This window comes from Carcharodon carcharias, chromosome 26 (assembly GCF_017639515.1).
Source record: "Carcharodon carcharias isolate sCarCar2 chromosome 26, sCarCar2.pri, whole genome shotgun sequence".
In the NCBI taxonomy this organism is placed as follows: Eukaryota; Metazoa; Chordata; class Chondrichthyes; order Lamniformes; family Lamnidae; genus Carcharodon; species Carcharodon carcharias.
In genome coordinates this window covers 32688245-32832423 of record NC_054492.1, presented here as the reverse complement: position 1 = coordinate 32832423, position 144179 = coordinate 32688245, and the positions used below count along the sequence as shown (strand labels likewise).

Below are 144179 nucleotides of genomic sequence, written 5' to 3'. Positions count from 1 at the left end.
CTATTCACACTTTCTCTGGACACATCTTTTGTCCAAATATCACTCCTTTTGGTCTTGCACCATGAAATCTTTTGTGATTTAATCTCTCCTGGCCTCCACCCTATCACATACCTTCTTTTTGTTCTTCATCCCTCTCTCTCCCCTTTTGCATGCTCAAAACCTATTACATTTCTCACTTTTTTCAGTTCTAGTGAAAGGTCACAGACCTGAAACATTAATTCTGTTTCTCTCTGAATATGTCCAGCATTTTCTGTTATTATTTTTTATTAATTATTTATAAAGTTCCAGTACGATCTCGCTTTGCTTTTATATTTTATTATTCTATGCATGAATCCAAGTAACCCATATTCTTTTCTAACCACCAACTTGCCCAACTACCTTTCGGGAATTGTGCACATGAACACCAGAATCTTTCCCCTCATCATTTCAAAATCTTGTAATTCATTGTACACTGTCTTTCCAAAGTGCATTATTTCAAATTCTCAGCAGTGCACTCTGTCTGCCCTGCTCTGCCCATAACTATATAGCCTCTAACAATCCTCATCACTATCTACTACATTGTCAAGTTTCATGTCATCTGCAGATTCTTTAATGCTGCAGTCTACACTTGAATCTAGGCCATTTAGAAAAATAGAAAAAGAGGAATGGATCTAAATGTTAAAACATTTGGATTTCTTGGAACAACAAAATTATATTGTACAGCAATAATCATTTATCATGAAAATCATATACAGTCAGGGAAGATTTCAAGATGCCATTAAGGCCAAGATGCTTAGAAGAGCCCAAACCGGCTAGTGGAGCAAGTCTCAATACACAGCCCTGCCATGCAGGTGGTGAAGTACTGGTTATCAAATCTGCTTCTGGAAGGCCTTCACTTGGATAAGATAAAACACTGCATCTCAGGGGCAGAAAACCTGATAAGTTACTCTTGGACTGAAGCAGATCCTTAAGACCAGTTAAGGATCCTGTTCTTGGTCTCTATCCATCCTGGACAATGTGCATATGCCTGGTGAGAATAGGCTATGATGGCCAACTAACCACTGATAATCGATATGTAAACTCACGTATCAAGTGCAATTCCTTGGAAAAATACACCAGTGCTGCTGTCTTGTAAAGCAGCATTACCCAGCATGTCCGACATTCAGCTCTACTTTCTCTCATCAGTTATGACTATGCTTACTAGTGAAAATGGGAACAAAGGAATTAAAAGAAATTTTAAAACGAAAAATAGGAAGACTAAACAAATTAAAACCATAGCTTGAAAACCTTGTGATTAAGGATGCGATGCAATATGTCCAACAAAACCAATCGCAAAGTCCCAACGAAGATATCCAGCAGCATTTCTTAGGTACGTGTAAACACAGAGGACACACTTTGGATGATGCTCTTTCTCCCAACTGTTTTCCTGATCAGAATTTTGGATTCATTGATTCTTTCCACCAGACTATGGAAGACCAGAAGGACACCGTGGTAGGTTTCTGCAGCAGAGATTTCACAAAATTGGCAGCCTGTTGCCAGGGCAAGGAGTCTACCCTCCTCACTGGAGACTGTCCTTCGGTGACAGAGGTCCCTCTTGTTCCCCACAATGATGATGGGAGCTCTGTAAGTGCCAGGGTAATCTTTCATTGATTTAATGAATTGGATCTGTTGTTGAGCTATGTTGAAACTGGCTCGGTCGCAGATGCTATAAACTAATACAAAGCCGTTTGCCCACTGGATCTGTTTCTCCTTCACAAGGCTTTGATTTAATTGATCCTTCAATGTAAACAGAGAATTGAGTTAATCCAAACTCTTCATAATTTCCCATATATTCTGGCTTTCTTTTCTCTTTTCCCCCTGAGGTACTGACTCTCCTTTGGGTGCAGTTCCATGGGTGCTGAAAATCCCTCTCCCTCACCCAAGCGACAATGCTTTATATATAAGGCGAGGCAGTGTGTCTCAGCAGTTATTCAACCATGGGGGCATCAGAGCCGCATTTGCTTCTGCCTTTGCCCAATTCTTGTTCTTCTATTTTAAGACCTTGGACTATTTGTGTCACTCAATAATTGTACCCATTAAGATCACAGCATGAACTGAAAAGAAAATCTAGTTTATATTGGTCTGCACCTTGTGATTAGTGATGAATGAATGGCTGTTCATTGTGCTTATAGCAGCACATAGACTTTGGTGGGCTTTTGAGCAGCAACTTGCAGTCCTCAGGCATCTGAAACAATGCAGCTCCCTATGCAGGGGATCTGGACCTATGGGAATAGGGAAAGCAACTGTGTGTCTCTTCAGCCAGAGTGAGGAATCCTCACTGAGACATACACTGTCTAAGCCATGAATTGTAAATTAGAATATTTGGTTCATTGTAAAATAATGTATTGAAAGTAAGACAAAGAGAGGGAAAGAAAGAGGGGATTAAGAAAGAGAGGTGAAAGAGACAAAGAAAAAGTAGAAAAAAATTCTGATCTAAAAAATCTCCAACAATAATTAAAATCTGAAGGCAAGTGTCTCCAAATTTGTAGAATAAATTTCAGTGCCAGAGAGGTTGTTTGGCAGTAATTAAGATACATCACTCAATTTTTCAAAATTACTTTTACACTTGAATGGACAAGCCCCAGCATTTTCAGGTGTGTTTAATGGGTAAACACTGCAACTTCACACCCTTACATGTATTTTCATGTTGAATGTCTCAGTGAGGTGGTGGTGTAGCAAAGCAGTGTCTGATTTACCCCTTAATAGCGACGAGTGCTAAGAACCTCACTGTTATTCCCACCACAGAATCCAGGCCAATATTATTGCACTGGGCATCAGATTTATCCACCAAACCAACTATCGTTTAGACAAGATGTTAAACCAAAGCTCTGTCTGTTCTCTTAGGTGGGTGTAAAGGATCCCATTGCACTATTTCTACCAGGCAGAGAGGAGGGGGAGTTATCATCCGTGTTCTGGCCAATATTTATTCCTCAATCAACATCACCTCCAAGAAAACAGATTATCACATTGCTGCTTGCAGGAGTGTGCTGTGTGCAAATTCCAACAGCCACTACATTTCAAAAGAAATAAAAACAGAAAATGCTGGAAAAACTCAGCTGGTCTGGCAGCTCCTAGGGAGAGAGAAACAGAGTTAACATTTTTGAGTCCTGAAGAAGAGTCATATGGGCTGGAGCTTTTCCATCATTTTCTGTTTTTATTTCAGATTTCCAGCATCCGCAGTATTTTGCTTTTACAATTCAAAAGAGCTTCATTGGCCACAAAGGGGTATAGAAATACAAGTATTCCTTTCATCAGGGATCCCAAAATCAAAATTTTTAAAAACGTTGCTGAGTGTAATAAGCGGACTACAGTATTAAGTAACTTGCACAATTCTTAGTTGGCCATTACGTTAAATTCGTGTAACCAGTATAGCTAGGAACTGATTAATCCTAAAATAGTGTTAGAATAGATAGAATCGGATAGAAGTAGGTGGCAATCGAGGTTTGTACAGGAGTCTAACAGGGAAAAAACGTTTATTCTTGAAGAGCTGGTAAATTAAGCTGTCAACATGGCATTGTTGGAGCAAGGACTGGGAAATTTGCATTTCGCCTTTCGTGCTTCACAGAATGAAACACGAACAGATGGAAAGCTCCGATTAAAGGTGACAGACCTGAAACGTTAACCCTGTTTCTCTCTCCACACAAAATGCTGTCTAAACTGCTGAGCTCCCTCCCTCCACCCCGCCCCACGACATGTTTTGCTTTATTTCAGCTTTCCAGCCTCCACCGTATTCAGCTTAGCGATTCCTGACAGAAAGCTTTAAAAAAAATCCTTACCTGAGCGTAGCGGGAATCCCAAATATTGAAAGCGACCTTCTTCCCAGCAACAGTCCCATTGTGATTGTAGACAGATTCTGAAACAAAAATAAATCTCATGGTCATGCAGCCTTTAGCAGAAAGATTTTTTTTTTTGACACTGAATGTGCTGCTGTGAGAAATATTTACCTATGTTTCCATATTCACCGATGAACCTTCTTGTCAAGAAACGGACGGTCAAAGCTGCGAATAATAAAAAAAAATGCCCAAATTATTAAAATTGGACTGGGACAGACCTTCATGACATTGTACCCCGCCGCTTGATCAACTTACCAGATTTCCCAACGCTGTCTGCTCCTAAGATTGCTACATTGGCTTCCAGTCTTTTTGGCAGAGATGGGACGGTAATCTCAGAGAAATAGCTGACGCTTCTGCGGAGCATTCGCAAAACCATTTGTGACTTTAAGCTGAGCTCTCTCCCCGGCCCCCTCTCCCTCTCTCTACCTCCGAGTGAACGCTCTGAAGTGGTGTCGATCGCCCTCATTGTGTGTGTGTGTGCGCGCGTGGGATTTATATACACAGACAGATGAAATCACAGATTCCCCGGCGGGTCAACTGTTACATTACTAGGAACAACTTTTCCAAAAACTGAAGGGGAAAATTAAACGAAAAATGCCATACACTTCAATGTTGTTTACGTTCCTGATTTCATTCCAAAGAATGATGAGTTTAAAATACATTGTAAATCCCAGTGAGATTTTTTTTTCCTGTTTAGAATGACGAGCTTTGAAATGTTCTCCATGACGCCAGAGGAAAGTTGTTTCCAGGAAACTTGTTTGAATTACAAGCTGGTAGGGAGCTTGAAAGTCAATCATTTATCGCTACGTGGGGCTGTTTTTAGCAAAAGAATCTCTGGAAAAGTTCTATTGTCTTGCAGTTTAACTTTACACATTAAGGCAATTTGAGGGAAAGCATTTAAGGAGAAGCTATGAGGGGAAAAGAGATGGAGGGTTAACAAAGATTTAACAAGATTTCGCTGAGGAGGGCTGAAAGGAGGCTCAAGTGCTGGCATGGACTGATTGGGCCGAATGGCCGGTTTCTGTGCTATATATCCCATGCAATCCAATGTATTGTAACCTGATTCATGATTTCTGGGCTGTTCCTCTACCACACTGTTCATGGTACTTTTTGGTGACTTAGCATTTCTCTTGACAATCCTGGACATACCACCTGACCCCAAATATCTTAACCCAGCAACATTTTGGCATGCCGCATCAATGACCTGGAATTTTAAAACATGTGAAATTTTGAATCATTGTGGAGAAATTCGATATTCAACAAATTTAAACTCAACTCTTCAGGGCCAGAAAAGATGATTAGTAGCAATAATGGAATCAGTGCCCTTACACCTCATTCAACAAGGTGTAAAATTTTTACTGCAAGACTAACATTATTAGGGTGGAAGTTCTCTTCTGTGGTCTCTTCCCTCTCCTGTCATGCCCTCTCCAAGCACATCTCATCCATGAGATTCACCTGCAGCTCCCTTGATCCCATTCTCACTAATATTGTCCACTACAGTCGTTGGCTCAATCCAACAGATGCTGAAAGCCTTGCCCATGCCTTTGTGATCTCTAGACATGACTATTCTAATGCACTCCTGACCAACCTCACACCCTTTGCCCTCTGTAGACATCACTCATCCAAAATTTTGCTGCCCATCGCTTTTTCCTACCAAATCTCATTCACCACTGTCCTCACTTACCTTCACTGACTCCCTGTGCCCCAATGCCTCACATTTAAAATTCTCATCCTTGTATCTTCATGGCCTCACTACCCATATCTCTGTAACCGTCTCTAACCCTAACATTAACTCTAACTTTTTTGTCTTGATTTTGGGGTCTAGATGGGTTTTTTAGGGTTTGCCTGTTACTCTAAGAATGCTATCATAGACTGTTATTCATAAAAAACCATTATGTTTATTTATAGATCTATTTACACTCAGTATTCTACATAAGGTTATACTTATGCTTTTCACCAAATATCAGTCTCTTAGTCATAATTACATCAGTAGTTATATCAGTATCAGGTGCTCCTGATATTAACTGTTTATTCTACATCTTCCCCCCCAAGACTTTATCCCAATTATATACTTCCTCCTACATCGCTCCCCTCTGCCCCCACCAAAATCTGAGACTTCACAGGATTAGTCTCTGTGGTGCTTGACCAATCTTCCTGATCTGGTCCTGATTTCATTTTGAGATTATGGATGAACTGTACTCTCTCATTATTTGATAGGAGTGGGTGGTTGCAGAGTTTCTACTTGGTTCTGGTTCCTTGTCTCCATCCAGATCTAAATAGTATGTCCAAGGTTCCATTGGTTTCCTTCCCACTGATATATCAAGGCTCTTTGGTTCCTTCTGATATTTCCCTGGTCCGTCTCAATTCTATAAAATCTTGACTGTGGAGCTCTTTATTTTAAAGTCCCTCTCTGTTGATCTCATATCCACACCCTCTCCCTGGCTGGAGTACTTTCAAGTCTCATGATCTGTGCCTAAAATAGCAATTACAAGCTTGACTCTCTCTTTGTTGCTCCTCACACTTTCTAGCTGTCTCATCATCATCTGAGGTAATGCAAGGTTGCAGCAATTGTTGTAAAGCTTGAAGTTGTATTTGTAACCATCCTTCCATCAATAGTTCTGATGGTGGAAACCCATTTTTCAGTGGTGAGGTTCTGTAGTTATGAAGGGCTGAGTTCATATATTTGTTCTTTTTCATAAATTCCTTGATTGTTCAAGCTCCTCTTTCTACTTTTCTGTTTGACTGAGGATATCTAGGTAAACTAGTCACATGCATGAGATTATGTTCCTGTGCAAATTTGTAGAACAGCTCATTAGCAAATTGAGGACCGTTGACTGACAACACAATTTGCAGGATGCCATTTGACATGAAGCTTCTTCTTAGTGATGTAATGACTGCCTCCACTATGATGTCGTGCAGTCTACTCATTTAATTCAAACCATCCAGAGCAGTAGTCAATGACGATGATGAAAACTTTCCCTTTAAATTCAAATAAATCCATTCCCAGGCGTTGCCATGGCCTCAAAGGAAAAGTGGAGGGTGCCAATGGTTCACGCTGCTGCTGGCTATTCACTGCACATGTAAAGCAATTTGTGATGAACTCTTCAATGGAGTGACTGATGGCTGGCCACCAGACTGACTGCTGGGCTCTTGCTCGGCATTTCATATTTCCAAGTGATCTTGATGGATTTTCTGGAGAATTTCAAGTCAAAGTGTTTTAGGGATGACTAGTCTCTCACTCAAAACTAAGAAGTCATCAAGGATTGTGAGATGTTTCCTGTTTGAAGTGTCGGCAAAGTATTGGATTGTTAGAAGTATAACTCAGCCATTCATTCTGGCAATACTCTATTATTTTGATGCACCCATTATCCTGTTGTTGTACTTGCTTAATTTCTTGTAATCTCTTCTCAGTGGCTGGTATGTGTTTGGTAATGAGCGAAGTATATGCTTCCACTTCCTCCATAAAATTTAAATCTTCCAGCTTAACCCCTTCCATTGGTATTTTCGACAATGCATCTGCTATTGTCTGATACTTCCCTTGAATGTACTCAGTAACTAAATTGTATCTCATAAGTCTCAATCTACTTGGTTTCATTGTTATCTCTTTCTTCTTATGAGCTATAGGAGTTTTGGATCTGCAGGCTATTTTAAAATGTCTTAACTCCCCAAAGTTGTAGCACTCTGCTCCCCCTGCAGGGCATTCTTCCTGCTTGTGCAGGATTTTCCCACCGCAACAAGAGCATCTCAAGATGGCGGTTGGCGCGCTTTTTGTTGATTTCGCAGGCTTTCACGCCACTCGTTTTCTTGTTTTTGTCTGACGTATTGAATTGCTTCACATTTTTTCTAAGAGATATCACATTCCCCTCGAGTAACTGTTCTGTTTTGTAGTACAGAACTTGAGTATTGCTGTAAAAAGTGACATGTCTAAACTTTGTGAGAGTTAAATGTCTCCTTGCTTGCATAAGGTTTGATAAGATTTCATCTAAGAACTCAAACACTAAATGATCACATATTAATTCATTTCTGAGGATCCCATGGTCACAATTCTCTGTGAGTCTGTACAGGCCATTTATAAATGAGTCCATGGACTCCTCTGGTTTTTGCTTCCTCTTATTAGATTTCACTCCCTCAGTGATCACATTTTTCAAACACTGAGTTTTGAATTGAATACCTAGAGGACTTCCTCATATGAGCTCAAAGCCTCATTGATGCCCTGTCTTACAATAACATTGTCTGTTATTGTCCCTACTGCAAAGAGTAACATACTGACCTGATCCCTCTTGTCCTTCTTATGCAAACCTGAAGCTGTTCTGTATTTGGAGAATCCCTTCTTCCAGTTGTCACAGTGTTGAGTCTGTTGTGAGCCGTCTGTTTTTCAGAATGATTCTGGGAGTGGCGGTGAAGACTTCAAGCTTACCCTAAACTCTGGATCTGTTGCTGCTTCAGTAGTTTGGCTTTTATATTGTGATCTGTACTCACTGCTATCTAGGTTCTGGGTCTGTGTGTCTGCTTGCATCTGCAGCACCCACGATACTCCGTTCTCAGCTGAGTCTTCAATCCTTTCTCTTCTTGAACATTTTCCAAGGATTTGTAGGTCTTTCACATCTGCAGTCTTCTCTTGCAGTTTCTCTGGGTCTTTACACTCTGCTCATTGCCACCATGTTTTGGATGGTGCACATGAACAGTTGACGGAAACCACCAGCTACCACCATCTTTTGTCTTGGGTTTGTGGTCTAGATGAGGTTTCTTTAGGATTTGCCGGTTACCCTAAGAATGTTACCACAGACTGTTATTCTTAAAAACCATTCTTGTTTATTTACAGATCTCGATAAATCTCAGTACTCTGCACAAGGTTATACATTTGCTTCCCATCAGGTTTCAGTCTCTTAATCATGTGACATTGCATCCTGGTTACATCAGTAGTTACATCAGTATCAGGTGCTCCTGATGTTAACCCATTTACTCTACACTAACCTCCCTTGTCCTACAATCCCCCAATTTTTTTCCTCTGATTCTGATTTGTTGTACATTCAATACCCTGCCCTCTCCACCTACCCCACTTCCATTTTCGACTTGTGCCTTCATTCTACTAGACCCCTAAAATCATTCTTTCCTCTCCTCCTTTAAGACCCTGCTTAAAACCTGTCGCTTTTACCATGCCTTTGGCCACCCCCTCCTAATATCTCCTTTTTTGGCTCAGTATTCACGTCTTCCTACTTCAATTTGAAGCATATGGCCACAACCATTTCATGTTAGAAGTGCTTTATAAATGCAGGTTGTTGTTAAAAAGCGGTGACAACAGTGATAGTGGCACAAGAGGTAGATCACAGCAAAGAGAGTCACAACAGATAGTGCTGGAACAGATAGTGTTAGAATGGAGAGAGGCACTATAGATGGCATTCAAAAAGAGAGAATCACAACAGATAGTGGCACAATAGATAAGACATAGGAGCAGAAATTAGGCCACTCGGCCCATCGAGTCTGCTCCACCATTCAGTCATGGCTGATAAGTTCCTCAACCCCATTCTCTTGCCTTTTCCCTGTAACCTTTGATCCCCTTACCAATCAAGAACCTATCTATCTCGTCTTAAATACATTCAATGACCTAGCCTCTACAGCCTTCTGTGGCAATGAATTCCATAGATTCACCACTCTCTGGCTAAAGGTAGTGCTAGAACAGAGAGTCATAATTGATAGAGTCAGAACAGATATGCCACAGCAGGTAGCGTTAGAAAAGATAATGTCAGAAGATGTGGTGTCACAACAGATAGTCTTAGAACAGGGAGAGTCACAACTGAAAGATTCTCAGCAGATAGTGTTAGAATAGACAGTCACAACAGATAGTGTCACAACAATGAAGCACTGATTCTTAGACTCATGCTCCCATTGGCTACACACTGGGTTGTGGGAACAGTCAGTATTAGTCCTATACAAAATGAACTGGCAGTACCAGACGTGCCTTTACAAGAAACCAATGGCCTTACCCCTGAAATGCTGTCATGTTACGTGGCACTACGATGTGCCAGGAACATCCTGCTTCAGCTCTGTACCAATAATTTTAATCCTGCAACGCAGTTTTAATCATAATGCATGAATGTAACTCTGAAATCCTTTCAGAAATCTATTAAATTAATGCATATCTGTCCGCAAAACCGATACATCAAAGGCAGATCCATGTCTGTTTAGGAATTGGACATGTAGTAAATGGAGCCATCAATTTGCGAGTATGTTTTCTTCCAAGTGTTTAATGACAGTTATCTGCAGGCTATCAGCCACCAGCAGTAAATTCAAACTGAATTGAGAGATCTGGTGATAACACAGCCCTTGGAGGCCTCAAATATGAATGAATATTCTCTTGCTTTATTGCATAATTGGTTATTTCTGTCTACTTCTAGATGTTACTAACTTACAAATTGAGCTATGAATCAGCTGTTTTCCAGTGCCAGCCATCTTGTAATGACTGTGCTAATTTTTGTAATAATTAGACCATTCTCAAAATATTTTTTGTGCATCTTCCTTGGGCACTGAGAGATGACTTTGACTTTTTGTCAGCAGTAGGAACCTGCTCATAGTGAATCTGCTGCCTGTTATATACTGTTGAAGACAATGGGTAGGAAAATCAGGCCATCTAAGACTAATTAGGTGACCGATTTATATCTGTCAGTTTGCCAAAAATACAAATTCCACTCCTCCACCACACCCCCCCCACCCCCCAGCCCTCCCCTACCCTATCCCCACCACCCTCTGCCCCACTGCACCCACCAAGGGTTATAACACTGGTTGCATATTCCTGGAGATGCCTTCACATGATTTCTTGTCACCAACCATCTTGCCCCCACACTCCCAAGATTGATTGCACAACATGTCCATCCCCACCTTGTTCTGCCTTCCCGTGCCAATTAGAAAGCAAGTAGACTTTGCATCACCTAATCTTGTCTGTTAGTCAACCAACTTCCTTCTCCCCACGTCTAACATTTTTATAACAAGCAAACGAAGAAGTCTATTTAGATGCCACAATTATTTTAATGCTGCCACCTCCCCCCCCAACCCAGTGTGAATTTTCTCCTGCATTGTGTGCAGCAGTGTCCTGGAGATTAGTCACTAATTCCTAAGGACAATCCTAGAGGGTTGGCAACACTATCATCAACTGACCTCACCTAGCTGTGCGAGCCAGCCCAGATCCTGAGCGTTGCCAAGGCAATTTTAAAAAAAATTAATTCATGAGATGTAGGTGTCACTAGCTAGGCCAGCATTTATTGCCCACCCCTAATTGCCCTTGAGAAGGTGGTGGTGAGCTGTCTTCTCGAACCGCTGCAGTCCATGTGGTGTGGGTACACTCACAGTGCTGCTAGGGAGGGAGTTCCAGGATTTTGACCCAGCAACAGTGAAGGAACGGCTGATATATTTCCAAGTCAGGATTGTGAGTGGCTTGGAGGGGAACCTCCAGCTGGTGGTGTTCCCATGTGTCTGCTGCCCTTGTCCTTCTAGATGGTAGTGGTCATGGGTTTGGAAGGTACTGTCTAAGCAGTTCTTGGTGAGTTCCTGCAGTGCATCTTGTAGATGGTACACACTGCTGCTACTATGTGTTGGTGGTGGAGGGAGTGAATGTTTGTGGATGGTTTCCAGCTTCTTGAGTGTTGTTGGAGCTGCACTCATCCAGGAAAGTGTGGAGTATTTCATCACACTTCTGACTTGTGCCTTGTAGATGGTGGACAGGCTTTGGGGAGTTAGGAGGTGAGTTACCTGTTGCAGGATTCCTAGCTTCTGACCTGCTCTTGTAGCCATATTATTTATATGGTTGGTCCAGTTGAGTTTCTGACCAAGGTGGGGACATCAGAGCCAAGTATCAATCTTGTCGTCATCCAGAGTCCGTTCGCAAGCACTTTCCAGCCAGTGTCCCTGGATATCAATAAATAGCAGGAACCCTGGCTGATTTTTTGTCTTATTAGACAGGCAGAGGTCCAATGTAGCAAAAAATGACCGAATCTGCATTTAAATAGCACCTTCAGCGCATCATTCAGAAACATCCCAAAAACCATTTACAGCCAAGGAATTACTTCAGTCACTGCTATGCAGGAAATGCAAGAAGCAAATTTCTCTCAGATATTGAGATGTCTGGCCAGTTGACCTGATTTTGGTGGTATTGTTGAGGAATGAGGAATACTGGCCAGGGCACTGGGAGAACTCCCTGCTGTTTGCCATCATCTTCATCGTGATCATTTTCTTCTTCATCATCATCGTTATCATCATTGGCATAGAATCTTACAGTGCAGATAGAGGCTTTCAGCCCATCATTCCTGTGCGAACTCTTTGAAGGAACTATCCAATTATCGTCTGGACCTGGAAAAATTTATTAATTTTGCTTCCAATTTCCACCCCTCCATCATTTTCACATGGTCCATCTCTGACACTTCCCTTCCTTGACCTCTCTGTCTCAATTTCTGGTGATAGACTGTCCACCAATAATCATTACAAGCCTACCGACTCCCACAGCTACCTCGACTACAGCTCCTCACACCCCGCTTCCTGTAAGGATTCCATTCCATTCTCTCAGTTCCTTTGTCTCCATCGCATCTGTTCTGATGATGCCACTTTCAAAAACAGTTCCTGTGACATGTCTTCCTTCTTCCTTAATCGAGGTTTTCCACCCATGGTGGTTGACAGGGCCCTCAACCATGTCTGGCCCATCTCCAGCGCATCCGCCCTCACACCTTCCTCTCCATCCCAGAACCATGATAGGGTCCCCCTTGTTCTCACTTATCACCCCACCAACCTCCGCATTCAAAGGATCATCCTCCGCCATTTCCGCCAACTCCAGCATGATGCCACCACCAAACACATCTTCCCTTCACCCCACCCCAGCAGCATTCCACAGGGATCGTTCCCTCTGGGACACCTTGGTCCACTCCTCCATCACCCCCTACACGTCAACCCCCTTCCACGGCACCTTCCCATGCAACCACAGAAAGTGCAACACCTGCCCCTTTACTTCCCCTCTCCTCACTGTCCAAGGGCCCAAACACTCCTTTCAAGTGAAGCAGCATTTCACTTGCACTTCCCTCAATTTAGTCTACTGCATTCGTTGCTCCCAATGCGGTTTCCTCTACTTTGGAGAGACCTAACGCAGACTGGGTGACTGTTTTGCGGAACACCTTCGGTCTGTCTGCAAGCATGACCCAGACCTCCCTGTCGTTTGCCATTTCAACACTCCACTTTGCTCTCTTGCCCACATGTCCATCCTTGGCCTGCTGCATTGTTCCAGTGAAGCTCAACGCAAACTGGAGGAACAGCACCTCATCTGCCGACTTTGCACTTTACAGCCTTCCGGACTGAATATTGAGTTCAACAATTTTAGATCATGAACTCTCTCCTCCATCCCCACCCCTTTTCTGATCCCCCTTTTTTCCAATAATTTATATAATTTTTCCTTTCCCACCTATTTCCATTATTGTTAAATGTATTTCCATCCATTGTTTCATCTGTGCCTTTTAGCCTATTTCGATCCCTTCCCCCCACCCCACCCCCACTAGGGCTATCTGTACCTTTAATAGCACATTCCTTAGATAATATCACCAGCTTCAACACCTCTTTGTCCTATCGTCTATGACATCTTTTGGTTATCTCCACCTATCACTAGCCCTCTATCCAGCCCTACTTGTCGTCCCCCCCCTCCACCACCCCCCCCCCCAACCACCCAGTTAAACCAGCTTATATTTCACCTATTTTCCTTAGTTCTGTTGAAGAGTCATACGGACTCGAAACGTTAACTGTGTTCCTCTCCTCAGATGCTGTCAGACCTGCTGAGTTTTTCCAGGTATTTTTGTTCTTGTTTTGGATTTCCAACATTCGCAGTTTTTTGCTTTTATCCAATTATCCCTACCATTTCTTCATAGCCTTGTAAATTTTTGCACTTCCATTTTATCCAATTCCCTTCAGAAAGTTCGTATAGTGGATTCCAGACCACAACTTACTGCACACAAAAAACTTCCTCATGTTGCCTCTCATTCTTTTGCAAGTCACTCTAAACCTGTGTCCTCTGGTTATTAACCTTCTGCCACTAGAAACAGCTGCTGTTTATTTACTCAGGGGTGAGGGGTGAGCAAGATCTCTTGAGGATAAGATTCCGCTGAATGAGTTGCAGTCTACAGATGATGGAGGGTGTGAGACCAGCCAGGAAAGCGTTGGATTTTGACTAGGAGATGATACAATGCCTCCTAATTTCAACCTAATGAGAAAATCAGGAAGGAAGAAGAAAGTGTAGAGTGGGTTGTTTGCAGCTTAAGATAAACTAGAGATGAATGTCCAGAGGCCAACTGATCATTATCTTATTGATAAAGCAGAGAGGAATAAGCAAGGGAGATTGAGTAGAGAGTGGCTGAAGGTCTGGTGGATTATCTATCAGACAGTGACACTTTACTCCTTCAATTTGCACCCAGGTGGATCCTGATGATCGTTGCAGCTGATACCTCATGACCAAAATTTATCTGTACAATTATAGATCATTGATTCATCCCAGGATCCAGGAGAGTTTCCAAAGCGACCCCTGAAAATGAAATTTTGTTGTTTATTGTTGTTCTGTGATTGATAACAAAGAGTGTCACAGCCTCAGACTGTCCTAGGGAAATGGTAGCATTTGTCAATGTTACTGGATTTGTAATCCAGAAACTGGGACTAATGATCTGGAGGCTCGAATTTAAATCCCACCATGGCATCTTGGGGCATTTAAATTCAATTAATTAATACATCTGGAATAAAATTCTAGTCCCATTAATACTAACCATGAAACTTCCATATTGTCATTAAAAACCCATCTGCTTCACTGATGCAAGGAGTTCCAGGATTCAGGGGATAAAAATATGCAATCCTTATCCTGCTCTGGCCTACATGTGACTCCAGATCCACAGCAATGTGGTTAACTCTAAACTGCCCTCTGAAATGGATAGCAAGCCACCCAGTTGCATCAAACCACTACAGGTAGCAAAAATGTGCCTACACTACATGGACTGCAGTGATTCAAGAAGGCAGCTCACCACCACCTTCTCAAGGGTAATTAGGGATGGGCAATTAGGGATGGCCCAGCCAGTGCTGCTTACATCTCAAGAACAAGTAAAAAAGAAGCCCATTCATTCTTATTGACTTGAGTGGATCTTGACTTGGTGTGATCGTATAAAACGGTTGATGGCATGTTGACAAGCCATTTTATGTCACTCCTGATGTTTATTTCAATTGATTCCCATTGCCCAACGTCAAGCTCTACCTCAAGAGTTTTGATAGCTCAGAACCCAAGGCATACTTCCCAGTATTTGCAAAACTGTATGAGTGCCAGGGCTCCCCCTGCAGTGGCATCAATCTTGTCCCAGATAAAACTTCTAAACAAATGAGAGGCATTAACTCATTAAACCTGCCCTTGTCAAAATTGCTGGCTTCTCCCCAAATCTCAGTGTTCATTATATAGATGCACTGGTGGTTAAGAGGTGAGACAGGGAGTGACAAGCTGAAAGCAGCCTGATTATTTGCTGTGAATTCATCCGTTGAAGCTCCTGCTCAGAAACTACAGCAGCTATTGTCTTTTTTTATATGTGAAAATACTGCTCGCATTAACCAACTGCTTTGTGAAAAGACTTCTGAAAAATAATTCCGCCAACAATATACAAACCAGCTCAATAAAATAAGCATCCTGTGTGAAATACTTTGTTTCTAATATAGGGGGTGTTTTTTTTTAGAAATAACACCCTTACCCGCTATTTTCCCCACTCTTGGCCTCATTGAGTCTGCTACAGATGCCCTATAGTGTTGCCCGCTCTTTAATTACTCATCAAAGAGATCAGCTTCATGTAAAAACTTTGACATTGACTGTCAGCAGAATGTGTGATCATTCATGGGGGTATGGGGTGGGGAAGGACCGAGTGTCATAACTGAGGCCAGTTCTGTCCCCACCTCTGTAGTATAAAGGGTTAATATCTATTATGCTAATATACATCATCAGTGATGTCAGCTCACGTGTCTCTCGAACTCAGAAGGAGATGTCTCTAAAAGGAGCCTCATGCTTATCCGTCCATGTACTTAGTTGTAAATAGTTAATAAATGTTTCAAAGTTCCTAGATGCATTGTTTCCAGTAGACTCTGTTAAACACTCCCTGGGTCCATTTCTGATATTACATCATGGTGGCAACTAACCAAATTGCAAGGATCCCTGAAGGAACTGTCGGTGGCGGGAAAGTGAAAGCCATTGAGGATGCAGCGGCAAGGGAATGACTGCAGCAAGGAATTGGGGTAAAAAAAAAGCGGCTACAGAGTCCCAAGACATTCAATTAAAGTAACAGGTGGCCATGGAGAAAGATCTACCTCTGCCCAACTTCTTTGACCACATGGGTGGCTCCTACTAAGCAGCACCTTTGAAAAACTGGTGTTTCTGGTTCAACAGGTATCGGACCGCTTCAGCATGAACACAGAAACCTGAGAGAGAGCAGGTCAGCACACTCCTGTATTCTATTGGCAGCAACGCAGATGACATTTCAGTAAGACAGGGTGTGAATGAGGACACAAGACTTAAGCAGAGGTTATGAAGGCCTTTGATTACTATTTCAGTCTTTGGAGAAACATTATAGACTAGGTGAGGTTTACAGGCGCTGTCAGGAATCAGGAGAATGTATTGATTTTTTTTGATTAATGACCTGTATCGTTTCACTGATAATTGCGAGTATGGAGCTCTAAAAGAGGGACTCATCTGAGACCGTATTGTGGAAGGCATCCTTGATGAATGTTTATCTGACTGTCTGCAGTCCAGAGAAGAGCCAATATTTTCCAAGGCAGTTCAATTAGTGAGACAGGCTGAGCTCCGGAAACAGAGCAGGGTTTTAATACAGGTTGATAGAGAATTTTAGTGGAGTCAGACCACTGACTCAATCCAGTTTGTAAATACTAGAAGTACCAGCACACCCACTATAAAGCAGACCCAGACCAAAGAATCAAAGACCAAGGTCTCTGCCATTATACAATGCTCCCATTGTGGCACCAAAAGACCCATAGGCACATAGAGTGTCCTGCCGTACATGCAGAGTGTCCTGCCTGCTGGAGGCTAGGCCATTTTCGAGCAGTATACCGCAACTGCAAGCTTCCTACTCAAAAACTTAAAGGGAGACCAATCAGATCAAACGGTGTCCAGGCAATGGAAGATAGAGAGGAACACAAAGTGCCTTTCTTGGGTGAAGTTGTAAAATCCAAGGGCACCTTTTGGCGTGCGGATATCATAGCCAATGGCCACAAAATCAATTTTAAGTTGGGCACAGGTGCAGCACGTCCATTCTGCTTGATACAGTACAGTGACTGAAGCCTGAGTTTCTCCAACCATCTATTACTCAACTACACAGAACAGGGGACAGCCCACTCAACGTGCAAGGGCAGATGACTGCCACACTTTGATGTAATGGAAAAGAACATATGAACACTCTCTACCTTATTCATAATCAGGAATGCCCTTTATTAAGCAGAGAAGCTTGTTTATGCACCAGTAGAAACCCAAGTCAACTCAGAATGGTTTCAACTAGTCTCCATACAGGAAGCACCACACCTACAACTACAGGAGGGCATCATGGGCCTTGCATTACTCTTTGAGGAGAAGCAGATGAAGAAGAAGACTGGACCACCAAGGACCATAGCAGCCAGAGAAAGAAATTCTGGAACTTGTGCTACTTTTTGAAGAAAGGCTGGATGAGGATGATAACCAAGATACCACTAATGAGTTTGACCAGAACATTACTGATGAATGTGACCAGGATGCCAATCCAACTAACTTTCCTGGAAAAGACACTGATGACACAGAACAACCTGATGCAGACACTAACTTTCACAAAGAGAAACCAGGAACAGAAGCTCTGACAATGCCCAGTGAGACAAGTGCAGAACACAAAGCTTACTCCCCAAATCCCGCTGTCAGGGCTGAGAGGAAATGACTAACACTGCTGGTATTCTGGCTATTGATCTCACACACACATCAGACCTACAAGGAAATGTAACAAAATCCTCTGAATCTAACAGGCAGCAGAACAGCCTGACCCAGTAAAATACGATATAGTCACAGAGCCTGAGGTGACATTCAGCTCTATTCCAGATGTTGCCTTGACTGTGAGAGCTCTTGAAACACCAGTACCATGAGAACATCAAACTCACATGGACATGAAAGCAGAGTGTTCACATACCAACCACAGGCAGAATGAAAAAACCCACACTATTAACAGAAGTAGCATTAACTCCCCTCGAGAATAAGCTTAATTCTTGTTTGTCCATCTGATTCATTCTTGAATGAAACATTGGGAGTGCACAACACTTCAGTCCAGGTACAGGAATCATCGAATGTACTTAAGCATCGGATACTTTTGCCAGGCAACAAAATTGCTGGATCAGAAGATTGCAGGCCCACCACAGCTATACAAACCTGAACAGATGCTGACCAAGTCTCATTCCTTTGAGAAAGAACAGCCAACAGCAGGACCTCTAAAGGAGGTACAAAGGAGAATAAACAGAAATCGTCTGTGCATCACCTTTACATTGTACACCAAAAACAGGGATCTCTGCCTACTGATTCAAGTGTATTCTAGGAAGAATATGGAGCACATATGTCCTGCACGTCTTCTAAGAGAGCTGAGAATGCAGTTGAAGATTGACGCCACTGGTGCAAGAGACTGGAAGAGGATGGAGTTGGGGGGGAGAAGTAGGATGTGTAAATGGTTAATGTTACTGAGTAGAATGAAAGACTTGGAGGGAGATATAGTACAAAGGATTAGTAGCTATTATGCTAATATACATCATCAGTGATGTCAGATCACGTGTCTCTAGAACTCAGAAGGAGATGTCTCTAGAAGGAGCCTCGTGCTTATCTGTCCCTGCAAATAGTTGTAAGTAGTTCATAAATGTTTCGAAGTTCCTGGGTGCCTCGTTTCCAGCTGTCTCTCTGGGTCCGTTTCTTGACAGTACTTCAACCTCAAATTCAAGCATGTACATTCCACAACTCTGAGACCAGTAGCACCTCAGCCAAAGCCAGTCAACCTTTCAGGCAGTGCATTTCAGTTCCCCATAGTTCCGGACATTGAATCTGTGTGTCGGTACCATACCGGTTACTAACCGAAAATGAAAATTTTTAAAAATAAAACCAACAACTGTATCTTAATATTTTCTGACCTGTGTATTATTTTAAAAAAGCATGGTCCTCTGCTGTTCACTTACGTTACTGCATTTACAGAAACTTCTCTCCGTGCATTGGTTTTGTGGCAGTGTTGCAGTTCCCTGAGGAAAGTCTGAGTTGCCATGGCAACATACAGTTTTACATGCATGTTGTAGCCTGGAGCTATGGATAGTGATGGTAGAGGTTCCAACATTCTTTCCATCACATGGCTGACCAGAAATCTCTCCCACTCTTACCACTTGCCATTGGCGTGCATTGGAAGGATTTGCAGGTTGAGACTCAATCTGCTGGGCTGCAGTATAAACAGATCTTCCTTGGCCATCAAGTCCAGGGGTGGGAATTGAACCCAAAGCTACCTGCTCAGGGGTAGGTACACTTACCCACTGTGCCACAAGACCACCAGTTTCATTGACTTACAGTTATGGAATCATAGATTGATACAGCACAGGAGGCCACTTGGCCCATCGTGCCTGTGTCAGCTCTTTAAAAGAGCAATCCAATTAGCCCCACGTCCTTGCTGTTTTCCCACAACCCTGCGATATTTTTTACTTAAAGTATTTCTCTAATTCCTGTTTGAAAGTTACTATCAAATCTGCTTCCATCACCCTTTCAGGCAGTGCATTTCAGGTTATAACAGCTCATTGCATAATTTTTTCTCATGTCACCCCTGGTTCTTTTGTTAATCACCATAAGCCTGTTGTCCCCTGGTCACTGACACCTCTGCACTGGAAACAGTTTCTCCTTACTTGCTCCATTAAACCCTTCATGATTTTTAATATTTCTCTTTCAACTCCCCATAACCCTGGTTTAAGGGGAACAACCCCAGTTTCTTTAGTCTCTCCACATAATTGAAGTCCTGCATCCCTGGTACCATTCTAGTAAATCCCCTCTGCACCTTTTCCAGGGTCCTGACATCCTTCCTAGAATTCACTACATTACATCAGCTGGGGCCTTACTGGAGTTTTCTAACAGCTTAAGATAACTTCCTTACTTTTGTACTTTTCGTGATCTAATTGTAAAGCCAAGGGTTCTGTAAAAGCAATTCCAATTTGTCCTGCCACCTCCAAAGATGTGCGCTTGCCCACTGGTTTCCCTGTTCCTGCACTCCAACAAAACACCGCAGCTCAGAATTTGCAATGACAATAATGGCAAGTTTAATGTGTAACTAACCCAGAAACTTATGGGACAAGGTACCTGGTGACTTGTGTATCACCACAAATTTCTGAACGATTTGTGTCAGTCTTTTGTTAACCTCACAAAAGCTGCAGCTCACTCTCAAACTCCCCATGGGTTTCAGGAAACTGCTGTACTTGTGCATGAAGTGACAATTAAACCTAGCATAGAAAGTCAGGGCTGCTACCTACAGTGTAAACACCTGCAATATCACCATTCAATCCCTCCCGCCAGAAAGGGAGCGAGTGAAACTGTGAAGTCTCACTCCAGTTGTAGACTGAGGGAGCGCTGCACTGGCGGAGGTGCCATCTTTCGGATGTGACATTAAACTGAGGCCCCCCGATCCCCACCTCCACCCCCACCCCATCCTTTCAGGTGACTGTGAAAGAAGCCGTGGCGATATTTTGAAGAAGAGGAGGGGAGTCCTCCTTGGTGTCCTGGCCAATATTTATCCCTCAATCAACATGACAAAAACACATTGGCTGGTCATTGACCCATTGCTGTTGTGAAAGCTTGCTCTATGCAAACTGACTGCTCTGCATTACATCCGTCATTACACATTGGAAGTATTTCATTGGCTGTAAAGCACTCCAGGATGTCCTGAGATTGTGAAAGACGTAATGTAAATACAAGCTTTACCTCCAGTCCCTAATAGTGTTTTCTGTGTATCTGCAACCATAAAATGGGGCATGTAAGCTGTCAAAATTCATTATTGTATCAATATCATGATGATAGAGTCATCTTGCCTGACTCAAACAACAAAAAGATGTGTCCCACTTTTTGTGAAACTGATGTCCCTTTAGACTATATCTGATTATGAAGTGACATCGATCAGGGGTCTGAAACACTGGTCAAACAAGACAAGAGCCTGGATTGGCACAAAAGACCAAGCGACTGGCAGTCTTTCAGCAGCTCCCACTGCTGCTGGCGACTTCCAGGCCGGTCATTCTGGGCGGTGACTTCAACTGCGTCATCAATGCGGCTGGACGATCCAGCAGGGCCGACAGCAGATTGGACGCTACGTCCAGATCCCTGATGGAAACAGTTAAGGATTCCAAGCTGCACGATGTCTTCAGCAACCCTGCAGACGGAGCGCAGCGTAGATACACCTGGTAGCGGCCAGACAGGTCCATCTGTTCCAGGATAGATTTCCTGTTTGTGTCCCGTGCATTCACAGTCAGATCCACCGAAGTCAAGCTGGTGTTCTTCTCTGACCGCTGCCTCCTACTGGCTGACTGTCACTTAGAGGAAGACCAGAGGGTTGGCAGGGGGGCATAGAAGCTAAATGTGCAACTGCTGACCCCAGAGAACATTGAGAGCTCAAGAGGGATTACAAAGGTTGGAGAACCGGGAAACCCCACTTTAAGTCCCTGACACACTGGTGGGAAGCGACCAAAGAAAACATCAAGAGGTTTTTCATCCTCAAAGGCTTCCTGAAATCTAGAAAGGAACAGAGGAAAATGTCCCGACTCCAGAAAAACATGCAGAACCTGCTCCGGCTGCAGTCGATGGGGGTCGATGTCAAGGAGGAACTCCAAGAGGTGAAGAGCCAGCAAGCCTCGTTCTTTGCCTCGGAGGCCTCCAAGATCATCTTCCATTCCAGAGTCTGCTCCGTGGAGCAGGATGAGACGTGCTCACGTTTCTTCTTCCAAAAGGTACACAGAGAGAGCTCTGTGATCAGCAGCCTGAAGGAAGAAGACGGCTCAGTAAAGACATCACAGTCCGACATTTTGAGGATCAGTAAATCCTTTTATGCTGGATTGTATGACCTGAAGCCCACAGACAGCACTCCCAGTCCTTCCTGTCCTCTATCACGGAGGTCTTAGATGACAGTACACGGGAGAGTCTGGACAAACCGCTAACTCCTGAAGAACTGACTAAGGCCCTTGAGTCCTTCGAGAAGAGTAAAACTCCCGGAAGCGACGGCTTGCCGGCTGAGTTGTATTCGGCGCTGTGGGACTGGATCGGCCCAGACCTGCTAGAAGTGTACGAGAGTATGCTTCTGGCCGGCAGCATGTCAGAATCCATGAGGAAAGGCATCATCACCCTCATCTACAAGCGGAAGGGGGAAGGGGAGGAAATTAGAAATTGGCGGCCCATTTCACTGTTGAACGTGGACTATAAGATTCTGTCCAAGGTCATCGTTAATCGGGTCAAGTCTGCTCTGGAATTGGTGATCCACCCTGACCAGACCTGCACTGTGCCAGGAAGATCTCTGACAGCCTCGCGCTGCTCAGGGATACGATTGCCTATGTACAGGACAGGGCTGTGGACACCTGCCTCATCAGCCTGGATCAGGAGAAGGCCTTTGGCAGAATATCGCACATCTACATGTGCTCTCCAAAATGAGGTTTGGGGAGTGAATTCGCAATTGGATCCAACTGCTCTACACTAACATCAGTAGCGCAGTCTCAATCAATGGGCGGGAATCAGAAAGCTTTCCTATTAAATCTGGAATCAGGCAGGGCTGCCCTCTCTCCCCTGTCCTGTTTGTGTGTTGCATAGAACCCTTTGCTGAGTCCATTGGGAAGGATCCGGGCATAAGAGGAATCACGATCCCAGGCAGTGGAGGTACTCAGGTCAAAGCCTCCCTGTACATGGATGATGTCGCCGTCTTCTGCTCGGATCTGCTGTCGGTGTGCAGACTGATCCACATCTGTGACCAGGTCGAACTGGCCTCGGGAGCCAAGGTAAATCGTGGCAAGAGCAAGGCCATGTTCTTTGGGAACTGGGCTGACCAATCCTTTGTCCCCTTCACTGTCAGGGCTGACGGCCTGAAGGTGCTGGGGATATGGTTTGGAGGGACTGGGGCATGCGTTAGAAACTGGAAGGAGCGAGTGTCTATGGTGCAAAGAAAACTGGACATGTGGGAGCGACACCCCCTCTCCATTGTGGGTAAGAACCTGGTCATCAGGTGTGAGGCACTCTCACTGTTACTGTACCTGGAGAGGGAGAGAGAGAGAGAGAGAGAAAGACAGGAGGGGTCCCACCTGAACTGAGGCACCTTACAGAGTTCGAGGAGTGGGCAGCCCGGTTGGTAGGGAAGGAACTGGACCGAGTCTGTGAGGATAGAGAAGACAGCAGCGGCCTCCATCCAGTAAGGATCCATGCACAATGTAGTCACATAGAACCCTAAGGGTCATGCGTTCCTCCATGTTGGAGGCAGCTCATGTACTCACTCACGCTCTCCTCTCTCACTTATAGGTGCCAGCAGGAAGAGGGCAAGGCCAGAAGAGGAAGCCTTGTCCAGCAGTACCTCCAGCCCACAGAGGACCGAGGATATTGGAGAGAAGGAAAAAAGTGCACCTGGAGAGCCACCACAGCAGTCACCCTCACCCTCCACCAGCCCAGAGACACACACTTCGGTGGGTACTAGATCCATTTCAGGCAGGCTCTCACATTCTGGTGGTCACCACAAGGGCCTGTGCCTGCAGGAGGAGGAGGCGGGTTCAGCCAAGCTCACCGGCACTCGGAGGGCCTCTGGGGAAAAGGCATCTGCAAAATCCAAGTCGGATGCCAAGCCTCTGGGATCGGCCCTGCATGAGCTGCTGGGGATGCAGCAAGAGGCAGGGGAACATCAGGCAAAGGTGGCAGAGGCCCTCAACAGAGTGGCACATGAGGTGGAGGAGTCCGTCCAACTGCCCTCTGATGAAGCGGTTCTGACCTTTGTGTACATGGAGGTCTCCACGGGGTGGATGGTGAATATCGTTCAGCAAGAAGCCCAGTTTCTGTCAGTAGTGCGCGCAGACCTGCACTCCATCACTGTAGCCAGGGGTGAGGTGTCGCTGTGGCTACATCAGAGGAGAATGGGGCACCTCGACCTCCCTCCAGGTGTCCCTTCTCCTCAAGGAGTCAGGCAGGGGCTCTCAGGCACCCAAAAGGAGGAGGAGGGTCATTGGTCACGGCTGGGATCTCCACTCAGGACTCTCTGAAGGTGTCCAGCACTTCAGTTGTCCAGTTGCGATGACCTGTCGCTCAGCCGACCCCCATGACTTAACCCTCATGCAGCATCTCAAAATCTCCACCTCGAAGCACTGGAAACATAGAAACATAGAAAATAGAAGCAGGAGTAGGTCATTCGGATGTAACCCTGAGACTGTGACCCTTTGTTCTAGACACCCCAGCCAGAGGGGGTCTCTGCATCCAGTCTGTCCAGCTCTGTCAGAATTTTATAAATTTCAGTGAGATCCTTTCTCATTCTTCTAAACTCCAGTGGATATAGGCCTAGTCAGCCTAATGTCTCCTCATACAACAATCCTGCCATCCCAGGAATCAGTCTGGTGAACCTTCGCTGCTCTCCATGGTAAGTAAGGAGACCAAAATTGAACACAATCCTCCAGATGTGGTCTCACCAAGGCCCTGTACAGCTGCAGTAAGACATCCCTGCTCCTGTCCTCAAGTCCTCTCGCAATGAAGGCCAACATGCCATTTGCCTTCTTAACTGCCTGCTGCACCTGCATACTTGCTTTCAGTGATTGGTGATTGCACATCAACATTTCCCATTGAATCACCATTTAAATAATAGTCTGCCATTCTGTTTTTCCTACCAAAGTGGATAGTTTCACACTTATCTACGTTATACTGCATCTGCCATGTATTTGCCCACTCACTGGATAGTTGCAAGTGGCCATGGTGCATGTAACTTTTCAGATACAGTCCAACCAACACCTTCCAACCCCTCGTGACCCACACCCTCCCCCCATAACCATTGACCCTCCTGGTGTGTCACCTTCAACAACCTTCAGCATCCCTTCACCCATCATTGCTGGATCCTCAACCTCCCATCCCTCCAGCTCCCACTGCCCCCTTTAATCCTCACCATCCCTTCCTATCAACAATTCCCTCAGTATGTCCCCCCCCAGGACTCAACAGTTGACAACACAGACCCCTCCCCTCTGAACCCTTTTCCCCTATGCCCGTTCATACATGTACACCCGCCCCCCCACCCCACCTCCCAGCTCGGACTCCGCCATGGCCCTTCCCGCCCTCTCATTCCAGAAACCACCTTACCCATTCCACAACCCCCACAGCGTTTCTCTCTTTCCCCTACCACCCCCAACCTCCCTCGTCCTCCTCTAGGACTCCAAACCTGCCCCACCTCTTCATTCCTCTCCTCCTTATCTAATCACCCCAACAGCACATATGATCATCACAGAACAGTACCTCATGCAGCCAACCACCAGCAGTGAGAAGATCCATGTGCTGGAAGCTCCTGCAGCGTGAAGATCCACATGGTTGACACTCCACCCAGACACTGCTGCAAGTGGTGCTCCGGGGTCCATGGTCACTGGAGGCCTCCATCTTCTGATCTCCACAAGCTGCCCTAGGCCTTCTTCCAGGTGAGTCCTGACATGCCCATGCCATGTTGGTCCGGATGTGTTCCAGAGTGGCGTGAAATCCCGCTGGTGGCACAGATAATCGGACAGCGGGGGACAATTCTGGTTGGGGCTTTACCTGCATCCCATTAACCGGATGCAAATGGGATTCACGCAGGTCTCTGACGGGAATGGCGTCCTGCCATAACAGGCAGGGCACCATTCCCACTGTCATTTCATGCTGGCTTTTCAGCTCCTGCCGCGTTGTCCCTGCACTCCGCACTAGGCCCCATGCCCGCCATAACACCCGCCGTTGTTGGGACTGGAAAATCCCAGCCAAGGGAACAGAATAATGTCAGATTAAAAAAGACAGATGGGAAAACCCATTTTAAAAGCTTGCAGTCTGCTTTTTATTTTAACCTAGATGAGCAGCCAGGGCCCATCATTGGGTGTGACACCAAGTTGGAAAGAGTAGGGAGGAGAACAGTTTTAGCCATCCACATATATGTCCGCACCATTACACACTCTACATGAGAGGGCAGCATGGCACTGTGGTGAACTAACTGAAGCCTGTAGTTGCCTGTGTCAAGTGACTGGAAGCAGGAAAGACAAGTATGTTATGGCAGCTGCTCCCAGTGCTTCTTCAAAATGATGATGGGGCTATTTGGGGTAGATCCAGAAATCCACTTGTAGGTGAACCTAAAACTAGTGGTCACAAACATAACATAGATACAACTCAATCCACAAAGGAATTCAGCAGAAACTTTTTTACCCAGAGATTGGTGAGAGGAGTAGCTGAGGTGAGTAGCATCGATGTATTTAAGGAGAAGCAAGATAAGTACATGAGGAGAACAAAGTGCAAGGGTAAATGCTGATAGGATTAGATGAAATAGAATGGGAGATGGCCCTTGAGGAACATAAACACCAAGATAGACCAGTTAGGCTGAATGGGCTGTTTCTAAGCTGTAAATTCTCAAGGGCAACTAGGGTTGGGCAATAAATGCTGGCCCAGCCAGTGAAGCCCGTGTCCCATGAATGAATATATTTTTAAAAATTCTAAGTGATTCTCTTGCTAAAATCAAACCAGCCAACTTGTGTCTATTCCAAGAAAACTGACTGCTTTATTGACATAAAATTCTTCATATATTTTTTTAAATTGGTGTGCTTTATCCAATTTCTCCCTGACGCTCAATGTGTGAGTGGGAAGTGGTTCGGGGGTGGAGGGTGGTGAGGGGGCAGGGGGAGGGTTCTTGGCCCCCTGCTATCCATCAATACTTTACCCAGTTCTGAGACTATTCTACGTGTGATTCTAGGATGCATTTCAACAGACGAGGTTTTGCCTTCAAGGATCAGGTTGCAGGGTTTTTTTTAGCACATGAAATGATTAGCGTGAATAAACCTGCGGCCACCACACCAGCCAATCATACATATTCTGTATCTCACAGGATTAAAGCTAAGAGAATGTTTTTTTGCAGCAAGAATGATAAAGCTCTAAGCCTTTGGCAGTAATTTTCTGTTCCTTTCCCTCACTCGAATTAATTTGACATGAAGCACCAGCATTGACAGAACGACACAGCTTCTGAAATGGGTGTCTGGGCCCCAGGCATGATCTTAACGTGCTTTGTTTGCTTGAAATTTACTGAACAAGACTTGAGTTAACATGTCTAGAAGTTGGAGGCTGGTCTATTCCTTATTTTGCTGCTGCCGTCTCTAAGAGGCCAAACAAGATTTGGCCGTTCCTAATACAGGGTATAGATTGGCCTGAGCCCAGGAACCATTAAAAGTCAGCATCTTGGTACCACACTGATCAGAAGGTCCTAGGTCCTATACCCAGTCTGTGTTGAGTTAGTTGATCTCAGTTGGGTCATTATAATTGATATTCGTACCCATGAACTAAACCAAAAAAAATATTGGCCAAGGTTCCCACTCCTGATCATTATCTAGGGACTGGAAAATGTGCGTTAATTCTCTATTAATTGTGTCTAATTGTGTGCAGGTGGTGGGCAATAGCTGGGGATGCATTTGAATCCCTATAAATAGACACAGGCTGAAACTGTGTTGCTGGGTTAGGAGGTGTATACTCGTAATGTGACTAAATATAAAAGCTGTGTGGTTCTGTCAATGCAGGCACTTCATATCAAATTAGTTTGAGTAAGGGAAGATTGGATCCAATTCTATTCTTCATCAACTGTCTTTCTGGAATATAACAATGCATGAGCAGACAGCTGATGGGAACCAAGTTGTGCTTTTGGTAATGCACTCCATGGTTGAATAACTGGATAGTTGTCACTATTCAGTGTCACACATGGTTGCCAATAGGTACCCTATGCCTTATTCTCAGCAAAAGGCAGGGAAAAATAGGGGTGAAACACAAAGAGATTGGGCAAAGTTTATTATAATAAACTCTGATATCAATAGGAACTGTTTTTGCCATGGGTGTAGGTTAGCTATCCTTACATAATGAAAGCAGGAACTCACACCTTCACTGCATGAAGGTCTCGATTTGAAATATTGCTTCAGTAGATCCCAATTCTCTCCCTTCTTTTCCTAAAGGAGTACATTTTCTGGGCACTGACAACCTTCCAGTTTCTTGCCCAGCAGGCTATGTCCCTCCAGTCGAGTCAGCAGGGAAAATACAAATCACTTATTGACAGCAATGGAGTGATGACCAGATTTTTGATGATGGTTGAGAGATAAATATTGGCCAGGACACCAGGAAGAAATCCCCTGGTCTTTTTCAAATAGTATAATGGAATTTTTGATACTCACCTGAGAGGGCGGATGAAGCCTTGGTTTAATGTCTCAGTCAAAAGGCAGCATCTCTGATGACAGCAGCACTGAGGTATCAGCCTAGATTTTTGTGCTCAAGTCTCTGGACTGGGTCTTGAGCTCACAGCCTACTAGGCTTCTGATTCATTGGCAAGAGAGCTAGCAACTGAGTCACAGCTGACAGAGGCAATGTACCCTCAGTTGGATTACCTTTCATTCATTGAATCTGCAGTGGGCTCTGACCAAGCTCTTGAGTACTGACTGTGAAAACATGCAGTGCACAGCGCTCATCATTTATATTATGCTTACCTTCTCAAACTGTAGACCTCGCCTGGTTGGACAGCACTGATTCAATAGATTGAAAAAACATGTTCCTAATGCTGCTCCTGTTGATGGGTTTAGGATTCATCCATGGACACTGCAAACTCTAGGACAGGTCAAGAGATTTGGACTGGTAAGGGTGATCTATGTCATGCTGGACCTATTCTAATCTCTGCCCTTTAAAAGTTGCCTGTGCCCTGCTGGGGAGGAGGTTACCAGCTCTTACTGAAAGCTCTTTTGTAAGATCAACCTGTTGCTATACCTATAGATGCCAGACAGCCTGCTGACACTTCTATCCGTGGTAACATATGAAGAAAAAGTGGTAGGCAGTGCCTACAGAACTATGCCTAATTTAGGTCACTGGCTTCAGGAGAGTAGGGGAGGAAACTAGGCCAAAGAAACATTGACATTAGGAGAAGCTCAAAGACAAAGGGGGTCAATTTTATCAATACGTGTTGTTGATTTTAACCCAGAGCATGACGAATTTTATCCACGCACGTCAATAAATACTCCCAATTTCATCAATCGATGCAATTGACAAGGACTCTTATCACCAGCACCTCCTAACAGGAAATCATGGAAACGCAGCTTGAAAACTCATCCACAGCCAGCAAAGGATATCCAGGAATGTATAGCCAGTGAGCGAGGCTTCCGATTAATGGCACATTCATAAAATTGGTCCTTTTAAGTAGATAAGGAGCTGAATTCATCAGGTCTGGCCATTCTATCATCTTTATACAATTCATCCTGGTTCAACTGGTTTCAACCTTACTGCTGAGTTGGAAGATTGTGAGTTCACTCCAGGACTTGAGCACAAATTCTAGCAACGGGCTACGCTGTCAGACGTGCCTTTGTTTGAGTGAGGTGCTAAATTTGAGGTCCCATTTAGGTAGATTTTAAGACTCCCTTGCACTACTTGAACAAAAGCAGGGAGTTCTCCTGGTGACCTGGCCACTGTTCCTTCTCACTCAGCCAGCACCATCAAAAAAAAGACTTCTCCTGTGACCCATGGGATCATCCTTTGTGTAAATGGCTAACACATTGGCCCACATGACAGCAGCCACTGTATCTGAAAGTAATTTGTTTTAAGTGAAATAATCTTTTGAAGAGCTTCATTCAGACCTTGCAAAAGGCGAATGTTCCCTTTACACCATTTGTGCTGCCTAATTTTTATTGCTTTAAAACATTAATAAATAGCAGATGTTCTTGTTGCAAGGCGATTACCATGTGATTATTTCTTGTTGTGTAGTTGTGGTTATGCAACATGTTGAACAACAGCCTCTAAACATCTAAAAGGGATTTATAAAGGAGGTTAGTAACATTTCACCAATTGTTTGTTGCTAGACATCACATGGGTAGGTAAATGTTTTTATGCATTGAGTGGTGGAATTTCATCATAGCAAAGTGCAAAAAAACTTCCCAAACACTTTCCGGGGAGTCTCACTGTGTTCCTTTTAATTTTGAAACAACCTTGTGCTAAAGGCGAGTAACTGCAGTGTTAAGGAAGGCTATATGCAGAATAGATAAAACTACCATCCTTATAGAAAACAAAACCCTGCATTAATATAGCATCTTTCATGACCTCAGGATGTCCCAGCCAATGAAGTACTTTTTGAAGTGTAGTCACTGTTGCAAAGTAGGAGGTGCAGCAGCCAATTTGCACATAGCAAGCTCCCATTTTACAAAAACAAAAATTGCTGGAAAAACTCAGCAGGTCTGACAGCATCTGTTGAGAGAAAGACAGAGTTAACGTTTCAAATCCGTATGACTCTTCTTCAGAAGTAAAGAGAAGTAGAAATGTGGTGAAATATATATTGTTTGGGGGGCGGGGGGGGGGGGTGCTGCGTGGGACAGGTGAAGACGGATTGGAGGCCAGTGGAGGCAATGGAGAGATTGCAAAAGATGTCATAAACAAAAGGTCGAAGGGGTGTTGACGGTGGTGATACTGCTAAAGGAGGTGCTAATGGTGACATTAAGAGTAGAAAGCAGGATGAAGGGGGTGGAGTGGGGGCAGGGGGTGGTGTGGGAATAAACATCGAAATAGGCTAAAAGGTGGGGATGAAATAATGAAGGGAAATAAATTTTGAAAATAACAATGGAAATAGGTGGGAAAAAAATATACATATATAAAAATTTAAAAATAAATATTGAAAAAAGGGGATCAAAAAGGGGTGAGGATGGAAGAGAGAGCTCATGATCTGAAGTTGTTGAATTCACTATTCAGTCCGGAAGGCTGTAAAGCGTCTAGTCGGAAGATGAGGTGTTGTTCCTCCAGTTTGCGTTGGGCTTCACTGGAACAATGCAGCAAGCCAAGGACAGACATGTGGGCAAGAAAGCAGGGTGGTGTGTTGAAATGGCAAGCGACAGGGAGGTCTGGGTCATGCTTGTGGACAGACCGAAGGTGTTCCGCAAAACGGTCACCCAGTCTGCGTTTGGTCTCTCCACTGTAGAGGAAACCGCATTGGGAGCAACAAATGCAGTAGATTAAATTGAGGGAAGTGCAAGTGAAATGCTGCTTCACTTGAAAGGAGTGTTTGGGCCTTTGGACAGTGAAGAGGGGGGAAGTAAAGGGGCAGGTGTTGCACCTTCTGTGGTTGCATAAGAAGGTGCCAAGGGAGGGGGCTGAGGCATTGGGGGTGATGGAGGAGTGGACCAGGGTGGTGTCCTGGAGGGAACGGTCCGTATGGAATGCCAACAGAGGGGCTGAAGGGAAGATATGTTTGGTGGTGGCAACATGGAGTTGGCGGAAATGGTGGAAGATGATCCTTTGAATGCGGACTATATAGACTACTTCGACTACAACTCAACACACCCTGCTTCCTGTAAGGACTCCATCCCACTCTCTCAGTTCCTTCACCTCTGTCGCATCTGTTCCGATGATGCCACTTTCCAAAACAATGCTTCTGACATGACTTGCTTCTTCCTTAATCGAGGTTTCTCACCCATGGTGGTTGGCAGGGCGCTCAACCATGTCTGACCCATCTCCCGCACCTCTGCCCTCACACCTTCCTCTCCCTCCCAGAACGGTCCCTATGGAATGCCAACAGAGGGGGTGAAGGGAAGATGTGTTTGGTGGTGGCAACATGGAGTTGGCGGAAATGGTGGAGGATGGTCCTTTGAATGCGGTCCCCCTTGTCCTCACTTTTCACCCCACCAGCCTCCGTGTTCAAAGGATCATCCTCCACCATTTCTGCCAACTCCAGCATTTTGCCACCACCAAATACATCTTCCCTTCACCCCCCTGGCAGCATTCCGCAGGGATCATTCCCTCCGGGATACTCTGGTCCACTCCTCCATCACCCCCTAGGCCTCAACCCCCTTCCACGGCACCTTCCCATATAATCGCGGAATGTGCAACACCTGCCCCTTTTCATCCCCCCTCTTCGTCGCCCAAGGACCCAAACACCCCTTTCAAGTGAAGCAGCATTTCACTTGTGCTTCCCTCAATTTGGTCTACTGCTCCCAATGTGGTTTCCTCTACAGTGGAGAGACCAAACGCAGACTGGGTGACCGTTTTGCGGAACACCTTCGGTCTCTCCACAAGCATGACCCAGACCTCCCTGTCGCTTGCCATTTCAACACACCACCCTGCTCTCTTGCCCACATGTCCGTCCTTGGCCTGCTGCAATGTTCCAGTGAAGCTCAACGCAAACTGGAGGAACAGCACCTCATCTTCCGACTAGGCACTTTACAGCCTTCCGGACTGAATGTTGAGTTCAACATCTTCAGTTTATGAACTCTCTCCTCCATTCTGACCCCTTTTTGGTCCCCTTTTTTCAGTATTTATTTTAACATTTTTATATATATAGATATAATTTTCCCACCTATTTCTATTATTATATGTCAAATTTGTTTCCATTCATTATTTCATCCCCACCTTTTAGCCTATTTCAATCTTTTTTCCCACCCTGAGCCCCACCAGGGCTATCTGTCACTTGCTCATCCTGCTTTCTACTCTTAATGTCACCACCTTTAACCAGTATCACCACCATTAACACCCCTTCAAACTTTTGTTTATGACATCTTTTGCAATCTCCCCTTTGCCTTCACCTATCACTGGCCTTCTATCAAGCTTCACCTGTCTCATATGGACTTGAAGTGTTAACTCTGTCTTTCTCTCCACAGATGCTGTCAGACCTGCTGAGTTTTTCCAGCAATTTTTGTTTTTGTTTCAGATTTCCAGCATCCGCAGTATTTTGCTTTTATCTAAGCTCCAATGATAATTAGCTGATAATTTATTTTAATAAGGTTAATTAAGGGGTAAACATAGGTTAAGACACCAGAAAGAACTCCACTGTTCTTATTTAAACAGTGCCCTGGGGTGTTTTAAACCTGTTTGGTGATCAGAATGATGGCACCTCCAACAGTGTAGCACTTCCTCAGTACTGCATTAATCCAGGTCAGCCTGGATGTGTGTTAGCATCTCTGGAGCAAGTGTTGAAACCACAAACTTCTGACTCAGTGGCAAGAGTGTTATCACTGAGCCATGGTTAATAAATGAATACCAGAAATTACTATTGGCACATTAATAGCTGGGCAATCAACATGTTTGTTGCATTTCTCTGCAGATTGGTTTATATAAATGGCTCGTTTAAAATGTTATTTTACTGATCTCAAGACAGTAATATTTAAGCTTGTGTTAGTTAAGCAGGCAGGCCCACCCTCCAGTTTACATTGCTTTGAGGAGTGGGACCAAAGGTGAGAGGCACAATGGCTTCAAGTGGCCATCTGGTGCTCCTTTAACTGAGAGTACTAATAGCTCTCCAAAGATACTATGGATTAAATTTGCCACCACCTGCAAGTTTATCTCCAAGTTACACATTATCCTGATTGGAACTATATTGCTGTTGCTTCACTAACCCTGGCTCAAAATCCTGGAAGTCCCTCCTGAACAGTACTCTGTCTGCACCTGCACCACATGGACAGCAGCGGTTCAAGATGGTGACTCACCACCTCCTTCTCAAGGGAATTAGGGACAAGCAACAAATGCCTTGCCAGTGACACTCTCATGCCATGAATAAATAAAAAATATTCTGAGCAATGAAATAGGGACTGATGTTTCACAGTATGTGCATGATCGCAGTTGAGTTTCAGCCAAGGAACTCTCACATGTCTGGACTTACCAATAATTTTTTTTCCCAAAAGGAATCTTTTTGATGTCCTGCCATTTCCTGAATAAAATGAAACTGCAAGAAAGTGGAATCACTCATCCATCAACAAATCCTTCCAGCTGGGCAATCACAATGTGATTAATAATCCCTTCCCTCGGGGGATTTCACTAAAGGTCACTTTGTGCAGTTAGAAGTGACGACTCTCTTCAAAAGTGATGATGGCCAATCTCTTGAGATTTACGGAGGATTAGAAATTTAATATGATACTGATATTCTTGAGTAGGATTAAGCTTTATTCACTCAGGTCCAATAGTGTTACCCCCTTCAAGACTAGAGCTTAGGCCAACATTCAAAACCAAACAAACAGAGAGGGTCACCTCTCCCTAAATTTGAGAAACCGCAATCTAGTCCCTTTTGGACAGGAATTGAAGGAAACTAACATTCCAAAATTCAGCGCGCTGGTAGTTTTCCTAGAAACTTTGCTACTTAAGGTAGCATAGAAAAAGATCACTCATCCCAACCAGACCAGTCCTTCCCAATGCCATGTACTCCACCAATTTATTTAATAACCTTAGGGAAGGTTCTGCAAAAGGCCATCAATAAAAATTGAGGAAAATCTATGTAAACTTGCAGCTTCCATTATTCACCCTGGACATGGCGAGTTCCATTTCCATTTGAGAGATTTTGTAGCACAGGACCCAACGCTGTTGCCTAGAAGAAGGAATAATGTTTATACAACATCTATAAGTACTTCATTTTCGATTTATTACTCTGAAATAAAACCCTCATTTTTATGTAGTTGAGTAGCAGCCATTTTCTGTACAGTAAACAACAACATGCATTTATATAGCACATTTAATATGGTAACATGTCCCAAGGTGTTTCATCATGTTGATTATCAGGCAAAATTTGACACCAAGACACATAAGCAGATATTTGGACAAATGACCAAAAGGGTAAGTTTTAAGGAACATCTCAAAGGATGAAAAAGAGGTGGAGAAGCAGAGATGTTAGGAAGGGAAAAACAGACCTCAGTCCCCATGTAGCTTAAAGACACAGTCACAAGTGGTGGAGCGATTAAAATCGGAGTTGTGAAAGGAGCTAGAATTGGAGGAGCGTAGTGATCTTGGGGCTGAAGGAAGTTACATAGACGGGGGAATGGTGGGATAGGGTGGGTGAGACCAAGGAGGGATTTGAACACAAGGATGATAAGATAAGATCTCCCGGTAAGACGAATCTGCTTTTTAGTTAAAGTTGGCTGAGAGAGGGATGTTCGTTAAGTCAACTTGTTGCTTATTCTTTGAAAAGCGGCAAGAGGTTTTTAATAAAATAAGAAATGCTGGAAACACTCAGCAGTTGTGAGTGGTAATGAGACAAGTACAGAAACAATGGATGTGTCTAAGAGGTGGTGTGAATGGCAGAATGAAGAACGTTCACTGTCCAGAATCAAAAAGCAAGAAAAACGAGAATAAAATTGAAACCTGCAAAGCAAAAGGAAATAAAGTAGGGACAGTGATTACAGGTTGTTGAACTCTGAGCAGGTTGGGTCACCGCTTGGTAAAACACCTCAGTTCAGTCCTCAAGAATGAACCTGAGTTTCTGCCCACCTGTCATGTTAATTCTCCACCTTGTGTTGATCTCTCTATCCTTGGCCTCATCTAGTGTTCCAATGGAGCTAAATGTACACTCAAGGAACAACACCTGATCTTTCAATCAGGCACTTTACAGCCTTCTGAACTCAGCAATGAGTTCCACAATTTCAGACTGTATTCTTTGCCCCAATTTTATTTCCTTTCCTTTGGATATTTTGGTTATGCTTGTGCTTTTCTCTTGTTTTTGCTTTCGGGCAGCAGCTGTTCATCATTCCGCCCTTCATTCCTCCTCTAGGCAAATCTTAGGTTTCTTCGTTTTCGCTTATGGTCTTACACCACTAACACAGCTTTCACTCTATCACAGACCTTCCCTTTTATTCTGTTTTCTGCCTCTTCCCTTTCACTCACTTAAAACCTATTCCTTTTCTAATTTTTTGGATGAAAAGTCAACAATCGGAAACATTAGCTCAGTTTCCCTTTCCACAGACGCTGTCAGGCCTATGGCGTATTTCCAGCATTTTCTGTTTTTTATTTCAGAATGCCAGCATCTGCAGTATTTTGCTTTTGTATGAGATTTTTATTGACCCACTGGAATCTCAATTTAATATCTCAACTGCATCCCTGATAACACAGGACTCTCTTAGCGCAACGTTGACCTGTCAGTTTAAATTATATGCTGAAGTCCTGGTGTTAGGTCTGATTCCCCAACCTTTTGGCACAGAGGTAAGAGTGTTGCTAATTAAGCCAAGCTAGCAGTGCATACCCATAAAAATTTAGTGCTATTTTAACTGCTGGTCTTTCATATCAACACTACACAAATAAGATTAGAGATTATAAAACTCTCTTCTCAGCCAGCATACTCAATTTGTGGAATGGACTCCCAGAGAGGGAACCAATTTGCATCGATCAGTGCCTTTAAAAGAGGATTTAGATTGATATCTGTCAAGAGATGAGATGGATGTTTATCAAGATATGACAGGTACTGCTTGGTGTTGTTTAAGGTAAAATTAGAAACTTAGTCATGCAAAATACTGCATTTACTGATAGCCTGAAATAAAACCAGAAAATGCTGGAAACACTCAGCAAGTTTGGCAGCCTCTGTGGAGAGAGAAACAGAGTTAAGTGTTTCAGATCGATAACCCTTTGTCAGAACTGAGTGTTCCTTGAAGAATGGAACTAGCAGCTGCTAGACAGGGTGGCAGATGACAATGATGTAGAGGTGAGATGATGAATTGCCTTATTTTGATCTAGCAGGGGTATTTTTGCAATCATAGGACTTGATTGTCAGCACTATCTGAGGACTTTAAAGACATAGACAGACATGTCGAACACTTCTCATGGGGCAGGACTTTGCTCCCGTAGGGGGCGAAGTTGAATGGCGGGCGCGCACAGGCCGCCTCTGATCGGTGCCCCTGATTGGGGGTGAGGTGCCATTTTACGTGGGCGGGCCAATTAAGGCCCACCCAGCATGACACTGGGGCGGGGGGGATTTCCTAAATCAAGACTGTGCTCTTTTGCTCATGTGCATGAAAAAGAGCACTCATCTCCCTGGGGCTAAGTGCAGCCTCAGGGAGATCGGCTGTTCTGTGACAAAAATTAACAATAGAAAAAAAATTCCTGACATCCCCTCAGGTGACAATGTCACATGCGTTGGGCCATGTCCATAATTTATACAAAAACTTTATTAAAATTTTTAAAAACCTTCATGAAACCTCATCCCGCCTGTGGATGAGGTTTCATGCTTTTTCTAACTCCCGCCAGGGCTCCTGGTCGACCCGCCAACCTTAAGGTTGGATGGGCAGGTCCATTACTTAGCTAAATGACCCTGTCAATGGCCTCAATTGACCATTGACAGGTCGGCGGGCGCGCAGCTGATTTTGCTGCGCCCCCGCCTACCGGAAAATTTAAATGGGCGGGGCGGCGATTTGGGAGTTCCCCCCGGCATCACCACGCGTCATTTTATGTGTCGGCGAGCGGGCCCCACCCCTCGCTTGCTGACAGGAAAATCCTGCCCATGGCTTTGTAGGTATGGGAAACAGGGAGCTCCCAACATTGATCTCAGTTCTCTGGAGATTCATTTGATATCAGCTAGGGTTTGAGTAGGTGGTGGCGTTATTGGCTTTAACATCCCTTTGACTCAGGGGGAGAAAAATCAAAAAAATATTTCCTATATTTGATTGCTATCCAGCGACTCTTGATGAGAAGTGCATACACTTGGGACAATGGGATGAAGACAGGACGCAACTATAAGTCCAAAGAAAATTGGAGGGGAAAATATTAAGGGTGCCATGAATCATTCTGTAACATTGCCCGTTTAAGATGACCCACTTAAATCTTCTCTGGCCAGTCTCAATTAAAGGATGTAGCACAAAATAACTGAGACTAAAGGAAAAACAGATTATCCCTGCTTAGATGCCAGACAGCTGGCAGACTTGGAATCTGTTGGTTTGGCTTAGGTGAGCTATGTTTTTTTCATGCCAAGGCTGAAATTCAAGGAATTAAGAGGCTCAAACAATTTGAGACCGACAATTAAGCTATGTTCAAACTTGAGTGTCACTTTAATTTGACCAGTCACAAATCTGGCATGTTTTGACTGCCCAGTTGCCAGATGAAATGCTTTGTGGGAATCAACACTTTCTCGCCAGTCCAGGCACAACACAAACACAGACCAGAGAAGCAGACTGAGTAAGAACAACATTCCTTGGGAATGGGGGAGGAGGAGGTGGTCGAGAGGTGAAGACTTTCTCTCCACCCAACACCGCACCGCACCGCACCACCCCACCACCCCCCCAACTTCTTTCTGGCTTGAAGGATGAAAAGTAACATCAGATATATAGTCAGGAGGAGCCGTCTGAACATGGTGAAAAAAAGATAAAATGTCCCTTCTGGCAGCTTTTGGGACTGAGCCATGCCTACACTCTCTTAAACTTCGAGATTCAATCCTCAATTTGCACAGAGTCGTTCAGCATCAACTGAGGCAACACATGGGAGCGATGTAACTGGCCTCAGTCTTCTTGAGCAGGGTTCCACCTGTCTATCACAATTCAGTCGCTACTGCAAGAAGAAGAGGATGCTGGAATTGGTCATGCTGCCCTCCCCAGGCATAACTGAATAGCCCATCAACACTCTCTACTAAATAAATACAAAGTCAACTCTGGACCTGGAGCCTCCATTAAGCTGCAGCTGATGTGAAGCCCAGGTGGGTGAGGCTATTTTCTCAAGATGTTCCCACACTTAACACCTAAACTCGAACGGAGTGCAGTTTGGCAATGTGACATTGTAAAGCTTAAAATCCATTCACGGGAATGCAAACTGAGGAGCCTAGTCAGTCCTATTAAGGCAATCAATAGCTGGAAGCTCATGTTAGTTAATCATACTCCAACAAAAATAAATAAAACTTTCCACACACGCCTTGGCTGGTCCCTGCACATCAATGACAAAGGCAGATGCAAAAGTGTTGAGGATTATACAGGGCCAGGGAGATTTAAAAAAACCCGATATATGCAGCACAGATGTTCAGAATTATTAACACAAGGGGCCATGTATTCGAGAAAGTCTGGTGCTTGCATTGTCAAGGAAATTTCACGCACAAAATTATTACTTGTCAACAGGGCACATTGCTTTGCAAAGACCTTCTGGGCTCCCAGCCAACATGTGTGTCCACGAATTCAGCTTGCCATTTATCTTATGCAACCAGGATTCATACAATTCAGCTGGAGTGATAATGCACCTTTCATCTGATCTAAAGTCTGTCATTTGGTAAGAATTTTAAAATTGCATTTAAATTTTCCTGTTCCACATTGGACAGTCAACCATTTTCTTTGAATTCAAAGTTTTCTTTCCGAGTTTGATAAGATGATTCCACTCTTTAGGTTTATGTCTCTTCACATTATTGGGCAGCATTGCATTTTTGTAACTCATCTTTTCCCTCAGTTGTCTCCTGCTTTCTCTGCACCTCCAATGTTTCTTCTTTCTTTCCTTGTCTGTTCTGAAGGCTCTGACTTGTGCTGGGGTGTAGTTACAGAGTGTCATGCCCAAAATGACTAACCTTCATGTGTGAGCCCAGATGGCAAGGGCTGCCCAGGCTATTTGACTATGGCAAGCATCACAAACCAGCATAATCTATAGAATTACATAGAATATACAGCACAGAAACAGGCTATTCGGCCCCATCACTGGTACTTATAATTCCACTTGGTCCTCCTCATTTAAATATTCCTCATTGTAACTATCTATTTTCTTCCCTCATATGCTTACAAAAGCAAAATACTGTGGATGCTGGAAATCTAAAAAAAAATGGTGCTGGAAATACTCAGGTCTGGCAGCATCTGTGGAGAGAAACAGAGTTACTGTTTCAGGTCGATGACCTTTCAGTTCTGATGAAAGATCATTAACCTGAAGCGTTAACTCAAGCCGGGATTTTCCAGCCCCTCACACCGGTAGAATCTTCCGGTCCCACTAATGTGAACAGAGATTTCAATGGCTTGCTGACCCTGCCACTGGGAGGGACTAGAAAATTCCAGCCTCAGTTTCTCTCTTTGCAAATGCTGCCAGACCTGCTGAGTTTTTCCAATATTTTTTGTTTTTATCCCTCATATTCTTGTCTAATTTCCCCTTAATTCCATTTATACTATTCACTTCAACCATTCCCAGTGTTAACGAGTTCCACATTCTCACCACTCTTCTCAATTCCTGATTGGGTTCCTTGGTGACTGTCTTATATCCTGCTCCCAACCTGGTGCAATGTGTAAAGAACCCACAAAAATATTCATAAATATTTCAAAAAATATATTTTGCAGGTTCACCAGAATGGTACCACGCTAAAAGGACTGAATTCTATGGACAGGCTGTGGGGACTAGTCTTGTATTCCCTTGAGTATAGTAGATTAAGGGGTGATCTAATTGAGTTGTTAAAGGTGATTAAGGGATTAAAGGGGTAGATGGAAAGAAACTATTTCCTCTGGTGGGGAAGTCCAGAATCAGAGTTAGGGTCAATCAGGAATAGAGAAATCTAAACTATTCACCCCAGAGAAGCTGTAGGGAATATGCCAACCGAAGCTGCAATTGGTCGATTTTTGTTAGCATGGATATTAAGGGATACATAATTAAGGTGGGTTGTTGGAGTTGAGACATTTACCAGTGGCTGATCTAGTTAGAATAGGCATGAGGGGATGAATGGCCTCCTTTGATTCCTATAAAAATGGCTTTTCATGGTTTTGTTAACTCTGGTGCACAGGGAAAACCTTTGACCTTGATATCCAAATATTTGCCAGTATGATGGTCACTGGATAGTGATCAGGAGAGGGAACTCTGACTCAAGTTTCTCTTTCCCATGTCAGAGGCTCCTGAAGACAATTGTGTAGATCCAATTCAGCACTGACTGATAGTTGGACCATTGAACCTGGCATATTCTGGGATGTACAGCTTGGTACTGCACCACACAACTCAATTAGGGGACAAGTACATTTTAGAAGGGCATGGAGAGGCGGGAATAGAGAACAGTTATTGCATGTTCCGTTCCTCAAGTGGATGCATAAGCTGTGGCTCAGAAAGTTTGGTAGTCCCACTCTAGAGACTAATACACGTTATCCAGGCTGACACTTCCATTCAGTACTGAGGGAGTGCTGCACTGTCAGAATTACCGTCTTTCAGAAGAGATGTTAAGCTCAGGCCCTGCCTGCCTTGGTGGCTGTAAAAGATTCTATGGCACTATCCAAAGAAGAGCAGGGGTGTCCTGGTCAACCTGGAGCCCTGGCTAACCAACTGCACCAAAACAAATGATCTGGTCATTACCACATAGCTCTTTGTGGGAGCTTGCTGTGCGCAAATTAGCTGTTGAGTTTCCTACAAGACAACTGCGACTACGCTTCAAAAAGTTCTTCATTAGCTGAAAGCACTTTGGAACGTCCTGAAGTTGTTAAAGACACTATATACATCCAAGTCCTTCCTTTCTTTAAGTTTTTAGCACAAAACAACTTTTCCACAATATTTCAATACTCACGCCACACATTGTAAATCAATGTTTCTTCCCAGGAAGGTTTCTGCCCACCTCCCCTCTTTGCTGATGTTCAGTTGGTATATCTGATGTCCAGTGTAATACTGAGTCATCCAGTTCAGATGATCCCTCCATGGTCGATGCTGGTTTAGCTGATATCAGCCACAGTAAAAGTGATCCATTTGGCCCCAGCACCTTGAGTTAGAGCCAGGAAAAATCTACCATGATCCTTGCTCCTATTCAATGTCCAGTGACCCCTGCTGGAAAGTGGCCACCCATGGACTTTCGGTGGTGATGAGATCAGGTTCAATTGGATGCAAGCTATAATCAAAAAGCCTGCCACTGCTCATGGTCTAGGTTCACCCGTGAAAAAAAATAATTGTTTGAGTTGTTGGAAAGCTGCAAGTAACTGTGGAAGCCTGTTACCCCAGCAACTGTTAGCAACTTCAGGACAGGGGCAAGGGAGAGGGGGTTATTGTGGATGTTGAACAGTGGGGACACCTTAATTATTTTCCTTCAAATAATACATTTTAATTAGCGTTGAATTCCTTCCTCCTTCCACTCCCCCCTCCCACCCGCCAGACGCTCGACTCAGGCTTTTGAGAACTTCCTAGGCATCATGGTCACTTTTTCTTACACTGAAGGTTCTTAATTGCTTCAAGTTGTCTGAAATTAGGTCTTCCAGTATTTGTCATACATTGCGCTTCTTGGGATCTCTCCTGACAGCATATAACATAATAAAAGCTGGATTATGCAATAATCTCCTCATGAACCTCCTTTCACTCAGAGCTATTCTAATTTCAGGGTATTGTAGATACAATGCAGTCTCACACTGCCAGCACCAAAGTAAGTTTATCTGTAAAAAGAAATCTGGTATATATTCCTTCCCACAATTACTCCAAAGATTAACTAAACACTTGCTTGCCAGTCCCGGTGACTAACCTTAGATGGGATTTTCCTCTGTGCTCTCAGCACCACTGTGAGTTTTTAAAAATTCTTTCACGGTACGTGAGTGTCGCTGGCTAGGCCAGAATTTTTATTGCCCATCCCTAATTGCCCTTGAGAAGGTGGTGGCGAGCTGCTGCCTTGGACCGCTGCAGCCCATGTGGTGTGGGTACACCCGCAGTGCTGTTAGGGAGGGAGATCCAGGATTTTGATCCAGCGACAGAGAAGAAACAGTGATACAGTTGCAAGCCAGGATGGTGTGGGGCTCGGAGGGGAACTTACAGGTGGTGGTGTTCCTATGCATCGGCTGCCCTTGTCCTTCTAGGTGGTAGAGGTCGTGAGTTTGGAAGGTGATGTCGAAGGAGTTTGATAGATTGGTGCTTCACTCTATTCCCATTGACTCCCCAGCTAACTCCTCGTTTCCCAGGATCAGCTCGGTTTTATATAATCGTGACAGCTCCCAGCGGGATTCCTGGTTGAGTTAGGGAGCACTGTCTCAAGGGAAGGGGAGGTGGGAAGTTGGAAACCAGTAGTAGGCGGTTGGGGGCGGGGGTGGGTTGGGGGTGGTTGGCAATGCTTCTGAGGCTACCCCAAGAGAGATTTATTTTGCCTATTTTTTCTATATTTCAAAATTGCCAGGAAACAGGAATAAAATTGATTGCCCTTTGATCAATTGCGCTCTCTCCCTACTATGGATTCACCTCCAGTTGCAATAGCATTGCAGGTCTGTTATCATCATTGTGGACCTTAGATGGGGTTGTACATGGTCTGCATTTACAAGTACTGCTGGAGGCAATGCTGTTAGTATACTATTCAATAAAAGGCAGAGTTTACAATATACAATGCAGATTTAGCACAAGGCTCTACATAGAACTATCCTTCTTCATGCTCTGTTGTCATGTGATCTTACGTCACTGATGATGTAGACTATACATTTAACATTAACCCTTTAACTCGCATTCCTCGTCCCCAGCATTGCTGAGCCATTAATGATAGGAGATACAGTATATGATGTTTTGCCATCACTGAGGTACATTGAATACTTCCACCTATTCAATGCCCACTGTCACTTTCAAGGGAAAACTAAAAGCAATGGGGAGCTGAATAAATCTGCTGCCTCCTTTTGTGTTGTTCTTCTCCTTGTGCTTACTTAGTAGTTAAATATTAAGGCACCAACTACATATAAGGGAATGGTTAAAAATTCTTAGGTTCATTTATTAAGGATTTGAGAAGTTGATAGCAGTATTACACAGTTGGAGAACTTGTACACATGTCTGGATTGGTAGTTTCCTCAGAACAAACTGAGACTAAGGCTGGGATTTTTTGGCCCTGTTGTGGTGGATCCCGCCATGGGAAATTCAGCGCAGCCAAAAACCTGGAGTTTTTGACACTCTTCCGTCAATGATAATGTGGATGTTTGGGAAATCCCAAGGCTTCTCTGTTGAGGACTTAGAAGCACTAGTGAGTGAATGTGGGTCAATTTGAACCCTATAAAAGGGCAGGCATATTTGAATGAGTGAGGGGAGGAAGGTAATCCAAGCACCATGTGACATCATATGCATGGTGATGGGGGCTGAGTTACCTCATTCTGATAGATATTGTCAATGATGATGGAAAATTTGCTAAATACTTCTGTTTCCCCTCTGAAGATGAGGTCACTGTGAGGAGTCAACAACATTGGGAAAGCTTGATTCCTGGTCCCAGACAAGTATGATGATGTTTAGCTTGCTAAACCCTAACTGATAGAGATCTATGTGGTCTGGAAATGCGATCTCCTGAGAACATCCAACTGCTCAATCTAATGAGGGAGTTTTCCAAAAATGGTTCTGCACAGAGTTCCCTACTTGGTCATTAACTAAAGGCACAGGCCTAGCTTTCTCTTCATAACACCAATGGTATTAGCAATGCATTACTGTTGGTGTTAGTCAGAAAATCTGGATCAATGCATAGACATCCAGGTCAAGAAGTTCCGGGATCTGTGCTGAACAGGGTGACCTCACCTAGAGTGCTGCTACACCTCACTTCAATATGCTGGTCCGCAGGAGCAACTTGGGAAGAAATCAGTCAATACTCCTGCCACTGCTCACTATCTAGACATCTCAGTTGAACAATTTGGAGATCAGGCTCCACTGTAATGCACTCCACGCTTGAATAGTCAATTCTTAGGACTGGAATTCCCTTGCTCTCAAAGAGTCATAGAACCTGAAAGTAAATCAATTGCATGGGCTTAAGAGTGGGGAAATTTGGGCTTAAATGAATCTTGGGTCTAGCTACACGTCAGCTCAATCTTCTGCATCTACCCATCAAACCCTCCATCCGAGCAAATCTCCACCATGAAATAAGCCTTGCTCCTGACTCTCAAATGTGAGAATCCTCCCATTGCACTTGTTTGGGACCCTTTAACATTGCGATAAGACTTTCAGGCACAGCAGGAAGAAAAGTAATGCCTCTGGTATTGAACAGAAATTTTTCGAGCTTGTATTTTGTTATTTATCCTCATTGAGATCTGCTCTGTAATTTCTGTTCCTTTGACAGTATCTTCGCGGCAGAAGTTTAATTCGCACGAATCATGTTCGATTGTGTGTGTGAATGATGGTTCAATGAATTGAAAATAAAAGAAAACTCCAGATGCGAATGTGGGGATGGTTAGAACCTCCAAGTGATCAATCACCCACTGCCTTCAATTAAAGCTAAGCAGGTCTCACCATGGCTATTGGCCAAAGGAACCGAAGATGGGAAGAATTAAATGTTTGAGCCTCTTGAGTTTGTCAGACCACTGACACTATTAAAATGACAACAAGTGTAAACACCACTTGGTTAGTATAATGCCAATTTCTAATAATACCAGGAGCTGTTTATTCGATTCTGACAGGCTGATCAGTTTGTAACTGTGCATTTCTAAGTGTCCTGGATTATAAGATACACCTTTTTCAGTTCTGGTTCTTTCCTTTTGTTTTGCTGCAACCATCGACTCAAGTCCCACAATCAATGGCCTACCCCCTGCTACCTCAGCTGAGAGCCCATTTGCTATGTGAGGGCCTAGTCAGTGAGTGTCGCCCTGGTAGTGAATCAAGGAAGAATTTATAGTCAGGCTCAATCTTGTTCTGACAAGAGGTCATCGACCTGGACCATAACTCTGTTTCTTTCCACAGATGCTGCCTGCATCTGCTGAGTATTTTCAGCATTCACTGTCTTTCTATCAGTCCTGTTCTCTCCGGTTTAGAGGGTGCACTTTTAAGCATAGGATGGTGATTAGAACCAGGACTGTGCCAAGCTTGGCCCTATGGTGGTATTCTTGTCTCTGATTCAGGAGGTTGTGGGTTCATATTCCACTCCAGGAATTAGAGCTGTACTGAGCTATTCTTTTGAGATAAGACATTCAGCCGAGGCACTATCTGCCCCGTCGGAAGGATATAAAAGATCCCATGCTACCATTTGAAGAAAAGCAGGGCAATTGCCTTGGCCAACATTTGTTACTCAACCAACACCTAATTATGGTCATTTAACTCATTGATGTTGTGCTGAGCACAAACCAACTGCTTTGTTTCTTACATTACAACAGTGACAACACTTTAAAAGTACTTCACTAGCTGTAAGTGCTTTGGGAAGTCCTGAGGTTGGAAGAGGCGCTTTAGAAATGTTCGTTCTTTGATTTCTCCATTGCCCAGCTCAGGGAGACTGAGTCAAGTTCTAGCACCTGCACCACTGCCCTATTTAGGATCAGCTCACTGGATACAGACCAAATGTTAGACCTGAGACTATTCTAGTCTGTATGACTCAATCCCGCATCATCACACAGTGCATTAAAGTCAGAATGAGTCTTACACAAGGGAGTAACAGTATACCTAGCACCACACATCAAGCATTCCAAATGTGACTGAGAATTATCTCATCGTTATGCTCTTAAAAACAAACCACTCTTTTGATTACCTGATGAACGAGAATAAATACAAATTTATTGCTTCAGTTTAATGTTATATAAGCCAGCCCTGCTTGTCACTGACACTAGAAGGCTATGCTTGCATAGGGCTAATTCTCTCAGTTTGAAAATGCCTGCTATATCCACCATGCCCCATTGCTAATGGAGACCAGCTGTGGCTTGTAAACTCTCACACTGTCTGAGCTGCAGTTCAAGACAAATGGTGAGAAATAGGCACATTTCCCTTTAGCACAAACATGCACCCCATATGTGAACAGAGGATACTTATCTGTCACTGCTGTCTTGTGTGTGCAGCGGATCATCAGTGGTCATCTTATTAATAAGACTGTTTTTACAACTATTTTATTGCTGTGTTCAGAAGTCATTGGGTGGCAAGGGTGCATTTGGGTCAATGGTGCTCGATGTCTCAGTCAGTCCGTTACTTAAGCTATATAGAACAGGAAGGTCCGAACTCAATCCCAGGCCTATAATACATCAGATATTCTTGACGGAAGCAGTGGTGGGGGTCCAAAATTGAACTGCTGAATCACAGAAGGCAAAAACAATCTTGGTCCTGGTCTTTTTCCAGTAGGTTCTGCTGGTTGTGCAGGTTGGAACTTGGACAGCAGTGACTGCAGCTATGAGGCCTCTCATAGTCAAAAAGGACTATTCACTCATGAGGTACATGCAAACCACCAAAGAGCCAATTACTTCCTGCAGCCTTGGCGGGGAATAAAATAGGAAAATTATATTGTTTGCAGAAAATAGTGTAAGGGTGATGATGTTCACATAATCCTGATGCCATATTCAGTTTTATCAAAATCCTCCCATTTGGTATTTTAGATCGATTCTCCCCACTCCCATGCCTGTAGGCATCAGCTTTAGCAGTCTTCTTTCTTTAGAACACATAGATACAGACATAAGAACATAAGAACTAGGAGCAGGAGTAGGAAATTCAGTCCCTCGAGCCTGCCCCGCCATTCAATACGATCATGGCTGATCTCATTTCGGCCTCAACTCCAATTTCCCGCCCTCTCCCCATAACCTTTCAACCCGTTACTAATTAAAAATCTGTCTATCTCTTCCTTAAATTTATTCAGTGTCCCGGCATCCACTGCACTCTGAGGTAGTGAATTCCACAGTTTCACGACCCTTTGAGAAAAGTAATTCCTCCTCATTTCTGATTTAAATCTACCACCCTTTAGCTAAAACTATGGCCCCCCATTCTAGAATGCCCCACAGGGGAAACATCCACTCCATGTCTACTTTGTCTATCCCCTTTAGCACCTTATATACCTCAATTAGATCTCCTCTCATCCTTCTAATGTCTAGCGAGTATAGGCCTAAACTGCTCAATCTCTCCTCATAAGACAAGCCCCACATCTCTGGAATCAATCTAGTGAACCTCCTCTGAACCACCTCCAATGCAATTGCATCCTTCCTCAAGCAAGGGGACCAAAACTGTGCACAGTACTCCAGGTGCAGTCTCACCAATGCCTTGTACAGTTGCAACAACACTTCCCATTTTTATACTTTATTCCTTTAGCAATAAATGCCAAAATTCCACTTGCCTTCCTTATTACCTGCTGTACCTGTGTACTAGCTTTCAGCGATTCATGCACAACAACACCTAGATCCCTCTGCACTGAAGCATTCTGAAGTTTCTCTCCATGTAAATAATAAGTCGCCTTTTTATTCTTCCGACCAAAATGGATAGCCCCTCACTTATCCATGTTAAACTCCATCTGCCAAATTTTGGCCCATTCACCTAACCTGTCCATATTGATTTGTAAATTTCTTAGTTCTTGATTGCAACTTACTTTCCCACCTATTTTGGTGTCATCTGCACTTTCCTACCTGCACTTTCTCACAGGTGACATGAGGGGAAAGGTACCACCACTGTGGAGAGAAGCCATGACTAATACAAGCAAGAGGAATGGAATTCATTCAGACTTGGAATATCTGGAAGAGGTGATTCTGTAAACGCAGCTGTTACAAATATTTGGTCTAAAAAGAAAGAAAACATTTATATAGCACCATCACGAATGCAGAGTGCCCAAAGCACTTTACAGCCAATGAAATATTTTCAGAATGCAGTCACAATTATGATGTCATGGCACTGTCTCAAAGAAGCTGGTGGGCAATTGCCCTCAGTGCCCTGACCAATATTCATCTTTCAGCCAATGTTCACTGAAAACAGATTGCCTGATCAATATCTCGTTGCTACTTGTGAGAGTTTGCTGTGCACAAATTGAGCGCTGCATTTCCTATGTTATGACAGTGACCATACTTCCAAAGTACTTCATTGGTTGTAGAGTGCTTTGGGACATCAATGGCCATGGAAGGTGATACATAAACGCAAGTCTTTCTTTTCATTTTGGGGAGAGTAAGAACTCCAGAAAAATGACACATTTGCATCACAAAAGTATGTGTTAATTTGCATCAGATTGCATATGAAGGTCTCACACAGCTAAAGCACCCCCTCCCAGGAAAGTGAGGAGAGCAAGGAACCAATGAAATGTCTCCCATATGTTATCTGCTATCCCACACATACCCAAAACAGCAGAAAATCTAACCCTACATGTTGGGCAAGTGGCTAGTTGAACAACCCATCCGACCTCTTCCCTTGTCCATCTGGCCAAGCTCTTGATTGCAACAGCGGCAAGTAAAAATACATAGGATAGTTATCAATCATATTGACTTGACAGTTCAGAGCAACGTCTGCGTGTTTCAGGGTTAATTTAAGTGAACGCGCAGCTGTGGACTGACAGGAGAAATATTTTCCAATATAACTATGAAGTACCTAGCTGGCAACTCTCTGTTCTACAGAAATGTTGATTTAGTTAAACAAAAAGTCTTTTGCACTCATTTCCTCCACAAAGCAAGTAGAATTTTCCAGTGTTAAAAAAATAATTTTTTTTAACCTTCTCAGTGCTGTGAGGAGTCTCGGTCCAGGCTCTGCTTTGTAAAAACATTCCAAAGCCATTGACTCGTTCTGGAATATAATTCCACAGGCACCAGCCACCCACCATTATGCCCTTCAACTGGCCGCTCCTATGATTGGGAGTGGTTCTGGCTGTTTTCCCCCTCTCCCTACTCCTCCCGCCACCACCCCCGCCCTCCCCCCCCCCCAACCCACCCTCCTTAACCCAAAGATTCTGAAGCCAAATCTAGCACCTCTTCCATCTCCCTGGCTATGATCACCTAACGCAGCACAAACCCGAAATATCACCTCTGCAAGCCAAGAAAATGTTAATTAAAATGGTGCTTGAATTTTTTTTTGACATTTCTCTCAGTTAAATCAGGGTAACAGCAACATAATCCATATGAATGGAGGCTGCAACTGGTTACATCAACTGTTATTTATGCCTGACAAAATTTGCCTTCAATTTGTGGGTGGGCATGTAACTTGTCACTTCTGAAGACATTGCTCACAGGCACAGGGAAGTATTAAAGTTCAATTCTTTTATCCTTTGCCATTTTTTGTCCTTTATTTACTTCCTTTAAAAAGTTTTGCAATTAAGGTGATATCCAAATCATTTTTCAATGTCTATATTTGAACAGTGGTTCCCTCCAAGCAATCTTGTAGGAATTAGTGCCTTTAATTTCTGTGGGGGTTCTCAAGATCATCCACTGAAGCTACAGCAGATGATCGAGGACTGCTCATGGTAATTCCAACCACTAAGTCTACTTAGTGTTTTGTGATGGATCCATTATTTGTGATGGAACCCCTCCATTGCTTATAAAGGATCCATTCCTTGATTTGTGCTGATCCAATCCATTGTTTGTGGTTAATTGATTCCATGGTTTGATCCATTTAATGGTTAATATTTGACCCATTCCTTGGCTTGTGTTGGATCAATTCCATGTTTTGTGCACCAGATCTACTCATTGTATGATAACAGGTCAGCTTGATGGATTCACTCAACATTTTGTAATGGATCTATTTCAAATCTATTTTGGTTGATGTGCTCCATGCCTAGCGATAGATCCAATCCATGCTTGTGATAGGCCCCATCAATCAGGTGATTCATGTGGGAAGTGATTATAGAGGTAATGGTGCCTCTGATGAAAAACTTCCAAATCATGAGGACCCACTGATGGTTGATTAAATGTGCCCCCTACTGCGGTCTTGAGATACATGCAGAACAGGAAGGATCTCTGACACAAGTAATGAAACCCAACATGGCATCCTACAGAACCTAACTCTAATGCCCCTCTCAACCACTTTCAATATGCCAAACAAAATGAGGAATCAGCAATATTCCAGGTCCAAAGCTCATGGTTTGTGAAGATAGTTTAATAAAGAGCATGATAAATCCCAATCATCACAGCTGGTGCCTTCAGTCTCTGCAATATTCTGTGCCACATAGTTATTTGCACAGCTCTTCAACTCTCTAGTCATCCATCTTTTGCAATAGGTTGTACAGAATAATATAATTTGATCCAGGAAGTCATCATTGCGCAGCCTGCACATGATACCATCCTGAGCAGACAATGACACAGAGCTCTTCTATGCTATTTCCTTCCCCTAAACATTAGTATTTGTCCCTTTTAAGAGACGTGTGATCCTCAAACGAAAGGGACAGTGAGAAATACAACTTGCGGCGAACTGAAGCCTTCGACAGAGCACTTCAAATGGGAACCAGTTGGTGGTGAAGCGTGCTGTGCCTTTGTTACTGAAGGGGTTCTCATTTCATCTGAAGTGACTGCGGAGAGCAATGATTGTGAGTCAGCAACTCGACAGCTAATCTTCCTGCTGTGGCTGCTGCTGCCCAGTAACAGCTGCTGAACAAATGTGGAAGGGTGGGGCCGAGGGGGGTTGTGGGGCAGGACAATAGTCTAAACTTAGTTTTGCAAAACAAAAGCTAATCATAATTTAACCAGCCACGGATAAAAACAAAATTTCAGTTTCGATCGTAAGAATTTTAAGCAATGTCACTGATTTCCATATTTCACAGAAAGATCCGATTGAGAGTGCAGAATGTAATCCTAGGAAAAATCTCAGTGTTCCATGAAGTACAAATTGATTTTGACCCAGTTGCTATAAACCCTTGATCATCACATCCTTAATATTCTCCCCATCCTAATTTTCACCCCTCCCTCCTGAGTGTACTGAATTAGTTTCGGACAAAGTTCCATAGGTATCAGCGGTCGACCTACTGACCCTTCAGCCAAGTGACCAGTTCTCATGATTCTAGACGATGAGTATTAGCAGGCCTTTCAATGACTGAAGGCATCAGGTAACATCCCCACAACCCCTGTTGCTGAGTGAGCAAAAGCAATTTTGGACGGTATTTAACAAGGTGACAGGGGTTGTGTCTGCCAGCTGGAGAGTCCCATGTCACCTCTTTTTGAAAAGGCCCGTCAAATTACATGCCCATCAGGCACTTAAGTGGCCAGTGGCGGGCCTTTCCTGGGATCAAGGCCCTGGTGAGGGAGGGGGGGAGGGGTGGTGGCGTGGCCGGGAGGTGGGGGTGGGGTGGGGTGTGGGGAGCGTGTGGCAGTCCCACCTCCTAAGAGCTGCCGGCCAATCTGAGGCCATTGCAGGCAGCGCCAGCAGGAGTGCTGTGGCAGCTGTGGGTAATGTGCCCACCTGAGGCCAAGGGTTGTTGGCCACAGGTGAGTAAGGTCAGGATGGGGGGGTTGGTTGGGAGGGGGAGGGGGAGGGGGAGGGGGAGAGGGTTCGGCATCAAGGGCAGCAGATAACTCTCAGCAGCAGCCCCTTCCTGAAGCTGGGTTCCTTGATCAGGCAGTGAGTGTCTTTCAATGAGGGACCCACCCGGTCCCCACCCTAGGAGATTGTTGGATTTACTTTTCAGGATTCTGTGTGGTGACTGCTCTGCCCACCTCTAGTTGAATACCGGCAGCTTTAATCGACCATCAATGAATACCCATAATCTACAACTTTTCACATTAAATAGGAGACATCTAGCACAGGTATTGGAGCCCAGCATGATATCCTATACAATCCAATTCTGTTATCAACCTCAACCACATTCAGTACTACAAACAAAATCCAAATCCATTGATAATCCAGATCCAGAAATATAAACGCACCAAAACCTACCCCCCCCCCCCCCATTGAAATCCTGATTAAACCAGAATCTTGATACAGTCATCAAATTCCTTGGCAGGACAATATATAACATTTATCAAGATTCAATTGGAATATCAGGTCCAAATTGTGCACACATTACTAAGTGGAGATTATGTGACGTTAATACTAAACTCTTCCTCATTGTAAATATGGTTCTAATCGTTGAAAGGGGATGAAACAATAGACATCATTATAAGCATTTTGGACAAGTTTGGATACCACTAAAGAAATGTCCTGTCTCAATTTTTATTGCGCTGCTGAAAAGATCTGTTTTATGTATTCTATGATTTTGGGGATGGGCAATAAAAAAATTTGTCGAGCCAGCAACGCCCACGTCCAGTGAAAGATTTTAAAAAATTTGGTAGCATATGTGAAACTAGGATATTATAAAGACTGTTAATGTACCCGTGAGAGAAATAGAAGCTGAGAAGACTAAGAGGTAGACTGGTGCACCTGAGTCAAGATCAAGTAACGGCTTGAAGTCAATTAGGCCAAGCAGACCATACAACTGGCTCAGCATTGAGACGTTCACTGCCATTCTCTGGAACAGAGATGATACCTGAAGAAGGAACTACAAATTCAGGGGACAGGGAAATCCAGCGCTCTTCGAGCTGTCTCTGTAAAATTCTGGTGTTCACACAAGTAAACTTGGAAAAGTGGAAGGTGACTAATTTGTGATTAGACTTTGCCTGCTTGCTCTACACCAAAGCTGATAGCTGATGACAACCTTCAGATGCAATCTTTTGATTAGTGGTTGAATGATGGGTTGTATCTTCTCAGTTCATTGGGCCTCTTCAGTTTAAGGTGTCTGTCTGGTAGAAGCCAGGGGAAAGAGGGAAAAAATAATGTCATTCAAATATGTAGGTCATGGACTTGTATTTAAAAAAAAATATTATTTGTCAATGCTCAACAATTGTTCTGCCCCTTCTTTTCTTGAACTGATGTTGGAGTATAATTCTGTGCATGCCAGGCACCCTCTGGTACTTTGCTCAAGTGATTGTCTATAATGTGAAAGTCCACAGAGTATTGGCAGTATATTAGATGGCATGCAGTCTCATAGCCCAAACTCAATCTAATCTGCACTGAGGTGTTAGAGGTGCCAGCCTGCTTGCCTCTCAGAATATTGAGGATTCACAGTCCCACTCCAGAGACATGAACGCATTATTCAGGTTGACACTCATTATTGAGTACTCAGGGTGTGCTGCACTGTTGGAGGTGCTGTCTTTCAGATAAAGCATTAAACTAAGGTTGCAAAGAAGTCGACAGCAACTACTTCAAAAAGAGCAAGGGAGTTCTCCCTAGTGTACTGGCCAATACTTATATCTCAACCAACATCACAAAAACAGATTATCTGATCATTATTCCATTGCTGTTTGTGGGACCTTGTTGGATGCAAATTGGCAGTCAATGATTCCTATGTGACAAGAATGACTATATTTCAAAAGTGATTAATTGGCTGTTAAATGTTTTAGGATCTCCTCAGGCCATCAAAGGCACTATATAACTGTAAGTCGTTCTTTAAAATCCTAGAATAGTTCTGCATAGAAGGAGACCATTCAGCCTCCTGGAGTCAGCACCAGCTCTTTCAAAGAGCAATCCAGTTAGTCCCCCTTGCCTGCTCTTTCTTTCTGCAGAATTCTCTGAGTTCTTCTCCTTCAATTGTTTATCCAATTTCACTTTGAAAATTACGACTGAATCTGTTCCCAACACCCAATACCATTTGCGGTGCTAAAATGCTTTTCCTCCTGTTGCTTCTGGGTCCTCTGCAAATCACCTTAAACCTGTGCTCACTGCCTATTGACCCTTCAGCCATTGGAAACAGTTTCTCTTTATCTAAACTCTTAATGATTATAATCACCTCTATCAAATATTCTCGTAGCTTCTCTACTCTAAACAGAATAAATCCAGCTTCTTCAATCTATCCATGTAACTGTAATCCCACATCCCTGGAACCATTCTAGTAAATTTCTTCTCTACCCTAAATCCTTCACATCCTTCCTGAATTGTGGTGCCCACAATACATACGAACAAACATATGGACATACAAATTATGAACAGGAGGAGGCCACTCAGCCCTTCGAGACTGCTGCGTCATTCCATAAGATCATGGATGAGCTGATTGTAACCTCAGCTCCATATTCCCACCTATCCTCGATAACCTTTCACACACTTGCTTATCAAGAATCTATCTAGCTCTGCTTTAAAAATATTCAAAGACTCTACTTCCGCCGACTTTTGAGGCAGAGAGTTCCAATGACTCACGACTCTGTGAGAGAAAAAATTACTCCCCATCTCTGCCCTAAATTGGTGACCCATTATTTTTAAACAATGGATTCTAGCACTAGGTTCACCCACAAGAAGAAACATCCTCTCTACATCCAGCCTGTCAAGACCCCTCAGGATCTTATATGTTTCAATCAAGTCGCCTCTTACTCTTCTAAACTCCAGCGGATACAGGCCTTCCTCATAAGAAACCTGCCCATTCCAGGTATTAGTTTAGTAAACCTTCTCTGAACTGCTTCCAACTCATTTACATTCTTCCTTAAATAAGGAGTCCAACAAGGTACACATCATTCCAGATGTGGCCTCACCAATGTCTTGTACAACTAAAACATAACCTCCCTACTTTTGTATTCAATTTCCCTTGCAATAATGGGACGCTATGGACAGAATTTTCCCCCCCGTTGGGTGGGAAGTTCAGGACCAGGCGCGTAGAGGCGCACCTCCGACTGGCCCGATTGGGGGCATGCTGCCATTTTATGTGGGTGGGCCAATTAAGGCCCGCCCAGGGTGACGTCCGCAAGGAAACGCTTTGCGCTCCCTGTGTGGGCGGTGGGGGGGGGGGGGGGGGGGGGGGGGGGCGGTGGGGATTCCCTAAGCCGGGAGTGTGCTCTTTCACACATGTGCACGATAGAGCGACTCATCTCCCTGAGGCTAAGCGCTGCCTCAGGGAGATCGGCTCCACATTAAAAAATGTTTTTTTTTAAAATATACTTTATTCATAAAATATCTGGAAGAACTTTAAAAAACATTTCGTCATCACAAAAAGTACAATCAGATTCAACTTTTACACATGGATCATGAGATTCTTCATTACAATCAATGAATGTTACAGTCATTTCAATATGGTCATTACAGACAGTCAGACAATGGTATTGGAGTTATCTACATACATCATGTTGTGCTCTGAGGTGCTTCAATACAATTATAATACAATCAGTGTTCAATGCATACATTCATTGTGAGCCATACAGCCCGAGGGGTCTATACCTTTCCCAGCCCCGCAGTGCACGATGGCAGAAAGGTCTTAGACAGCGACCTTTCCCCATTGGGCCTTTGCGGTGGCTGACCCAAGCTTTACCTCGTCCCTCAGCACGTAGTTCTGGACCTTGGAATGTGCCAGTCTGCAACACTTGGTCGGGGACAACTCTTTGCGCTGGAAGACCAACGAGTTTCGGGCAGACCAAAGAGCGTCTTTCACTGAGTTGATGATCCTCCAGCTGCAGCTGATGTTTGTCTCGGTGTGTGTCCCCAGGAATAGCCCGTAGAGCACAGAGTCCCGTGTCACAGAACTGCTCGGGATGAACCTCAACAGAAACCACTGCATCTCTCTCCAGACCTTCTTCGCAAAGGCCACAATCCACAAGGTGGTGAACAATGGTCTTGTCCCCACCGCAGCCACCTCGAGGGCAATGTGCAGAGGGGTGAGACTCCTGGCGTTTAGGAAGGATCTGATGGGGAGGGCCTTTCTCACCACCAGCCAAGTTACATCTTGGTGCTTGTTGGAAAGTTCTGGTGATGAGGCATTCTGCCAAATGACTTTGACATAAAAAGATGTAACACCTGCCCCTTCAATTCCTCTCTCCTCACCGTCCAAGGGCCCAAACACTCCTTTCAAGTGAAGCAGCATTTCACTTGCATTTCCCCCAACTTAGTCTACTGCATTCGTTGCTCCCAATGTGGTCTCCTCTACATTGGAGAGACCAAACATAAACTAGGCGACCGCTTTGCAGAACACCTGCGGTCTGTCCGCAAGAATGACCCAAACCTCCCTGTCGCTTGCCATTTTAACACTCCACCCTACTCTCTTGCCCACATATCTGTCCTTGGCTTGCTGCATTGTTCCAGTGAAGCCCAACGCAAACTGAAGGAACAACACCTCATCTTCCGACTAGGCACTTTACAGCCTTCCGGACTGAATATTGAATTCAACAGCTTTAGGTCTTGAGCTCCCTCCTCCATCCCCACCCCCTTTCTGTTTCTTCCCCCTTCCTTTTGTTTTTCCAATAAATTATATAGATTTTTCTTTTCCCACCTATTTCCATTATTTTTAAATATTTTTAAATCTTTTATGCTCCCCCCAACCCCACTAGAACTATACCTTGAGTGCCCTACCATCCATTCTTAATTAGCACATTTGTTTCGATAATATTACCAACTTTTAACACCTATGTGTTCTTTTGTTCTTTTGTCTGTGACATCTTTTGATGATCTGCTTCTATCACTGCTCGTTTGTCCCTACAACCACACCAACCCCTCCACTTCTCTCGCCCGACCCAAACCACCCACCACCCCCTACCCTCTGCACCACCCCTCCACCCCCCGCCAACACACCTTAAACCAGCTTATATTTCACCCCTCTCTTGGATTCACTCAGATCGGTCGAAGGGTCATGAGGACTCGAAACGTCAACTCTTTTCTTCTCCACCGATGCTGCCAGACCTGCTGAGTTTTTCCAGGTAATTCTGTTTTTGTTTTAAATGACTTTGACAGTCTGTTTGGGGAATCATCCCACAGGATCCACCATTTCGTTTTCCCACAGAGCCTCTAAGACGTTACGTGCCGATCACTGCCTGATGGACTGGTGGTCAAAGATGTTTCTCTGGATAAATATTTCCACAAGGGACAGGTGGTAAGGCACGGTCCAACTACTTGGAGCGTTCTGCGGCATCGTGGCCAGACCCATCCTTCGCAAAACCGGGGACAGGTAGAACCTCAGCATGTAGTGACATTTGGTGTTTGCGTACTGAGGGTCTACGCACAGGTTGATGCAGCCGCACACAAAGGTGGCCATTAGGATGAGGGCGATGTTGGGCACGATCTCCCCCCCCTTATTTAGAGACTTGCACATCGCATCCCTGTGGACATGATCCATTTTCCACTTCCAGATAAAGCGAAAGATGGCTCGGGTAATCGCCATCGCGCAGAGATCTGGAATGGGCCAGACCTGCGCCACGTACAGTAACAGTGAGAGTGCCTCACACCTGATGACCAGGTTCTTACCCTCAATGGAGAGGGAGCGTCGCTCCCACATGCCCAGTTTTTTTTGCACCATAGACACTCGCTCCTTCCAGTTTCTAACACATGCCCTGGTCCCTCCGAACCATATCCCCAGCACCTTCAGGCTGTCAGCCCTGATAGTGAAGGAGACAAAGGATCGGTCAGCCCAGTTCCCAAAGAACATGGCCTCACTCTTCCCACGATTTACCTTGGCTCCCGAGGCCAGTTTGAACTGGTTGCAGATGTGGATCAGTCTGCGCACTGACAGCAGATCTGAGCAGAAGACGGCGACATCGTCTATGTACAGGGAGGCTTTGACCTGAGTTCCTCCACTGCCTGGGATTGTCCCTCCTCTTATGCCCAGATCCTTCCTGATGGACTCAGCAAAGGGTTCTATGCAACACACAAACAGGACAGGGGAGAGAAGGCAGCCCTGCCTGACTCCAGATTTAATAAGAAAGCTTTCTGATTCCCACCCATTGATTGAGACTGCGCTACTGATGTTAGTGTAGAGCAGTTGGATCCAATTGTAGGTGTGCGATATTCTGTCAAAGGCCTTCTCCTGATCCAGGCTGATGAGGCAGGTGTCCACACCCCTGTCCTGCACATAGGCAATCGTATCCCTGAGTTGTGCGAGGCTGTCAGAGATCTTCCTGCCCAGCACAGCGTAGGTCTGGTCAGGGTGGATCACCAACTCCAGAGCAGACTTGACACGATTGGCGATGAACTTGAACAGAATCTTATAGTCCACATTCAACAGTGATATGGGTCGCCAATTTCTAATTTCCTCCCTTTCCCCCTTGTGCTTGTAGATGAGGGTAATGATGCCTTTCCTCATGGATTCTGACATGCTGCCGGCCAGAAGCATACTCTCGTACACTTCTAGCAGGTCCGGGCTGATCCAGTCCCACAGAGCCGAATACAACTCAGCCGGCAAGCCGTCGCTTCCGGGAGTTTTACTCTTCTCGAAGGACTCAAGGGCCTTAGTCAGTTCTTCAGGAGTTAGCGGATTGCCCAGACTCTCCCGTGTCCTGTCGTCTAAGACCTCCGTGATAGAGGACAGGAAGGACTGGGAGGCCGTGCTGTCTGTGGGCTTCATGTCACTAAAAAATGTTAAAAACAGAGAAAAAAAAATTTCCCTGACATGTCCCCTCAGGTGACACCATCACATGAGTTGGGTCATGTCACTCACTTTTAATTAAACTTTTATTAAAATTTTTAAAAACTTACATGACACCTCACGCCGCCGGTGGATGAGATTTTATGCTTTTTCTAATTCCCACCAGGGCTCCTGGCCTGTTCGCCAGCCTTAAGGTTGGACGGGCAGGTCCATTAATTACATTAATTACTTTGTCACTGGCCTCAATTGGCCATTGACAGGTTGGTGGGTGGGCAGTTGATTCGGTTGAGCCCCCGCTGACCTGAAAATTGAAATGGGCGCGGTGACGCCGGGAATTCCGCCCGAGGTCATCCTGCATCATTTTACACGTCGGCGAGCGGGCCTCGCCCTCCCCACTCACCGACCGGGAAATCCTGGCCTATTCTCCAGCTAGGGACGGGCTAGTGTTTGTATACAGATTTAGCATAACTTCCTAGCTTTGTGCCTCTATTTATAAAGCCCCAGATCCTATATGCTACTACATCATTCACTAATCCTGCCAGCTCAAAGATGTGTACACAAACACCACCAGGTCTCACATTCCCTTTAAAATTGTATAATTTAGCTTGTCCTGCCTCACCTTGTTCTATCAACCAAAATCATCCCACACTTTCTGCTGGTCAATTTCATCTGCCACATGTCCATAGAGTATTGGGTGAATGGTTGGTTATTGAGACCATGATGACATTAATAAGAGTGACATCGGTAGTCAGGTGACCAAGAAGCTGCAAGAGAGCTAGGCACAGGATAGTTTATGTCCTAATGTGCATACCCTGAGGTCTTTGTAAATAGTTCTTAATAAAATTGTTTGAAGTTAACCTATAGCGACTATCTCAAGTCTGTCATAGGGAAGCAAAGCCTCGAGGGATTGATAAGACCAGAAAGCAACGTGTTAGTAAAGCCTCACTAAAGCTTGGCAACAACATGGAAACACGTGCACCTATTCCACTAAGTTATGTCCTCTTGGGATCTAAATTCCTCAAGTTTTTACTGGTAAGTTTTGTTCCATCTGCAAATTCTGAAATTGTTTTGTATCTCCAAGGTCAAGTCATTCATTTATATCAAAAATAGCAGTGCTCCCATTGCTCCCTCCAATTTGAAAAACAGCCATACAACACAACTTTGTTTTCTATCCATTAGTCAGCTTGTGCCCAAACTGCCTGTAGCCCTCTTATTCCATGGGTTTCAATAGCTGAATTATGTGAAACTTCATCAAACATCTTTCGAAAGTCCATGAGGAGAATTTTCTCCCCTGTCGGGTGGGCTGGGTGAGAGCGGGTGCGGGCGGGCGTACAGCCAATCGCTGCCCGCAATCAGCTGCGCGCCACTATTTTACTTTGTCGGGCTATTTAAGGCCCGCCCAGCGTGATGCACACCCGGAAGTGCTCAGCACTACCTGTGTGGGTGGGGTGGGGGGAGGAGGGAGAGTTGGGGCCTGTGCTCTTTCACGTGCGTGCTTGCAAAAGAGCGCAGAAATCTAATTCATTTTGAATTAATTTCACCATGAAAAATGGAATAAAAGAATTTTAAAAATTACTCAGATACGTCCCCTGATGTGACAGTGTCACATGAGCTGGGACATGTTTATGAATTTCAATAAAAATTTTTATTTAAGTTATGAACCCTTCATGAAACCTCATCCCGCCCGTGGATGAGGTTCCATGAAAAATGCAAAGCCCCCCGGGCTCTTCGCCTGCCCCCCCCACCCCTGCCAACCTTAAGGTTGGACGGGCAGCCCTGACAACTACTTTAATTGGGTTATTAACAGCCTTAACAGGCCTTTGACGGTTTGGCGGGCGTGCAGCCGACTCCGGTGCATGGCCACCGAGCGGGAGATCAGAATGACGCGCGGTGACTTCAGGATGCATGCCCGTTATCTTACCCGTTAGTGTGCAGGGCCCACCCCTGCATGCCAAGCAGAAGATTCTGGCCCATACAAATAAAAACATCAATCGCACTGCCCTCATCCGTGCTCTCTGTTACCTTGATGTTAGCCAAATATGACTTGCCTTCAACATATCTGTGCTGCCTCTCCTTTATTATTCATGCTTGTACAAGCGGCTGCTAATTTTCTCCTGGATTTTTGCTTCCAAATATTTTCCTACCGTCGACTGGAAACCGACTGGTCTGTAATTGCCAGGCTTACCCCTCTCCCCTTTCTTGAATAAGGTGTAACATTTGCAAACCTTCAGTCCTCTGGCACCACCCCTGTACTGAAGGAGGATTGGAAGATTGTGCTCAGCACGTCTGCAATATCTACCCTTATTTCACTCAGCAAGCTAGCATGCATTGTACCTGGACCAAGTGACTTATCCATTTTAAATACTGAATTCTAGTACCTTCTCTTAATCTATTTTTACGTCATCCAGTATCCGAAAAATGTCCTCGTTGAACATAAGCTTTGGCAAAGTCTTCTTTCTTTGCACCATTGGATAATGGTGAAGCATGGGAGGCCCGTGCTGAACTTTCAATGTCTCTAATCTAGGGGCCTCTGAATCCAACTGTCGACATTACCCTGGCCGAGATCAGCTAACTCAGAGCAGGCCACTGGTGGAATTTTGACAGAACAATGGGGTCCCCGATAATGGGCCAAAAGGCAGGGCAGTTTGAGGGACACCTGTTTACATTTCTCAGCTCTCCAGCAACTATTTAGTTGGGGGCTCCCATGCCTTTAAAAAATGGGGGCCTACTCCCAACAGCTACCGGCCGAATCAGATGGCCAGCAGCTCTTCAGTCTCAGTAGCACCACTAGGAGCAGTGGTCACTGCTGGGATTACACCCAGCCAAGATGGCGCCATGGGGGCAGGCTGTCCTTGCACCCAGTAAGTAGGGTCCGGGTTAGGCAGGCACCGGTGAGGTCGAAGAGCGTGGCAGGTGAGGGCGAGGTTGGGGGAGTGAGGGGGGGGGGTTGCCATGAGACAGCCACAGCCATTTCTACTGGGGGAGCCTCCATGGGCCTCCGAGTGCCCAAATAGGAGGGATTTTCCCCCACCAAGCCTGCAGGGAGGTCGCCAGGGTTCGCCAGTGTTCTCTACACACAGCAGAAGGCCCACCCACCATTGGTAAATGCAAGTAGTGGTGGGAAGAGGCCCTTAATTGGCCACTTAAGTAGCTCAGTCAGCCTCAGGGTGGGAAGGTAGTCCTCCACCTTCCCCACTGTTGGTAAAATGCCATGGAGGTGGGGAGTCGAAGGGCACTACACCCTACCTTCCCTCGCTATTTTACCAGCACCCTTCACTCGCTCCCCAGAGGCATTAATTGTATCAATTGAGGTGAAGTACATATAGGTGGAGGCATTGGATGATTACTTCAGCACATATAAAGAAACACTTACTGACAGGAGAAGAATGGAGTCAGGAGATATATACCTGTAATGTTTCATTCTGTGAATAATTCTATCCCAAGTAAAAACTGCCAGGGTTTGTTCCTTCACCAATTGGCTATCAAGAATGTAATAAGAGGCTGGGAGAATCCAGTCTCATGATTGAAACCTGAGACCTTCTTGGCAACACATAGCAACTGGGGAAACTTAGGGGCAGAAATTCCTCTGTAATGTGGACAAGGAAGGAAGAGATTGGATTGGCCAAGGAAAATGTACACATATAATGAAACCTGCCTGATACTCCTCCTTGCTTTCCACTTGAGCCATAAATTACACCCAGCTAGTAAAGACAAATCAACCTTACTAAATCCTACAATTCCTTGGTTCTAAAAAAAAAACTATGTGAGTTTTTATTTTCCAAAATACAGCCCAGCTGTAAAACCATGCTAGCATTCCACTGTGAGCTGTTGGTAACTATAACACACAGTCATTGATGCAGAAGTTATTTGTTTCCATGTCTTAGTGGGCCAGTGCTAAAATTATATCGCGTTTGCAAATGGCTGTGGAGTAAATTGACAATTGTCCTTCAATTAAACTCCGCTGATCTTGGAAGTGGTGCAAGTGTGATTCCTAGCCACCGTGTCTCACTTTCTCCCCTCTCGCTGTGTAATTAGGCTTCCAGCCAGTCCCCAGTCCATCAGGGTGGAATTTTTATTGCAGCAGACTAGGGTTGGATTCATAGGGTTTGGCTGTGAGGCTTTAATTTCTGTTCGAGATGCAATCATTTACTGGTTATTTTACAGATTGATTCAGAGAGGTGCTGACCTTGAAAGCTGCTGGAGAAAACACTGAACAGAGACCAGGCTTTTACTCACCAAGCTAGCTCATTATATTAACGTTTGCAGCTTTGTTCCCCTCATGGTTTGACTGGTGAGGTCAGTAAGGTAGTTGAACCCCCTTTCTACCCATTATTTGGGCATAACCAGGCCCAACTCCGGGTCCAAAAGACACCCGAGAAAGACGTAAATCGGAATTGGGTGCCTGGCAGTCACACCTGACACAAGCGTTAGGGCCTAACTTTGTAAATGAGTAACGGCCCCCTAACAGAAAATGGGCTTGGGATAGACAGGGAAGGCCTTCCCCCATTCGGGGTTTCATCAATGGCTGCTATTGCCTAAGCAACACCCATCAACTAAAAGCAAGTTTTTATTTTGAAAACACAATCACTTCCCTGTGGAGCTGAGAGGAAGAAGCCAGCAGTACAGCTGCCGGCTGAGACTGGCCAATAACCTTCCCGTTGACCTGGCTTTTCTGGTACTTACTGGAGGCTGTTGGTGGGGCCTGAAATTATTCGCTGCAAAAGGGTGAACTGGCTGTGGAGACACAATAGGGCCTATTAGCTCACCACATCACTTAAAGCTGCACTCTTGAGCCTCCCAGTTTAGACCATCAGGTTTGGGCCTGCAAGCCTCCTGGTTTGGGCATACCTACTGGCTGCATCTCCGCCTTCATGCATGATCACTAATACATTTTCACCCGAGCGCAGTTAAATCTTAACTCCCAAAACAAACGGGTTGATCGGGACAGAAGTTAAAATTCAAAATACCTGAAACCAGAACTGAACCTGCCTCGAGCACTCACTTCTGGTTTTGACAAAGGCAAGATGAAGGCCAGGTGATCAAACTGCTTGCAAGTGACAGGTTTTCCATTTAGATGCACTGCAGAAACACTCTCAGGCAGAACCTTCAAAACCCACGACCACTGCCATCTAGAAGGACAAGGGTAATAGACACATGGGAACACCACCACCTGGAAGTTCCCCTCCAAGCCATTCACCATCCAGACTTCGAAATATATCGCTGTTCCTTCACTGTCGCTGGGTCAAAATCCTGGAACTCCCTCCCTAACAGCACTGTGGGTGTACCTACACCACATGGACTGCAGTGGTTCAGGAAGCAGCTCACTAACAACCTTCTCAAGGGCAAATAGGGATGAGCAATAAATGCTGGCCCAGCCAGCAAAGCCCACATCCCTTGAATGAATAAAAAAATAAGTTTAATGAGGCTATGTGTCTTCATTTTAACAGTGATATTATTTTTATTGGTCCTAGTTACAGACTACAAATTTAATATTAAACTTCAGCCTAGCAAAGCCTAATACTGAAAAATAATACGAGGTAAACATATTTGATTATATTTCAGCAGACACCAAGAGTTATTTAGTCTCGCACTCACAGCAAGAGGGAAAGAGATAGGAGATAATGATGTTGAGGAAGTTTCATGTCACAAACCGTTCTCCCCTCCCTTCATTTCCAACAACAAGATACTTTTGACTGTTAGTCATGCTGCACCTGCAGTTGGTTAGTCTAAAAGCAGTTTATTGAACAACACAGCAGTTCCCAAAGAAGCTTTAGTTACGTAACCCTTAACTTTAAAGCCTGCTCCCCCTTAATACCCTCCTAAACCCATATTTGTACAGAGGACATTACCTGGGTTTGTAGAGGTACAACAGAGGCCTGAGTATCTGGCATAAAATTGGAGTTGACCACCTGCTGGGGAGTAAAGGCCCTCGCTGGGCCTAAGAGGTAATCACACATTTGAGTTTTTCTCTATCGGGAAAACCAGGGACTGACTTTAAAATTAATTGATCTGCTTCTGGCATTGATAACTTTGGCTAGGAGATTTTGTGAGCTTCAGGAATGCTATATGGACTGCGCCGGCTGGAATGTTGAATTGTTTTGTATTTGAGTATACAGTATGAGTCTATTTCCTATTGATGCTCACTGTGCTTGATTGGTTAAGTCTGGGTGTGGACTCAGAGCAAAGTAAACAAAGCTGCAGAAAGAGCTGGAAGCCTGAGCTGAAGCATAGATCAGACATTTTGAAGCATGATGAGTAAAATCTATTACACACATAGAAACTTGTGCCATCTCTGCATAGCTCTGAGAGAGATAAAATATAACACACATCTGCTCTCAGGGGACTGGCTTCCGATGGGTCTGAGCAATGTGCTGGGTGGAGTCCGAGTGTCGCCGCAGGGCAGAAAGAGGAATGGGTGGAAACACTGCTCCCTACTCCCTCTGTGATTGGGATCTCCCAATGGATCTACAATGGGGTGGGGGGCCCAGAAGATATGGATGTCGTCCCAAATTGCTGCCACCCCATGGAAGATCAACCTGAACTGCGCTCTCCCCTTCCCCATTCTGCCAGCTCTGCCTTAGTGGTAGCACTCTCGCCTCTGTGTCAGGAGGCCATGGGTTCAAGTCCCCGCTCCAGAGGCTTGTACACATAATCAAGTCTGACGCTCCCAATGCGGTACTGAGGAAGTACTAACATTGCCGATGGTGCCGTCTTTCAAATATGAAATCAAGGACCTGTCTTCCCTCTCAACCAAAGTAAAAGATTCCATGGCACTGTTTCAAAGAAGAACCGGGAAGTTCTCCCCGATGTCCTGGTCAATATATATCCCTCAATCAACATCCTTAAAATAGATTATCTGGTCATTAGCACATTGCTGTTTGTGGGAGCTTGCTGTGTGTAAAATGACCGCTGATTATACCACATTAAAAGAGTGGATACTGTTCCAAAGTACTTCATTGGGTAGAAAGCACCTTGGGACGTCTTGAGGTCTTGAAAGACTAACTAAAGGCAAGAACTTTCTTTGTTCCATCCTAAGGGACTTTCTATGCCACAGAGCCAAAATTATGGTAATAAAGGAATTGTTTCATGAAGTGAAGTCAAATGTTGCTGGCTTCCAGTTCCTGCAGGTGGTTAACATTGTCAGAAACTAAATAATACAACAACAACTTATATTTACACAGCCCCCTTTCACATAACAACATTTCCCAAGGCGCTTCACAGGAGCAATATAAAACGAAATTTGACACTGAACTTCATCAGGAGATATTAGGATAGGTGACCAAAGTCTGGTCAAAGAGGGAGGCTTTAAAGGGGAGAAAGGTTTAGGGAGGGAATTCAGAGCTTAGGGCCTTGGCAGCCAATGGTGGAGCAATTGAAATCGGGAATGCACAAGAGGCCAGAATTGGAGGAGCGCAGATATCTCGGAGGAATACAGGGCTGGAGGAGTTTACATAGACTGGGTGGGGCACTTCCATGAAGGGATTTGAGAACAATAATGAGAATCAGGAAGCACTTCTTCTTCACACGAAGAATGATTAACACTTGGAATGGTCTCCTGGTTCGCGTCATGGAGATGAAAGTATTTCATAGGCAACAGATGCTGAGATGGGAACCCTATAGGTTTCTATGAAAGAGTGAACTAGGTGAGTCGACAGCCTGTCTCATGTGCAATGATCTTTATGATACTCATGAAATGAAGTGAAGGCTGTGAGTTTGAATGTTTTAGGAATGTTGAAAGTCATCTTGAAGGACATGAAGGGGTTTAGCAGCTGCATTATTGATGCTCTGTGACAGATTTTTCAGACTTCAGTTGTGCTGTTGGAATTGAAATCCATGCCCTGGTCTGTATGAAGAAGGCTGACAACAGTTGAAAGGATGTGGCCTCTTCCTATCAAACTCACAGGGCAGGCTCGACTTTGTCAGCACCACCACATAGTGAGAGGAGGGACCATCACAGAACACCAATTACCGACACTTCCGATTCAAAACTCGGCGCACATTCAGAGATCAGGGAGCCATGTGCTGAGTTGCAGTCAGGCTTTGTGTTAGCCAAGGCACTTCAACCACTGAGCACTCCAGCTCAGAGCCCTTGGTGGTGTGAAAAGTTTATTTAGCTTCTCGTAAACTTGCACCAGCTGCTACACATTCCCTCACCAAAGCTGCTCTTGCTGCTGCCGTCACATAACTTAAGTTGTCAGCCCCAGGAGATATGGGGTCAATTTGCATACCCCACTCACAAGAGTAGGAGTGATGTGAATAAACTTACAAAAACATTAAAAGCACAGGTTTCAGCTAAAGATGGGAGACATTGAAAGTTCCAGTTCGTGCAACTCTGTGAAAGTTCCATTTAAAAGAAGCATTTCATTGTGAATGGTCCAGAAACCTGTTGTCATCCTGCACAATCTGCAATTTCAAAAGAATGTGCAATTGGATGAAGCTGAGCTGGAGGAGAATTTTTGATTGGAAAATCCTGAGAGGAAGGGAAGTTGTAAATCTATATAATTTCCGTCCCCTACAATCCCTGCAACAACCACAGCCATCTTCATTTGTGCTGGGTATGACTCCACACCTAGCGGAGCATTTTCCCCCAGTTTTGCTAGGGCTCCTTGATGCCACACTCGGTCAAATGCGGCCTTGATGTCAAGGTCAGTCACTGTCACCTCACCTCAGGGGTTCAGCTCTTTTGTCCATGTTTGGATCAAGGCTGTACTGAGGCCAAGAGCTGAGTGGCCTTGGCGGAACCCAAACTGAGAGCCAGTGAGCAAGTTATTGCTGAGTAAGTGCCACAGCTGACTCTATATGCCCACTTTTCCCATGGCGGGGACACGGGTGTCACCGGATAGTGATCAGGATTATGAACACTGACATCCCTTACGCAGATACACAGGGGCTGAGGAAGGTGCAATTTGTTTCAGCATTCCGAGGGAATTGATACCACCACATTAAAATCCCCAGAAGATATCAACCTCCCTCGTCCAGCCCACCCCAGCATTCCAACTGCTGCAGCACAAGTATTTCAACCCCGAGCACAACAAAGACCTTCCAAAGTCTGCCGTGGATCATTGACATGACGGTGCAACAAAATTAAAACACTTTCAATCTACCAGGCCCAGTGGGGCTCTCCTGACCTGAGAGGTTCTCACTGCAACACAAGAGAGGGAATTTACTAATGGAGTTGGCAAGGGTGAGGGAGATTTTCTGGACTTTATTCAGAAGGAGATGCCATTTTGAGTTATAGTTACAGCGGGAGCAGACATTGTTGAAAGCTTGGGAACTGAAACATTTGATCTGTGCATCTTTTTCCGCTGAAAGTAATGGTTATGAATGAAGATTCTGAGGTAGTGTTGCCAACTGTGATTAAATGTATTCCTGGAGGTTTCTTCACATTACATTACCCCATGCTTCAGCCATCAGTCAGTCAACACATCCATCCTTGTGATGTACTTCCTACCTATGTCAACTGGAAAGCAAAAAGATTCAATAGCCAATTGGTTGATGCTTGCCTGTCAGCCAAACAGCCTTTATTCCCCCCATTTTCAATATTTTTATATCTTGTTAAGAGAAAAGTTCAAAGAAAAGTTACAAAAAACAATCTTTTTTTAATGTCCTGATGATTTTTCTTCAGGATTGCACACAGCTGTGTCCCAGGGATGGAACTTCAATCCCTGGAGACACCAGGCCAATCCTGGAGGGTTGGCAACCCTGTCCTGAGGCGCTGACACTGCTGATAAACAGCAACAACGACATCCTGAGACACTTCACAGGAGCATTATTGTATACAATTTGAATTGCACAAGGAAATATTAGGACAGAAGAACTAAAGTTTGACTCAAGAGATAGGTTTTAAGGAGGTGAGGTAGAGTGATATATATAGAGAGGTATACGAGGAAATTCCAGAGCTCAGGGCTTCGGAATGTTGCAGGCAGGACCACCAGTGGTGGAACGACGAACAGCGGGTCTGCACAATGACCTTGCAAAACAATAAACCGAAGGTAATTACCACAAATGTCTGCTCTGCTTGCATTTCAGATCTTGGCTTCATTTTTCATAATCCCTCTGAACAAACCGAGATTCTATTCATGAATTAAAGATTAGTAGGTCAAAATCATTAACAGATGCGTTATTTGCTGCTGAGAATGGGGTTGTGAGATTTACTACAAGTGTCCTCATCCCGGAATTAAGCTGTCACCTTATTCTGCTAATATCGTCCTGTTTGCAGTAACCCCTCAGAATCAACATGCGCAAATTCTACAGACCTGATGAGCCAAGTGTTCTTTTCTATGTCCAAAATTTTACTAAGTCATTTTCTCTCCTCCCCACCAACCCCCAGCCCCCTCCCTCACCCCGCAGCTTTCCTCTGAAGGCACTTACTTACTTTTGGTGTCGTACAGTTGTATTGGCATCAATAGCCGTCTCCTGTCTCAAATGGATGTTTGTGATATATGAACCTAAATAATGAGGCCTGAAGGGCTCTGCTACTTCAAAAGAGGCTAAAGCACACAGTGTAGAGACAGTTTGAGCCATACAGGATCTTAGGAACAGGAGTAGGCCATTCAGTCCCAGGAGCGCTTCCCTCCATTCAATTTCATTATGGTCAACTGCATCTACTGACTTTTGCTTCATATCCCTTGATGTCCTAACCTCACAGAAATCTATCGATCTCAGCCTTCAAAATTGTCCCAGTATTCACAACCTTCCGGGGGCGTTAGTTCTAGGTTTCCAAAATCCTTTGTGTGAAAATGTGCTTCCTAATTGCCTCCTAGCTAGCTCTAATTTATTATTACGTCCCCAATTCTTGAATCCCCCCATATAGAATGATAGAACTTTACAACCTAAAGGAGGCCATTCAGCCCATCGTACCAGTGCCAGCTCCTTGAAAGGGCCACCCAATCAGTTGCACTCATCTGCTCTTTCCCCAGAACTCTACAATCTTCTCCCCTTCAAGTGTTCATCCAATTTGCTTTTGAAAGTTACAACTGAATCCGTTTCCACCACCCTCTCAGGCAGTGCCTACCAGGTCATAGTAACTCGCTGCATAAAAATATTTTCCTTATCTTCCCTCTGACTCTTTTGCCAAATTGCCTCAAATCCATGGCCGGGATTTTACAGTCAGCGTGTGGGGCTGGCACGTAAAATGACGCGAGATGACGTTGGGCGTGTGTCCTGACGTCACCGGGTACCATCGCGATATTTTGGAAGGCGGGTGCACCTCAGTACTCATGGTGCGCCTGCCATTAATTAACGGGCCAGTTAAGGCCCTTGAGGCAGCAATTGATTTCCATTTTGCGCAGCCCGTGGGATCTTCAGGGCATCGCAACGGGCAGGTGGGTAGGCCACATTTTCAGAAACCTCATCCACAGGCAGGATAAGAGGGGTGAGTGGGCTCGCTAATGCGAGTTGTTAAACCTTTAGATTATTACTCACTGCTACTTGCTTGTGCGAATGGGCCAACTTCATTTCGCTTCAGAGCTGCTTTAACAGAAACAACAGGTGAGGACTCCAGAGGAATCATAACACTTGGGGCCTTCCAGGCATCAGACAGCCTTCCCTTACCCTGGGAGTGGGGATTGTGGTTTCCACTGGAGGCAGCTCTTCCTTTGAGGAAGGGAAGGCCAGAAGGGGGAGGAGACCAGGTGTCCCAATGCATCCTCCAGGGGAGGGACCTGTGGGAGGAGAGGCGCAGGCACAAGGGGCGCAGGGTCAGCAGGTAGTCCAAGTTGGAAGGGGCAGCAGAAGATGACACTATCCTGCTGCCAGGGTTTACAGGAGGCGATGCAGCTGCCTCATCGTGTCTGAGTTGCAATGCTAAAGGAGGCTCCACCTCTCAAGAGAAGCAGTGACCTCCGTCCGTCAGATGATTGGTCCTGAGGTCAGCTCCAACTGTGTGGGTGGACACCCCATGCCAATGGCGCTGAAGGTCACAGCTGCCCTCAACTTCTATGCCTCTGGCTCTTTCCAGAGGTCGGAGGGTGATCTTTGTGGAGTCTCCCAATCAGCTGTCCACACTTGGATCAAGCAGGTGTCAAGCACTCTGTTCAGGGGTGCATTGACTTTCATCCACTATCGCTGGGACCAGTCAAGCCAGACACAGCGAGCCAGAAACTTTGCAGCCATTGTTGGCTTCCCCCGTGTCCAGGGTGCTATAGACTGTACACATGTGGCCATCAAGGCGCCAGCACGTGAGCCCGGTGCCTTCATCAACAGGAAGGGCTTCCACTCCATGAACGTGCAGATAGTGTGTGATCACAGGATGCAGATTCTACAAGTCTGTGCAAGGTACCCAGGCAGCTCCCACAACACCTACACCCTCAGACACTCCCAGGTGCTGGGGCTCTTCAGTGCTCCAGCCCAGCTGGATGGATGGCTGCTGGGTGATAAGGGATATCCCCTCAGAAGGTGGCTCATGGTGCCTCTCCGCCGGCCAAGAACAGAGGCCGAGCAGCGGTACAATAGGAGCCAGGGCACCACAAGGGCTGTGGTAGAGAGAGAACCATTGGTCTTCTCAAGATGCGTTTCCGATGCTTGGACCACTCGGGGGTGCACATCAGTATCCCCCAGATCATGTGTCACTGATAGTGGTTGCATGCTGCACTCTACACAATCTGGCGTTGGAAAGGGGGGTCGCGGTGGAGGAAGAAGATGTTGATGCAGCTGCTTTGGCAGCAGACTTCGTCTTATCGTGTCCATGGACAGTCTATACATGGCCCAGCCAGAAGTGGCAGCAGACGATGAGTCCAGTAGTGAGTCAGAGGACGAGCACACTCCAGAGGATGCTGAGGGGATCGACACTGACCTGGGCAACCTCCAGGGAGGCAGGGACAACCGGGAGGATTTGACCCAATGGTCCTTCAGCTTGCCTACCAAAGGTGAACCACTACCACATGCTAGGGCTGCAGGCTCCATACTCGATACTTAACAGGAACATTTGCTTGGTGAACAACATGCACCATGTGCCATTTCAATAAAGCTCAATGACAAACAAGTCACTCATAACACCATGGGTTCCCCTTCACCTGCAGAACTAAGGAAGCACCCAGAGGCTTGTTGAAAACAAACACATTTACTGGTGTGGAGCCTGGCACACAGAAATCAAATTAAATGTAAGGATGTTCAACATCGCACCAACTTAAAAAGAACTTAAAAAGTGGGACAAAAAAAGAGCACGGGTGATAAGCTCGTGTTGTGCCTAAAGGTGATTTACGTTTACGTTTACGGGTGCTACGTCTAGGCGCTCCCCCCTCGCTGGCACCGGCATTGGAGACAGCCTGCTGACTCTGCTGTCCTGTTGACCTCGATGACCTTGGTGGCCGTCCCCTGGCCTGTGGAGCCTGTGCTGGCCCCGCCTGGGAGGGAGCAGCCAGTTCCACAGCTGGCATCTCCCCAGTCACCGCAGCCTCATCAGATGCCACGGTCACTGGCAGAGGGCGGAGGAGCTGCTGCCCTCAGCCGGAGTGTCCTGAGAGGAGCTCGCAGAGATGACAAGCAGCTCGTGTGCCAACCTCAGGTCGCTTCGGACCTCCCTGCTCACCATTGATGGATTGACACCGAGCTGGGATACTGGGTGCCCGATCCATCTCCCACACTCACAGTGACCACCTGAGGTCATTGCCGGCGTGAGGGATCGCAGGTCTGGGCACATCTCCAGGAAGCCCTGATTGATCTCCGGAGGAGCCTCTCCATGAGAGTTGCCACTCTCTCCATGGAGGAGGCAGTGTGCTCGGCCATGAGGGTGATCGCATTGCTCATGCTCCGCATGCACTCCTCCATCAAGGGGACCATGGCACACAGACCCTCATGTTTCTCCACCAGATCCTCCCGCACACCAGCATCTGCTACCTCAGGGATGGTCCAGAGGCACGTTATTAATATACAGACAGCAGTGGAATGGTTGCGATGACAGACATCCTGACTTCAACGCACGGCACTCTTACCTCCCTGTGGCATCCCAACCTCACCGCGGCCGGCTGACCTAGGCACATGGCACCTCTCCAGCTCTCGTGCCTCCTGCTCGTATCTGGTCAAGATTAGAAGGTGGGCCGGTCCTCTGCCAGTGCGCAGCCTCTCTGTGTTATTGTGAGCTGCCTTCTTCTGAAAGGAGAGAGGAGCATTGATTAGTCCACCCTGTACCTGCAGCCCCAGTGCAGTCTGGCCAAACCCACCTGAGGAACACCTCACAGGGCACAGCTGAGTTGTGACCCTGGAGCCGCAAGACACTCATTCCAAGCGGCCAGGGCTCACCCCCCTGCCCAGATGCTGTCTCATTGACATTTGCCACTCACACTCTAAGAACTCTGAGGTCCAGGGGGCAGGTGTGGTGGGGGTGCTCCTAACTGCTGTGCTAAGTGACCCAATCCGACACGGTACTCACCCTCCCCAATCGCAGGAGGTCATTAAACGGCTTGCGGCACTGCACCCGCGTGCACCTCACCACCTCCTGGGAGCTGACACTGGATGCCACCTCCTCCCAGGCATTTTTTGGTTAGGTGGGGCAGCCCCCTCCTCCTGTCCCTTACAAGGATATCCCGGCGATGCTGCCGCCTGCTCCAGGAGGGCAGCGAGGCAACTCGCCTGAAAACCCCGGGGCCAACTGCCCTGCCGATCTGCACCCCCCCCACCGCCTGCCCTGTTCTGCAAACCACGTTCTGCACCCGCACTGCTCTGCAAAGCCAATGGCAGCCTTAGCACGGCTGCCTGCACTGTTTTTGAACAGGCCGCTGGGTTGACATTGGACCCAGCGGACACTGAGCTCTCGCACCACCCCACCCCCCACCACCACCCCCCCCCCACCCCCCCCCGCCCCCCCCCCCCACCCGCCCCCTTCCTGCTGATCTCGGGGACGGGCATTATGCTGGTGGGCCCGTGGGAAATGGAGGCACGCGCCCGATTGTGGGCGGCAGTCAGGTTCCCGGCTGCCCCCTCTTGCTCCCGCCAAACCCACCCAACACAGGAATAAATCAGGCCCATGTCTTCTGGTTACTGACCCTGCTGCCTGTGGAGATATTTTGCCTGTGTTTAATCTATCAAAACCCTTCATGATATTAGCAGCTCTATTAAACCTCTCCTTAGTCTTATCTGCTGCAGGGGGAACAACTCCAGGTTCTGCAATCTCTCCATGCAATTGAAGATCCTCAACCCCGGTAGCAATTTCTTAAATTCCCTGTGGACCTTCTCCTTGGTACTGGCATCCCTCCTAAAGTGTGGTGCCCAGAACGGGATGCAATATTCCAACTGAGGCCTAAAAAATGATTTATGGTTACTGTTTCCCTTAACATCGCTTAATCACTGCTCCATCAACCTGGGCTTTTCTGCTCTGTTCATTTTTGCTTGTGTTGCTGAACTTTGGCTCTCTAGCTCCTCAACCAGGTTTTGCAATGAAGAACAAACTGGTCCTTATCAATGGGCCACTTGGTTGCAACATCGGCACCTCCGGTTTGTTCAGCCGCCGGGAGGAATGCAAACGGCTGAGCTGGAGCCAGTCAGCGTCCTTCTGGGTATAATAGCGTTTTCAAAGCTGGGCTTTGAAAACCCTTGGCATTTTTTGGATGAAATCCATTTCTCTCACAGCAGCACATCAGGACTTCTGCCTCACCATGAAGAGAGGCACCATTCTGAAATCTCGAATTCACAGCATGTCACATACAGTTGGTCTTTGAAGAGCCAACATTTCACTGATTCAGAATGTAAAGGTGCAAGTTGCCAGGCATAATAAATAGTGTAACTTTTATTTTACTAAATATGCTGCTTTCAGGATGATAGATTCCGAATTCCTGTGGTGCTCTAATCCATGAAATCTACTTGTAAAATTATATAATTTGGTTTAGGCTCTCCCTGATGGCTCAGGACCCCAGTTTAGGCCCTCATTCAGTGCTGGGGTTAGATGATCCCAGCTGGAGTAGTGACATTCAGCAGTTTGAACTGGGAAATGCCAGAGTTACTGCTCATGGCCACTATTGCCTGGTCCTTCTGCAAAAAGAAAGCCTTGCATTTATCCAGGGCTTTTCACAACCACTGGATATCTCAAAGTGCTTTAGAGCCAATGAAGCGCTTCTGAAGTGTAGTCACCGTTGTAACTTAGGAAATGTGGCAGCCAATTAGTGCACAGCAAGCTCCCACGGACAGCAATGCGGTAATAACTAGATCATCTGTTTTTTTGTTGATTGAAGGATAAATAGTGACCATGACACTGGGAACAACTCCCTTGCTCTTCTTCAAATTTAGTACCATGGGATTGATTACATCTACCACAGCAGGCCAAAGGGGCCCTGGTTTCATTTCCCATCTGAAAGCCTGCACCTCTGACAATACAGTGCTCCCTCAGTACTGCATCAAAGTGTCAGCTTTTAACTTTTGTGTTTCAGTAAAGTGTGTGTGTACACATGAATGTGTGCATGTGCATGTGTGTATACACATGTATGTGTGTGTGTGAACACATGTATATGGGCATGTACACATGTATGTGTACGTATGTGTGTGTGTACACATGTATGTGTGTGTGTGCATATATGTGTACATATGAATGTGTGTGTGTGTACACATGAATGTGTGCATGTGCATGTGTGTACACATGTATGTGCGCATGTGTGTGTGCGCATGTGCGTGTGCACATGTGTGTGTGCACATGTATGTGCGCATGTGTGAGTGTCCATATGTGTGTGTATACAAGTGTGTGTGCATGTGCATGCATATGTGTGTGTGTGTGTGTGTGTGTGTGTGTGCACGTATGTTTGTGTGTGTGTGTTTGATGATATGTTGGTCTCAGTTATGACATTCCTTATGGCCAAATAACTGGTCGATATGTACTGTCTACACATTTGCACATGAAGAGTATTTCAAGAAGGCAGCTCGCCTTCTCAAGGGCAATTAGGGATAGGCAGCAAATACTGGCCTAGCTAGTGAAGCCCACATCCCTTGAATAATTAAGAAAACAATTTGGCTGAAGTGAATACTTTGGCACAGCATTCCTCCCCACAGCTTACTGAGCGAACGAACTGTCTGATGCAATGCACGCACAAGGCAGTAGGTTTGATTCTTGCTTAGTGCTGAATTCACTCATCTCAGCTGTCAGGAGAGAGAATTCCTGTCAGATTTTACCGTTCTTTAGTCAAGGGATCTTGAGACCAATTTTCACTTCAGACGAGCTTAATTCACATGGTACAGGCCGAGAATTGACCCTGTGACCTTTCTGGGCTAAAGACATGGGGGATATGCCCCTTTAGCAGAAAGAAATGCAGGGATAATTTTAGAAAGTGCGTGGAATGTTTCCTCTCTCCAAACTGTGTGCCGATTGCCTGGAGAAGGTATAGTCTTACACATATGAAATCTGCCCCGAATCCACAAAGATTTTTGTTGGTTTGCTGATTTGGCTGCAATTTCTTTGCAGTAGTTTGACAAGTAACCCACTGTGGAGAAGATTTGGATTTATCATCTCTGGAAATTAAACCTCGATGAATCTTAGATGCAGAACCGCCTCTCGCTCGTCCCATGCTGCACAACTAAGAACACTCTAGCCAAGCTTCCCCACTCTCTCAGCTGGTTACAGCTGTGAGTGGCAGAGCCACATGGATCAGGAAAAACAAACCGGCCATGGGTTCATGCTGCAGGGAGCCATTCAAGCAGGGCCAGAGGGAGAAATCAGGGTAAAAGCAAAATACTGCGGATGCTGGGAATCTGAAACAAAAACAAAAATAGCTGGAAAAACTCAGCAGGTCCCTGACAGCATCTGCAGAGAGGAAAACGATTAACGTTTGGAGTCCGTATGATTCCGATGAAGGGGGATATCAGGAACCCTGGTGCTTCTCCTGTTTCTGGACCCTTTCTCCCCCACACCTCCCAACCCCCTTTTTAACCCTCGGCAAATTCTGTTGAATGTGTTCGTGATGCACCTTCGGTCCTATAGGATAGAATAGTGCTGCACAGAAGGAGGCCATTCAGCCCATCGAATCTGCGGCAGTTCTTTCGAAGAGAAATCCAGTTACCACCAGCACCATCACAGGTCCCCACATCCCCCCCTCCCCCCCCCCACTTGTCATTCTTTTTGAAGACTAATTTGAACCTGTATCCACCACAGTACCAAACCCTTAGTTGAAGGGTCAGTCACAAGGGGACATAAGTTCAAGGTGAGGGGCAGGAGGTTTAGTGGGGATGTAAGGAAAAACTTTTTTACCCAGAGAGTGGTGACGGTCTGGAATGCGCTGCCTGGGAGGGTGGTGGAGGCGGGTTGCCTCACATCCTTTAAAAAGTACCTGGATGAGCACTTGGCACATCATAACATTCAAGGCTATGGGCCAAGTGCTGGTTAATGGGATTAGGGAGGTAGGTCAGGTGTTTCTCACGTGTCGGTGCAGATTCAATGGGCCGAAGGGCCTCTTCTGCACGGTGATTCTGTGATTCTGAGGGGGTGCATTCAAAATCCTAACTATTCTTCATGTAAAAGCTTTTCCTCGTGTTGGTTCTACTGTCAATCAAGTTAAATGAAATTAAATCTGGGCCATCTGATTATCGATTCTTCAGCCATTGGAAACAGTTTGTACTTATTCTATCTAAACCCTTCACAATTTTATATACCTCCATCAAATCCCCTCAGGCTTCTTGGAGCTAAGGAGAACAATCCCAGCTTCTCTGGAGCCCCTCGTCCCTTGGAGCCATTCCGGTAAATCTCTTCTGAATGCTCAACAAAGCCTTGGGGTCCGCCCAGGGCCCAGAATTGGAAACCATAACTGCCACGGGGTGGAACTGTTTTACACAGGGTCAGCAAAACTTCCTCGCTTTTGTACTCTATGGCCGGGATTTTCCAGCCCTCACCACCCTCACCATGGCCGGGATCTGAAGATCCTGCATGAGGGGCTGGAAAATTCCAGCAACCATAGCTTTGTCAGACAATTACAAACAACTTGGTCATTCATATTATGCAACCAGCTCTGTTTTTTTTAATCATTCATTTTGTGGGATGTGTGTGTCACTGGCTGGGCCAGCATTTATTGCCCATCCCTAATTGCCCTTGAGAAGGTGGTGGTGAGCTGACTTCTTGAACCGCTGCAGTCCATGTGGAGTAGGTACACCCACAGTGCTGTTAGGGAGGGAGTTCCAGGATTTTGACCCAGCAACACTGAAGGAACGACGATATATTTCCAAGTCAGGATGGTGAGTGGCTTAGAGGGGGAGTTTCAGGTGGTGTTGTTCCCATGTATCTGCTGCCCTTGTCCTTCTGGATGGTAGTGGTAGTGGGTTTCTTTGATAATATCCAGACAGCAACATCCAGCAGACTTGAAGCTCAAATACACTGCAAACAATATTCCCATGTATAAGTGAGAATATCTTGAACTCATAGTGACATATTTGATTGGCGTATAGCTCCTGGTTTCGCTTCCAAGTTTAAAAATTGCAAAAACTTCCAGTAAATTAGGACCAACCAATTCACCTGCAATAATGTACTATTTCTATCCACACAAGTGGGCTTTGTTAACAGAAAAAATGCGCCTTCGTGATAAATATTTTCTCATTGTAAATAAAACTTAACCACACTTAGAATTTTTTTTAAAAAGTTCATTCCTGGGATGTGGGCAACAGTGGCTAGGCCAGCATTTATTCCCAACCCCTAATTGCTGTGGGTCTGAGGTCACATATGGGCCAGAGTAGGTAAGGACAGCTGAATTCCTTCCCTAAAGGACATTAGTGAACCAGATCGGCAGTGGTTTCGTAATCATTGTCAGACTTTTAATTCCAGATGTTTTTTTAATTGGATTCTCCCGTGGTGGGATTCAAACCCAGGTCCCCCAGAGGGTTACCCCGGGTCTCTGGAACACTAGCCCAGTGACAATACCACCGCCTGCCCAGCTTGGAGCTTATAACAGGAGAGCAAACTACCGCAGATATTGGAAATCTGAAAGGTAAACAGAAAATGCTGGCAATCTTCAGCAGGCCAGGGAGCATCAGCGGAGAGAGAAGCAGAGTCAATGGGCTGGGGGGTTTTCAGCTTGGGGTGTGGCCGTGTGCCTGACATGCACGAGCACGAAATAGCGCACGGTGATGTCGGACGAGCGTCCCAGTGCCATCGGGCACGTGCGTGATATTTCGGTCAGCAGGTGTTCACAGAAGTCGGCCGCGCGCCCGCCGAGAGTTAAGAGGGCTGTTAAGCCCATTGATAAATGAATTAAAGTACATTTTTCCCTGCCCGTCCAGCCTTATGATTGGCAGGCGGGTGAAGAGGCCGAGCGGCCCTTTGATTTTTGAGGAAACCTCATCCACGGGTGGGATGAGGTTTCCGGTGTTAATGAAAAATAAAATAAAAGTTTTTAAATCTCATTTTTAACATGTCCCTGCTCACGTGGCAGAATTTTAAAACCTTTATTCTTAATGTTAGAAATCTTCAGCTCCCTGAGGCAGCTCTGTGCCTTGAGGGAGCTCTCACTGAGCGCACCCGTGCGCACGTGCTGACTTCCACTCTCCCCCTCCTCCCACCCCACCCCCGGCCCCTCACCCAGCGTTTCAGCACGTGATTCACGCTGGCTGGCTGTTAGTGGGCCAGCCGGTGTGAAATCGCGGGTGAGGCCCGATTGCAGGCTGAGGACCATGGCGCTGTCCCTCCCAGGCCTGCCCAACAAGGGGAACAATCCTCCCCAATGCTTCAGGCCCATGATCTGCGCTAGTTCTGACGAGGGGGGGGTCAGAGACCTCTGTTTCTCTCTCCGCAGACGCTGACTGACGTGCTGAGCATTTCCAACACCTCCCGTTTCCACTGGAACAAAAAAAGACCCCCCCTTTCGCCAGCCCTCCAAAAAGCAGACTTCTTGCGAACTTCCCAATTCCCCTCAGCAAGAAACCCAGCAGCCGCTGCCTGACAGCTGGTTTGGCAACAACATTAAACATGAATTTCAAAAAGAAAGAAGATAAGGTACAAAGAAAACATAAAACACGCTGAGCTAAAAAAATATCAAAGCAATAACTTGATAATTTTAAAAATGAGCAGTTATTAAATATGATCATTAAAAAGTGTCAAGCAGCCGCGCTAACTGTAATAAAACATTTCTTTTTGCCTTATTGCTAGAGCTAGAGAGGGAAAGGTGAGGCTTTAAGTCCTGGTCACCAGGGAAAGGAGAGGGGACTGGGGCCCAACTAAGACGCTGGGTTTAAACTAACACAAACCTCACGTTCACCTCTGGTGGCTCCCAATCTGGTGGAATTCATAGGAAAGTGGGGGTTGGAAGTGGACCTGCCTATCAGCAACGGGTTTCCTCCTCCCCCAGACTTAAAAATAACTGTAAGCCCCGACAATTATCAGCTCCTGACTCTGCTGAAGGCACAGGCAGCTTGGAAATTATTCCACCTGAACTGCAACATTGAACAGCAAGTTTTGAGAAGAACGTGGTTCATCTTTTTACCCTCTCCTGGCGTTAGTTCAGGAACCTGCTTTCGATTTTTGTCCCCCCATCTCAAGGCTTCTCTTTTCCTACATTCTCCAGTGCTTTGTTAATACTGCTTGCACACATGTCAACCGTCAGTATTTTACAGCCTTGTAACATCATATATTATAATAATACAATATAATATAAAAAACTGTCGACCTTAAGAGCTAAGCTAAATATTTGTAAATAACTTTTAAATGATGAAGCAATTCTATCCTCTTAATTTCTTCTCGTCTTTGGGGCCTAATTAATCTACATTTTTTTTGGAAATTCAAGCTGATTGTTCTCCCTTTGTGCAGTTTCAAACTGATCAATTGTTTTAATATTGTTCCTCCAACAAATTGGACTAAAACTGGGGTTTTGTGGTTTACATGGCTGGGGGTGAGGGGGTGGGAGGGTGAGGGGGTGAGGTGGGTGAGGGGCTGAGGGGGTTTGAGGGTGAGGGTGTGAAGGGGTGAGGGGGTTGGGGGGTGAGGTGGGTGAGGGGATGAGGGTGTGAGGTGGATGAGGGGGTGAGGGGGTGAGGTGGATGAGGGGATGAGGGGGTTTGAGGGTGAGGGGGTGGTGGGGTGAGGGGGTGAGGGGATGAGGGGGTGAGGGGGTGAGAGGGTGAGGGGGTGAGGGGGTGGGAGGGTGAGGGGGCGAGGGGGTGGGAGGGTGAGGGGGTGAGGGGGTGGGAGGGCGAGGGGGCGAGGGGGTGAGGGGGTGGTGGGGTGAGGGGGTGGGAGGGTGAGGGGGTGAGGGGGTGGGAGGGTGAGGGGGTGAGGGGGTGGGAGGGTGAGGGGGTGAGGGGGTTTGGGGGTGAGGGGGTGAGGGGGTGAGGGGGTGGTGGGGTGAGGGGGTGGGAGGGTGGTGGGGTGAGGGGGTGGGAGGGTGAGGGGGTGAGGGGGTGAGGGGGTGGTGGGGTGAGGGGGTGGGAGGGTGAGGGGGTGAGGGGGTGGGAGGGTGAGGGGGTGAGGGGGTGGGAGGGTGAGGGGGTGAGGGGGTGGGAGGGTGAGGGGGTTTGGGGGTGAGGGGGTGAGGGGGCTGTCGCTATTTGTGACCTACCGACACTCATGCAGATGGAGATGGAGGATGCCGTGCAATTTTTAAAATCTGCATTGTTGCAGCACTAGCCAGAGGCTGTTACAGCCCTGCACCCTCTTCACTTGAGCTTGTTTGTGGGCTCTGTACACATAGGGAGGGGGGCTGGTCAAGGCTCAGGAGATGGGGGCTCCACGTGCACTGGTGCGCCTGTTGGGTAGATCACCCTGGAAATGGCCAATTAGGATGCTCGGAGCTCTGTCGAATCAGGAACAATGGCTGGGTTTCAGAGTGGGTGGATATGGTTTAGTGCAGCCCGTAGATATGGCCATCAGCTGCCTGTATAGAGGGACAGCGCTGCCAGTAAAGCAAGAGCTGCGAGTTGACCCTGGGGGCATACGGCACTCACTCACTACCCTCGGGGCATGAGGCTGCACTTGAAAGGGGGCGGGGCAGCCCGAGCTCAGACCACCGCCCCCCTGCACCCCAGCCAAAGGCACGAGTCCCAGTGATCAGCACCGTCTGCACCCACTCTCCCAGACCCTGCATTCAGTTAAGGGGAGTAAAAAATAATATAGCTGTAGTCGGGGACAGTATGGTGAGAGGGTTAGATACTATTCTCTGCAGCTGATGGTGTGAGTCCTAAAGGCTGTGTTTCACACCCAGTGCTAGGGTTCAGGACATCACCTTGAGGCTGGAGAGGAAGCTGGAGTGGGAGGGGGAAGGTTCCAGCTGCCATGGTGCATGCGGGTACCAACAGCATAGGTACGTCTAGGAACGCGGTTCTGCTAAGGAAGTATAAGCAGCTGGGGGCTAAATCTAAAAGCAAAAGCACAAAGATGATAATCTCCTAATTACCACTTGAGCCATGAGAAAATTGCCATAGGGTAATTAAGATCAGAGAGTTGAATGCGTGTCTCAAAGATTGGTGTAGGAGAAATGGGTTTCAATTCATGGGACACTGGAACCAGTACTGGGGAAAAAGAGAGCTGTATTGTTGGGACAATCTTCATCTGAATCACACTGGGAGCTGAGTCCTGATGAGTCATATAACTGGGGCTGTAGAGAAGGATTTAAAACCAAACAATAGTGGGGGCAGGGGAGGGTCATATGAGGGGAGATTGAAAGTTAGAGAAAGGGCAAGGCAATAGTGCAGGGCAGCGATATGGGTAATGGTAACTAGGATTTGACAAGATAGGACAGAGCAGACAAATATAAGAGTGCATCAGCAAATGTGGCCAGTGCAGAGAAAAATGGCTTTAAACTAAGAGATCAGGAGGAGGGTTTGGGTGAAGCGAAAGTTAGAAATCCAAAGGTAAATGTTAAGGCATTAGAAAAATATATTGACGTAGGTAAAGTCAAGCTGAGTGGGACAGGAAGAGACGGAGAGTTTAATGGTGATAGTGCATCAAAGGGTAAGGTCCATGCAGGGAATAGTAGTGAAAAAAACAAAATTAAAGTCACTTTTTTGAAAGCGCAGAAATCTACAATGAGATAGGTGAACTAGTGGCACAACTGAGGTCAAAGGTTTAGATCCAATCGCCATTAAGAGACATGGGGCAGGATTTTATGTCCCGGGCGGGTGTGTGTAAAATAGCGTGTGATATTTTGGTCAGTGGGCGTGCACGGGTGTTGGCAGCATGCCCGCTGACAATTAAGAGGGCTGTTAAGGCTCATAATCAAGTAAATGGTTGGCGAGCAGGCGAATTGGCCAGACGGCCTTTGGATTATTAATGAAACCTCATCCACGGGCAGGATTACGTTTCCAGTAATAATTTTTTAAAAAATTTTTTAAAGGTGGTTTATTTTGTTACTTGAGTTCTATTTCTTGTCATGTTTTTAACATTTTTTAACTCTTGCATTTTGATTGTACAATTCTTCAGGGAGCTTTCAGTGAGCGCTCCCCCCGCACATGCGCTGACCTTTGCGCTTGCACTCCTCCTGCCCCCCCACCCCACAGCGCTGAGTTTCTCAGCGCGCCTTCCACGCTGGTTGGCCATTAATCGACTAGTCAACGTGAAATCGCGGCTGAGGGCTGATTGCGGGCGGCGGACTGTTTCCTGGCCGCTCCTGGTCCCGACTGACGACCGGAAAATCCTGCCCGTGGTTCCGAGTTGACCAAGGTTGGGAGATATATATATATATCATAGGTCAAGCAACGTTTCGAAAAGAAAGCCAGAATGCAAAAGGAGGAGGGGTAGCCCTGATACTCGAGGATCATATGAGGTCATTGGGGAGAAAGGATCTTGGCTCAGAAAACCAGGGCCTGAATTTTCAGCTCGGCGGGTGAGTTCAATCAGCAGGCCCGGGATCAGCTGGGAAATGGACCGACGGCTGTGATCAGCCCCTGACCATGATTTCCCGCTGGCCAGCCAGCGTGAAACACGTGCTGAAACGCTCAGCGCTGCCGGGAAGGCGGGGGGAAGAGGGCGGGCGATGACATCAACGCGGGCACGGGTCAGCGCTGTCGGAAAGCTCCCTGAAGGCAGAGAGCTGCCTCAGCGAGCTGAAGAACCGAAACAGCAAAAATAATGGTTTGAAAAGCTGAAAAAAATTGTCCATGCATCATAATCAGCCACATGAAAATTTAACTAATGAAAATGCCTTCCACAGGAATTTAACTACATTTAATTTCATCAGGGAAGTCTCATCCCACCCTTGGATGAGGTTTGATGAAAAATGTCAAGACTGCCTGTGCAATTTGCCCGTCTGCCAGCCGTAAGGTCATGAAAAATGACAGACAATTGCGCCGTTAATGGGCTTAATTGCCCCCTTAATTATCGGCGGCTGCTCTTCCGGTTTTTGTGTGCACCCGCCAACCGATATATTTCGCAAGTGTGGGATGACGTCGGGACACTCGCCTGATATCATCTCACGTGATTTCACGCTCAATCGAGTCGAGCATTAAACTCAGCCACCGGAAGTAGATCAATATGGGTGGAGATTAGGGTTAGCAAGAGTCAGAAAATACTGGTGGGAGTAGTTTTTGGCCCCCTCACAGGAGCTATTGCAATAATTGTGGGGCACTTTAATCTCCTTATAGACTGGGCAAACTCTATGGCAAAGGTGTTCTGGGAAATGAGTTTTTAAAATGCTTTTGTGGCAATTTCCTGGAGCAATATGTTGTGGAACCAACTAAGGATAAAGTTATTTTAGATGTAGTATTGTGCAATGAGGCAGGGATAATTAGTAATGTCATAATAAATGACCCATTGGGAAATAGTGATCATAATACAACTGAATTCCATATTAAGATTGAAAACAACATAATCAAAAACAAGGATCTTAAGCTTAAACAAAGCCAATTACATAGGTACGAGGTGGGAGCTTCAAACAAAGGCAAGCTTTGAGCTTGATCTTGATGCCCTCTGCAGTCAAATGACTAACCAACATTCATTGCCAAAACCTACCAAACAGACTGTCATAAAAATATTGACCACTTGAGTGAGGCAGTGGAGTATGATCGGTGTCAGTACAGCAGCACAAGTCAGGGCCTTGAGAAAAGAGGAAAAAATTGGTGGAGAAAGGAGCCAAAAAAAACCTATTGTTTTGTTGAATTCAATCCCAGTCACAATGTTCTGATGTTAAATGTTTTATTCATTATGTGTTGGCTTTTTGAATTGCTTCAGCATAGGTTATTGTTACGTTTGGCAACTAATCACCCAAGCACACTCCTGCTTTTTATTAAACCAGAATCTGAAAAGCAGCTAAAATAAAACTCGCCCGTTATCAAGTTAGGTGTTGTGTTTCCTGGAAACATTTTTTTTACACTCCTCCCTTCTCCTGGAGGCATTGACTCCTCTTACTAGGGGCCCTGCAGAACCTTCACCCAAATCCTTCACATGCAAGCCTACATGGTGATTATTGGCTGCTTGATCACCAATCGAACCTCGTCTTCTCCATACCTGGACTTGCCAGAAGGAATTACTGGATGTTGAGGAGGAACGGTAACTTCTGTTTGGTCTTTACCACCCCCCCCTCTATTGCTTGAATGCTGTATAAAAGTGTCGCCCTTCCATCCCCATCACCCTGAAGTCTATCACCTCCTCCCTGGCTGAGAGCTGCAAATGAGGATCAGGAATTAGGAACCTGCATTGGATTTACAGCACAGAAACAGGCCTTTGGGCCCAACTGGTTAGCAGTGGTGTTTATGCTCCACAGGAGCTTTTTTCCCACTTCACTTCATCTCAGTTTATCAATAAATATTTTTCTCCCTCCTGTACTCATCTAGCTTCCCCTTAAATGCATCCAGGCTATCTGTTTCAACCACACGATATGACAGCAAGCTCCACTTTCCAACCACTCTCTTAATTAAAGGAATTCCTCCTGAATTCCTTATTGGATTTATTTCTAAGCATACATCCCAATCACCGAATGAGCCATATAAGGAAACTCATGTTTCAGCTTCACAGATGTTTGGAGCAAAAAAATTATTGTATTAGTTTCTGCTTAAGAAGTGTTTCTTCAGCAATATAGCTGATGAGTAATCATTTTACTTCATGGAATCTTTGCAAAACTAGAAGAAGTTATTCTAGAATTTTCTCTTGGATTTCATTCACTATGGAATCTTAGTATCTACTTTCTGTCTTCAGTGGAGTGGAATCATGACTGAATAGTGAGTCAGATTGGCAGCCTCCTTGACCCCCTAAACCTTCTCATAGGATGGCAGAAAAAATTGGAGGAAGTGCCACACTGGAGCACATAGCTCAGAGGGGAACATACGAAATAGGAGCAGAAGTAGGCCATTCGGCCCCTCGAGTCTACTGCACCACTCAAGAAAATCATGGGTATTCTGTTTTTGTTTGGAATTCTACATTCCCATTTGCCCCCATTAACCTTTGATTCCCTTGCCTAACAAGAATCTATCTGCCTCTGCCTCAAAAATATTCAGTGACCCCACTACCACCACCTTCTGAGACAGAGAGTTCCAAAGTCGCACAGCCCTCTGAGAGAAAAAAGATTCTCCTCATCTCTGTCCTATAAGGGCGACCCCTAATTTTGAAACAGTGGCGCCTAGTTTTGGATTCACCCACGAGAGAAAACATCCTTTCCACGTCCACCTTGTCAAGACTGTTCAGGATCTTATATACTTCAATCAAGTCATCCCTCATTCTTCTAAACTCTAGTGGAAACAAGCCCAGACTGTCTAGCCTGTCTTCATAAGACAACTTGCTCATTCCAGGAATCAATCTATTAAACCTCCTCTGAACCACCTCCAACACATTTACATCCTTCCTTAAATAAGGAGACCAAAACTGCACATAGTATTCAAGATGCGGTCTCACCAATGTTCTGTATTACTGAAACATAACATCCTTAATTTTATGTTCAATTCCTCTCATAATAAAGGCTATTCCATTAGCCTCCTTGATTACCTGCTGTACCTGCATACTGAGCTTTTGTGACTCATGCACGAGAACATCTAGATCCCTTTGCACCTCAGAATTCTGCGGTTGTTCTCTGTGTAAGTAATACTCTGTTTTTTTATTTTCTCTGCCAAAGTGAACAACCTCACACTTTCCCACATTATACTCCACCTGCCAATGTTTGCCCTCACTCAACCTGTCTCTCTCTGTCTGCCTACGAACTCTTTGGGCGGGATTTTACAAACCCACCAGCTGCCGCAATCTTCTGGTCCCGCCGCAAGTCAATGGGCTTATGGCTGGGGCAGCGCCTCACCCACGGCAACGGTGCCGGAAAATCCCGGCCTTTATGTCTTCTTCAAAACATACTTTCCTACCTATCTTTGTGTCATCTGCAAATTTAGCTACCGTGCCTTCACTCCACTCATCTAAGTTATGTAAACTGTAAAAAGTTGAGGCCTCGGCACTCCATTAGCCTGTGGACTCCATTAGTCACACCCTGCCAATCAGAAAAAGACCCATTTATGCATACTCTCTGTTTTCTGCCTGCCAATCTTCTATTCATGCAAATATATTACCCCCTAAACCATGAGCTTTAACTTTCCACAATAACCTTTGATGTAGCACCTTATCAAATGCCTTCTGAAAATCCAAGTACAGCACATCTACAGGCTCCTCTTTATCCATAGCCTATGTTACTCCTTCAAAGAACTCCAGTAAATTGGTTAAACATGATTTCCCTTTCACAAAACCATGCTGACTCTCCCTGATTACCTTATGTTTTTCTAAGTGCCCAGCCATAACCTCTTGAATAACTGACTCTAACACCTCCCCATGACAGACGTCAAGTTAACTGGCCTATAGTTTCCTGTTCTCTACTTCCCCTCCTTCTCGAATAGAGGTGTTTTATTGGCTACTTTCCAGTCCGATGGAACCTTTCCAGAATCTGGGGAATATTGGAAAATTAATTCCAATGCATCTACTACCTCATTAGCCACCTCTTTTAAGACTCTAGGATGTAGTCCATCAGGACCCGGAGACTTGTCAGCCTGCAGCTCCATCAGGTTGCTCAGTACCCCTTCCCCAGTGATTGTAATTTCACCAAGATCCCTCCTCTCTTCCACCTCCTGATTTATAGCTATTACTGAAATATATTTTGTACCCTCTATAGTGAACACAGGAGCAAAATACTTGTTCATTTCATCCACCATTTCCTTATTATCTACTATTAACTCCCCACTGTCACTCTCTAGAGGAACAACACTCACTTTACCTGCTCTTTTCCTGTTTAAATACCTATGGAAACTCTTGCTATCTGTTTTTACATTTCTAGTTAGCTTCCTCTCATACTCTAATTTCTTTCACCTGATTAACCTTTCAGTCATTCTCTGCCATTCTTTATATTCTGACCAATCATCTAACTTGCCACTCATCTTTGCATAGTTATATGCTTTTTCCTTAAGTTTAAGGCATTGTATGTAAAGCATTCTTAAAATTAAGGCATTGTATGTAAAACACTCTGCATAATGTAATAAGGCCCCTACGTAAAGTCTCTTTTCACGTAGAACCTTTATGGTCATCAGAGGAAAGTTCCACCCCATCAGGTGGGCTGCATCTTCAGCTTCATTTGGTGAAAAGAACTAAGAAAGAAAAGATTTAAGGGACCTTTCTTTCAAATCAGAAAAGAAGAGCAGCTTTCCTGCAGGAATATGATCTGTTCCGTCAATCTCTGTGTCTTTCCTGCCCCTGGAAATAAATGTTGTTATTCATTTTGTCTCTAAATCCACTGTGATGTGATCATCATCATCATCCCCTCTGGCATTTCATTAATGTACTGTGCTTTTCAATTCAACCTTAAACTTGCTTTGCTTGTCTTGTGGTGAATGCAAACTGTCTTCATTTTGTTGTTAGAAAATGCAGGAATGGCTCCATACAATTGAGGGCGTTTTGTTTGAATTGACCACAAAGACACTTTGGTAAAATACCAAAGATGGGTTCTGGACTTCATAGTGCTACCCCGTGGGAGTTTAAAGAGGGTCTGTAAGTGTGCCTCTAGGCTCAGTGTGGAATTTACAAAGTTGAGCATGAAGCATTCTCCACCACTTAGATGGACAAAGACAGTATGTGCCCGGAAACACCACAAGCGGCAAATTCCCCTCCATATCTGATTAATAAATATATCACAGTTCGCCCATTGTAGCTAGGTCAAAATTCTTGAACTATCCCCATCACCCCTAACAGCAATGCCATACAGACTGCAGCGGTACAAGAAGGCAACTCACCACTACCTTCTCAATGGGCAATTAGGGATAGACAATAAATGGTGGCTTTGCAAGAAATGCCCACATCCTGAGAATGAGTAGACGAAGGAGTTTTTTTAAAAATTGCTGCATATCGACACAAATGATTCTGTCCAGGGGCTAGTTTGAGCAACCGAAGTACCAACGCTAACATTGGCAGGAGCCTGCATCTCAGGAGCCCACCAAGTGGCACCAACAATACCAGCATCAGTAGCTGCAGTAAGTAGTCTGTTTCCCCATCCGCTCTGGTATAAACTGACGGCCTTTTTATCATTCTGTTATTTCTTTTCTTCTTGCAGCACATTCAAGAGCAGAATTTTACATCCTGCCGACGGGCAGGCACCTGACCCGATTGGGCGCGAAATTACACGAGATGACATTGGGCGAGCGTCGTACGATATTTTGCTCAACGGGTACGCGCCAAAGTCGGAAGCGAGACTGTCAACAATTAAGACGGCAATTAAGCCCATTAAAGGCACAATTGTCTCCGATTTTTCGTGGCCCGTCCGACCTCACGGTCAGCGGACGGGCAAATCGGCCAGGGAGCCTTCACATTTTTCATCAAACCTCATCCAAGGGCCGGATGAAATATCCGTAATGAAATAAAATAAAAATAAATATCTGTGGACAGCATGTTCATGAGGTATATTTTCAGGTGCTTGATTTTGATGCATGGGCATTTTTTTTTTGCAGCTTTTTAAACCTTTATTTCATCATTTGAATGTCTGCAGCTCACTGAGGCTCCGTGCCTCAGGCAGATTGTTGCGCTCTTACGCGTGCATGCACGAAAGAGCGCAGGCCCCGACTCTCTCTCCTCCCCCCACCCGCACAGGTAGCGTTGAGTGGGCCTTAATTGGCTCGTCCATGTAAAATGGTGATGCGCAGCCAATCACGGGCGGCGATCAGCTCTGCGCCCACTCCTGCCCAGCCTGCCCGTCACAGGTAAATCTCTGGCCCAAGTTTCTATTGGGCTGTTTCAAGATACTGGCTCTATGAAGCTTGAGACTGGTGTGCAGTGAAATAAATATGGTATCCATCACATTTCTTTGCTCTATATCCTGTCTCATCTTTTAATAAAGGCATTAATGTGTTCAAATGAATTAACTTAAATAGCAGAGTGAGGAATCTCACTCAAGTGCATCAAGTGATTGTCCAGTAATATGAGTGACAGTAATCTCCGAACTCATATTTTATTTTATGCAATCTGTATAATAATGAGAACCATACTGTCACACTTATACCAGGAAGACAAGAGCAGCTCAGCTGTGTGTCAACCTTCTGTATCAATTTATAAATCTGCCCAGGACAGAAGCCTCCCCAAGCTGTGAGGATTCACACCCTGTTATCTCCTGCTTGTAGCGCTCCCTCCCTACCAGGGAAATTTCACACACTCTTTCCTCTGCCTCTGGAATTCTCTCCCAGGAAGCTGTGGCGAAATTTCACTCCTGGCCTCTTCTTCTTCTCCAACTCTTACGCAGTGTCATAACCTGGCATGCAGTCTTGTCTGCTGGTGTGTGTGGATCTTCAGCCAAGTAAATTAGGATCAGGATTGTAGTCTTCAATTGTTCTGTGTTTGATTATTTGAGTCTGGTAACTGATCTATGCTCACTGTGCTTGATATGTTAAGTCTGGGTGTTGACTCAGAGCAAAGTAAACAGATGCTACAGGAGTATCTAGAAGCTGAGAGCTGAAGGATTGTGTGGACATTTTAAAGTTTTGCAAATAAAGTTCCTGCACATTTTGAAACTAGTATCATTTTTGCACTGCTCTGAGGACAATCAAATATACAAAATATATAACATGGAAGTATAGACATTTTAAAGCTTTGTATAAAGCTCTGTAAAAATACTCTATAAATAAAAGTTCCTGCAGACTTTGAAACCAGAGCTATCTCTGCACTGCTCTGAGGAAAATCTGATATATAAAATATACAACAAGGAACAGTTATAAATGGTCTGCCCCAGATGATTCAAGTGCACTTTCTGCACTTGGTGGGTTAAAATGAGCACACTGCCCAGTCTGAGGGAATGGATGCATCTCTCCCAATGTACAAGACAGATGGCAGCATATTGCAATCACCCTGCTGTGATGTCACAACAAAAATACAACTACATTTATGGCTTCTTATTCCTTGGAGTCGCAACCTCATCTACGTCGCCTCAGCATAGCGTCATTCCAAAAAAAATTTTCTAAAATTAGCTTTTAAAATAAAAGTTCAACAGAATCACATTTGAGCCTTGGTTGTAAAACTTCCAGGCTTGCACCACACACATGGTAATTCCAGAAATGATCCAGTTCCAAATGGTTCTGTCCCTCATGAGCCACTGTTAGAATTCCTTTTACTCGCTCCTGCTGACACATTCTTGGTTTCCAGGCTCAGAACTGACTGAATGGCAGCTGAGCCCCTGTGTTGGGCCTGCCAGCTATACTTCCCATTTCATTTCTCCATTGCAGCCTCTCTGTGCTCTGGACTGTCAAATAATCAGCGTCTGTCCCTCCATACCCCCGCCCTCTCCCCTTACACCCCCACCCCATGTCTTCAATTTTCCATGAGTTTTCATCTCTCCCTCGAGATCTTTTTTTCCAGTTTATATTTATTTAAAATACAGGCAGCTTAATCCAGCCAATAACAATTAGTTTGGATGAGAGACAGAGGGAGTTTGTTAACAACACCATGAAGAACACGGACAAAGCAGATTTAGGAAAAGAATGAATAAGGCAATGTAAGGTTTAAAATTAACTCATTAGATTATTGATAATGTGACTTTTGCTTTGATGCAATGGGAACTGAGGCTTGTAAACTGGCAATGAAAGAGCCAAAATGGGTGCGGTATTTTACTGGTTATGTTACTGGTTACTAGTAATCCCGAGGCCTGGACTACCTGGAAACCAATGGGCAAGATTTTAACTCACTCAAAATCCTTTCACTTACACAGAGTTAAAAATCGATCCCAATGAGTTTGAATCCTGCCATGTCAGCTGGGGAATTTAAATGAGTTAATTAAATAAATGTGTAATGAAAAGAGCTGTTATCAGTAATGGTGACCGTGAACCTACTGCTTTGTTGTAAAAAAATCTATTTGATTCACTGATCTCCATTAGGGAAGGAAATCTGCTCTTCTTAACTGGTCTGGCTTATATGTGACCCTAAGCCCTCAGCAATGTGGTTGACTCTTAACTGCCTTCTGAAATGACCTAGCAAGCAACTTAAGGGCAACTAGCGATGGCAGTAAATGCTGACCTTACTGGTGAGGCCAGCATCCCATCAATGAACATGTAAGAAAAATGGGTAACTTCTCATTATTAGCTGTGTCAAGGCTTTTTTTTGATGTCTCAGTTTTAACTCTGTCATAAGTTCAGACAAAAGCTGTATCACCTCTTACCTTGGATGACTTGTCTTACCTTGTTCCTCAGCCTGAAGCAGTGGAAAATCTACCTTCCACCTGTAATCTCCCTCACGTTGAAATCAAGATTTATTGCATCATTTTTCATCTCCCACTGCAAGTTTATTTTCCTAGGCCCTCAACTTGGTGAACCTCCTTACTCCCCTCAGTTTTCCTATCCCCCTAGAATCTTCAGGCCCAAACTCAACACGAATGCTTGACTCGCGTCTTCCCTTTTGCTGTTTTCAGCCTTAGTTCTGTACTACAAAAGGTCAATGCTTCTTCTGGATTTCCCAACAAAGAAGATCTCTGTAGCCCAAGGGTTAATGGTCATCTAGTGTCTAAAGCAACTGCTGGTCAGGCTCCAACATGAGTCTCACAGGAAGCAGCCTCTCATCCTCTCTCTCTTCAGGCTAAGTTCAAATCAAATTGCTGGAGTTGGTGAAAACACAGTGCTTTATTCCAGTCTGTAACACTGGGCTTTAAGTCAACAGGACATTAAACCACTTACAAAACAGGGCTTCTCAGAAGTGAACTTTCACTTACTTTTGTTATAAAACCTTATATTCCTATTGCCAATTCGCACAGAGCATAAATGACTAAAGCAAGTTCACTTTTACTTTCTCATATCCTTTAAACAGAGAAAGGTTTGTCTCCAAAACACCCATGGTATTCTGTGGGTCCCATAACGCGAGTCAGGAACTGAGAATCTGGGTCTTATTTTCATTTAAAATCAAGGCCTCCCAGCCCTGGATCTTCCTACCTGCAGCCAACAACAGCCCTGTGCCAATAAAAATGCAGGGAGATCGCTCGGGTGTAAAACAAGAGCTCACCACAGACGGGAGGAAAAACAGTTTTAAAAATGACTACATGCCCTCGGATTCCATCATTAAAACCAGAATGTTTTTTTTAAATTTAATTACAGGGCCCTACCATTTTCCACTGGCTTGGCCAGTGGACAGATTGCTGCTAAATGGATTCAGCAGAAGCCAACAGCAGAGTGCAAGCAAGATGTTCCGAAGCGCAGAAGCCGGGCTTGATAGGTTATTAAAGGTAATATTGAATTACTGAGAAAACACCCAGCTCCCAGAACGGGGTGAAGAATAATTCATGTCATTGGAATGGATTTCATGTTGTAAAATCCTCCTCGAGGTGAGATTCACTCAGTGAGATTGCTGGACACATCGCAGGGTCTAGGACATGTTCGCTTAGCAATTCTCGACACCATAATAATGAGCTGTTGTTAGATTCCATCAAGTCTTTTAATTCAGCCCATTCCACAGCTGCTGAACACAGGGACAAAACCAACCTTTTATCTGTTGGAGGAGCCATTGGCTGTAGGATTTCCAATGTCTCCCTCCCTGATGATTCAGTTATGCACTGTATGGTCTAGTATGGAACTGACCAGACCAGGCCAGACCAGACCAGACTTGCTCCAGGTTGCATTTCTGTTCTCAGCTAGCATGGGCAGTGGATATGCCACAAAGTTCCACAATGTCCTGGGTTAGTAAGAAGGAAAATCTGAAGATCTGCTTACTGTTGGCTAATGGACATTGAATGTGAACAGTATTAGGTTAGACTGTGTTAGGCTCCACAGCTGAATAGCCCTGTGAACGTTCAACATCAAGACTGACAACTTGGGTGAGGTGCCAGAGGGTAGCCAGTGCTGTGGAATTGTCTCCCAATGTGACCATGGCCCTGTGGAGCCATTGCCCCAACTTGAGCCAATGTCCCTGGAACTGTGCCCAATGTAAATGACTGCCTGTGGAGTAGCTATCCCAGTGTGAGCCTGTCCCTGTGGAACTGCCCCCAATTTGAGACAGTGCATGTGGAAATGTACCCCACTGTGGACCAGTTATCTGGAACTATATCCCAGTGTAAGCCAGCGCCTGTGAACCTGTACCCCAGTGAGAATCACTGCCTGTGGAACTGTCTGCCAATGTGAGCAAGTGCATATGGAACTGTAACCCAGTGCTTAAGGAATTGTACCCTGATGTGAGCTTTTTATTGTGTAACTGTATCCCAGTGTGTGCCTGTGGAACTGTTTCCCAGAATGAATCAAAACCTGTGGAACTGTTCCCCAGTGTGAGCCAGTGCATGCAGAACTGTTCCCTAGTGTGAGCCAGTGCATGCAGAACTGTTCCCCAGTGTGAGCCAGTGCATGCAGAACTGTTCCCCAGTGTGAGCCAGTGCATGCAGAACTGTTCCCCAATGTGAGTCAGTGCATGCAGAACTATTCCCCAGTGTGAGCCAGTGCATGTGGAACTGTTCCCCAATGTGAGCCAGTGCATGCAGAACTATTCCCCAGTGTGAGCCAGTGCATGCGGAACTGTTCCCCAGTGTGAGCCAGTGCATGCGGAACTGTTCCCCAATGTGAGCCAGTGCATGCAAAACTATTCCCTAGTGCGAGCCAGTGCATGCGGAACTGTTCCCCAATGTGAGCCAGTGCATGCGGAACTATTCCCCAGTGTGAGCCAGTGCATGCGGAACTATTCCCCAGTGTGAGCCAGTGCATGTGGAACTGTTCCCCAGTGTGAGCCAGTGTATATGAACTATATTCCAGTGTAAACCAGTGCCTGTGAACTATACCCCAGTGTGAATCAATGCCCGTGGAACTGTACCCCAGGTTGAGTCCGTGGAATTCTGTCCCAGTGTGAGCCACTGTTTTTAGATCTGTACTCCAAAGGTGAACAAAGCCTTTATGAGAGGAAATTTTTGTGACAATCCCTGTAGTTCTGCTTTGTCGTGGGAACATGAGACTGCACCACCCATCTCTAAAGTAACAATCACCTGTGTACCCCTTGTCTCAAGCATTTATTATCCTAAGGAGATGCGCTAATTGTAGCAGATTTCCGCACAGAGCAGGGTAGAATATCATTCTGGACTCTGCCTAGAGGCAGAACCAGGCCTCCCTGTCTCCCCTGACTCATCACCACCTGCAGCTCCACAGAGAGAGGAAAAGATGGGATGCAATCAGTCTCATTTAGACTTTGGTTATGGTATAACATGGACAACATCAATTCAGCCGCACATTATACACCATGATATTCAGCTCATCAAGAGTGGGGAGAGTTGTGATGAGTTACAGAAAGGACCTGCACTGTCAATACGTGATGTAACCAATGCAGATGTTTTGCTGCTTTTGCTTCAGGAGCTTGCCAGATCCTTGGAGAGGACCTTTCATTGATTAAGCTTTGTTGGGCGGGGTGGGGTTGGGGGGTGGGGGGGGGGGGGGGGGTGGTGGTGGGGGTGGTGGGGGTATGGTGGGGATGGGTGGCATTATATGATGCCCATTGGGGAGAAAGGGAACAGAAATTAAAAGCAAGGAGTAATGGGACTGGGGGAGGGGAAGTTGGTGAGGGAACCCCAAAATAAAAATGGCTAAACATTTTGGTTAATGATATTGAGGCTCTTGGAAACCAATGAGTTGGTGAAACTCAGTCTTGACTGATGGTTTCAATTGGTCATTTCTAGTGCAATATTTGGGATGGCATCAGACATTGATCTGAGAATGGCACCCATCATGTAGGATTTCAGTTGGGTGCCTGGATTGGAGAAACTGGAGTTGTTCTCTTACAGCAGAGGAGGTTGACAGGAGACGTGAAATAGGTATTTGGAATTATGAAGGGTCTGGACAGGGTAGATATGGGAGAAACTATTCCCATTGGCGAAAGAATCCTGTCCATAGCTTCGCTCACCACACAAACATTCCTCGCAGTGCCATGCATCCTGCTCACTCTCTCTCTCCACCTGTTTTCATGTAGAAGTTGGCTCACAGCAGCAGGGAGAGCTCCCAGGCTGGGGATAGACTGGCCCACATTAGGCCCCTCATTCACATTGAGGAGTGTGCCATCGCACTGACTGGTGAAGACATGGGCCATGTCTGCAGTGACGGTGAGGTCAGCAGCAAACACTTGTGAGGATCCTGCACCACATCATCCCTCTCTCAATGTAACTGAGTGCTCTCTCTCTCCTGCTTTTGATTCTATTGCCATGTACTAATTGTCTTTACTTTGGTTCACAGGGAGCTCTGCCAAGGGACCTCAACCAGCCAGTCCCTCAGCTCCATCCACATCCTCATCACCAGCGAACAGGACACTTGTTCCATTGAAGAGCTGGAAATAAGCAGCCTGGAAGACCCATCACAGTGCTTACCTACCCCCTCCACCAGTGCAGAGACACACACCTTGTTGGAATCGAGATCTAGAGCAGGCTTGGGTTTACAATCTGGTGGTCATCACACGGACACGTGTCTGCAGCAGGAGGAGGCAGGTGCGTGCGAGCTCCCTGGCTCTCAGTGGGGAAGAGGCACTGTGGAGTCAGAGTCAGATGACGAACCTCAGGATTCGGCCTTCCAACTCATCGTGGAGAGTCAGCAGTAGGCGGGGGAACATCATGCAGAGCTGCAGGAAGCCCTCAACAGAGTGGCATGCAAGTTGGAGGAGTGCGTCTGCCTGCTCTCTGATGAAGTGGTGCCCACGTGTGCGCACATGGAGGTCTCCACGGGAAGGATGGTGGACACCATGGAGACCCTGGTCCAGCAGAACACGGAGATGTGCGCAGACCTGCACTCCATCGCGGTAGCTATGGGTGAGCTCCTGCAGTGGCAACAAAAGAGGGTAACAGGGCACCTCGACATCTCTCCATGTGCTCCTTCCCTTCAAGGAGTCAGGCCAGGGACATCGGGCACCCGAAGGGAGGGTGGGTCATCCACTCAGGAATCTCAGAGGTTGTCTGTTCCCTCCAAGTCCCCTTTGCCTGTGACCCCCTCAACCTCGTCCTCTGGCACCACAGAGGGAGCAGCTGGCCCATAGGAGGACAGCCAAAGCAAGCTGGGGCCCTCAAGGCCTTGGCTCTTGAGAGGACACACGCCAAAGTCATCAGAGGCAACAGGGCCAACCATTGTATATGCTGTCTCCACCCGTGCTGCGGATGTCAGGGCAGCACCTAGAAGAAGTGGTAGGCCTAGAAATTTTAGAAATTCTGATCACAAGTGGTTGTATGGGTGAATACATTTTGTCACTTTATAATCTGAAAATATATTCACCTTCACTGAATGTTGTGTAATGGTGTCTTTCAGCTTCATTGACAGACTTCGCAAGTCCTCCCCTTGCATTCCCTGCCTCCACCCCCCCTCCTCCACCACTAGCAGTTCAGCTGCACGCAGCTGGACCAGGAGTAATTCTGGCGGTAGAAGTGCATGTGTGGTACAGCCTTTCAGAGCCTCGCGCAAGCTCTCTCCCACGCAAGTGGAGCTTTCATCCATCGCACTCATCCCACTGTCCTGGGCATTTTCAAAGCTGCCTGCTGCGGTTCTCTTTCAGTTGTCCATCTAAGCGACTTGCATCTCCACCCACTGTTCACACTCCCATGCAGCACCTGTGTCCGTCCAACACGAGGCTCCACTCACTTTTTATTTGCATATCATGGTTGTGGTGAAGTTCTTGGTTAGCTCCCCCATCTTTTCCCCCTCCCACAGTCACCCATGTTCTTCCCCTATCAATGTGGACCCCCTGGCATCACCCTCCACCTCCCTATCGTCACCTTCCAACCCGAGCCTTTGGCATTCCAGGATATCCAGGTGAATGTGCACGTTCCCTACCTCCAGGAGAACCTCACCCCTGTCCACAATGACCTCAATGACCTTCTCCTTCCCACCACTGGTGTCCATATTAGCCTCATTGTTCCCACCAACCATCCTCGCTGCCCCGATACCAATGCACCCTCACCCTCCGACCCTACCGGCTCCCTCTGCCCCCTCTCACACTCACCATTCCCTCCTACCATGCCCACCCTCAGTTTGCTCCCCAGGAGACGGCCATTGGCTCCACAAACCCTTCCCTTGCATGTTCACTTGGACATAGCACCTCCCTTACTACACCCTCCACCCAGACACCTTCCCCCCTCCAAACTTCCTCCTTCCCCCAGACACCTTCCCCACCTTTTCACCTTCCTCCCCCTTACACCTACCTCCCCACTTGCAGCATTTTCCCCTATTATACCCTCCTCCCCCCATACTCCCTCCTCCCCACTGACGCCTTCGTGGCCCCCCCAACCTCACTTCCCCCTGATATCTTTGTACCCCTTCTCCCAACCTCACCACACCCGTTGGTACACCTTCCTCTCCCACTCACACCTAGAATTTCCTCTCCCCCTTTGCCGATCATCCTTAGCAGCCAATGACTAATATCCAAGACCAATTTCGGTCCCATGGCGAAGACCATGATGTTCCAAAGCAGGCGTGAAGCATTAATGGAGACCATGGAAGATGGTGTGAGCCCATGGCAGAGACCATGAAGGTCCGAAGCCTTGGAACCATCGAAGATGGCGGAGCTGCGTGGAGACATCTCACATTCCAAGAGCTGCTTCGTGGCAGAGCCATGTGCATGAGGATCCACCCAGCGTGCAATGCACTTGTTCCTCCAGGGTCCAGTAGCTGTGGGGCTCCAGCATCTTCTGCTCCTTGGATGTCCACGACCTGAGCAAGGCCCTAAAAGTAAGACCCGACTTCTGTGCGTCATGCTTGGCCAGACATGTTCTGGGCCGATGTGTTTTCTGCCCAGCATAACGGTAAATTGGGCGTGGGGGGGGGGATGATTCTGGTCAGGCCTTACTTTGCATCCCATTAGTGGAATGCAAATTGGGGTCACGCCAGTCTCCAGTGGGATTCGCGATCTGTCTGGCGGACACCATCAGATGATCCCGCTGTGATTTCACGCCAGCGTGAAATCAATTTCTGCCCCTCTCACCCACAAAGACACCTGCTGCCAATGGGAGTGGACAATTCCACCCTGAGAATTGACAGTGCTGAGATCGGTGATGAGGCCCCTTTAATGGTGTGATTTATTTATTTATTTATCTGGTGGGTGTGGCCTATTGAAATGAGCTCTAAGCCCCGATCACTGCCAGACCAATAAACAGTGAGGAGGTTGGACCCAGCAATGATAATGACCACACTGAAGCAACCTGCTGACATTCACCTGACTCACCTACCCCTTGGGTTCGGTGGTTTTAAAAATTTATTCTTTCATGGGATGTGGGTGTCACTCACAAGGTCAGCATTTGTGACCCAACCCTAATTGCCCTTGAACTGAATGGCTTGTTAGGCCATTTGGGAGGGATTTAAGAGTTAGCCACATTGCTGTGAGTCTGGAGTCACATGTGAGCAAGACCAAGCAAGATTTCCTTCCCTAAAGGACATTAGTAAACCAGATGGGCTTTCCTGACAATCAGCAATGGTTTTACAGTCACTTTTACTGAGACTAACTTTTTTTTAAATTCCAGATTTTATTAATTGAATTGGTTGGTAGTGCTATGGTGGGATTTGAACCCATTTCCCCAGAGCATTAATCTGGGCCTCTGGATTACTAGTCCAGTGAGATCACTACCACGCCACCATCTCCTCCCATGCTGGGACATTTCTTGAGTTCAAGGAACCAAAGGACAGAAATTGGTCTTGGATATTAGTGTAAAATGGGTAGTATTACACTGGGGCTAAATGGAACTGAATATCAGACGGAGAGAGTACAATAACCAGCAAATACAATACAGTCTGTTACGTATTACTGCTAAAAACCGAATCTCTACCCCCAGACAGAAGTCAGCACCTTCAAGAGTGGAGGGGTTGAGAAGGGCAAAGTTTTAAAACAGTGCTTCCCAAATTTTTTTCCTGCTGTGACCCCATTTTAATGTTTCACGCATGGTGTGACTCCAGAGTAAAAATTTAGTTGGCGGGGGGAGGCAGGGGATTGTGTTGGAAGAAACATCCTGACCAGGCGGGTGGAGGGTGTGGGGCAACGGCACAAAAAAATCCCGAGCCCCTACCGTTTTGTTGCTCTGCTGCCAACTGCTCAGTTTGATCAGTGTGCCACTGGAGAGGTGGGATGCCCAGAGGTGCCACCTTCTGACGTGTCACTGGGTGTCAATCAGTAGCAGGAAACATGGGTTAATTTATTCCTCCTGCCCTAACATTTTAGCCCAAGGGCATTAAGGCAATTAAGGTCTCACACTTGGATTCAGTAGCTACAGAGTCCAGGGGCTGAAAGTAAGACCTTTCTAGTGTGTAAGATTCAGCCTTCTGGGCTACACTATGTTTGCCAGTTATGCTGTGAGGTGAGTCCTAAAATCATTTGTTGAACGTGTGTTGAAAGATTGTGTGGCTTGTGTTCTGAAATCCAAAAGCGTTGTAATATAATAGTTTAAAAATGGCGTTCCTTTGTGGCGGGGAAGTATTCCAGGCATACTCGACAGTGTTATCTGTGATGGTGGTATTCCTTGCATGACTAAATTGGTGAGTAGCACATGTACGCACCCTGGAACCCTGCTCCGAAGTGTGAAATTACACTATACAGGGCAGACTGAAACATTCCTGAAAGGTTGCAATTGATTATGTGTTCCTTTCTCCAACATGTCAGCGCCTCAGAGTCAGGAATTGAAAAAGGTGCAACAGCCAATTGTTTGAATTTTTTTTTTAAGTCCATGGCAGCACATTGATGAATGAAGAGACACATCAGCATATCGTAGCTGTCAAAACAATACTTTTGTTACTGTCCTTGGGGCTGCAGGGCAGAGAGAGGAATCACCCAGCGTTCTCTGCCTGCTCGTTTTTAAAAATTTTTTTTGTTAGCTGCAAAAGTATTTGCAGCATTGTATCGGGATATCACATGCCCTCCACGGTTAAATAGCCTGCCATCTGGATCAGGTTGTGCCGGGCTGCCTAGTGAAGGTCACCTGTTGCGAGACTGAGGTCATTCTTTCTGTTCCTATTCTAACCTTCGTGGGTAGATCATAGAATTATACAGCTCAGAAGGAGGCCATTTGGCCCATTATACCTGTGCCAGCATTTTGAAAAAACTATTCTAATTAGTCCCACTGCCCTGCTTTTTCCTCATAGTCCTGCAAATAGTTCCCCTACAAGTATGTATCCAATTATCTTTTGAAAGTCATTATTGAGCCAGCTTCCACCATCTTTTAAGCAGATTCCAGATCATAACTCATGCAAAATGTTTTCTTGCTTGTGTCATCTCTTTTGCCAATTATCTACAATGAGGTATAGCTTGGAAGAAATATTCAACTCTCAAATTGTCAATCATTGCCCACTAGGTAACACTTTCCCCACTGGGTTCAAGTACCAGAGACTTCAGCGCAATTACCAGGCTAACACTTCAGTGCCATACTGAGGGAGTGCATTCTGTCTGAGGTGCTGCCTTCCAGATGAGAAGTTAAACCCAGGCTCTGACTGCCCTCTCAGGTGAACGTAAAAGATCCTATTTTGAAGAAGAGTAAGGAAGTTCTCTCAGGTGTCCTGGCCAATATTTCTCCCTCAATCAGCATCACTAAAACAGATTATCTGGTCATTGTTACAATGCTGCTTGTGGGAGCTTGCTGTGCAAATTGGTTGCTGCGTTTGCCACCTTACAACAGTGACCACACTTCAAATGTGAATTGCCTGTAAAATGTTTTTGGATGAGGCTGTGAAAGGCGCCATATAAATGCAAGTTTCTTTTCTTTCTTTCAATGAATGGATCAAGTCTTCTGGAGCAAAATTGGTGGTCCAAAGGCAGTCGGGGGAGAAGGGGAACTAACTCGCCTCATACAGAATGTGTCCCTTACTTTCTGTTTAGCAAAAGATGGTAGCTATGTATTTGTCCGGCTTGCTGATCGAAGCTGTTGGTGTGGCACAAATCCTGCTGGAACTACTGGTCACTCAACATTGTGGCCACTATAAGGAAAGAAAGAAAGGCTCTCCTGTGGCAGAGGGCATCATGTTGCTGATGCCTGTCCATCACTGATTTATCTTACATCCCTTTATTTTTGTCAGAGGTTTGATCTCCAGAGTCACTATTTCTTGCATATTATCTTCTCGACTCGAACCCACTTTTCCTGCCACTTTTTGTAATTCAACCCAAATTTTTTAAAAATACCCACTGAGGAAGAAGTGTTGGTGCTGGGAGGGGAGCAATCCGTGAAGGACCTGTTCTTCCCTTGGGAAATGGGAAGTGAGTGGGGTAAATGGTGTTAAGATACAGGTCAGACAATTGAATGACAGAATAAGCTGAAGGGATTGAATGGCCATCTCCTGTTTTCTTTACCCTTTCACGGGATGTGGGCATCACTGGCTAGGCCAGCATTTACTGCCCATTCCTAATTGCCCTTGAGAAGGTGGTGGTGAGCTGCCTTCTTGAAGCGCTGCAGTCCATGTGGTGTAGGTACACCCACTGTGCTGTTGGGGAGGGAGTTCCAGGATTTTGATCCAGCGACAGTGAAGGAACGGCGATATATTTCCAAGTCAAGATGGTGTGTGACTTGGACGGGAACTTCCAGGTGGTGGTGTTCCCATGCATCTGCTGCCCTTGTCCTTTTAGGTCATAGAGATTGTGGGTTTGGAAGGTGCTGTTGAAGGAGCCTTAACAAGTTTCTGCAGTGCATCTTGTAGAGGGTATTCGCTGCTGCTACTGTGCATCAGTGGTGGAGAGAGTGAATTTTTAAAGTGGTGTATGGGGTGCCAATTAGGAGGGCTGCTTTGTCCTGGATGGTGTCGAACTTGAGTGTTGTTGGAGCTGCACTCTGGGCAAGTGAACAGTATGCCATCACTGTCCTGATTTGATCTTTGTAGAGGCTTTGGGGAGTCAGGAGGTGAGTCACTTGCCACAGAATTCCTAGCTTCTTGTAGTCACATTATTTATATGGCTGGTCCAGTTCAGTTTCTCATTAATGGTAATCCCCAAGATGTTGATAAAGGGGGATTCAGCGATTGTAATGCCATTGAATGTCAAGTGGCAATGGTTAGATTCTCTCTTGGAGATGGTCATTGCCTGACATTACGTGGAATGAATGATACCTGTCACTTATCAGCTCAAGCCTGAATGTTATCCAGGTCTTGCTGCACATGGACATCTCTGTTCCTAGATGTTCCCCTGGTTGCTATTCAGCCTGAACTCATTCACAATTGAAAGTATGCATGAATGGACAACAGAACTCAGCTTAAGAGTCAGTTATTCATCCCTAAACAGTTGTTTGTCCCATTGTTAGGTAGTAGTAAGCTTTTAGCTCTTAGGCTGTACAGGTATGTGACATGGGGACCTGGGGGATCATGTGTTGGGAATGAATTTCCTTAGGATGTAATTCTAGTTGTTACACTGGGATTGTGCCTGCTGGTGCCTTCCAACATAATTGTGTTGGAATTTATGCAGTCACAAGGAGACCAACTAAATGGGGAGATGAGTGCCACAATTTAATTTAATGTTCCAGTAGTGTTCAATTATTCAGTGTTTGATTATGTGATTATGTTTTCTATTGATGCTCACTGTGCTTGATTGGCTAAGCCTGGGTGTGGACTAAGAGAAAAGTAAACAAACTGTAAAAGTTGATGGAAAGCCTGGAAGCTAGAGCAAGAGGCACACATTAGACATTTTAAAGTATTGTATAAAATTTGTAAGTAAAGATCCTACAGATAGAGAAACTAATGTCATCTCTGCAGAGATCTGAAATATAAAATATACAATTCCCAGTTTATCTTCTTAATACCACTTATTATCTTATATTGTTAAGTAATGTCACCACTCAGGCATCTGCTGTTGGCTGGATCCTCAGAGTTTCACCAATGTTTCCTCATAACCCAGATCCCTGATGCCCGGATCACTTTAGTGACTCTTGGCTACCCTGCCTCCAGTGGTTAAATGTCTCCCTTTTTGTGTCTTAATGACCAGACTGAACACAGTACTCCATGAGGTGGTCTGACATACAACCTTGGAGTTGCCTTGGCGTCCTGATTTGGGACTTAACTATCAATGACACGGCATTAGTAAGAACAGCCTTTTCCAAAATCCAACAATAACAGCTTGCATTTACATAATGCCTTTAATGTGGAAAATTGTCCCATGATGTTCAAACAAGATAAACCAGTTGACAAGAAGTCTTTAAGTGCAAAAAGAGTTCAGATGCTTGAACTGTAACATTTGGGTTGGAAGAACTCTGCAGCCACAAGTTGAACACACCTAATGTAAAAGGCAAACGGAAGCACAAAACATGAAATAAAACAGAAAATGATCGAAAATTGCAGCTAGTTCATGGGTGAAGAGAGAAGATGGGTTAATGTTCCTGACTTTACACTTCACAGACACTGACAGACCTGCTGTCTATTTCCAGCATCTTTTGTTTTTATTTCACACTTCAAGAACATTCTTTTCATTTTTCTTTATAAAAGAGACAACGCATTGTGCCGGCTTCAATGAAAATTTTATCTGACAAAATGGATGTACATCAAGAGGGCTTTGCAGTGATAGAAAGAAGTCATGTTGGCTTCAATATTGTTGGTGTAAAACAGCTGCTCAGAATGCTATTAACCTCCAAGCTGTCTAGAACACCTTTGGGAGCTTTGTACTACTGTCAGCACCCGACATTCCTTGCAGGAGATAACACCAATACGAATAGAGGAGGGTCCAAGGTCTGTGTGGGAGTGATTGACAGGAAGGAGTTTTGTTGACATCTGCAATGAAGTACAATGTAAAAAAATCTGTTTTTTTTTTCAACAGTGGGATAACAACAATTGTATTAGTAGGCAGACACCCCAGTGCTGTACTGGGAGAATGCAGTCTTTCTGATGAGATGTTAAACCAAAGTTCCCTTTTTGTCCTCTCTGGTAGCAGTAAAAGATCCCAAGGCACTATTCTGAAGAAGAGCAGGTGAGATCCCCTCAGTGTCCTGGCCAATATATTTATCCCTCAACCAACAGCACTAAATACCAGATTATCTGTTCTTATCTCATTGCTGTTCGTGGAACTTGCTGTGTGCAATTTGGCTGGCACGTTCCTGACATTATAACAGTGAGTACACATCAAAGTACTTAATTAGCTTTGGGATAACCTGAGGTTGTGAAAGGTGCTATATAAATGCCACTTCTTTTTATGTCGCCTTTTGGATGATTGGCTTTGCAGCCTCATGGATATACAGGTGATAGGTTATGCACTTGAGATAGTCACTTCAACCAACTGAACCCAGAGATCCTTGCATGAATGAGTATGTATCATCACCAGTTGGTAGCGTAAAGTTCAGGGTTTGGCAACTCCTACCCACACCCTTATCCCCTACCACCATCCCCACTGAGTCAGCATCTGAGGCTGGTCTGATATGCTCATAACATGATTGAATTAGGTATTCAGTCTGAGGGAGAGAAGATTGGGTCTAAGAATAGTGGTTTAAACTGAAAGATAATTACAAGTGTATGAAAACAGAGCTGGCTAAAGCAGACGGGGAAATTAGGTCAATGGGTCGAGATGCAATAGCAGACATTTAAGGAGATATTTCATAATGCTCAGCAAATATATTTTCCTGTGAGAAAGGAAGACTCCGTGGGATGAATGCACTGTTTATAGCTAACTAAAGAAATTAAAGATAGCAGCCAGGATTTTCAGGCCCTGCCCGACACCAGGATCATCAAGTCCCACCAAAAGTCAATGGACTTCTGACTGGCCCACTGCATCCCCTGCGGTGGGTCCTACCACAGCAGGGCTGGAAAATCCTGGCCAGTATCAAATTGAAAGAAAAAGTGTCAAATTCTGTGAAGGTTAGTCGTAGGTCAGAACATTGGACAGAATTTAAAAACCAGCAAAGAAAGACTAAAAAAGTAACAAGGAGGTTATATTAAGAGAGAAAGCTAGCTAGAAATATAAAAACAGATGGTAAGAGTTTCTAATGGTGTTTAAAAAGGAAAAGAACGACTAAAGTGAGCATGGGTGTCCCCGAGAGAGAGTCTGGGAGAATTAATAACGGGAAATAAAGAAATGGCGGAAATGTTGAACAGATATTTTGTGTCTGTCTTCACTGTGAAGACACAAATAACTTACCAAAAAAACTTGTAATCAAGAGATGAAAAGGAGGGAGGAACTTAAAACAATTGCAGTCACCAAGGAAAGGGTACAGAGAAAACTATTAGAACTAAAGGCTAAGCAGTCATCAGGACCTGATGGACTTTATCCTAGGGTCCTAAAAAATGTGACTGCGGAGATAGTAGATGCATTGTCTCTAATATTTCAAAATTCCCCAGTTTCTGGAAAGGTCCCGTCAGATTGGAAAATAAAAAATGTAACTCTTTATTCAAGTAAGGAGGGAGACAGCAAGTAGGTATCTACAGGCCAATTAGCCTAATGTCTGTCATAGGGAAAATACTAGAATCTATTATTAAGGTGAACACTTAGAAAATCAAGCACCAGGCAGAGTCAAAATGGTGTTGTGAAAGGGAAATCATGTTTGGCTAATTTATTAGTGTTCTTTGAGGAAGTAACAAGCAATGTAGATAAAGGGGAACCTGCAGATGTGGTGAACTTGGATTTCCAACAGGTGTTTGATAAGGTGCCACATCAAAGTTTATCACATAAAATAAGAGCTCATGGTTTAGGATAGAGGATTGATTAGTGAAGAGGAAGCAGAGAGTAGGGCTAAATGGATCATTTTAGGGATGGCAAGCTGTAACTAGTGGAGTTCCACAGAGACCAGTGCTGGGGTCTCAACTATTTATAATCTGCATAAATGAATTGTTTGAAGAGACTGAATTTACGGTTGCTTATTTTGCTAATGACACAAAGATAAGCAAGAAAGTAAATTGTGAGGAGGACATAGAGTTTACAAAGGGATTTTGATAGGTTAAGTAAGTGGGCAAAAAATTGGCAGAGTGCAATGTAGGAAAATGTAAATTCATCCACTTTGGCAGGAAGAGTAGAAAAGCAGTTTAAATAGATTGCAGAACTTTGCAGGACAGAGGGATCTGGTTGTCCTGGTACATGAATCATAAAAAGCTAGAATGCAGGTACAGCAAGTGATTGGAAAGGCAAAAGGAATGTTGCCATTTATTGCAAGGGGAATGGAATATATAAGTAGAGGAGTTTTGCCACAATTGTACAGGGCATTGGTGAGACCACATCTCCAGTACAGTGTACAATTTTGGTCTCTTTGCTTAAGAAAATATATAATTGCATTAGAAGCATTTCATAGAAGGTTCACTCAACTGATTCCTGGGTTGAATGGATTGTCTTATGAGGAAAGTTTGGATAGCTTGGGCCTGTATCCATTGGAGTTTTGAAGAATGAGAGATGATCTTATTGAAACATATGAGACCCCGAGGGAGCTTGACAGGACGGATGCTGAGAGGATGTTTTCCCCTTATCAGAGAGACTAGAACTATGGCACAGAGTTTAAAAACAAGGAGTCTCTCATTTAAGATGGAGATGAGGAGCAATGTTCTCTCTCAGGATGTCTTCAGTCTGTGGAATTCCCTTCCCCAGAAAGCAGTGGATACAAGGCCCAGAATTTTTCCAAGGACGGAAAGGATGTCTGGCTTAGCCCAAATAGTGCCGGAGCTTCGATTCTGGAAGTCCCGCCCCCAAACCCAGTACCCGCTATTTTCGCCAGGGAGTAATGAGAGAGGGTTGTGTTTTGCACAGCCTGTGGTTCATAGAGGCAGCTGCACATTGAGAAGTGTGACTGTTGTCAAACAGGTACAATTTTCATTAGTGGTAGGCCTAAAGTCTTTAAACCTTTGGGGAAATGGTCTAAGGCTGCTGGAGTTAGTTGGAGAGGTAGGGTACCCTTTTGGCTAGGAATAGGAGCCGTGTTTGAATAGGTCCAAGTACCCCTTTGGGGAGGTAAGGTGCCAGTTGGGACTTGTAAGAGTAGACATGAATGTGTGTAAAAAGTGGATAAGCTGTCAAGCTTTCGAGGCATTTATACCTCTTGCCCTTTAAATTTAAAATAAATATAGTCTGCAATTTAAAAAAAAAATCAGTTGTTGCAATTTCACTCTGCCTATTAACAAAAGCCTGAGGATTATCATTATAAGAATAGTATTGCATGATTGATCCCACAACCTGTCACTATCACCATGAGGTGCCTGTCAGTTCAGTTTGATTGACAGCTCCAAGTAGTTATAAAGTATTTGATGTGGGACTATGAATACAAATGTATGTTTTCATTTGGATTAAGTACTTGCATGAAATGTTTGTTTTTATAAGGAATTAAGCAGTTGAAAAAATTAAATGTATTGAATGGGTTTTTATGAATGAGAGGTTTTTTTAAATAAAGGCTGTGATTAACTTTTATAACTTCATTTTATTTCCTCTCAGTATGGCTCCTTAGATCTACCCGTAGTAGATACTGGGTGAGTTGACATGGAGGGTATAAGGATAAAAGGTGGTATGTGAGGGGACATGAGTTGATACTAAGTTGACAAAGGGGGGTATAAAAGGCCATGGGATTGGCTAGAGGGGCATAGGTTGGCATACAGGGTGTGAGGGGCCATGGTGGTGGGTAGGGGAACATAGGTTGGTGTGGAGGGTAAGATAGACCTTGTGGGGGGTGGTGGTTGGATGAGGGGCATTAGCTAACGTAATTTGGCATGGATGGGGTATGGGGAGTGTGTGGTGGGTGAGGGGATATGAGGGATGAGGACAAGCGAGCTGCTTTTTGTTTTATTCTTTTCCTTACAAGCCCAGCAACACCAAGGCCTCTCACACAGCCCACTTCAGCACCTAGCTGCTCTTGTGACTGCTTCTGAACTCTTTCTGGCGGTGTCAGTGGAGTTAAGGCCACAATTGGATCAGCCATGATTTTATCAAATGCTGGAGCAGGATTGAGGGGCCGAATGGCCTACTCCTGCTCCTGATTTGCAAGTTTCAATGCCAAACACACAGGCATTGAACACAGAGCCTCCAGGATACACATGGATATTTTCTGGAACGTAAATTAGCAAAAGACGGAAAAGAGAGCTGATATGCTGGGCCTCCAAGAAGCAACGAAAGCAATTGTGTTCAGTGAGAATGAAAGACTTGCATTTATATAGCACCTTTTCACAATCTCAGGATGTTCCAAAGCACTTTTCAGCCAATGAAATACTTTTGAAATGTGGTCACTGTTACAATGTAAGGAAACATGGCAGTGAAATTGTGCACAGCAAGCTCCCAAAAACAGCAATGAGCTAATGACCAGATAATCTGTTTTAGTGATGCTGGCTGAGGGATAAACATTGGCCAGAACACCAGGGGGAGCTCCCTACTCTTCCTCAGAATGGGATCTTTCACAATCATCTGAGAGGGTTGACAGGACCTCAATCAAAGGATAACCCGCCCAACGGTGCAGCACTCCATTATTGTTGTGCTGAAGGCACAGCCTGAATTTTATGCTCAAGTAAGTTTGCCAACTGTGATTAAATGTGTTCCTAAAGGTTTCATCACATGACTTTGCCCCCACGCTCCAGTCATTGGTCAGCCAATATATCCATCCTTGTGATGCGCTGCCTTCCAACACCAACTGGAAAGTAAAAAGACTCATTTCCCAATTGGATGACGCTTGGCTCTCAGCAAATAGCCATTTTTTTTCTATTTTCAATGCCTTTATGCCTGATAAGGGAAATGTTCAAAGAAAATGACAAGAATAAAAACCTGACGATTTTTCTCCAGGATTGCACACAGTGGTGTCCTGGAGATTGATCTTCAATTCCTGGAGACTCCAGGCCAATCCTGGAGGGTTGGCAACCCTACCTCTGAGGTAGGTCCATGACCCAGAAACCTGCCGATTCAAAGTTGAGACTGCTGCCCGATGACATTCACTGTCACTAGGTCAAAATCCTGGAACTCCCTCCCTAACAGCACTGTGGGCGTACCTACACCACATGGACTGCAGTGGTTCAAGAAGGCAGCTCAGCACCACCTTCTCAAGGGCAATTAGGGATGGGCAATAAATGTTGGCCCAGCCAGAGACGCCCACAAAAAAAACTTGCAGCCGACACCTTAAGTGGTACCTCACTGAGAATGTGGGAGATGGGGCTAGTTTGAAACCTTTCCCAGCTTGAGTTAGTTCCTGCTGGAGAGGAGGGATGGTAGCTGGGAGAGTGAAGAAGTTAGATTTTCCTAGCGGTTGAATAAAATACATCTGTAAAATATCTTTTCTCTGTAAAATATCTTCTCCCTTAAACAAAAGTGCTGGGTGCTGACAGTGTTGGCGATTCAAAATGCTACTGTGCAGGTTTTGAAGCTTTTATTGCTGGTCTTATCAGAATTATATCACAACTTTGAAATGGATATGTATGGAGATTTGGAGGGTGGGCGGGGGTGGGGGGTGGTGGGGGTGGACGGTAGTGGAAAAGCGAGGGAGCAAATCACAGCCACTAGAGATAAGGCTGGTGTTAAAGTCACAGCTCTGGGCAGCTGTGTGTGCGTTACTGATAGGAGCCAAGGCGAGGGAAGGAAGTTGAAACCTGGCCTATATCATGTCACATTTCAGACATCTGTCATCGGCGGTGTAATGCAACACCCTGGGAGCCTGCGAGGTTAGGCAGCAAATGATAAAAAGCAGCTAATTTGCGTGTGATTACTTTTCCCCTGCTCTTGTGCAGACTCACAATTATATTGGAGAGAGGGAAAAGTTTGCTAATTGAGAAATGCAACATTGCAAAACTTACTTTATTGAGTCAGCCTTCCCATCTGTGAAAGAACATATATACTACTAGTGCCATTCATTTCCTCTGAATGTCATCTTAGTCAAATAATTACTTTTGAAGTGCTGTCACTCTTGTTATCTCAGCATCTGTGACAACCACGATCTCTGCACATCAAGTTCCCACAAACAACAGTGAGTTGACCATCTGGCTGGATGATATTGTTTGAAATAGAATTTTGGCCAGGACTGGGACAGTTTTCTCTGTTCTTCAAAGAAAAATGTCACAGGATCATTATGTCTACCAGAACCAGAATATGGGGCCCCAAGTTCTCAACTCACCTGAAAGATCGCACTTCCAAAATTGCAGCACTCCCTGCCTTCCACATTTCCCTCTCGCACCCCCCCCACCCCCACCCCCACGTTCCCCCACCCTCCCTCCCTCCCCCAGACCCACGTTCCCCCACCCTCCCTCTCTCCCTCTCCACCAACCCCCCCCCTCCACAACTATTGAAGTATCAGCCCAGAGTTTGCTCAAATCGACCCCCATACATTCTGATACAGGGTCCAAGGTTCCAGCACTGAATCAAGCCAACAGTCCAGCCTTCACTTTCTCTGCTTGCACTGGTGGCTGTGTCTTCAGCTCCCTGAGCTCCGGAATATCCTCCCTAAACTTCTCTGCCTCTCCAGATCTAAGATTCTCTTAAAAAACTACCAGTGCCTCTTTGACCAAGCTTTTGAGTCACCTGTTCTACAATCTCCCTATGTGGCTCAGTGTCAGATTTTGCCTGATAAGACTCCTGCAAAGTGCCTTAGGAAATAGAAGGGACTATATAAATACAAGTTGTTGGGTGATTTTGCAGCATCTGTACCAGAATTCCAGCAGCAACCAAAAAGGAAGATACCTGGCTGAGGGATTATGCAAAGAGTAAGGATCCTCTTCAAGTGACGTTTTGGCAGTCATTGTTCGATAAGATAAACATCTTCTCCCTACCCCCAATAACAAAACATTCTGCTCAATATTTTATCGTGAATACAATGCTCCATTTTGAGGCCTGTTACTATATCATTGCTGCCATCGCTTATTGAAGGATATCAAGGGTAAGAGCGATTAATCATTTGGCAGTTGCTTCCAGCTGCCCTGGTGAACAAAACAGTTCCTTCTTTGTGGAAGTGAGACCAACTGCCAGACCTAAGGCTGCCAAATTGCAAGAGGGTGCCATGCCTCACCAGCAGGTACTTGGCACAGTTGCTAGATATTCAATAAAAAATGCTTCACTCTTCAATGGTGCAGATTTTCACCTTTCAGAACACCTAGGAGCTCCAGTCGGGCCTGAAGGTCAAGGCTGTACTGGGGCAGACAGTTGACAAAGAATTATAATCTACTATGAAAGCACTAATTCATTTGCTGGAAGCCAGAGCAGTGCAAATAATCCTAATTACAATTTAAAGTAAAATAAATGTATGTGAATGTTTGCTTAAATCATTTATCCCTTCAAGTTGAAGTGCCTCTTTGTTTGTTTTCTCTACATCAGCAGTTAGGTGATTTAACCATTTGGAGGACTGAATTTCATGACAATACCCACCATACTAAGAGCTCCTTGAAAGGCCTTGTCCTCAAAATTGCCAGCAATAATAATGTCCATCTTCAGCAACAGGAAACACATCAATCACTGGGCCAATTTATTGCTTAACATAGTGCTAAGGCTTGGTTCCTATAGAATGAGTGCACCTCTCACCAGAGCATACCCTCTGAATTACTTCCCACAAGCCAGTCGGAGAATTATATTTATAGAATCATAGAATAGCACAGAAGGGAGCCATTCAGCCCATTGAGTCTGTGCCAACTCCCTGTAAGAGCTGCTCAGCTAGTCCACTTTCCCATCCTTTCCTCATAACCCTGCATTTTTTTTCTTTTTAGATCATTTTATGCAGAGATTTAACTTAACCTGAATTATGGTGCCTCAAATCAAGGTTGCAAACTCAGAGCAGTGAGTTTGGGTGGAATTTGTTTTATGATTTATTTCCTCCTATTCCCTCCCCTCCTCTCCCAAAGACTCCAACTCTTGGTAGAATACTTGCCCGTCGACCTTGGCCACTCTCCAAGATCTTGACTGAGAACCCATCCTTCTTGTGTGAACCATGACTGTTAAGGACAGGAGTGTATATAACCATGGAGAGCATCTCAGCTGAGCTCAAAACTATTCTCACCTAACTAGTGTTTGGGAGCAGGGAATCTGAATGATAACTTTTGCACCAACATTCCCCAGGGTTGCTGAGTCCAATAGTTATTATTTTCCCAGCTGCAAGCACCTAACTCACTAAAGATGAGGGGTCAAACTTGGAGCCAACTGTTTTGTATGATGCAGTACCAGACCTTGCAGAGAAATCACCCATTACTCCATGTAGATACCCACTGTCCTATCACACCACACCAAAAAGGATAAAAGAAAACCCTGCATTTACATAGCACTTTTCAAGATGCCATGATAAATAGATGCCAAGCTGGATGGTGTCACGACTGTGGATTACAGCCCCAAATTACTTACAGGCCTATTGAACTTTTTAAGGAAGACATGTTTTTAAAAAAGATGTACAAAGACACCAATAAAAAAAACGCTTTCTGGAGAATTCCTCTGTTTATATTTGACTGACTAATCCAGAGAGAGCATGGAATCTCACACCTAAAAAGGTGTCAAGGCCTATTTCAGACAGAAGCACTTGAAAGGAAGAGATGAAATGCAAGAGACTAAACTTTTTGTTGTGGAGATAATGGAGACTGATTGCCAGATCTCAGCAAAACATCCAAAACTATCTCCTGTTGGTTGTATCTCAGAATATTGAGATGATTTGAGTTGAAAGAAAGCGGACTCTGGGTGAAAGACATGTTTGTTTTTTTTTCCATTCCAGGAATACACAAGGAAAGTGGTTAAAATGCTATCAGCAGACCTGACCTCTGTATGTTCTAGTTCTGGTGTACCAGTGTGTGCTGGTGAGAGTCACATCAGAAGATGATTAACTAGGCACCCCCTTTGCAGCTTGAAGGCAGAGGTTCTCTTTCTTTCTCTCTTGCTGGAGGCAAATTAGCAAAGCCACAATTAAAAATGAAACAGGACAGCTTCTTCAGCTATCCTGCAGAACCAACTGTCTGCAAACAACAGCCAAAGTCAGCCAACTTAATGGCCACAATGTTTTGCCATGTATGCCTCATGGACAAGCCAAAGACTGATTTGTATATCTTAACTTTTATTTTTTGGACTCAACTTCTCATTTCTGATCTGTGTGTATGGGTGTTGCATTTTTATTATTTTTGCTCAGGTTTTTAGTAACTAATAAATTTACTTTTTCTTTGACTCAAGAAAGCCTGGGTAAATTGTTTCCATTAAAACCTAAATACGTTTGGAGTGGGAAAAGGTATCCATGAGGGGAGGGATCCCTTTTAAATTAACCCTTTTGTGACCAACCGAGGGGGTTGAATAAAGAAGGGGAGCCAGTTCATTCTTCCTCACCTGGGAGCAGAGCAAAATTAGGGTCCTATTTGGGACGTTAACAAATTGGGGTATCTTGTCCAGTATCATAAATTGGGGGGCCTCACCTGGGGACTGGTCATAATAACAGTGAAGTAAGAAACTAGTTGTAAATCCTTTTCTTGATAGTTGGTTTATTTATAGAATACAGCATTACATATTAAGATAAACAATATAAAATCCATCACATTTCTACCCCTCTTTTGCTCTGAAGATGGGTCATATGGATTCAAAATGTTAACTCTGTTTCTCTCTCTACAAATGCTGCCAGACCTGCTTAGCTTTTCCAACATTTTCTGTTTTTATTGCAGATTTCCAGTATTCACAGTATTTTGTTTTTATCTTACTGTTTAATTCACTGCTACTTCTCTTCCAGGAATGCCTACCTTGAAGAAGTACTGCTCTTCTGTCTGGGATTTCCATTTGTCTCTTTCACCCTGTTCACCTTCATTGTTTTCCATTTCCCTCCCGATGTTTGACAAGGTGTTTACCAAAACTCGCATTCACAGCTATGTTTCCTTCCTCATCAACCGTCTCCATCTCCAACTTACCCCACATGGATTCCAACTGAAGATGCAACCCTCGTGTTTTCGAATCTACCCAGGATTACAGGTATTTCCGGAACATACAATGTTCCTCGGTCTGCTGTTCTTGCTGCATCCTGAGATCCACACTCAGTGCCATGCATCGCCATATGTATACGCCTGATTTTTCTCTCTCCAGCAGCACCTACTCACCTTATCTCAAAACTGTCCATGTCCCCAGTTCCAGTTCATTCTTCCTCTCATTCGCTGCCCTAACAAGAAACTCCTCTTCTTTTTCAGGCATTAAGGAACGCAAGCTCCAACAACTTATTGATATCAACGCCCATCCAGGACCCTCCACCCCCTCCCATTCCTCTGACCCCATCCCTTCTTCTAATCCAAACCCTCACTATACACTCTGACCTTCCCCTCTCTGATGCTGAACAGTCTGTACTCAGCAAAGGACTCAGTTTCATCCCCTTACGCCCTCTCCTCCAATTAATTTTGAGCTTGGCACGATTCTGAACTCCTTTTTCTATCGCCTTTGCCTTTGTGCTCACTTCTTTGGGCAGGTATCCACCCCCTGTCCAACAGATCCATTCACCCATCTCTAGTATTCTCCCTCTACCTGGGCCCCTCCATCTAGCCTCTTAACTGCTCTTGATCTTTTCATTGAGAACTGTTGGCGTGACATTGGCCATCTTAATATCTCTGGTCCCCTCACCCACCCATTCCAACCTGTCTCCTTCTGAACTTGCCACACTCCGTTCTCTCAGGTCCAACCCTGACTTTGTTATCAAACCTGTCAACAAGGCTGGTGCTGTTGTTGTCTGGTGTACTGACCTCTGCCTCGCAGAGGCTTAGCGCCAACTCGCAGACACTTCCTCCTACCTCTCCCTGGACCATGACCCCACCACCGAACATCAAGCCATTGTTTCCAGGATTATCACTGACCTCAGCTCCTCAGGAGATCTTCCCTCCTTTCAACCTCAGTCTCCCAACCCCACATTATCGGCTGCTTCATGCTCTCATCTGGACTTGTAAAAAATTCATTACTTTTGCTTCCAATTTCCACCCCTCTGTCACCTTCACGTGGTCCATCTCTGACACTTCCCTTCCCTTCCTTGAACTCTCTGTCTCCATTTCTAGTGATAGACTGTCCACCAATACTCATTATAAGCCCACCAACTCCCACAGCTACAGCTCCTCACACCCTGCTTCCTATAAGGACTCCAGCCCATTCTCTCAGTTCTTAAGCCTCCATCACATCTGTTCTGATGGTGCTACCTTCCAAAATGGCGGTCCTGATACGTCTTCCTTTTTCCTTAACCGAGGATTATGCCCCATGTGATTGACAGGGTCCTCAACCTTATCCAACCCATCTCCCGTACCTCTGCCCTCACCCGTCTCCTCCCTCTGAGCACCGTGATAGGGACACCCTGGTCCCCACTTTTCATCCCACCGGCTTCCACATTCAAAGCATCATCCTCTGCCATTTCCGCAGACTCCAGCACGGTGCCCCCAGTGGATACATCTTCCCTTCACACCCCTGTTGGCATTCCGTAAGGACAATTCCCTCTGTGACACCCCGGTCCACTCCTCCATCACCCCCAACTCCTCATCCACTTCCCACGGCACCTTCCCATGCAATCACAGAAGGTGCAACACCTGCCCCTTTACCTCCTCCCTCCTCACCGTCCAAGGGCCTAAACACTCCTCATTCAGGTGAAGCAGTGCTTCACTTGCACCTCCTTCAATTTGGTCTACTGTATTTGCTGCTCCCAATTCCGTCTCCTCTACATTGGGGAGACTAAATGCAGACTGGGTGTCCGCTTTGCGGAACACCTTCAATCTGTCCGCAAGCATGATCCAGACCTCCCTGTCGCTTGCCATTTCAACACATCATCCTGCTCTCATGACCACATGTCCATCCTTGGCCGGCTGCATTGTTCTAGTGAAGCTCAACGCAAACTGGAGGAACAGCACCTCATCTTCCGACTAGGCACTTTACAGCCTTCTGGACTTTACATTAAGTTCAACAACTTCAGACCATGAACACTCTCCTCCATCTTTACTCCTTTTTCTAATCCAATTATTGATTTTTTTCTTTTGCTTATTATTTTCCCAACCCACACCACCCCCAGCCCCCAACAAGACCATCTGTCACTCATTTTTACGTTGTGCTTTCACAGAGCGCTGACTCATGTTCTGCTATTAACATATTTTGCTATCCTACCTTTAAGCCACTATCAGCACCTTCTTTGGTCTTTAACACTATCATTAATACTCCTGTGTCCAGGACATCTTTGTCAAATTCTTCCTGAGCTTCCACCCAATCCTGATCTTCTATTTTGCTCCACCTGCTCCAGCCCCTCTTCAGCAGTATTTAATCCATCAATTTCCACCTCTCTTTAGCTCTGAAGAAGTCATATGGACTCAAAACATTAATTCTGTTTCTTTCTCTTTCTCTTTCTCTCTCTCCACAGATGCTGCCAGACCTGCTGCATTTTTCCAGCACTTTCTGTTCTTATTGCAGCATTACATATGTCTACCCATTACCTATCAGCCCAGTGATCCAGCAGTCTCTCTTTATACTTTTTTGAGCAAGAAAAATGGGCAAATTAACAAATTTAAAGTGATAGCCCTTTAAAGGGCCACTGTAACTGAACCAAAACTCCAAAGAAAATGATCTCATTAAATCAAAATGTAGCTTTAGGGGGTGGATGACACATCCCAGCCTTTGTGGCACCCAGTGGTAGTCTCTCTTTACCCCCCTTTAGGTATCAGCTTAAAACAAATGAGCAAATTAGCAAATCAAACTAAAGTAATGGCCTTTTAAAAAGACACTATAACAGGCCCAAAACTCCAAAGGGAACTTATCTAGTTAAATCAAAATGTGGTTTTGGGGACCAATGAAGCATTCCGGACCCCACAGTGCCCACCAGTAGTCTCTTTTTATACTCTTTTGAGATTAAACAATAAACAGGTGGGCAAATTAACAAATCAAAGCAAAGTGACAGCCCCTTTAAAGGGGCATTCTATCAAAAGACAAATCTTAATGGAAACTTATGAAATCAAATTAAAATATAGTTTTGGGGGGCCAACAAAGCATTCCAGCCCCTGCAGTGCCCACTGGTCTCTCTTTATAAGTCTCTCTTTATAACTCTTTCGAGTAAGTCTCTCTTTATAAGTGCTCCAAGTATTTGATTAAACAATACCCTTCACCTGTGTATCTTAACAATATAATCAACATACCATTGACACATCAGACGTCTCAAAATGCTTTACAGGCAATGAAGTACAGCGAAGCAGCAATTCAATTGATGGTGCATAACTGTTTCATGTAATGCTTAAATGATATTACTACATGACTGACGCTAAACCTAGAAAAGCAAGCTGCGCTGCTTGGTATCACCCACATTAGGAAGGAAGGTGAGAGGATTCAGGGGGTAAAAAACCAAAGAACTGGAGAAGCCGAACCTGCTTGAACAAATTTTAAAATGGGCTTCTGCATAACCCTGTTGTACTATATCAGTCTTAAGTTGAACGTTTATAGATGTGTCCTTAAATATCAATGTTTTAATTAAGCAATAGATCCAGCCTGGAGTTTGTCAGTTCACACATTGAAGTTTGTTAGCTCCAGGGAGTTGCTCCAGTTAAGTTATTTTAAGCAAAATAAATCCTGTTGTTATTTTTGTATCATTTGCTTACTTGGAACCCCAGTTGATATGAACTTCCTCCTCCCACCATATAGAATTTTTTTAAATATGTATATCGTTAGCAGGCTTGCATGGAATTAAAGTGAATGAAAGTTTGTTTTACGATTGCTGGCAAAGGATAAAAGACCTTGCTGAATTGGATTAGCGCTAAAGTACAGCTCAGGCTGGCAAACAATAAAGATATGCTCTCGTTTTTAATATAAAATATTCTACCTCATCTTCTGAAGACATGCCTGCATCAACAAAGTATTTTAATAATCAACAAGCCAGTGTCCAATGACCATCTCAACTGAGAGAGGCCAAGTTTCACGTCTGAGTGAGTTTTCACTTCTCATGTCCTGGGACAGCTGTGGGGCTCCTGTACAGGAACTACTTTTGCTGTTGCAGCTGACTGTTCATACAAATTGCTTTCTTCCTTTTTAGTTAAGACACAGGGCACAAGGCGTCACTTTCCAGGCTTCAGGCAGGGTGGGGAATCACTCTGTTTGAACTTGTCAGCCTTAATTGAAGGGCTCCGGCCATGTCCTAGGGGCTGTGTACACACACGTGACACACTCCAGATCCCTCTTAAAAATCACCTGAAGAATAGCTGCTGCTAAGGACACAAGAGGCCCAATATCAGAGCTACAAGTGAAACAAAATACAGACTTATTACTGGAATTTTGAAGTGAGAGGCCTTGTTAAGTGAGGCTGAATGGAAGGCAGATAACATTTAACTCTTGCCATCCTGGAATATAAGATCCAGAGAGAGCAAAGACTAAATGGCCTGCTCCATCCAGATCCCATGTATCCTATAAAAACAAAAAAACTGCGGATGCTGGAAATCCAAAACAAAAACAGAATTACCTGGAAAAACTCAGCAGGTCTGGCAGCATCAGCGGAGAAGAAAAGAGTTGACGTTTCGAGTCCTCATGACCCTTCGACAGACCTGGAAAAACTCAGCAGGTCTGGCAGCGTCGGCGGAGAAGAAAAGAGTTGACGTTTCGAGTCCTCATGACCCTTCGACAGAACTCAAGTTCTGTCGAAGGGTCATGAGGACTCGAAACGTCAACTCTTTTCTTCTCCGCCGATGCTGCCAGACCAGCTGAGTTTTTCCAGGTAATTCTGTTTTTGTTTCCCATGTATCCTATCCTGTTTTCTGCCCCTCACCTCCCCCCCTCCTGTAATATCTACAGAAATATCAATCCTCCTTCTCATCCAGTTTGAAGGTAAATTTATTGATGCACTATTCCCAGCGGCAGAAGGAAAGAATTAGATTGATGGGATTATTCAACCATTCTACACTTTAGGTGGGTCACATTGCAACTTGCCCTATTGGAGGCGAATGTGGATTGTACGTTGCAATGGCACCTATCTCTGCTCCAACAAACACCTTAATCGCTTCAAAAGTGAAGAAATTAGGAAAAAAATCTGTGCAAAATAATGGTTTGGCTAAGTCTCAAATTCCGTGTGCAGTTTAGATCCCTCGCAGTTGGAAGAACACAATAAGTCTAGAGAATGAGAGACACAGGTTTACCAGCCTGCTAGTGGGGCGAGGAGTCTGAGTTGCATATTGTTGAATATTGTTTATATTGTCTCGAAATAAGAAAGACTAAGAGACAATCTGATAAAGGCAGATGAGAAAAGGAGCAATAATTACTGCTTGCATTTGTACAACACCTTTAATGTAGTAAAACATCTCAAGGCACTTTAATCGGAGCATTATCAAATAAAATTTGACAGGTGATGTAAGGGCAGATGATGAAAAGCTTGGTCAAAGAGATAGGTTTACAGGACTCTTTACAAGGGGAAAGAGAGAGGTTTAGGGATGGTGTTCCAGTGTTTAGGGTCTAGACAGCTGAATGCATGTCTGCCATTGCTGGAGCAACAAAAATCAGGGATGCACAACAGGTCAGAATTGGAGGAGTGCAGAGATCTCGGAGTTTGAGGGCTGGAGACAGAATAAATATATATGAAATATTTCCATTGACATGTAACTGGATAGCAAACCATGATCTCAAGATGAATACAAAAAAGTGATATTAGAAGAAACATTTTCACACAATGTAAACTGCTTCGCTGCCAGCAGTGAGCAATGCTAAACAATCTACCGGACGATTACTTAAATCAAAATAATATGAAAGAATATGGGGAGGAATAGAGGAAATGAGAGTGTATGGAATCGGCTTTTGAGAGGGGCCTAAGTTCAGCACAGGTAAGACAGGCCCTTCCTATGTTAAAATGTCTGTTTCACTCTATCCCATCAATGTAATTTGCTAGTGGAAAGACCTGCCAGATAGCTAAAGGTAAATCTCCAGAGTATTCATCCACCCCCACATCTTCACTATTGAACTCTCAATATTGCTACCCAAACAGGATGACGTACAGAAATGAACATAAGAACAAAAAAGGAATAGGAGGAGGAGTAGGCTATATGGCCCCTCGAGCCTGCATCACCATTCAATAAGATCATGGTTGACCTCTACTTTCCCGCCTAATCCCACATCCCTTGATTTCCTTAAAGTTCAAGAATATATGGAGCTGTGGCCAGTGAGGTCAAATTATAGGGTTGGTTATACTGTGTATGTGGCATGGCAGGGAAGTTGTTTCAGCTTTGAGGCAATATATGCTGGGCATTATAACTACTGTCTGAGTATGATTTTCACATGAGGATGTCACACTACCTTATCCTCCGGCATACTGAAGGGTACAGCTTTGCTGAAGTTACACTTCACAGAAAAAGAAGCGACAGAAAAGTTACAAAAAAGAAGCCATCACTATGACACTGAGGATTCATGTTGTGAAAGTTGTCTCTCAGCGCTGATATGTGAGAAGTTCCGGGATTTTAATCCAGCAACAGTGAAGGAATGGTAATATAGGCCGAGATTTTCTGGCTCCCTTGTGGCGGGACCCACCGTGGGAGATTCAATGGCCGAGCCAAAAGTCCATTGACTTTCGGCAGGACCAGATGATCCCGGTGACGGGAGGGGCTGGAAAATCCCACCCATAGTTCCACATCAGGATGGTGTGTGACTTGGAGGGGAATTTGCAGGTGGCAGTGTTCACCTCTGCCAACCGCCTTTGTCTTTCAAAGTGGTAGACGTGGCAAGTTTGGGAGGTGTTGCTAAAGAAGCCTTGGCGAGTTGCTGCAATGCACCTGCTACCATCGTACATCAGCGATGAAGGGAGTGGATGTTTAAGGTGCTAGCTGAGCTGTCAATCCAGCAGGCTGCTTTGTCCTGGATGCTGTTTAGTTTCTTCAGCATTGCTACAGTTGCACCCATCCAAACAAGTGGAAAGTATTCCAGCACATTCTTAACTTATGCCTTATTGTAGGTGAGACTTTGGGATACAGGAGATGTGTTGTTCCTGCAGAATACACTGCCTAAGAAATGCTATACTAGTTACAGCATTTATGGTTTAGCAGCATAAAGGAGAATACATGTATCAGCTGGGCTATTGAGAGAGGCATCAGAATTAATAGTTTCATAAAAATAACAGGTACCTTTCCTCAGGCCAATGGGTTATAAAGATCTTTTGGAATTAAACATTCAGGCCAGGGTGTAGAATACCTGCTCTCTGTACGTGGAGAACTACCACATGCTCAGCCTCAGACTTGGCTGTGAAGATTAGAATCATTGAACGATATATCACAGAAGGAGGCCATTCAGCCCATCATGGATTGTGCTGACTCTGAAAGAGCGACCCAATTAGTCTTACACCTCTGCTCTTTCTCCACATAATTTCTCCCCTTCTACCTTTCTCTTCAGCCTGGGAGAGATCAGTATTGGCAGAAGATTTATGACAGTGGAATAGAAAAGGCAAAGGGCTGTTGCCAAGAGTCATTTCAAACACGACAGCCAGACGCTCAATGTACCTGACACTTTGCCAGAATGAACATCATTGGATCAGTGAAGGAACAATAGGAGCACAGTGATTGAAACTCACAGCAGGATAAAAATCTTAGAATGAATGTGCAATGCCACCATATTGTCATGTCGAGTTTTCTTTATCTTCTTCAATTTTCTCTCCTTCTCTCATGAAGGCTGGCTCTCGCCTTGTTACCTTTAGTGCCGTAGTTGCTGCAGTACCGCACCCTAGTGGATAATGCCATTGAAGTCTAGACAGTGTGCGACTGGCAGAACACTTACTTGTTGCTTAATTGTAGAGGACATTAAGCCCAAAACTGTTCTCACTTGATGTCCTTCCGTGCAAACTTTTCAAATCATATCACTGGCTAATGATGAGGATATCAATCTTGGCTGCTTTTTCCATGTTCCCTAAGGTACAGGTGCTAAAGCCAATTGTAATAATCCTTCACTAACAGCTGAACCAACATTGATCAGGTAACTTGGGGCCATAATAAGCAGATTTGTAGAAACAGTGTTAAACAATTCCTTACACTGTGTTCTCTAGTGTCAATGCCTTATTGAATCGTAGAATGATGACTTCTGCTGTTTTAAGGAGTAAAAGTTATGAGTGCAGAAGGACACTGAGAAATTGTGAACTTCATAAGCTGATTAAATGTGGCAATTGGCTCAATTTGACAAATTTAGAAGCCATGAAGAAATTTTTCACGAAGAGTGATCAATGTTTGGAGTGGACACCACAGATGAAATCCTTGGAGACAGTTAAGGTGCAGTAAATGGGGGCAATTGCCACCTTTTGCCCAGTCAAAAGATTGGGAGCTCAGATAAACCCCCCATGTTTGGGCATGATGGTAACCAAAGAGCTGTTGAACTCTGGGTTGTTGAGGCCTGAACCAGACAGAAGCATGATGGGGTCTGTGCTCAAGTTAAGACACTTGCTTGGTTGAGAACGGCAATGAATTAAAATGTTAGTAACCTAGGAAAATAGAAGCAGTGGTGGGCCTCTGGGGCCTCTGAGGTAGCTCCACCATTTTCAGAGTCAGCACAATCCATGATGGGCTGAATGGCCTCCTTCTGATCCCTCCACACCACAAGACGCAGTGGGGGAGAAAAGGGATTTTGTTTTAGAAAATTGGTGTTTGGTTTAGTTGAAACATTTGCAGATGTTCTATTCCCAAACAATACAATTGGACAGTCTAAGCCCAGAGTTAAAGAAAATCGCCAGCAAAAGCCAAAGAAATGTTAAAAGTAGGTTGAAGAGGTTGATAATTTGCATGTCTGGGGTCCATTTTTCACAATCCCAGGCTTAAAATCATGTTGGTGACCTGAGTAAGCACTTTACTGTATCTCCACATGGGGGTGCTCCACATCCTATTACTGCAGGATGGGTCCAATGAAGTTCAAGACGATCCATCACAGAAAGAACTGCAGCTTTACAGCGAGAAAAATCCCCTCACAATTGTGAAAGTGTTTAATATGATGAAAGCCCTCTTCCATTTTAACATAACTCCAAATGCACCATGTTAATCCAGCATCATATAGACCAATGTTTGCTAGATTATAAGACACAATTTAAACATAGAGATAAAAACAAAAAAACTGCGGATGCTGGAAATCCAAAACAAAAACAGAATTACCTGGAAAAACTCAGCAGGTCTGGCAGCATCGGCGGAGAAGAAAAGAGTTGACGTTTCGAGTCCTCATGACCCTTCGACAGAACTTGAGTTCGAGTCCAGGAAAGAGCTGAAATATAAGCTGGTTTAAGGTGTGTGTGTGGGGGGCGGAGAGATAGAGAGACAGAGAGGTGGAGGGGGTTGGTGTGGTTGTAGCGACAAACAAGCAGTGATAGAAGCAGATCATCAAAAGATGTCAACAACAATAGTACAATAGAACACATAGGTGTTAAAGTTAAAGTTGGTGATATTATCTAAACGAATGTGCTAATTAAGAATGGATGGTAGGGCACTCAAGGTATAGCTCTAGTGGGTTTTTTTTTTATTTTATATAATGGAAATAGGTGGGAAAAGGAAAATCTTTATAATTTATTGGGAAAAAAAAGAAGGGGGAAACAGAAAGGGGGTGGGGATGGGGGAGGGGACTCACGACCTAAAGTTGTTGAATTCAATATTCAGTCCGGAAGGCTGTAAAGTCCCTAGTCGGAAGATGAGGTGTTGTTCCTCCAGTTTGCGTTGGGCTTCACTGGAACAATGCAGCAAGCCAAGGACAGACATGTGGGCAAGAGAGCAGGGTGGAGTGTTAAAATGGCAAGCGACAGGGAGGTTTGGGTCATTCTTGCGGACAGACCGCAGGTGTTCTGCAAAGCGGTCGCCCAGTTTACGTTTGGTCTCTCCAATGTAGAGGAGACCACATTGGGAGCAACGAATGCAGTAGACTAAGTTGGGGGAAATGCAAGTGAAATGCTGCTTCACTTGAAAGGAGTGTTTGGGTCCTTGGACGGTGAGGAGAGAGGAAGTGAAGGGGCAGGTGTTGCATCTTTTGCGTGGGCAAGGGGTTGTGCCATAGGAGGGGGTTGAGGAGTAGGGGGTGATGGAGGAGTGGACCAGGGTGTCCCGGAGGGAGCGATCCCTACGGAATGCCGATAAGGGGGGTGAAGGGAAGATGTGTTTGGTAGTGGCATCATGCTGGAGTTGGCGGAAATGGCGGAGGATGATCCTTTGAATGCGGAGGCTGGTGGGGTGATAAGTGAGGACAAGGGGGACCCTATCATGTTTCTGGGAGGGAGGAGAAGGAGTGAGGGCGGATGCGCGGGAGATGGGCCGGACACGGTTGAGGGCCCTGTCAACGACCGTGGGTGGAAAACCTCGGTTAAGGAAGAAGGAGTGCCCCCAATCTCATATAGACCAATGTTTGCTAGATTATAAGACATAATTTAAACATAGAGATAAAAACAAAAAAACTGCGGATGCTGGAAATCCAAAACAAAAACAGAATTACCTGGAAAAACTCAGCAGGTCTGGCAGCATCGGCGGAGAAGAAAAGAGTTGACGTTTCGAGTCCTCATGACCCTTCGACAGACCTGGAAAAACTCAGCAGGTCTGGCAGCATCGGCGGAGAAGAAAAGAGTTGACGTTTCGAGTCCTCATGAACCTTCGACAGAACTCAAGTTCTGTCGAAGGGTCATGAGGACTCGAAACGTCAACTCTTTTCTTCTCCGCCGATGCTGCCAGACCTGCTGAGTTTTTTCCAGGTAATTCTGTTTTTGTTTTGGAAAATGAGGAGTTTGAATACGCCATTAAAGTAATGGACAAAGGAGGTTTACTTCAGCACCATGAACATCCACATACAAGCATTTGAAGCTATCAAGTGAGTTTGAGTGCACGGTTTGTTACAGCTAGGTTTGATCCTCTATTCACCTGATGTCCACACAATGGCTGGATTTAGTTACCAGAAGGCTGGCAGCTCAGCAGCCCCACTGAGGGTGGTGGCTATTGCTGGGAATGCACATGGAAGAAGAGGACACAATGAATGGATGCGGCCCTCACAACAAGGTAGGTGGGATCTGGAGGCACTAGGGCCACAGGCAGGCCCCAGCAAGGGGGAGGGGGTGGTAGTTGAAGGCAGATGGTGTCATTGCCATGGGGGCACTTTAAGTGGCTCATCTGACCTCTGTGCAGGTGGCAATCTGCCACCTTTCCTGTGGCAGGACCGCTCTTCCTTTCCTTGTCATTTTATGGGCCCCCAGGTGGGTGGTACAATCCAGCCCTCTCATCTTTTGCAGCAGGAGTCACTGGTCAGCGGTTAAGAAGGAGAGCCCTGGCTGATTAATTTCCCTTCTTCTCTAACCTAAGGAGTTGAGCCCTTGTCGATGTGTCCAGTCTGACACCTCAGCTGAGATCAGCCAACTCAACAAAGCCAGGTATCCTGTAGTGTTTACGCTTAATTTCTACTTAACAATGTCTTCCTTGTTGGTTCCTCAGATGGGTTCTTTAGTTTCTTTGAAGTTACATTTAAAATTAATTTGTCCAGGTATTTCTCTGGTCATCCTGTGTCACAGGATATACACAACTACCAGCCATCTACTGTTCCCTGAAGTGACATGAAAGGAAGATTTACATTTATATTAACATTGTTCACAACCTCAGGATGCCCCAAAGCACTTGACAATCAATGAAGCATTCTTGAATTGTACTCACTGCTTGAGCACAGTAAGGTTGCCCAGACTACACGGAGATACATGACCCGATCATTTTTTTTGGTGGCATTGGTTGAGGGATAAATGAAGATGGGGAGACTACAGGGCACACTCAACTAATTATTTTGAAAGATGCAACCGTTGTCCGTTAGGCAAATGGAACAGCCAAATTATGCACAGCAAGATTCCACAAACAGTAATGAAATGAATGATCCGTGTTTTCATTGTGAAACATCAATGATAGGTTAACGCCGATTCAGCAGGGCATTTTGATAAGTGAAATGACAGATGAGAAGATGAACGAAAAGATCAGTTTATGTAGCCACAGTGTCAAGGACATAACATTTTTATTTTTTTCAATAGGTCATGTTCTTTGAGATTCAAGTTTGAGATTTTACATATAATCGTCTTGACTGCACTACTTGTTGCCGTGAATGGGACCTCCAAACTGTTCTTAGAATGAAGGACTTGCTTTGATATGGCATATCATCATGTCATGGAGAAACATCCTGCGGTCCTTTTAAAACCAATGATTTCCTTTGAACTGCATTATTATATATACAAACATATCAGCTGTTATGCACAATCAATAGCAATGAGATGAATCACCAATTAATTGGGATTGGTTGCCAGTATACATGGGAGATTATAATCATAAGTCAGTACCTCCTTGTTAGCCCTAATCCCAGGAACTGAGTAACATTGGACTACTTCAGGGGCGATATATAGAAGGAAGAGACCACTTCACTGTATTATAAGCAACTTACTTCAAATAGCTTATAAAGCAATCCCCTCAGTTTACTCCCATCTGCTTATAAGTTACCAACCTATTTTATCATTATTACTCATAGGTTCAATGGGACAACAGCTGTAACATTGCTTAACATTTTAACCCATACAGCCTCCATCTGTGGGCTTTTTTTTCTACACTGCTCCATTGTGTAATGTGTTTTTTTTCCAAAGGCCTCTCATGCATAATGTTCTGTTTAAGTCATACAGCTCCGACGTGTGATGTTCTTCCTATTTTAATAGAAGCCCTGTCTGTAATGTGCATACCTTTTAACTATATTTTTTCCCACAGTAATGTATTTGGAGTGATTTGTCTAACGACTTACAGTCATGTATATGCCATTTAGTGCGTAACACTCTTGCTTCTGAATCACGAGGTTATGGATTCAAGCCTCAGTCCAGAGGCCTGAGCTTAGTACTGATGAGTGCTGCACTATCAGAGGTGCTGCCTTTTGGATGAGATGTTAAACTGGGGTCCTATCTGCCCTCTCAGGTGGACATACAAGTTCCTGTGGCATCATTTCGAAGAAGAGCAGGGGAGTTTATCTCTGGTGTCCTGGCCTCAACCAACAATACAAAAGCAAATTATCTGGTCATTATCACATTGGTGTTTGTGGGATCTTGCTGTGCACAAGTTGGCTACTGTGTTTCCTATATTACAATAGTGAACAGTATTTCATTGGCTGTGAAGCGCTTTGGGATAGCCTGAGGTCATGAAAGCTGCTAAATAAATGCAAGCCAGCACATACATGATGGGCTGAATGGCCTTGTTCTGTGCTGTAGCCATTCTATGATTCTATTCCATAATTCTATAAGCTTTCCTTCCCTCTATCTCACTTTCAAAAATCACCTCAAGGCCCATGTCTTCAATTGTGTCTATTCATCATCCACCTAATTGCTTTCCTACTTCCTATTGATGAAATACCTTCAGATGTTTTGTATGTTAAAGGCATTATAGAATTATGAATTGTTGGCCAGTCGAGTTTCTTGTTGGGACAGTGTAAAGTGGGGCTTGCTTTGGATTCACTTAACCTCAGAATACCTTATGCTCACACTGAACAGCATATATTTGCACTTATACAGTGTCTGAAATGTTGAAGAACATTCAAAATTGCTTCATGGAGGTATAAGGAGCCGAAGAAGGAGAAGTAAGATCGTGACCATAGACTTGGAAAAATGAAGTGGGTTCCAAAAGGGGTCTTAAAGGAAAGTTGGGGGTGGGGTAAAGAGTTGAAGAGCTTTAGAGAGGGAGTTCTAGAGAATTGCTGAAAAAAGAGACATATCGAAGCTTTTTGTCTTGCACGCATCAGGACACTTTGCAAGAATATCAATATCGGGGGAAGACAACAATTTATATTGTTTTTGATGAGATTGCTGATTGTTTGGCAAGTGGACTCTGATTGGTAGAGGCATTGGCATCAAAAACGCATCAGTCATGGTGACTGTCAGTTAACTGCCAAGCGTTATTTGAAATTTAATCCAGGCAGCTTGAAAGTGAAATTTACATAGTGGGCAGCTGTTTTGGGTGCAGTACTTGAAGAAATGAATAAGGAGGGTTAGTGCTGAAAAATGGTACACTTTCTATTTTGGCCATTTACAGTCCCATAAAGCATTCCCATGTTGGGTTCAATACAGTTAGATGCCCAACAATGTATCCGGAACAGCTTGAACACCAGCTGAGTGTCCCTGATCCTTTTCCCACGTTTCCAGCACCAGATGTCCTGTGTTCTCTCTGAGTGAGATTTGCAGTTTGTGCCACATTAAGCACTTTTTTTTTTTTGCCGCTGGTCCTTTTCATCGGTGATCCAATCACAGGCAGAGGAGCATTTCTAGTCATTGTTCTGGCAGAAACCCAGATTTCTGAGGTGAAAGGCCAGAGTTTTTACCCAATAGTGAGCCACCATAAATTGTTAACCCAGCACTGCAGGTGAAGAGTTGCCTTGTGTCCACTCTTTCAAGCACTGGCTGGAAATTTCCACAAGGTTGTCTCTTCCCACGACCCCCATCACTTACCTGTGGCCTGGGTCACTCCACAATCCTGGGACTCTGGTGTCTGTCCTTCCAGAAGCAGCCATGGCCTTGGCGCTGCTGAGCACTAGAGCTGCCGGCCTCTGATTGGTGGATGAGAATTCCAGGGGAGGGCCTGCTGGTGGCTTCGTCTCTGCCTGATTGGCTTTTGGTTTGGTGGGGCTTCCAGAAAAGAGGCAGCACAGGTCTCTCACCAAGATTCCCGACACCTCAACAAGATTCCACCTATGGTCACCGAAACTGAGACTACAGCTTTCAATTCCCGATTTCATTAATTGAATTTAAATTCCACCAGCAGTCATGGTGAGTTTTGAACCCTTGTCCCCAGAACATCATCCTGCAATTCTGGATTATTAGTCTGTGACATTACCACCATCTCCCCACGGCCAGACTTCACTCTGTCCTGTCTCAACATCCACTCACTTGCACAAACATTTGGCTTATTTGTCTCCTCCCTGTGGCCTGGAATTGCTCAGATATTTAAGGCACCCAAATGCAGTCCCAGCTAAAAATCTGGTGTTGGAAATCTCTCTGTTCTGTATGGACATTCAGCAGCAAGTAGGGGGTGAGATTGGAAAGAGGTTTTCAGTAGGTTCTTCAAGGTGAAGAGTTAGAGTAAGTTGGAGGAGTTTAGAAAGAGACTCTCAGAGTGTGGGCTTGATATCAGAAGATATCAGGAGCCTGTGTCTATAGTAGTGTTGTCAACTCTAGTTGGACATAGTCTTGGGGATGTCATTACATGACCTCTTGCCTCCAAGCAGCCTGCCTTCACATCCTTCCCATTGGTCTCCCATATTACAGTGCCCCTTTCCCACAGTGAATCAGCGTGTGAATACACACTTCATGACCCAGTTGGATAATTCTCGACTGTCTGTTAAATAGCCATTTCTCCCAATATGTCTATGACTATTAAACTAGAGGGCTCAATGGGTTTTATCCATAGTACAGTTGTTAATGCCATTCTAATTTTTCTCCAGAGTTACTCGCAGCAATATCTTGGAGATTATCTTTAATTCTTAAAGACTCCAGGGCGATCCCGAAAGCTCGGCAACCCATGTCTCTGGATTCTCAGTAAGAATCAGGGCCTTTGAAGAAAGTGAGGGATAAAAGCAGGGTGACTTTAAGGTTTTTTCCCTTCTAGGCCCGTAGGGGGAAGGGCAGGTGACTGTCTCGTTAACTAAAACATACTCAGGGGCTATGCACCGCAATTGGTTTTCCCTGTCCTTTGAGTGTTTGTTATACTTAAAGGTTAAAGCTGTCATATTAAATGGTTGGGTACATGAATGTTCTGCTGGTACTTGAGAGGTCAGGCAGGAACTGGCAGGTCACTTGTAATTATTTCAAAGGCCTGTTCCATGAATCAGCCTGGTAATTACTGCTCAGTGCTGCTTTTTTCTGTTAAACCCAGCTTGGAACTAAGTTCCTCTGTTGCTATCTCCTTCATATCTGCAATCTGTTTACTAACAGCAATTGGAAAATATAGATGACTATCAGAGTTGAACCTTTCTGTATGTGTTATTGTTGACTGTACAACAGCCAGGGAGACACAGGAAAGCAATCAGGTCTGTTCTGATAGTGAGTTCTATCTGATTGGCAGCCGTGATGATTTATACAGGCCCTTCTCCACAGTGAACATTGTGCAGGGTGTTTTCGCTCTGGGGCCTGATGCCTTCTGGGTTTATTCTGCTAACTTCCCCTCCACCCGCCCTTCCCCCAATCCTTGATGTTGACTCATGCTAAGGTATGAACATGGACTGGCCTGTTACCTCAGCCGACCAGCCCTTCAAAGTGTGAAGGCAGGGAGCTACCTCTGATCCCTATCCATTGTTTATTCACTGTCTACACACATGCACATTCCAAAATGGTGGCACTGCATAGTGAAAAGGAACATCCACCCCTCCAAACCATCCTGAGCCCCTACACTACACTAGCAGGTCAGTGGGTGAAAATGCTGCATTGAGTAACTCACCTCCTGCCTTCCCAAAGCCACAAGACACAAGGCAGGAGTATGATTGAATACTCCCCACTTGCCTGGATGTGTGTGGCTCCAACAACACTCAAGAAGCTCAAAACCATCCAGGACAAAGAAGGCCGCTCATAATTTCCACTTTAAACATTCATTTCCTCCACCATTGCCATACAGCAGTGTCTACTATCTAGAGGATGCACTCCAGCAAGTCACCAAGGCTCCTTAGACAGCACCTTCCAAACCCGTGACCTCTACCATGTGGAAGAACGTGGTCAGCAGATGCATGGGAACACCATCTCCTGCAAGTTCCCCTCTACACCCGTCTTCGAAATGTCTTGCCATTTCCTCACTGTCACTGGGTCAAAATCCAGCGGCACTCTGGTTCTTGCTACACTACATGGACTGCAGGGGTTCAAGAAAGTGGCTCACCATTCTCCAAAGGGCAATTCAGGATGAGCAATAAATGCCTAGCCAGCGATGCTCACATGCCGTGAATGAATAAAAAAAAAGTGATCAGCTAACTCAGTACCAGGCCTCCTGTTCCATGGAAGTCAGGACATTGGGCTATACACTTACCAACAAAGTCATTAGATCCTGGTTCTTCAGGCAAGGAGTAGAATATCTGGAAGGAAAGTAAAAGTTCTCATTTGTCCCATAAAAACAGATAAAAAGAGAACTGAGTTCTTGGCCTCCTCCCAAGAGTAAAAGCAAGAACAGTGTCCCTATAACTGAGGCCTCGGCTACTGTTTACAAAATAATATTGTAAAGCTCCAAGTATATTCCGCCTCACGGTGTCTCCAACACATGGGCTATTTTCCCTTTTTAAGCATTAAGCACACAAAGGTTATTTTCAAAAAAACAGTGCCAGCTAATCGTTAACTTTAATGCACAACAAAGCTCGGCAACATCTTTCCTACCACCACCTGGAGGGCAAATTCAATGCTCGGAGTTAAAAAGAGACTTGTCAACACTTTTCGTCTTGCACTCATCAGGACACTCGCAAGAATACCAATATAAAGGGGAAACAACAATTTATACTGCATGTGAAGAGAGTGCTGATTGATTGGCAAGTGGCATTGCCAAGGAGAATGCGCCAGTGATGGTGACTGACAGTTTTGCACCAATGATGGTGACTGACATGCTTGGCAGTTAACTGTCAGTCACCATTACTGGTGCATTCTTCATGGCAATGCCACTTGGCAACCAGTCAGCAATCTCCTCACATTCAGTATAAATTGTTGCTTTTCCCTTATATTGGTATTCTTGTGAGTGTCCTGAGGAGTGCAAGACAAAAAGCTGAGGCATGTCTCTTTTTTCCGCATTACTCAAGTTCCGTACTACCAAACGACTATATGCTCAGAGTTAAGATAGACAGCAGCTAATTTGAAAGGAACTCTCGTGAAAATAGTCTTCACTTCAAAGAAAAAAATAAGTTTGCATTTCTACAGTTATTATCTTTCTCATGATATCCCAATGCACTACCCATCCAATGGGTTACTTTTTCAAGTGCAGTCACTTTTGTTATGTGAGTAAATGCAGCCCCCATTTTAGACACAAACAGTAAATGAAATGATTGACAGTTTTTCCGTTTATGGTCGTATGAGTTGGGGAAGAATGTTGGCCAAGATACCGGGAGATCTCGTAACTCTTCGAATGGTGCCACGGAATCATTGAAATCCACCCGAGAAATCAAATCAGGCAGATTGGGCTTTGACTTAACCTCGTTTCCGAAGACTGGAACCTCACTGTAGCACTGGAGTATCATGCTTAGATTATGTGTTAAATTCTAGAGTGTGGCTTTACCACCAGCTGCTGCTTTTCAACCTGGGCTGCATTATGAGGAGGTCCCAATACTTTACACTGAGGACTTCACAAAAAATAAAGTTTGAACTTACCTGGATTTCTGCTGGACCTGCCCATGCCTGCTGTTAGGTTTCATGGTCAGGCCCAGCATTGTTTTGTGATTTGCGTGATCCTCAGTAAAAATCTCATCGAGCTCCGAATGCTGTAATCGGACCCCGACTTTTAAATATCAGCGAGGACCCCTCCCATCCAAAACTCCACAGTTAAAATGGCAGCAGTCCCAGTGAATGTACCAGAACTGCAGCATGAAGTGCTATCTTCTGCCATTTTAACCACCCACCCGCCCTATTCCCACCAGGCAGGCCGGGTTAAAATCGACCCTTAAAGAGTTGACAGATTAGGATTAATGGTTTAAAGGATGAGAACCGGAGTTTCTAGTGCATTGCCTGCAGGGTGGCCCCTGACTGGATGGAGATTGGCAGCCATTGATTGGGAATTCTTATGACTTTCAAAAATGTTTTGACATTTTAAAGTCAAGGATCAGCAATCGGCACTTCAAAGTTCCTCTCAAAATTCTTTTTTAACCATATTGTATCCGGATGGTTCCATTTCCAACAATAAAACCTCATGATCAGGGCATGGATTCCTCCAACGTCTCTTAACAGTCTTAGTTCTTGAGCAGATGCTGTATAGAGGCAGCAGTTAATCCCTGTTTGACATGGCATCAGTTCGGATATTAAATACCACTGTAGTTAAACGATCAGATGCTTTGCAAAGGGTTTATTGATCCAAAACTGTGCAGCGTGTTGTAATTTTTTTTAAAATATCCGTTTTGTGATGCTTCTTTAATTGCAAACACAGATGATGTGCTGCTCAGCAGAGTCTGTGTGAGGACAGTAGACCGACTGGTAGTATTTTAGCTAATGCACAACACTTTGATTTTAGTGGTTCCCTCGCAGTTTGATGAACTATCCAGCAGGTAATTTGAGATGCTTTATTGATTGCTCCATGTTATTGCAAATGACAAGCAGGGCATCCTGCAATTTGAGATGATTGCTGAACAATTTTTTTTGGTCTGTTACAAATTGCAACGGTTGAGTATGTTGGAGGTATTTAAGAGCTGGGATTAATATTTGTTCCCTATTTTTGTGTGTGCCTGTGTGAGAGATGCCTGTGTCGAGGAGTGGAATGTGTTCCCATTTCAGCCTCCAAGAATTTCTCACTTTAGCCACTGGGGAGTCAGCAAATGTCCCTTAACAAAGGGAGAGCTCCATTCATTTTTATTAATTCACAGACACCCCTGACCTTACTGATCCCCTCTGGCTTGCCCATCCTTATTGCTTCAATTTTAAAAACCTCATCTACATTTCAAATCCCTGCTTCTTGCCTCACTCTGCTCAGCCTCTGCAATCTCCTCCAGCACCATGTCACAGCAGGCATCCCCTTTTGTCTCCTGGTCTATTGTATTCCAATCCCCCACCATTACACCTTCAGCTAGAACATCCCATACTCTCTCCCTAAACATCACCACCTTGCTATCTCTCTCACCAATGACCTTCTCAAAATCTATCCCTATGATCACATCTTTGGTCACTATTTATTATTCCTCCTCCACATTCTGTACGCTGACCTTCTTGGCTCCTGGGTTATTCAGAGACATGGTATAAATGTATGTTGTTGACTTAATTTCATTTGTAAAGTGGTGGAATTTTGTCAAATGAATTCGCTGTAGACTCTAGCTTGTGTCGTTGTTGGCTTGTTTTGGGTAGGACTATTGTTTTCATGTTACAAGCTGTCTAGGTGACAGTGAGTTAGTGTCTTGCAGTTGAAAGTTCCCTGGAGATAAGGCAAGGAAGTGTATGCATTAAAAACAGAAAATACTCAACAGGCAAAGCAGAGTTAAGGGCCAGGATTTTCCTGGAAGGGTGTAAGCCCTGATGCTGTGCCCTCATGGGTGGGCAGTGGGACCGCAACGGAAATCTTTTTGGTGACAGCCTCTTAATTAGCCACTGCTCGATTTGCCATCTTGAGGCAGCCCCATAAGAGAAGAAGACACTTAATTTCTCGGCCAGACCCAAGCTAGCAGGCCCTGGCATTTGGAAGGGGAATCACTTCCAGTGTCAGCACAGCAGTCGCAGGAGCAGCCATTGGTGCCAGCAGTCCCCTCCTTGGGTGTTGGATTTTCCCACTCCAATGGCTCCCCCTCAAAATCCCAGAGAGGCACGGGGAGACCCCAGGTGCCAATAAAATCTTGCCCAACGTTTTTGTCGGAAGGGTGTGCATTGATAGCTGTCCCCTGCTCATCCGTTCAGGTTTGTTGCAAATGATGCTCGATTACCTCTGAGGCTTGAAGAGAAAGTTCCAAATGTGCTTCTTAGATTGTTCCAGGCTTTTGCCATTTTCTTTGCCTCTTCTAGGCGATTGTGTTACTGGGATGTGGAGGAGGGTGTACTGATGTGGTGCCCTTATGGCCTTCATCATATCTGGATGGGATATGTTGGATGGTCCAATTGGTTTTTACTGTTTTTCTTTTCAAATGTTACTTGAGTCATCCACCAATGGGCTTACAGATGCAATTTAATGGCAGTGGCACAAGGAGTTCCCATTCCATATCCATTCCTTAGCTCCCTTCTGACCTTGCTGTTTCCTCAATCATCCATGCTCTCTCTCCATTTCTGCTGAGGCTTTTTACCCAACACTTTGTATTTTCTAATCACTACTTGATTTACCTCCTCTGCCCTATTTCCTTAACCTTACTGATGCCCTGTGCTATGGTCTTAGCACTTAACCTCTCTGAATGAAAAAAAATTCACAGTTTCAAAATGAAATATTCTATAAATTAAAGGACTATACACTAATGCAAGTAAAGACATTTAACTCTCAGAAAATGATCCAAATACAGAATCCCATTCTACCAGCACACTGAAAACAAGAAGGCCTTTCCTAGGATAGAACATCTTCTGTTGTCAGGCTGTTTCCTTTGACATGAATATAACTCTTTGCGACTTACATTCTTGCTGCAAAGGGAACATTTTGTCTAAATAAAGAGAATGTTTTCTGTTGATTTTGCTTCGATTGAGCGACTGCTCAAATGGACTGTGGGAGCGAGATTTACAGTTTACAGGAGTCACAATCCAACTATAAGATCCTTGGCGAACAGACTCTGTGTTCATCTAGATTAGGTGGTGTGATTAGTGTACCAGAGAAAGGGCCAACTGTGATACAGAATGTCCTGGGAATAAACTTATTGAAATAACGTTCTGGGCCTATCACTCTGCTGAATTTAATGAATTTAGCCAGTTTGCTTTGTGTTGCCATCAACTGTATGAAACCTGCCTCAAAAGAGCCATCAGTGTTGAAACAAAGAAATACTTACATTTGTTAGCACCTTTCATGACCTTAGCAAGGCCCAAAGTGCTTTACAGCCAATGAAATACTTTGAAGTGTAGTCGCTGTCGTAATATAGGGAAATAGAGCAGCCAATTTGCACACAGCAAGCTCCCATAAACAACAATGAGATTATAATCAGATAATCAGTTTTAATGATGGTGGTTGGGGGATAAATATTGGTATGGACACAAAGGAGAACTCCCCTGCTCTTCTTCAGATAATGCCATGGGACATATTCTATCATTGTTGCTGACTTATGTTGTCCTCATTGAAAGGATAGAGGGGAGCCACAGTTTAATGTGCTCAAGGCTCTGGAGTGGTGCTCAAACCCAAAATATCAAGGCTCAGACAAGAAAGTGCTATCCATTGAACCAAGCATGGCATCCTCCTAATGTCCCAGACAAATTAAAAGCAGCTCATTCTTTTCAGTGTTTCTATGCACAAACATCAGCAACTTCCATTTATATAGCACCTTTAGGAACATAGGAACATAGGAAATAGGAGCAGGAACAGACTTTAGCTGCCATTCAACTAGATCCTGGCTGATCTTCTACCCCAATGTCATTTTCTCACACTGTCCCCATATCCCTTGACATCTTTAATATCTAGAAATCTATTGACCTTTGTCTTGAATATACTCAGTGACTGAGAATCCAGTCATCTGGGTTAGAGAATTCTAAAGATAAACCACCCTCTGAGTGAAGAAAATCTTCCTCATCTCAGACCTAAGCGCCTACCTCTTATTCTGAGACTGTGTTTCTAGACCTCCACCCAGGGGAAATATCCTTCTTGCATCTACCCTGCCGAGCCCTGTAAGAATTTTGAATGCTTTAATGAGATCGCATCTCATTCTTCTAAACTCTAGAGAATATAGGCCTAGTCTCCTCAGCCTCTCCTTATAGGACAATCCCACGATCCCAGGGATCAGTCTGGTGAACATTCGTTGCACCTCATCCAACTCAAGTATATCCTTCCTTAGGTAAGGAGACTAAAACTGTACACAATACTTCATGTGCAGTCTCACCAAGGCTGAATACAATTGCAGCAAGACTTCTTTATTCCTGTACTCAAATCCTCTTGCAATAAGGCTAACATACCATTTACCTTTCTAAACTGCTTGCTGCACCTGCATGTTAGCTTTCAGTGACTCATGAACAAGGGCACCCAGGTCCCTTTAGACATCAATACTTCCCAATCTCTCCCCATTTAAGGAATACTCTGCATTTCTGTTTTTCACACCGAAGTGGATAGCTTCACATTTTTCCGCATTATTTTCCATCTGCCATGTTCTTGCCCACTCACTTAGCCTGTCTAAATCCCCTGGAAGTGTCTTTGCATCCTCCTCACAACTCACATTCCCACCTAGCTTTGCGTCACAGGCAAACTTGGAAATATACATTTGGTTCTCACATCCAAATTACTGATATAGATTGTGAATAGTTTGGGCCCAAATACTGATCCTTGAGGTACCCCATTAGTCACAGCCTGTCAACCTGAGAATTACTTGTTTATTCCTACTCTCTGTTCTCTGTCCATTAACCAATTTTCAATCCATGTCGGTATAGTATCCTCTATCCCATGTGCTCTAATTTTGATTGCTAACCTCTTGTGTGGGACCTTATCGAAAGACTTCTGAAAATCCAAACACACCACATCCACTGGTTCCACCTTATTTATTCTGTTAATTGCATCCTCAAAAATACTCTCAACAGCTTTATCAAACATGATTTCATAAATCCATGTTAACTTTTCCCATTGCTACCAGTATTTTCTAATAGTCCATTTAACACATATCTTATAATAGATTCTAGCATTTTCCCTACTACTGATGTCAGGCTAACAGGACTGTAGTTCCCTGTTTTCTCTCTCACTGCTTTCTTAAATAATGGGGTTACATTTGTTAACTTCCAATCTGCAGGAATGGTTCCAGAATCTGTAGAATTTTGAAAGATGACCACCAATGATCCACTAATGTAGTAAACTGTAGTAAAATGTCTCAAGGTGCTTAATAGGAGCATACTCGGACAAAAATTGGCACTTTTCTTGTAGCTGACTTACCTTATATAAAATTACATTACTCAGATAAAATATCACTTCAAACAGCTATGATCATCCCCCCTCAAAGAGGAGATGGATATATCTGAAAGTGATCATGGAATAGTGATAATGGTTCCAGCCCTTAGGGAACCTGCTTATAAAGAAACACTAAGGTTGGTGAACTTGTTTTGGTTAGAGAAGAGATAACTGAGAGATGGCACAGGTCTTTAAAATAATGAGAAGATATAGACAAGGGGCAAGCAATGTATTTAGCTTGGACTGTCTTCTTTGTCTCCCCTTTTCTCCAGTAGCTGTTGAGTCAGCTCCACAAATGCCTGGCACCCTGTGGAATCTTGCCCAAGTGGACATTTGTCATGAGTGAGACCCTAGACTGTTGTCTGTTGTTTGGCTTCACAGACAATCCCAATCCTGTGCTTGCTTGACGCCACACACATGTTGTTTTTATTGGAGGTAACTAGATAGTGTTCAACAGTGAGAAACCTATTTGTTTTCCGCCCCCTCTCCCCTGTCAGCCAAGAGAAACTGAGGCCAACTGTGGCACCTTAATTTGCTGCCCAATGTTGAGGTTGGGTAGATCAGCATGGGCCTGGTTCCATGGCAGGCAAAGCACATGGAAACTGAGTTGTGAACAGGAAGCTGTGATTCTCAGGTTTTTTTTTTTGACAAAACACAACTCATAGCAACTGCCTAAAGGGCACCACACTAAACTTATTTACAAATACACAACACGATGACATAACCCATACTTGAAATGCCTGATCATAAGCTCATCTTCCATTTCCCCCACCCCCACTCCCACTTTCCTCTACAAAGAACAGTCTGGCAAATTACTTTACAGGGCCCCTTGCTCCTTTAAAGGTATTATACTACTGGAGGCAGGAGTTCTGACTATGATATACAAAAGCCAATCAAAATACATTAATTTGGCATAAACATTTCATGAGGCTGATTCAGACAGAGTAGTTTTTCTGCCTTTTATTTGAACTTGTACATGCCCAGTATAGTGACTGAACCACATCCAGCTTTAGGGGGAGTTGATGTGTGTGCACAATTTGGTATCTTGGCAACACTTTGTAGTTTCTTTTGGTTACTGAGCCAAAAATCTTCCCACCTCAAGTTGCTGCCTTGCAAAAGGGCCTTTGAAAACATCCCCACCCGCATTTCAGTTACCTGGAAAGCTATCAGAACATATTCATTATCTATTAATTCCCTGCACTCCCCCTTCACCCAGGTGCCCATGCCAATCTGATCATCTGCAAGCACTGATGAGCCACTGTCTCTGGCATTATACCTGGCATCGTGGCTCACCTTGGTTTTCACCCACTGCTCTCGCACCTGCAGGATGGGTATGTGGTAGGTGGCGAGGTGCCAATTCAACACCAGATGAAGCAGAGTCAACAGAATTTCTGGTTCCCAATGCAAAAAAAAGACACAGCAAGCTTTGCATGTAGTTCTGAAATGCAGCCACTGACCCATAATGAGGCTTATTTTCAATGTATTTATTCTTGTTGCAACCTCTATTCTTCCCTTTCCAACTCTGAGCACAGGCACAATCACGGACACAGAAAGGTGATCTTGCTGCCAGTCGATCAGCTGGCAACATGCTTTGAAGCAGCTCTGAAGAAGAGTCATACGGACTCGAAACGTTAACTCTGTTTTTCTTTCTCTCCACAGATGCTGTTCGACCTGCTGAGTTTTTCCAGCATTTTCTTTTTGGCTACGTGCTTTGTTTGACAGAGCTCGAAACGGAGGGGTCTGTTGTCATCGAATGATACAACTGCAGGAGGAGGCCACTCAGCCCATTGTATCTGTGCCGACTCTTTGAGCTAACCAATTAGTCTCACTCCCACACCCTTTCCCCATTGCCCTGCACATTTTTCCCTTTCAAGTATTTATCCAATTCCCATTTGAAAATTAATTTTGAATCTGCTTTACAGGCAGTAAATTCCAAATCACAACAACCTGTTGCCTAGTAAGAAAAATGATCACCCCCCACACCAATGCAGTTATCTTAAGTCTGCGTCATCTGGTTATCGGCTCACTTGCAAGAGTGTCCCGCCATCTAGTCTATCAAAGCTTCTTATAATTTTGATCGCCTTTATTAACACTCTCTTTAACCCTGCAAGGTGCCCTCCTCCACCAGCAGTGGCCAAGAGCTGAGGAAGCTCATCACCGAGATTCAATTCAGATAAATGCAAAGTCCGTCAGAGAAAATGGGCATGCTCTCACATCAGGATGAGTGTTGAAGTAGCTTAGTGTGAAGCGGAAAAAAAGGTTTGGGGGTTGCTGGCAAACTTGGCAGAGCAGCAATCAACAAGGTGAGTAGAATGCTGAACCTCACAAGAGCAACTTGCATTTATATAGCACCTTTAATGTCAAAAAATTTCCCAAGGCACATCACAGATTTAATTATGGAACAAAATTTGACACCTAGCTACAATAGGGAGATATTAGGACATGTGACCAAAAGCTTGACCATAGGGGTAGGTTTTGTGAAGAATCTTAGAAAAGGAAATGTAGAAAAGCAGAGAGGTTTAGGGAGGGAATTCTGGAGCTTAGGGCCTAGGCCACTGCTGCAAAGGGTGGGCAAAGGGGGGTCGGTAATACACAAGAGGCCTGAATTAGAGGAGTGCAGGGATCTGGGAATGTTGTAGGACTGGAGGAGATTACAGAGACAAAGAGGCACTGTCAAATTAAGTGTACAAATTAGAGAAAGTGACACTTTGATCAGATTCTCCTTACAACTCAGGCAAATAGTCCCACAACAGGAAACCAAACCAAGGCTATGATGATAGAGCACTGAATCCACACAACCTCACTTAACTGATAAGGGCTTTCAGTTATCCCCGTCACCAAAATATCAACGTGCTTTCAAATGGTAAAGATGTGCGCACTGATGACGAGGTGAGAATTCCTCTGCTGTGCATAACAACTTTGCCAGCAGCTTTGTCAAGGTTTCTTCTTTTTGGTATTTCTTGTGTTTTTTTTTCACAATTTATTTAAAATTCTACCTTGCCTTCCAAACTCAAGAAGCCTTCATTTTAAGGCCTGAATTTTCCCGTCAGTGGGTTGGGGGCGGGCCTGGTTGCCGACATGAAAATGAGGTGGGATGATGTTGGGAGGAACCCCCGACATCATCCCAGTCCATTTAAATATTGAGGGAGGTGGGCGGACAGCGAAATCAGCTGCGCGCCAGCTGACCTGTCAATGGCCAATTGAGGCCATTGACAGGATAATTAAGGTAGTTAAACGCCCTGCGCATCCAACCTTAAGGCTGGCGGGCAGGCCAGGAGCCCCAGTGGGCTTTTTAAAAACTTTAATAAAGTTTATGTGCTTCTTATTAACATGTCCCATCTCGTGTAGCATTGTCCACATGAGGGGGGTATGTTAATAATTTTTTTACTTTTCTATTTTTTAAGTTTGTAAACCTTTCAGCGCTCTCCCTGGGACAGCTCTTCACCTCAGGGAGCAGTATGCGCATGCGTGAAAGAGCACACTCTGACAGTTGGGGAATCCCTCCCCACCCTCCGGCACACAGCGCTTCCCGTCGGGCAGACCGCTGGGTGGGCCTTAATTGGCCCGCCCACTCAAAATGGCGGCGGGCTCCGTTTCAGCAGCAGAGACCGGCTGCCCGCCCGCCTGCCAACCAAGGGCAAAGTTCTGCCCTAAAAAAAAGGACTTGCATTTATATATCACCTTTCACGACCTTAAGAAGTCCAAAAGTGCTTTCCAGTCAATGAAGTTCTTTTTGAAGCAAAGTCACTATCATAATTGAGGCCAATGTGGCAGCCAATTTGTGCACAGCAAGGTCCTACAATTAGCATGGAGGCAAATCAGATTATCCATACTTTGTGCTATTGGTTGAGGGATAAATGGGAATCATCTTTTCAGAATAGTGCCATATTTACAGCTTTGGTTTCATAAGCACAATCGTTGAAATCACTGTGCCCTGCAACTAGTGGGGCTCCGAGCCACTGTTATATCAGAAGGAAATAGGGTTGCCATCTTTTCCCAAGTCTTAAAAGCAAAGAAAGAGCAGAATCAAGACTTGAGTTCCAAGGTTTGTTTTGTTGCTGATGAAGATTACTTTGAAAACCTGAATTCTGCTATACAATGAACGCAGGAGGAAATAGTGAAATAATGGGTTCCATTTTGATAAGCGGAGACCAGAGATCAGGTTTACATTATGGAAATTTCCAGACAACTCCACTCAAAACACAGACTGCCAGGAAATCAAAACTGGATAGCTGGCAATGTACAAGAGCAGTTCAGAAACAACCTGTCAGAGCGAGTGAAGCACCACTTAAATAGTAACGTTTTGTTCCCATCTGGTATGTGATCATTTGGATTGAAATCCAGAGTGGTGCTGCCTACTCAATCAAGGCGGATTTTCAGTAACAAAGTGTACTATTCAAAGAGGAGCAGGGTGTTACCCCAGTGGCTTGACCAACATTTCTCCCTCAACCAATACCACCAAAAACAGCTTGGCCATTCATCCCACTGCTGTTTGTAGGGCATTGGTGGATGAGAAAGGATGTCAGGTCTGTCTATGTACCAATAGCCACTGCATTCCAAAAAGTAATTCACTATTGTTAACCATTTTGAGGCACTCTAATTGTGTGATAAGGCATTATATTTACCAGGATTTATTTCTGTCCTCTCTTGTCAGTATTCAGCGGGTTGTATTTCAGACAAAACGAAGGATTATATAAATACCAACATGCAAAGGTGATGGGCTGGTAAAGACCAACTTGTCTGTTAAACCTGCCACAGACCATAATATTCAAAAAAGCCTCTCCCTCCCTGTCTCCCGCCTCTCCCAATCCAGCCCTTACAACCTGGGAGTAACAGCAAAAAGGTACAGGAAGGAAACCCAAGGCCAACATGGGATAGAGCGAGTCTGGCATGACCCGCCTCAGGCAATCCAGGAGGCAAGTTGTTGCTGTTGCTACAGTTCTCTAGTTAAACCAGATCTGTTTCAACAGCACCCAACACCCAACACCCGGAGGCGGTAGATTGTGGACAGTTTCGGTAGAATAACTGCATCCTTATACTGAACAATTTCCCCATTCAACAACATATAAATCTGCCATCTCCATACTAAACCTCAGGCAGTTCTACAAAAGCCACTGGGCCTGATTATTCACTGAAAGATCTTTCTATTTAGAGGCGTTGCCTTAATTTTGTCCAGACTGGTTCTTTATTGACAGTTAGCAGACACTTGCCATGTTTCTGAGCAGTGAAGCAAAAGCTGACAGCTAACGAGGTTTCAGTTCTGCTCCGAGCAGCCTTTAATTAAGTGGATTATTAATTAGTAAACCGACCTGTGGTTGGGATTTATAGTTTGGTCTGACCTAACTTGAACCTGGCCTGTTGAATGTACAAACCCAGAACCACTGAACGACTGATCCAAAGTCAACAGTACAGGTGAAAGGTCGGCCTCGTGCCAAGTCTTTTATTGGAGATTGGCTTCAGTGGCAAGAGTTTTGACGTCAGCTCGAGATGTTAGTTCCTGATCAATCTATCCCCTTGTCACTGTATCTAAGCCAGGTGTGAGAAAGCGTGGGGTTGCTTATAACCCAGCTTCACTCTGGAAGTGCTTGTGGCTGATGAGTGGTGTGGAATTAAACCATTTATTTTTCAAGTGCCCACTCAGCTCCAGTTCAGATATATTATTGGATGCCGAGTAATGTTCCCTCTACTTTGCTCAATAATGTTCTTTAACCCTAACCTCAAAAGCAAGACCAGCACTGCACTGACATCATATTTCCATTGTCAGCATAGACATGGCCCCAGGATCTCATGC

At 44.9% G+C, this 144179-nt stretch overlaps 1 protein-coding gene across 1 annotated transcript in view; it reads right to left on the bottom strand.

Moving 5' to 3' along the window:
* si:dkeyp-59c12.1 overlaps positions 1 to 4337 on the bottom strand; it is a 6369-nt gene extending 2032 nt beyond the window's left edge. The window contains exons 1-4 of the mRNA XM_041175368.1: positions 4107 to 4337; positions 3963 to 4016; positions 3795 to 3871; positions 1 to 1755 (exon numbers count right to left, since the gene is read on the bottom strand). The exon at positions 1 to 1755 is cut by the window's left edge and continues 2032 nt beyond it. Coding sequence (XP_041031302.1) covers positions 1345 to 1755; positions 3795 to 3871; positions 3963 to 4016; positions 4107 to 4317 — 753 coding nt within the window. The 5' untranslated portion in view covers positions 4318 to 4337 and the 3' untranslated portion in view covers positions 1 to 1344. The remainder of the gene's footprint in view (positions 1756 to 3794; positions 3872 to 3962; positions 4017 to 4106) is intronic.
* Positions 4338 to 144179: the final 139842 nt, after the last annotated feature.